The sequence below is a fragment of the Castor canadensis genome, chromosome 8 (genome assembly GCF_047511655.1).
Source record: "Castor canadensis chromosome 8, mCasCan1.hap1v2, whole genome shotgun sequence".
In the NCBI taxonomy this organism is placed as follows: domain Eukaryota; kingdom Metazoa; phylum Chordata; class Mammalia; order Rodentia; family Castoridae; genus Castor; species Castor canadensis.
Window position 1 is genome coordinate 154,348,696 of NC_133393.1, and position 141,123 is coordinate 154,489,818.

At 41.9% G+C, this 141,123-nt stretch overlaps 2 protein-coding genes and 1 pseudogene across 2 annotated transcripts; 2 read left to right on the forward strand and 1 right to left on the reverse strand.

The window, feature by feature from the left end:
- Positions 1-15,020: 15,020 nt before the first annotated feature.
- Smc1b (structural maintenance of chromosomes 1B) lies at positions 15,021-77,852 on the reverse strand. The gene is made up of 19 exons (XM_074084681.1): positions 77,604-77,852; positions 69,388-69,576; positions 67,854-67,966; positions 67,576-67,779; positions 65,763-66,001; positions 61,148-61,406; positions 59,411-59,551; positions 51,914-51,996; positions 51,154-51,361; positions 48,104-48,289; positions 46,350-46,529; positions 40,174-40,320; positions 34,657-34,794; positions 34,275-34,391; positions 27,262-27,407; positions 25,626-25,779; positions 20,273-20,371; positions 17,452-17,608; positions 15,021-16,980 (listed from the first exon to the last, which is right to left on the reverse strand). Exons 1-19 carry the CDS (start codon positions 77,710-77,712, stop codon positions 16,718-16,720), a joined length of 3,132 nt encoding a protein of 1,043 aa, XP_073940782.1. The 5' UTR covers positions 77,713-77,852; the 3' UTR covers positions 15,021-16,717.
- LOC109699753 (cytochrome c-like) lies at positions 57,052-57,399 on the forward strand (annotated as a pseudogene).
- Positions 77,851-96,870, forward strand: Ribc2 (RIB43A domain with coiled-coils 2). Its single transcript, XM_020184594.2, has 7 exons — positions 77,851-78,128; positions 78,933-79,014; positions 80,703-81,047; positions 85,111-85,229; positions 88,909-89,136; positions 92,105-92,271; positions 93,004-96,870. Exons 1-7 carry the CDS (start codon positions 78,015-78,017, stop codon positions 93,080-93,082), a joined length of 1,134 nt encoding a protein of 377 aa, XP_020040183.2. The 5' UTR covers positions 77,851-78,014; the 3' UTR covers positions 93,083-96,870.
- The last annotated feature ends 44,253 nt before the right edge of the window (positions 96,871-141,123 follow it).

The window sequence follows — 141,123 nt, forward strand, 5'->3', positions numbered from 1 at the left end:
TTAACAACAGGATTGACGGTACTTGCAAGGATCATGCTAGTCTGTAAATCAATATTATAAAAGAGGCAGAACAGCCCAAGTTAAGAGATAAGGGACTACACTGAGTCTAGATAGCACTGGAAGGGATATTTCAGTTTAAAAGTCTTTCAAGACAGAAGAAAGGGCAGATTTCCAAGATGGCAGCTACAGGGAGGAAGCAGAAAGCGTGCCTCCTAAAATGAAATCTTGGAGAGACGCTGGAGACACACCTTGCAGGCAGGGCCACGGAGAAGAGGCAAAACTTTGACCTCTCCACACCTCCAGCCCGCGCAGAGCATCTCTACTTCACGGTGAACGGAGAAACCAGGAAGGCCCCCCAGGCCACCGCCAGTCGCCCGCGCCCAGATGGCTTGGGAAGACATGGACCACAAGGTGAGCTAAGCGGTACACAGTACTTCCACAGACAACCCTGGGCCAGATCAGCATAGCCCCCTGGACAGACCAACCCCCACCTGGGGAAATAGAGAAACTGAGTAATAAGCAATAAGAACAATAAAGACATGTTGCAAAGAGGGTGGGGCACCCTGAGTGCTGAAGAAGGAGGAAGGGAATCCTTCCCGGAACTGTAAATAAACAAGCTGGGCCTGGCCGGAGAGGGCAGGAGTTTGGGGCCTGCACCCAGCAACCAGGAGCAGGAAAGCTTGTGAGAGTGGCGGAGGGAAGAAAACTCCACAGGAGAGGGGGGAAGACCCACTTCCCACGTGAGCTGTAAACAAACACGCAGGCCTGAGAAAGCGGGTGCAGTGTCACCTCCGCCAGTGTGCTTGGAAAGGAGAAAGCTTGTAGCAGTGGCATTGTACACAGAACTCTGTGTAAATAAAGCCTGCGGGGCTAGTTGAGTGCTAAGCTCACCCCAGAGATCTGCATAAAGCCTCCAGCAACAGCAGGCTGACAGCAGCGGGCAGACAAGCCACAGCCGCAGATACCATTCACAGAACTGTCTCCAGACTCTTATTTCTCTCTCCCTACCTTTGATGAGAAAACAACCAAACTACACCTACATGCTGAAAAACTTACTGAAACTGTATTGCATTTGAACTTGAGACACTTTGTGGGGTTTTTTTTTTCCTGTTTTGTGCGGTTTTGTTCTATTTAACTACAGAACAACATCTGAGGCACCAATTCCAGGATTAGAGGCTGAGGGACGAATACCAAAATTATTAAGACTGAAACTTCATTGCATTTGAACTACAAGGGTTTTTTAATTTTATTTTATATATATATTTTCTTTTATTTACTTATTTTTAATTTTTATTCTTATCTTTATTCTTTTTATTTTCAATCCTCTCTGTCTCTCTAATGCCTTTTCCGCTTATATCTTTGAAACTTTGTTTGTTTTTCTACTTATCTTTGAAACTTTGTTTTTCTACTTATTTGTTTTTCCCTTTTCCTTTAACTTCTTTGCTTTCCATCTCCTCTCACCCTTCCATTCTAAATATCACTAGTGTTATTATTACAGCCAGAAAATACTTAATTGCATACAGTACAAGGACAATAACACCACCAAGGGCAATGACGGGAAGACAGAAAAAACAGGGAAACCAGTTTCCCCACAGCAAAAAATTAGTACAGGAACCAGAGGGAAATGAAGAAAACAGATACTCAGATCCAGACTCCAACAAAATGAAGATAAACTATGCCAAAGAACCCAATGAAGCCCACAAGAATAATTTAAAAGAAGACATACTACAGGTACTCAATGAGAATTTTATAGAGATGATACTGGATATGGTCAACCAAAATGTACAGGAGACACTCAAGAAACTCCAAGACAATAAAAATAGAGAATTTGAAAAAGCAAAAGAAGAAATAAAGGAAACCATAGAAGCATTGTATAAACACCAAAGTGAAACAGAGAACACGAATAATAAAGAGATAAATGAACTCAGGACAAAAATAGACATTAAAGAGGAAACAACCAAGGATATGGAAAACCTCAAGAAAAAAAGAACGAAACAGAATTGCAAAATAAAACGGAAGGCCAATCCAGCAGAATAAAACAAACAGAAGATAGAATCTCAGAACTCGAAGATGAAATGGTAATCAAAGGAAGAACTAAAGAACTATTAGTTAAACAACTCAAGACCTGTGAAAAGAAAATGCAAGAACTCACCGACTCCATCAAAAGACCAAACCTGAGAATCATGGGCATCGAAGAAGGAGAAGAGGTGCAAGCAAAGGGAATGAGTAATATATTCAACAAAATAATAAGAGAAAATTTCCCAAATCTAGACAAAGATATTCCCATACAGATGCAAGAGGCCTCCAGATCACCAAACAGACCAGATCAAAATAGAACTATCCCACAACATATCATCATTAAAACAACAAGTTCAGAAACTAGGGAAAGAATATTGAAGGCTGTAAGAGAGAAAAAACAAATAACATACAAAGGTAAACCCATCAAAATCACAGCAGACTTCTCAGCAGAAACATTAAAAACAAGGTGAGTGTGGGGTGAGATCTTCAGGGCACTGAATGAAAATAACTTCAACCCCAGGATACTCTACCCAGCAAAACTATCATTCAAAATAGATGGAGCAATAAAAGTTTTCCATGATAAGCAGAAACTAAAACAATATGTGACCACAAAGCCACCACTACAAAGGATTCTTCAAGGGATTCTGCACACAGAAAGTGAAATCCAACATACAATGAAAGGACAGGCAGCACCAAACTACAGGAAAAGAAAAAGCAAGACAGTAGAGAGTAACCTCAACTTAGGTACACACAATCAAACCTTCAAACAATTAAGACAACTAAATGACAGGAATCACCATATACCTATCAGTACTAACACTTAATGTTAACGGACTTAATTCACCCATCAAAAGGAACCATTTGATGAAATGGATTAAAAAGGAAGATCCAACAATTTGTTGCTTACAGGAGACCCATCTCACCGACAGAAATAAGCATAGGCTTAGGATGAAAGGCTGGAAGATTTACCAAGCCAATGGCCCCCGAAAACAGGCAGGAGTAGCAATACTTATCTCTGACAAAGTAGACTTCAAACGTACATTGACCAAACAAGATAAAGAAGGACATTCCATACTAATAAAAGGGGAAAAAGAAAAAAAAATTATCAACCTATATGCACCCAATTTCATCAAACATACCATGAAAGACCTAAAGCATATATTAACTTCACACAGTGATTGTGGGAGACTTTAACACTCCATTATCATCAATAGATAGGTCATCCAAACAAAAAAATCAATAAATCCAAGATCTAAAATGTACAATAGATCAAATGGACCTACTTGATGTCTACAGAACATTTCATCCAACTTCTACACAATATACATTCTTCTCAGCAGTCCATGCATGGAACCTTCTCCAAAATAGATCATATCCTAGGGTACAAAGCAAGCCTTAGCAAATATAAGAAAATAGAAATAATACCATGCATTCTATCTGATCACAGTGCAATAAAACTAGAACTGAACAACAAAAGTAAAGACAAAAACATGCAAACAGCTGGAAACTGAATAACTCATTATTTAATGAACAATGGATCATCGATGAAATAAAAGAGGAAATTAAAAAGTTCCTGGAAGTCAATGAAAATGAAAACACAACCTACCCGAACCTATGGGACACAGCAAAGGCAGTCCTGAGAGGAAAGTTTATAGCCATGAGTGCATATATTAAAAAGAATGAAAGATCCCAAATCAATGACCTAATGATACATCTCAAACTCCTAGAAAAACAAGAACAAGCAAATCCTAAAACAAATAGAAGGGGAGAAATAATAAAAATAAGAGCTGAAATCAACAAAATAGAAACCAAAAAAACCAAACAAAGAATTAATGAAACAAAAAGTTGGTTCCTTGAAAAAATAAACAAGCTATCGACAGACCCCTGGGCAAACCTGACTAAAATGAGGAGAGAAAAAACCCAAATTAGGAGAATCAGGAATGCAAAAGGGGAGATAACAACAAACACCATAGAAGTCCAAGAAATCATCAGAGACTACTTTGAGAACCTATATTCAAATAAATTTGAAAATCTTAAAGAAATGGACAGATTTCTAGATACATATGATCATCCAAAACTGAACCAAGAAGAAATTAATCACCTGAATAGACCTATAACACAAAATGAAATTGAAGCAGCAATCAAGAGTCTCCCCAAAAAGAAAAGTCCAGGACCTGATGGATTCTCTGCTGAATTCTATCAGACCTTTAAAGACGAACTGATACCAACCCTCCTTAAACTGTTCCACGAAATAGAAAGGGAAGGAAAACTGAACACATTTTATGAAGCCAGTATTACACTTATCCCAAAACCAGGCAAAGACACCTCCAAAAAGGAGAACTATAGGCCAATCTCCTTAATGAACATTGATGCAAAAATCCTCAACAAAATAATGGCAAACCGAATTCAACAACACATCAAAAAGATCATTCACCACGACCAAGTAGGCTTCATCCCAGGAATGCAGGGATGGTTCAACATACGAAAATCAATAAACGTAATAAACCACATTAACAGAAGCAAAGACAAAAACCACTTGATCATCTCAATAGATGCAGAAAAAGCCTTTGATAAGATCCAACACCTTTTCATGATAAAAGCTCTAAGAAAACTAGGAATAGAAGGAAAGTACCTCAACATTATAAAAGCTATATATGACAAACCTACAGCCAGCAGTATACTTAATGGAGAAAACTGAAACCATTCCCTCTAAAGTCAGGAACTAGACAAGGATGCCCACTATCTCCACTCCTATTCAACATAGTACTGTAATTCCTAGCCAGAGCAATTAGGCAAGAAGAAGGAATAAAAGGAATACAAATAGGTAAAGAAACTGTCAAAATATCCCTATTTGCAGATGCCATGATCCTATACCTTAAAGACCCAAAAAACTCTACTCAGAAGCTTCTAGACATCATCAATAGCTACAGCAAGGTAGCAGGATACAAAATCAACATAGAAAAATCACTAGCATTTCTATACACTAATAATGAACAAACTGAAAAAGAATATATGAAAACAATTTCATTTACAATAGCCTCAAAAAAATCAAATACCTAGGTGTAAACCTAACAAAAGATGTGAATGACTTCTACAAGGAAAACTATAAACTTCTGAAGAAAGAGACTGAGGAAGACTATAGAAAGTGGACAGATCTCCCATGCTCATGGATTGGTAGACTCAACATAGTAAAAATGTCTATACTCCCAAAAGTAATCTACATGTTTAATGCAATTCCCATCAAAATTCCAATGACATTCATTAAAGAGGTTGAAAAATCTACCATGAAATTTATATGGAAACACAAGAGGCCACAAATAGCCAAGGCAGTACTCAGTCAAAAGAACAATGCTGGAGGTATCACAATACCTGACTTCAAACTATATTACAAAGCAGTAACAATAAAAACAGCATGGTATTGGCACAAAAACAGACATGAAGACCAGTGGAACAGAATAGAGGACCCAGACATGAAGCCACACAACTATAACCAACTTGTCTTTGACAAAGGCGCTGAAAATATACGATGGAGAAAAAGCAGCCTCTTCAACAAAAACTGCTGGGAAAACTGGTTAGCAGTCTGCAAAAAACTGAAACTAGATCCATGTATATCACCCTATACCAATATAACTCAAAATGGATCAAGGATCTTAGTATCAAACTCTAAAGATGATACAGGAAAGACTAGGAAATACTCTGGAGTTAGTAGGAATAGGTAAGAACTTTCTCAATGGAACCCCAGTAGCACAGCAACTAAGAGATAGCATAGATAAATGGGACCTCATAAAACTAAAAAGCTTCTGTTCATCAAAAGAAATGGTCTCTAAACTGAAGAGAACAACCACAGAGTGGGAGAAAATATTTGCCAACTATACATCAGACAAAGGACTGATAACCAGAATATATAGGGAACTTAAACAACTAAATTCTCCCCAAACTAATGAACCAATAAAGAAATGGGCAAGTGAACTAAACAGAACTTTCTCAAAAGAAGAAATTCAAATGGCCAAAAAACGCATGAAAAAATGCTCACCATCTCTAGCAATAAAGGAAATGCAAATTAAAACCACACTAAGATTCCACCTCACCCCTGTTAGAATAGCCATCATCAGCAACACCACCAACAACAGGTGTTGACGAGTATGCGGGGAAAAAGGAAACCTCTTACACTGTTGGCGGGAATGTAAACTAGTACAACCACTCTGGAGAAAAATTTGGAGGCTACTTAAAAAGCTAAACATTGATCTACCATTTGATCCAGCAATACCACTCTTGGGGATATACCCAAAAGACAGTGACACAGGTTACTCCAGAGGCACCTGCACACCCATGTTTATTGTAGCACTATTCACAATAGCCAAGTTATGGAAACAGCCAAGATGCCCCACCACTGACGAATGGATCAAGAAAATGTGGTATCTATACACAGTGGAATTTTATGCAGCCATGAAGAAGAACAAAATGTTATCATTCGCTGATAAATGGATGGAATTGGAGAACATCATTCTGAGTGAGGTTAGCCTGGCCCAAAAGACCAAAAATCGTATGTTCTCCCTCATATGCGGACATTAGATCAAAGGCAAACACAACAAGGGGACTGAACTTTGATCACAAGATAAAAGCGAGTACACACAAGGGAGATATGAGGTTAGGTAAGACACCTAAAAAATTAGCTAGCCTTTGTTGCCCTCAACGCAGAGAAACTAAAGCAGATACCTTAAAAGCAACTGAGGCCAACAGGAGAAGAGGACCAGGAACTAGAGAAAAGGTTAGATCAAAAAGAATTAATTTAGAAGGTAACACACATGCACAGGAAATTAATGTGAGTCAACTCCCTGTATAGCTATCCTTATCTTAACTAGCAAAAACCCTTGTTCCTTTCTATTATTGCTTATACTCTCTTGTCAACAAAATTAGAGACAAGGGCAAAATAGTTTCTGCTGGGTATCGAGGGGTGGGGCGGAGAGGGAGGGGGCGGAGGGGGTGGAGGTATGGGGGAGAAATGACCCAAGCATTGTAAGCACATATGAATAATAAAAAAATAAAAATTAAAAAAAAAAGACAGAAGAAAGAAGCTCATGACTTGATGGCAGAGCCAGTACTAAAAGAAAAATGAAGCACACATAGAGCAGCTTCTCTCCTCTACAGGTTGGCTTTCACTGTACTGAGGCCCCCCTGGTGCGGGAATCACGTCTTGCTGTGACTCAGTCTACTTCGTAGGCACAGTGTGTTCTGTTATGTGAAACGAGTGCTGTTCAGAAGTGACTCCATTACTTCAGGAGGCTGCTCCAGGGTTAGCACTTGACCAAAAGCAGACTTACATAGGTAGAAGACTACCTCCTCCGAGTTTGCTCATATCATTTTAAAATGGAAAGTGTGCAGCCTTCTTTCCTTCATGTAACGCTGTATTTACGTGAAATCAGTTGTTACTCGGGAATGCCTTACTTGAGGAAGTTCTTCAGTACTTCCTTAACAGAAATTATAGTTAGAAAAATTCATATTTCATTGAAGCAGACAGAATTCGTTTTCACCATATTTTTTTGCTTCCAAAACTATACACTTGGAGACACTTGAAATAATTTTTATTAATATTTTCAGTATTGAAATATCCTTGTGAAATTCCTATAAGTCAGTTTTAACAACTTACTAACCACCTTACAACTAGTACATTTTAAAACCAAGCTTTTCAGGGATGAGGATGTAGCTCAGTGGTACAGCATTTGCCTAGAATACAGGAGGCCCTGAGTTTCATCCCCAGCACTGTGCAAAGCAACATATCAAAAAACCAATCATTTTCCTTCAAAATTACTTTAATGTGTAAGGCAAGACCATAGGAAAAATGATGCAGAATTCAAAAACTTTTGGACACGCTTAACTCAAAACCTAAGTTGTGGTCTAAAGTTTGCCTTTAAAAAAAAAAAAGCAAAACTCCCAAAAACTCATCCGACACTGTCATAGAAAACCTTCCCTACTGGAATGGAGCCTGAACACTCCTTAACTGAAGTGAGCTAGAGTGATTAAGATTTTCCTCAGTGACATCCTGAGCTGGTCCTGCTTTCTCTAGAAATTTGTTCTTGGGAACTAAACAGTGGCTGACCTTCACAGGGTCAGGTTACAGCTCCTAGAGCTGGTGGGTATTCAAGAGCACTCTGCTTTCTAATGAGACTTGGAATGTCTGGACTCTCGGTGTCTCCTGCTGCTTTCTTGGCCTTCGGTGTCTGGATACTGAGAAAGATCTAGGGTCAAAACTCGGCTGAACATGCATTCGTCGTGCTGAAATGGAAGGAAGCCAGTTTGAGTCAGTTTTCCTGATTAGGGAAAAAAATGTTAAAGTAAAATAAGGCCATAAAGTGAGTCTGCAGTTGCATTAAAAGGAACCTCTTTTTGCCTAAAAGATTTTCTGTTTTACCAGATTTTTAAAAATTATCTGGTAGAATGTCACCTCATACAGCATATTTCCAGGTGGTCCCCTAACATTCTGTAGCATAGGGATGTAAACTAATTTTTATTGTAGCTTAACAGAAAACTTAGGAAGTAAAACTGAATGTCTTGAAGTAGTTGCTCTATTCCATTAGCTTAGGTAAATATTTGAATGGCTTAAGATAGGTGTGTACAAATTGTAAAAGTTACTGCACCACTTGGAGCTTCTATTAAGTTTTTTTCCTCTGACACAGTGCATTTGTTTTTGCATAAAATATTCAGACATTACAGAAATATGAAATACAATATTAAGTCTGGTCTGTGTAAGTTAATGTGTACTACTATTTAACAGAACAAACTACCATACTGCTGTACAATTTTTAATTTACTTCTTTAATTTAAAATACATCCTAAATCTCTATGGACTGTCAAGGAAAATACCTGCAAAGTTAACTTTTAATTAAATACCATTTGGGACTTATATTTATCAATTGCAAAAACCCAATGGTAGTAGAGAGCCTGCCTTGCAAGCAGCAAGGCCCTGAGTTTAAACTCCAGTACCACATATGACACCAACCCCCCCACACCCCAAAAAGGCTGCATTTTGGAAGGAAGGCTCATGCTGTTAGGATGGAGTTATGTGGACCCTCCTTTCGTCTGAGCGCTCTTACCTCTGGGTAGATACCTATCAGCGCATCAGCTCTGGAATAAAACTCTTCTTTTAGGGAAATGATTATCATTTGAAACTGTTCTTGAGTCTGCTCTTTGATGTAACTTGATACCTAAGAGGAAATGAAAAACATATGTCACCAGCAAGCAAAGGCCTTATTTGAGGTCTGGGGAGAGTGGTTCTGCATGTCTCTAACTCTGCCTGCCCATTTTAGGTGACGAGACATTTACTTACCTTTCTGTTAATTCAGTAAATCTACCATGACTGCAGAAATGGAAAGAGCTTAGCTTCTAAAGTAAGAGGTAAGTAAAACAAAACAAAACAAAAAACCCAGCTCCATTAAACCCATGATCTAAAATTTTAAAGTTTTTTTGTTTTCAGTTCTAAGGGGGTTGAACCCAGTGCCTTGTGCACACCAGGGAAGCACTCTACTACTAAGCTATACCCCCAACTCTGAAAGAATATTGTAAAGAATAAAGCTGTAATCATGGGACTATGTAATCAGCCTTTATAACTGGATAAAAACTACCACCCAGATATTTTATGAGGATGAAAAAGGACTGATGTTGGGGAAAACACAGTAACTGTGTATGATTTCATAATCCATGGTGAAGTCCTTTGGTTGGAAGTGAAATCTGGCTCCTTCAGGAAGCTCAGTTCCGAAGAAATGAGAAGAGTGAAATAAACTATGGATAAAACCGTGTCTTTGTCAGCAAATCACTCAAATCTTGAAGAATGAGAAGAACATAGACTCAAACTATCAAAACCAGTCTAATAAGATCCTGTATGCCAGCTGAGAACCTGGAGTGGATCTTGGTCCTTACTGTGTCCAAGATGCTAGACATGAGCTTTTGAAATAGGAATAGCAGCTTTAGGTGAGGACTAAGTCACCAGCTAAGGTGGATGATGAGAGAGGAAGAAGGCTACTCTGTGCCAAGAGGCTGCATTCACCGAAGGAACTGTGGCGTTAGCAGCCACTATGGTGCAGGACTCTAAGTCTTGGGATAGTGAGAGGAAAAGGAAGAGATGGAAAGCTTCCAAGTTCGGATATGAAATGTCCCCCAAAGACCTGTGTGTTTACAGCTTGATCCCCAGCCTGTGGCACTATCGGAAGGTGTTGTATCCCAAAGAGGTGGAGCCTAGTGGAAGGAAGTTAGGTCTCTTTGTCTACCTGAAGAATATTAGGACTTTGGCCCCTTCCCCTTCTGTTTGCTACCTGGTCACTGTGAGGTGACTGATGCTTCACCAGATGTTCTGCTATAGGCCCAAAAGCAATGGGAAAGTGACCATGGACTGAAACCTCCACAACTGAACCAAAACAAAGCTTTTCTCCTTTTTCAGTTCATTATTTCAGGTGTTCTGTTATAGTAATGGAAAGCTAAGATACAAAGATGTATGACGAGCATTCTGCTTGGAGAATCACCTATATTTAGGGAGGCAAGAATCCCTAAATGTACCCATTCTTTTCTTTTCCTTCCCTTGCCTCCCTCCCTCCTTTCCTTCCTTCCTTCCTTCTAGTACTGGGGTTTGAATTCTGGGCCTTGTGCTCGCTTAGAAAATCCTACCCACTTGAGCCATGCCCTCAGCCCTTTCCACTTTTGCTTTTTGAATACAGTTTGGTAGTTATGCCTGGCGCACCTGGACTATGATCCTCTTATTTATGCTTCCTGCATAGCTGGGATAATAGGTGTGTACCATTACATCCAGCTTTTATTGGTTGAGATGGGGGTCTCTGAACCTTTTGCCCAGGCAAGCCTCAGTGATCCTCTCAATCTCTGCCTCCTGAGTAGCTACGATTGCAGGTGTGAGTCACCTTGTCCAGCTTTTTCTTGTTGTTGTTTGTGTTGGGGATGGGAGCCAAAGGTCTTGTGCATGGTCAGCAAGAGCTCTTCCATTCAGCTACACCCCCAGGCTAAGATAAATGTTGGACACCATGATCTCAAAAGGGAGTGGAGGCTATTTCACAGTTGCTCACACTGTAGGACTGTTCATATTCAATTCAGCAATGGAATGCAGGAACACAAAAATCAAAGGGATCACAGATATTGAAAAGGTTTTAATATATAAGCCAATGCTAACAGGAGTTTCTAAGTTAAACCTGGATCCTGGAGATGCCACCAATGCAAACATCTAGATTTTGCTAGAAGGGTACCTTAAATGTAAGGGAGAAAAGAGGAAGTCCATAGACATCTCACAATATGGAATACAAAGTGACAAAAATTAACCTCCTGAGGGGAGATTATTCCCAAAACAGGCCACGAGTCAACTGACTGCATCCAAGACATTAGATACAAGTTTCTGGAGCAGAAAAAGCAGCTTCAGGTGAAGAATAAGTCACCAGCTAATGTGAATGATGAGAAGGAAATTACTCTTGGCTAAGAGTAGTGCTGGTGTTCAAGAGACAAGACTTTCTTTCCCCTCTTTTTACCACGAAGACTTTTAGCAGACTTTTTTGGAGTGTGGAGTTGAATTTATTTATTTATGCATTTATTTATATATTTACGTATTTATTTATCAGTACTGGGGTTTGAACTCAGGGCTTTGTGCTTGCTAGGCAGGCACTCTACCACTTGAGCCATACCTTCAGTCCAGAGTTAAAATATTGTGTCTCCTGTACATGTGGAATAACAGGGACCCTGAGGGACATAGGCTAGCTAAATATAACTTGGGAAATACTGAAAGACTATCTTTGTGCCATTAGGAGCTATCTCAGGCCTTAGCTCCTCAGCATCCTTGACTGACTCAACAGAATTAAGAAATCAGGGAGGTCAGCTTCAGAGACACAGAACCTGCTGGCCAGCATCCCAGGACTGAAAACATTTCTTGGGTGAGTTCATTAAACAAGCTCACAAGACTAGGTTATAAACCAAAATGTCAATTTGCTAATAAATACTGAGAAATGTATTTGTCAGCATAAACAGAGCAGCCTCCTTGTAAGCAGCCACAAATGCAAAGCCCAGTCATGTCTGGAAGACAATGGACCTGGAATCAGACCCAGGCAAGTCTAATTCATCCATCTCCAAAATGGGTGGAATTCTGTAAGCTGGAGCACTTCCCTCCCCTGGACAAGGACAGGCACTGCCAGTGTTTGCTACATCCCTTGTTCACATCCCACGGCAGACTTCCTTCCTGTAATTTCTGAGAGGTGAAAGCAGAAAAGAGTGTCTTGGAGGCAGCTTTACATCTGAGTGCTGACTCAAATTTAAGGTCAAGAGTTAAACCATGGCCTTAGTTTTTTCTGTCTCAGATAATGAAAATAGGATTGTACACAGCACAGTAACTGGATAAATTTTGATAAAACTGAGGTGGCAGAGTTTTGAACTTTAATTCATTTGGAGTTTTATTTAGAGACATTATTGTTGGACTTTAATAAACAACTCTTTTGACCTGTGAAACCACATAAACCTGTTGCCACAGGGCCTGTGCTATCAGGGACCTGCTAATTCCCAACACCCAGATTTAGAGGAAGCAAGTTGTGGAAGTGGTAATGCTGCTGACCATGTGCAGGGACCCTCACTTGACTTCTGTTCCCTAAATCCTGCATGAAAATGACCAAAACAACTTGTTTTGGGATATTTAAGTTAGACTTTAAAAGTGCTGATTTTAATGAGCAATTATTGCTAGGCCCACAGTCTTGTTCATTCAGGGTAAATTTGCTTTCTGACTACAATATGAATCTAGTATTACAGTAGTATTAAAAGCAGAAAGAAACTTACTTTTCCAATGTTAGTATTGTCCAGGGCTGCATCTACTTCATCTAAAACAAAGAATGGAGCAGGCCGAAAACTAGAAAAAAATTAGTCTAGTAAGTTACCAATTTTCCATTTTTATGAGACTTGAAGGAAAGGATGTACAGTACTTAGAATAAGTGAGACACATCTTTTTGGAAACTCTTCTTTAGGTCATCAGTGACCTCTGTTGCTAAATCCAGTGCTCAATTATTAATGTGTAGCCTATGTGACCACCTATGCAAGGAGGATTTGGAGCTGGTCATGTCCTGGTCCCTGAAACAATGCTTATTGAGATGACAGTCAGCTTCTTCCCACCCATTGCTCCTTCTGAGTATCTTCTGCCAGTTCATCTCTGTAACTCCTGTACACTGCAGTACCTTTGAGCTTGGTTCTTACAGCCCTCTTGTGTCTAACTAGCTCCCTTGGTGATTTTATTTGTTCCCAAAGTTTTAATATCATCCAAATTCTTAAGGCATTGGGGATGTAATTCTGTGATAGTGTTTGCTTAGCATGTGCAAGGCTTTGAGTTCCATCTCTACATACCCAGCACTTCAAAAGGAGAAATAAAAGGGGCTTTTTTTGTTGGCATGATGTCTCATGCCTGTAATCCCAGGTGGAAGCAGAAGAATCATGAGTTCAAGGGCAGCCTAGGTAACATAGTAAGCCCATGTCTCAAAATAACACCACACAAAAATCCAAAAAAATCTGATGATTCCTATACTTCATCAATAGTTCTGAACTTTCTCCTTGCATGTCCCACTGCTTACTCAGCAACTCCACGTGGATATCTATCTAATACTTCAATATTCATTCAAAAGCAAACTCCTTACCTTTGCCTCCTCCTACATCCTCCTGTGGTCTTCTCCACCTCAGTTAATGGTAGGCCAAACCCGTGGATTCATCCTATCCTGGACTCCTTCACACCTCAGCCTTTGGCTCTCAAACTGGGTCAAGCCATTATCATATTTCACCCTGACTGTTACAACGGCTTCCTAGTCCTGTGCCTGCCACTGCTGCGGAAAGTATTCTCTATTCATGAAGGCTCACCCTGGGCTCAAGGCCTTTGCACTTGCTGTCCTCATATCTACAACATTCCTCCCTTAGCCATCCAAATCATTTGGTCCTTAATTCAAATCTTTGCTCAAATGTTACCTTCTCAAACAAGCTTTCCTTGACACTTTTTGATACTGCAAACCCTTTCCTGTCACCCATTATTTCCATTTCCTGCTGTATTTGTTTTCTCTTTAAGACTTGTCATTTTCAAGTACTCTCTGTATTAGAGAATTATTTTACTAGCACATCTTACTTATTCACCTGTCTCCCATAACTAAAATGCAGCATCTTTTGAGGGAGGCATTCTGTTTTGTTCACAGGATCTCCCCCAGCCTGCACCAGCACTTTAGGAAACACCTGCCACACAGAGGATGGAGTGCCACCTAGTGACAGCCTTGCTCCACTGCAACCCTGTGTTTGGAGCCAGCCTCCTGCTTTCCCAGAGCACCTCTGCAATAATGGTTTTCTCTTTTCCTTTCCAGTGGGGGCCTATTCCTTTTCCCCTCTGTGACAAGTAAAGCACTGCGACCCAGCTCTTACATTCTTACGATTCTGGTCACGGTAACAGACAAGCAGCAGCCCTTACACCTTGGATCCTCACCTTTTGCTTCAAATGTTGAAAGCTAGCAATTGCCTCAGTTTTAGCTTTTTGATTTTGTTTTGTTTGGTTTGGTTTGGTGGTACTGGGGACTGAACTCAGGACTTTGAACTTTCTTGGCAGGCACACTACTACTTGAGCGATTCGGCCACCCCTTTTTGCACTGGTTAGTCTTGAAACAGGGTCTCACTTTATCCCCAGGCCAGCCTGGACCCCAAGCCTATTTGTACTTTCCCTTGCAGCTGGGATGATAGGCACATGCCACCATGCCCAGCGAATGGTTGAGATGGAGGTCTCACTAACTTTTTGCCTGGGCTGGCCTTGAACGCTGATCCCCCATATCTCAGCCTCCTGAGTAGCTACAATTATAAGCATAAATCACCATGCCTGGCTAATTTTAGCTAACTTTTTGTCTCCTGATTTATACTTCAAGGAAACACTATCGTCATCATTACTGGAAACCAGGTGTTAAATACACATTTTTAGAAGAAGTACTAAATAGTAGATCTCTGAACACAGACCAGGAAAATAATATATAAGTTTTATGTGTGTGTGTTTTAAATTCTGATGTCCTATCAGGCCAATCCAAATTTTCTTTTAGGAGGTTGGGGCTATGGCTCAGTGGGAGAGAGCTTGCCTAGCATGCGTGAAGCCCTGGAGTCAATCCCTAGCACTGCAAAAACAAAACAAAACAAAAAACTGGGTGCCAGTGGCTCAAGCTTATAATCCTAGCTACTTGGAAGGCTAAGATGGGGGGGATGGAGGTTCGAGGTCAGCAAGGCTGACCCCCATCTCCAAAATAGCCAGACCAAAACGGACTGGAGGTATGGCTCAAGCAGTCGAGTGCCTGCTTTTGCTAGTGTGAAGCCTTGAGTTCAAATCCCCAGTCCCATAAATTTTTTCTTTTTACTTTTCTATAAAGATGGAAAATCATTAGTTATTGATAATAAAATGTGTCAAGACTGAATTCTTGAATTTGCTGTCTAAATTACTGTAGGCCTAAAATATAACCTGGATTGTCTGGCTAAAGCAAAGTTTTGTATACATTTGGTAAATATCAATAAGGACAAATCATTTTAGATCTTCTGTAAGACAGTCCACTTGGTTTCTGCCCTGATACAAAACAGTGGTTTGTTGTGACTTTACCTATGTACAGCAAACAGGAGAGCCAAAGCTGCCACACACTTTTCTCCCCCTGATAGATTGTCCATTGGCATAAACCGCTTGCCTGGAGCCACACAGTTGTAGCTAATTCCCTCCAAGTAAGGTTCTTCAGGGTTCTCTGGGCTAAGAAATGCCTGAAATACATGTTATTTATTTAGTCATATCAGAAAAGTAGCTAGAAAGTTTCAACTTGGGGTGGCAAGATAGTTTAAATGCAAAATATTCTATTGGTTATGTTTTTCTCAAATTTTGATGGAAAAACATCGATGCTTAAAAATACTATATTTAGTCTACATTTAATCACAGACAACAGGGTTGTCTGGGCTGGGTGAAGGGAGTAGAGAAAGCATTCTTACACACCCAAAGATCAGGCCTTTCCAATAGACTGCCAGTCAAACCTCAGCAGCACATGCTACAGTATTATTAAAAAGTCTTCACCAATTCACTCAGTGATCAAATATTTACTGAACACTTACTATAGGCCATACACTATACCTATTTGCAAGGAGTTAATTGTTTAGTGGTACTTTTCTGAAAATAAGGTATTTCCAATTGAAATTCTAAAACAGGATCTAGGATCACCTCAGTCATAAAAGAACATAAGCCCAAAGCAGAGCAGGTATGTAAGTCCTGACCTCCATCTACCTGACATTTGGTTCCACAAGTATTCACTGTGTATGTTGGTGATGGAATGTAGCTGGTTATAGCCAACAGACTATCACTGAAAGGGACAAGTCTGGATTAGATTGTGCCTTTAGTTCTTCCTCTCTCCTTTGATACTCTGGTCAACTCCAGAGATCAACCACCTGTTTCTCCAAGAACCTTCACATTGACCCTTTACCTTTACCACAGAGACCCACAGTTCTATAAAATGTCAAATTACTACCAGAAAATACAATTTTGGCACTTGGAAACCAAATGACCCAAACCACTCATTTTTCAGGTAAAGAAACAGACCCAAGAGGACCTGTTTGACTTGACTTGTCTGCCAGCATAGTATGGAATCAAGAACACAGGTCATGAGATAACCAGTCTTCAGGAACTGACTTTCCCTCAAGTGAGTCAGTCAAAAAATATGCAGGGGCTATTTATTTCCCGCCAGGGGAAAAAAAAAACAACTAAAAACATCAATACTACAAACTCCTGTAATATCTTGGTGGAAGCACGTACTTGGGCACTGTCGTTTCTGCAGAGCTTCTTATAGATGTGGTCGATTGAGATGGAGACGTGCTCAAAACACTGGCTGAAAAGATCGCACCTCCTTTTTTTCACCTGCTCAAACTCTTGCCTACACATTCTGGCTTCCTTTCTGCTGGCCTCAAAAGCTGAGAGAGAATCAATGTTCTTTATTTGACAGACCACAGAGAAGCTTCTCTTGGTTAAAAATGTATACTTTTAAGCTGAATTTTGAATTTGGTTGTCTTAAGTAAATTTACCTTCAAAATACCTCAATTACTGTTCATTTAAGAGCACAGATCTTACAATGGATGAGTCCTTTTTCTGACAGGGCTAATTTCTAAAGAATACTGATGAAAGTTCTCAATATGCCTACTTTGCTGTTATGAAAATTTAAATAATTGTTCTAAAACAACAAACCTGTTTTTAAATTAAAGCAGAATACTTTTCATCAAAGAAATTAGTACTTCAGTATTAAAGGTATACATTAATATAAAACAGCAGAGAAAAATATATAACAAAAAAAGAAAGGTACAGTTCAGGCGGATTGTTACTGCATGTTATATAAATCAGAACACCTATGAATACAATCTTGTTAGCAACTATAAACTCAATTTCACCATCTGTGGACTCCTGAAACTTGTCTCTGACAATCTTTAAGTTCTCCAGGGCTCGTAGGTTGGGGGCTGCTGTCTTCAACAGAACATCTTCCTGGGATGCTACTTGCTGCAGAAGAAGGGTAAGATGGTCCTCCACCTCTTTATCCGACTGTAGAGCCTATTATTGGCAAAGAACAACACTGACTGGCACCCCTTTTACTTCCAAATTGCGCACAGGCTGTCACCATCTAGCCTGCAGCCAGTCACGCTGAGTTCTCTGTGGCTCCCTACTCAGTTGTGCCTTCATGGCTCCAGTGCTACATGCACTGCTCTTGAAACATGCTTTACCACCTTATTTTTTAATCTGGCTAAAAAGTAGAAATTCATATAGCGTCATAATTTTCTTGTTCACTAAATATATTGATCATCTATTATAGATTAGGCATGAAAGAACCAATAATGGAAACTATTCACTCTTTGCCTTTAAAGAGCTCACAGGGAAACCCGAAATACAAACTGGCATTTACAACAGGATGAAAACCTCCTACTAGGAAAATATAGGTACTGCAAGGGAGAGAGGGGATCCAAGCCAGTTAGAGTTTAATACTTAACCTGAAACTTGGTAGATGAATGGATGAATAGAACTAACTGCAGTGAGGAAAGAAGGGGAAAAATGCAGCCATGCCCTTTCAGGAAAACTTTCTTGACTTCTACAGGAGGTTAATTAATACATGATAAAATCAGGTTTTAATTCACTAAGAAGAAAGTTACTTGTAAATTGGTTACTTGGGTAATGTTTAAGAAATTAGTGCTTATATCATACAATATACTAAAACAAACTTCAAATGAATTAAAAAGGCAAAAGAAAATCATAGACACAAAAATATTTATTAAATACTTACTGGGTAATAAGGTGGTAAAGTACTTTCTAAACACAAAAGCAAAGAGAGAAATACTAAACAGAAAACTATTGAGAGGAAAAAAAATCCACTTTCTGAGTGCCAAAAGATGCCACAAATACAAAAAGCCCAACAGATCTCACAAATCTGTTAACACATGAGATGTCATGAAACTATGAGATGTCATGGACTTTGCTACTCAGCATTCATCTCCCTTTCTTCCCAACACAGCCCATACTTTTGGCTAACCCATCCTACATGAGGAGCCCATGCACTAAGTGAGGAGTGGGCCTGCCTCTCAGAGGAATGCTACATCTACCCCTCACCTCTCCAGCCAGTGTCTGGTTCAGGAATGAACATGTGATCCCACCCAGATTGCTGTGATGAGAGGACAACTGCTGGGGCTTTATAAGAAAACTTTCAATCTTAAACAGCACCACCCCAAAAGACAGCCTTCCTTAGCCTAAATGGCTACAGTCACTGTGCCCTAAAAGTAGCCTCCAGATGAAGTCAAAGAAATGTATGGCTATAGGGATGCAGGAACAGCCATAGGTGTTACATTTAAAAGGACTGGGAGTGGCAGTCCAGGTTGTTCCCTGTAACTGTGGAGAGCTTCCCACCCTCTCACCTATGGAACTGTGGGAGAAGTACCCTGTGCCCACTGTGGGGACTGCACTGGGACACTGAAAGGATGTCGGAATAGGTGGTCACTTTTGTCTACCACAAGACTTTGCAAGATTTTTATGTGCACTGTGAACCCACAAGAAGGGAAAAGACTCACAAACTTTCCTTTTGTGGCTAGACATTTTGTGGTACTGATGTTGTGCAGAACACACAGTGAGAAATGCTGAACATGAACACTGAAAAGTAACCCACTGCTGGGCATGGTGATGCACACCAGTTATCCGAGCTCTTGAGTGGCTAAAGCAGGAAGATCTTGAGTTCAAAGTCAACCTGTGCTACAAGTCTGCCTCAAAAAAAGAAAAGAAATAACCTATTTATTACTATTTTGTGATATAATAAGAAATGTATAATTTGGCTTTCATCATGGTTCCTGGTTCCAAGCTCCTAAAACACGAGGAATTTTCTGAGTGATAGGTTGAAGGAATACCTTAAGTGATTCATAATGTGTTTTTTTTTTATCCACACCTGAGTTTATGCTAATAAGCCAACTTTTGTAGGATAGGATTGATTGCTAGAGGAACAAACCATGTGAGAAGAAGCTTGGAACTTTTAGCCCTTCCCCTCTGAGGGTTAAGAGAGGCTGGAAGTTGAATTTCATCACCAATGGGCAACAATTTAATCAGCCATGCCTATGGGAGAAGAGGATATCAGGGTTGAACACAGGGAGATGCTGAAAGGGTAGGGACCTAGAGGAGGCATGAGAAGGCAAGGGAGCTTTGCACCCTTGCCCACATCTGGTGCTATGCACCTCTTCCATTTGGCTCTTCCTGAGTTTTTATCTTTTATAATAAATTGGTAAATGTAAATAAGGTATTCCCCTGAGTTTTGTGAGCCATTCTAACAAATTATCTAACCGAAGATGGAAACTATGGGAATCTCTTCATTTATTGTCAGTTGGCCAGAAGTACAGAAATATGAAATCGTGATTGGTGTCTGAAGGGTGGGAAGTCTGTGGGACTAAGCCATTAACTTGTAGGATCTGATGGCATGGTACTCCAGACAGATAGTGCCAGAACTGAACTGAACTCTAGGATGGCCAGTTGGTGCTCAGAGAATCAGAATTAGCTGATGGGAAAGAGACTCACATTATTTGGTGTCAGATTTGTTAAAGTAACAATTTTTTCCTTTTTATATTCTTCAAAAACAATTCAGAAATCTTTTTTAAAAAGCCTTACACTGTGCCATCTAAAAATTATCCTGCAGTGTTTAAGTGTTTAATATTACTGTGATTCATTCTGAAACACAAATCTTTCAATTACCTTCAAGTCATCCCTTAGAGGGCTGTAGTCTATTTCGATGGCTGCTTCTTTTTCATATATATCAGTTGTTGCCTGGGTACTTTCCGCTTCAGTTCCCAACTGAAAAACACATGACACTCTTGTTATCTGAAATGGTGATCGGTACTCTCTCTCTGCCCCTAGTCCTTCAGTTGCTTGTCACCTCATTCAGACTAAAAGCTAACAGTCCTATGATGGCCAACACTGCCCTCTAACTTCATCATGTGCCAGTCTCCTGGCACACTCTGCTCCCTATACAAACAGATATGCCACTCTCAGGTCTGGTATGCTGCTCTTTCTGCCTGGACAACCTCTTTTAGATGTCTGCTCACCTCTTACCTCCTCTACTCACTGGCTGCCTTCTTCCAGGCTGTCCCAGGCCTTGCCACCTAAGGCTATAAGCAACCCCCCTCACCACTCTGCCTTCCCTTTCTTGCTTTATTTCTTGTTCATCATATGTCATTACTTAATACAAAATATTTTAGTTATCATTTGTCTGTTTGTTTGTATCTATCCCACTAGAATGTGAAGAATAATTTTGGGTGTTATATTCATTGCTGAATTCTCAGTGCCTAGTGCAAAAACTAATATACATTTCAACTTCAAAATATATTATGCTTGCAGGAAAGGAAAGAATAGGAAAGAAGCAACAAATAAATGAGCACTTACGCAGCTGTGGGCTGGCCTTTGGTGTAATGCTCATCAAACCAAGATTTAGAAGAACAACATCTTTGTAGATGTTCTCAGCTAACACAAACTCAATGAAACTACTTTTTGAACTAAGTATACATCTTATGTAATATGTATGTGTTAAAACAGCTCACATAGAAGGTGAACTTGAAGCTGCAGGTGTGGTTCGAGTGGTAAACTGCTTGCCTAGCTACCATGACACCCTGGTTTCAAAGCCTAGTTTGAACTTGAACATAAAATTGAAGTTGAACTTGAATACAAAAATGTAATAAAGAAGCTCTAAATGTCAAGATTCCTGTGTGTGATTTGATGTCCTCATTTGTATTAAACTTCGATACATGGCCAGGCATGGTGTGGTGGTGCTTACCTGTAATCCCAGTAGTTGGGAAGTTAACACAGGAAGATTGCAAGTTCAAGGCCAGCCTGGACTACATAGTGAGACCTTACCTTATTTAAAAATAATAACAACAACAAAAACAAACCATGACTTCTATGTAAGTCAACTGGTGCCTTGCTAGTCAAAAGTGTGGGCTGTAGATCAGTAACAACAGCTTCAGCAGGGCTGTTGGGAATGCAGACTCTTAGGCAAATGCACTTCCTCTGTATATAACAATCTGGTAAGTAATATCTAGTAAGTCTCCCCCCAACAATATGAGAATCATGACAGGCATAGATGAGTCACCTGAACACCTGCAATGGAAGGGGAGTCTCAAGTTGTATCTCACAAGTATGGACACTTACTTCCACAGTAATTGTTGTAAGACAGTCATTCCTGCCCACTAACCAATGTTCAGCCCTCTGGAGAAAGAAAAGTCATACCTAAGCCTTTTGCATTCTGGGCTTTGCATAATACTTAGGACAGCACCACCAGTACATGGTCACTACTAGACACACTTAGAAGATTCTAGTCAGGACACTCACCACCAGAGACCTGCCAAGTGTTCCCTAACAGGAGAAATTTGATCCTGTGGCTTCCTGCATTCGACCTAGTATACCCAAGGACCAGAAAGAACAAGTGTGATCCACATGACAGACCTTCTTCATATCTGTCCCTAGCACTCCCCTTCCAATAAGGCCTGGTCTGGGCTTTCTTCACTATCCTGGGCATGGTACTCTTAAAAAGTATCATGCTTTAAAAAGTAAATGCAATATTCCAGTGTGGCCTAACTAGCACAGAGTGGAGGAGTTTAGAACAGTTTTAGGTTCACAGTAAAATTGAGAGGAAAGGACAGAGATTTCTCATGGACCACACCCACAATATAAAGTGTGCACTGTCAACATCCCCCAGCAAAGTGGTACATTTGTTAAAAGCAATGAACCTACACTGACACATCATAATCACCCAAAGTTCACAGTTTACATTAGGGCCTTTTCTTGATATTATACATTCTATAGGCCTATACAAATATACAAAGACATGTATTCCACAATTACAGTATTAGGCAGAACAGTCTACTTTATGTGCTGCCTATTCTACCATTCCCCTTTAACCCTTGGTGACTACTCAGTTTTTTTACTGTCTCTATCATTTTGCCTTTTCCAAAATGTCATACAGTTAGAATTGGACAGTCTTTTCAGAGTGTCATCTTTTACTTACCAATGTGCATTTAAGTTTCCTCCATGTATTTTCATGGCCTGATAGCTCACTTTTTTTCTAGTGCTGAACAATATTGCATGGTGGTCTGAATGTATCAGTTTACCTATTCAGCTACTGAAGGTTATCTTGGCTGCTTTCAAGTTTTGGCAATTATGAATATAGCTGCTACAGACATTGTGTACAGTTTTTTCTGTGGTCATAAATTTTAAACTCTTTTGGGCAAATACTAGGTTGTACAATGGCTGGGTCATATGATAAAAGTATGTTTAATTTTATAAGAAACTGCCAAACTGCCTTCCAAACTGCCTCTATCATACTGCATTTCCACGAGCAATGAAAGATTCTTGCCAGCATTTGATGATGTTAGTGTTCTGGATTTGGACCTAAAATGTAGGTGTTTATGGTGTTGCATTTAACTTTGCATTTGGAATATCTTTTTATATGATTATTTACGATATATAGGTAGGTATCTATATATCTATAGAGATGACAGATCTATATAGATTATCTGTATAGATAGATATCCATCTATATCTCCTTTGGTGAGGTGTTGTTAAGGTCTCTGACCTATATTTTCATCAAGTTGTTTTCTTATTCCTGAGTTTTAAGAGTTCTTTGAATATTTTGAGTAATTCTTATCAAATATGTCTTTTGCAAATATTTTTTCCTGGCCTACAACTTATTTGTTCATTCTCTTGATAATGTCTCACAGAGAAGAAAAATTTTAATGAAGTTCAGCTTACCAATTATTTATTGCATGGACTGGATCTTTCATGTATTTTTTTACATGCCTCAAACTACTTTTTATTTGCAACAACATGACTTCATGCAATTCTTTTAAAACAACAGTGACACAAAATAGATTTCCTTGTGTATAAATAACTTACAAACTCTCCATAAAGTAAATGCTCAAAGGTCCTAATACAAATCATCCACTCCTACAGTGTTTTTGTATCCAAAGAGTTAATATACAATGTATAAATACTCAAGTCCAATATTGAAATTTCAGGCACTTGACTAACTTTAATACAGTTTCTCAAACTATATCAATATCTAAGTGCATATATATATATAGCGTGTGTGTGTTTGTACGTGTGTGTGTGTGAGACATTGAAGTTTGAATTCAGGGCCTCATGTTTGCTAGGCAAGTGCTCTTACCACTTGAGCCACTCTGTCAGCCTGCATATATATCTCTTAAAAGATTCTCAGTAACTTTTCTATAAAAATAAATTTGATCCATCCAACTTCTCAGTTACTGTTTCCTCCCATAAGTGGGACAAGATGGTGAGAGCTGGCTGGAGCTGGGGATTTCCCTTCCCCAGGTCAGATAGGCCCTATTAGCCCCCAAAGGTTAGGCTCTAGTTAAGTAGTTTCTTCTGAGGGCGGCAGCCCTTGTTAAGTGAGAACCTGACAGAGCGTCAGGAGGTAACCCTGGAGCCCTTGGCTCCCCCTGGAGTTTTCATCTCTCATACTTGTCCCCACTGAGCTTCCAGCAATTAGCAAATTACAGTTTAGGCTTCCCTAAGGCAGTGGCAATGGTGCCCCATGGAAGTTGCTGCTCTGTATTTGGCTGTTTGTCTCACCAATTTTGGGTCAGTGGTTTGCTCTGTGATCTCTTATTAGATCCAAAAAGAGTTAAGGAGTTTTTGGTTTATTCAACTTTTTACGTGTTGTTAGGATGGAGTAGCAACTTCAAGCCCTTACATCCTGGACTGGAAACTAGAAAGCCCTTTCCTTTCTTTTTAGGCAGGGTCTTGCTAGACAGCTCAGGCTAGACTCAAACTCACAATTTTCCTGCCTCAGCCTCTTGTGTACTGGGATAACAGGTATGCACCATCAGCTTAGAACTCTCACTTTTCTTTTGATATGATGATTCAACATGAATTCAGCTTAAGGTTTTAATACCTGTCATGAAACACCTTGCCATGAATGTGAAGGTCTTTCATGCTAATAAAAAAGCAAATAATTTCACATTCATGGTTAGCATGCTGGAGGGTAATTCTGAAAATTCACTAAGCCTATGAGCAATAGAAACAAAGCAGCAGCACTGTTACTGACCAGCAACATTTACACAGATGTCACTCATTAAGACTGTTTCCTTCTCTATTCCATTCTATAACAAAACTCTTCTAAAATTACCTTGACTTTTAAAGACATTTTCTGTGTACCATATGTACTGTTTTTCTGGTCCCTCATCCTTTTGCTTATAACAGATACCACTTTCACTTCTCCATAACCACGAGAGTGGGTAACATGACTCAGAATGAGCCAGTAAGAATTCTTCCCCAGAATTTTTCTGAGAGGGCAGGGCAGAGTTCTCTTCCCCTCTGGTCAAAGCTAGTGGTTACTTTGTAGCCTTGTGGGGAAAGCTGATCTGAAAGGACAAAGTCCAATATATACTGTGCAAAAAGAGTTCTGACAGCCTTGAAGTTTTTAAATTAAGCCCTGTGCTCCATTCCAGCCCTATCCCTTAACCTTGAAGTCCTGAAGCCATTTGAGTGGGTTTATGTTACTTATGACTAGGAAAGTGTCCCTTCCTTACCTCCTATCCAGAATGTTATCTCTATTACAATAAACAAAACAAAGACAGACTTTTTGAGTATATCACACTAGAATTATGTTACGTGAACCATGAATATTATCAAAGAGAAGCTAAGTTTTATAGGTACTTTATTCTGTAGAATCCAAAAAGACCTAAGTCTGCTTCTAGGGCAGAAAACTGGATGAAAGTGAACATTTCTGAGTGTCTAGGGCAGAACAGATGGGGAGAACAGCTTTAATTCTCTGTTTTCTCTTGGGTATTTAATATATAGGTAAGAAATACTGGTCCATCCTATGGAGCTAAAGGAGCATGAATTAACAAGAGAGATCAGAGAATTGCACAAAATGCCTAGTCCTCTGGAATGACAATCATTTTGCCCTTTTCTCCTCTTACAAGAATATGTCTTCCCAATGCCTAAAGAGGCTATAAAACCAGAGAAATAATAAGCAAAAATGACATAACACTCAGTTCTGCACAACATATTTTAAAATCATTTGCTGGAGTACCTCTACTTCAATGATGTCATCCAATGACCCCAACAAAAGAATTATTTCAATGTCTTGAACTTTGCAATCAAGCAGCATGTTATGCTTCTCTAATTGTTTCTGTTCCAGAGAAGTCTGAATGATTACAACTTCCTTTTGCAATTTTCCCACTTCCCTGAAAATATACAAATTTGAAAAAGTGATTTTAGTCATTATATAAAGTTGTACCAAAAAGAAAAATGTTATGTTATAGAAAGATTATTTTTCCCATAAGTGCTAGAGTATGAATACTCCTGAGAAACACCACGAACATAACTAATTAATTCAAGAAAGCAATTTTCAATAATTAACATTCCTGTTTCAGTCAGGGCTGGCAAAAATACAGTGCTTTCAGTTATTCAATTAATTCTCATTCATAGTGAGATAGGGCTTCACTATGTGGCAAGTTTGAGCTGGCCTCAAACTTGAAATCTTCCTGCCTCAACTTAAGTGCTGGGATTATGGATATAGATATCACCATATCCAGCCCCGATTACTTTATTTTCAAATCTGTATTATTTTTCAACCTGTATTTCTCCCTCATATATATAAGCTCGATATTTTAGAACGTCAAATCAAGAAAAAGTCTTTTAGCAAGAGAAATACTTATCGGGTAAGTTACTGCATCACTAAAAATCTGAGATTTCTGTACAACCTCTACCACTGTCACTAACGGCCTTCTGAACATGAGGGAGTGAAGTTTAGCAGCTGAGCCAACTGTGACTTTTACACAGGGCCCAGAAAGAGGGCAGGAAAAAAAAAAGAGACTAAAGAAAAGGCAAAGAAAAAGAAAACGGAGGGAAGGAAGACAAGGATAGAAGTAGGCAGAGAGCGAGAGAGAGGAAGGAAAGGACTACAAGGTCTTCAAGAATATAAAGAAAAGAAAAACCAAAAGTAGTCCTATTTAAGCTAAATACAAGAGTGAAAAAAGGAGTAAATAGGTTTTAATTTCACTTACAATCACAAAGAACAGGTCTTTGGATGGTGAGGAAAACTGTGATGTGCCAAGAGTTTGGGCATAAAAATAACTCATTTCATCTGATTACTACAGTCATGTCAATCACAAGAAAGGATGTATCACTTTGTTGTTAAGTCAGGTGACTGAAAGCACTGTGTTCATCACCAAGGCAAATACACATGCTTATCAGGTGCCAGGTTGTGTTTTAAGTGCTGTTGAATATTCATTCATTCAACCCTTACAACTTCTCTATGAGGCAGGCACTTTTATTTTCCTCATTTTTTACTGTTAAGGAAATTAAGTAAGGTACAGTAAGGAGCAGATCTGGGATATGTCTCCTGGCTGGGGAGCTCCATTCTACCTACTGTGCTTTGTTGCACAGTCTAGAGGGAATCTCTAGACAACCGGAAGACAGCAGTATTAAGTCAGGGTTAGGGACTGTATAAATTTATGTTTTCATCCACCAGAAAGAACTATTCATTCTAAACAAATCCCCCTCCTATTATTCCCCCAAATTAGAACATTTGGAAGTTGTTATGTGGAACCAAGAACAATAAAGGGTACACATTCAAACACAACCTCAGATAATAAATTTCAAGTTGGCAGTACACGTGTTTAAAACACTATCTAGGTCTTCCAAAGTGATGAATTCTTATTTACCTATCAATAGCCAAAAACTTCTTCCGTTCCTCTTCAGTCTGAGTTTGAACTTTCTCAATGTTGGAATTCTGAGTGACAAATATGTCCTTAATTTGCTGCCACTTCACCATGAGTTCATCTACAACTTGCAGACAGTTTTCTTCATTCTGGACAGAGAGGATTTGCACTCTAGATTTATCATTTTATATTTACAATGTCAACACATTCTGGTATTATCAATAATACCAACCCAGCCATTCTAAATTAAACCTCCTCCTCCTGTGTACTACTTGAACCTCTGTCATTACTGTGACCAACCCCCCAACTCCCCACCTCATCCTACATTTGTAGAAATTGGTACTAACTACCTGCCTGAGTCCTTCATTTTGGATGCATTCCTCAGCTTGCTGCCATCTGTCCATTCCCACTATCCAGTGAGTGTCCTTGATGCTAGGACCTCTAATTGCCAATTAAACAGACATTCCAGCCTGCCTTTTTTGTTTTTTTAAACAGTCTTTATTGCTTCCTCCTTCCTGCAGTGCTGGGGCTTCTGACTCTCCTCCTAACTCCGACCCTTCCAGAATCCCATTGTTGCTCCACTGCCTACCTTCCTGGGAGTCTCAACCTTTCTCACATGGTTTCCATTTATTCCCCAAAACGACCAACTTCCAAACCTGTAACTCCAGCCCAGATTTTTTTATCTACATTCTGAGTTATTTGTGGCACACCCCCTTTTGTCCTCCTTCCCACTGGAGTCCAGGATTTCATGAAGTTCTGCTTCATTTTTTTTACTGTAAGTATTTCTCAAATTCCCCACCCCCATGAGGTACCCCCAAGAGGCCCCTTTAGGTACTCAAACTGGCTGCTCAATGAAGGTATGAAGGTCATAATTTCAACAAAGAGACACTTAAGCACCTGTTATAAATTACCTTCTTTAGGTTATCAATGTCTTCTCTACCTTTCTGGATAGTTTCTTTTAATGTGTTGATCTTATTCAGTTTCTTCTTAAGCTGATTTCGACTATATTCAAGCTGAATATTAAGCCGGGTTTTTTGTTTTTCAAATTCTAATCTAGTATAATAAAGTTAAGCATTTACAAGTGGTAAACAGAACACATTTTTTTTTAAAAACCTCTTCTTACAGGAAATTTCAAGTATAAAAATAGAAGGAATACTATAATGAACCCCATACAGTTCATCTTTAACTTTAATAATAATCAACTCAGGGTCAATCTTGTTTCATCTGTAACTCCATCATCACCTCTCCCCACTACTGGATTACTGAAAGAAATTCCAGACATCATGTAATTTCATCTGTAACTATTTATGTATATCTCTGAAACTAAAGTGATTTTTAATTTGTAACCGTAATTCTAGTTTAAAAATCATAAAAATTCTTGAATTTCAAGTTGCTATCATTGCCAGTTTTCCTAACAGTCTCATTAATAAAATACAAAAACCAAACCCAAAACTGAAACTGGGTTGTTAGTATCAGGATCCATATACTACATATGGGTGATTTGTTTCTTAAATCCTTTATAATCAATCTATAGATTCCCTCTTCCCATTTTCTTTAAGTTACTATTTAGTCACTCAGTTTTTTTGAGTAGCTATCCATATATAAATTTCACACTTGGGGATTTAAGAACAGGTTCTTGCCAGATGCACTTTCCTACACTGCTAGCTTCATCAGTTCTTCATATAGAATTCCAGTATTAACTGTAGCTCATCCTCTCCTCCTCTCCCTCAAATACTCTACTGATCAAACAAGACTAACTCTATCAATACTGTGCTATAAACAATGGTACACAAAGAGTAATACTTAATGAGTGCTTACTATGTATGTCTATTACCAAGTTCTCCCATGAATTAACTCATCTAAGTCACATGAGTAAGTGATACTCTTAGTGCTATTTAACAGAAGAAGCCAAGGCATAGAGTTCAGACATGACCAAGGCTTCACTGCTTCTGCCCATAGGACAGGTTAAGAATAAGTTCTCAAAGGACTTGTTTCTGTTGGAGGAGGCAGACATACAGACTGCGTAAGAGTAAAACACTTCTTCACTTGGCTCTGCACACTACTCTTGCTTTCCTCTTGCTTCTCTTGCTGCTCCTTCTGTGTTTTTTTTTCCTTACCTCAACTTATCCACATCTTCTGGGATCTCTTTCTTTTCTATGCACATTCATTCCCTTGGTGCTCATATCTAGTCATATGACTTTAAAGAACAATTGTATACTGATAGTCCACAATTTATATCTCTACTCTGGACGTCTCTCTTGACTACAAACTTGTACACTCATCTTCCTATTCTATGAATCTAACTGGATGTCACAGACATCTGAAACTTAATACCTAGAATATGTGATGAATATGCTACTAGAAGTAATAGGTTTAGCAAAGCTATCAGATATTAGATCAACCTAAAATTTGGGACCATTTTTCTACACTAATAGAAGCCAACTTAAACAATATAAAATAGATATTACTCACAGGAAATAAAACCAATATAAGAATTAATACAAAGAGTCTGGCCTCTGTGGGAAAAAACTTTAACATTCCAATAAAAGATACAGATGCTGTGAATAAATGGAGAGACATTCTATGTTTTTAGATGGGATGATGATGGTTTGAAGACATCATTTATCCCCCAATAAATCCAATGCAATCTCAATTAGAATTCCAGTTAGGTTTTTTTTTGAGAAACAACACAGGCAGAATTCTTGAGAAAGGAGTGTACTGAAGTTCAAAGTTGACTCCAGAACAAGCAATATCACAGCAGTACAGAGGGGACATTTTATGATGATAAAGGAATTAATTAATTAAAAAAAATGATATAGTGACCCCCCCAAATACATATGTTTAGGTACACACACGTAGAAGAAGAAATTGACAGATCTAAAAGTACACTTAGAAATGTCATTGTATTTATGTCATAAATCTGACATAAATACAAATTCTCTGAAATACACAAACTACCAAAGTGCACTCTGATACCCCAAATAGACCTGTATTTATTATAGAAACTGAATCTGTAATTAAATTAAAAACACTGCCACAAAGAAAATTGGATAGCCCAGGTGGCTTCACTGGCAAATTTTACCAAATGTTTAAGGAAGAAACAATACCAATTCTATATGAACTCCTCCAGAAAAAAAGGAGAGAACAATTCCCAGCTCAAAGACATTACAAGGAAAGGAAATTACAAGTCACTATGCTCGAGAAAATGATGTTTCACAATTGTCACAATGAATCCCCCTCATACATGAATATAGCCTATAAAAGTGGAAAAAAATAGATGAAAAAAAAACTTTAACAAAAGTTTAAAAACTCAAATTGAAAAATAAGAGGATAGTACATCATCACTAAGTTGTGTTCATCTCAGGTATGCAAGGTGGTTTAACATTTTTAAATCAGTAACTTGATATTTCTATTTACTATAGTAATAACTTTAAAAACATAAGCATACAAGCATCTCAATAGATATCAGAGAAGATATTTGATAAAATTCAACATTTATGATAAAAATTTCTGTAAAGTAGGAATAGAATGGAACTTCCTCAATCTGATAAAAAGGCACCTTAAATACATATTTTATATATTTTTCTATGAAAGACTGAATGCTTTACCCCCAAGACTGAGAACAAGGCAGGGAAATGTCTGCTCTCACTACTTTTATTCAATATTGTACTGGAGTGAGACAAAAATAAAATAAAATAAAAGATATCCTCGTGGGAAAAAAAGAAAGAAACTATTTTATTCACTGATGGTATGATTATCACAAAGAAAGTCCTAAGAAATCTACAAAAAAGCTAACAGAACTAGTAAGTTTAGCAAGGTTTCGGGTACAAAATAAATTTACCAAAATGAATTCTATTTCAACATACACCAACAAACAATTTTATACTTAAATTTTAAAACAACTCCATTTACCACAGCACAAAGATAGGAAATGCTTAGGAATAAATGTAATGAATATGTGTAAGACCAAATCTTCACACTGAAAACTAAGACTATTAGTGAGAGAAACTAAGGACCACCTAAATCATTGCAGATAGGTACCATGCTCATGAATCAGTAGTAAGATGCCAGTTCTTCCCAAACTGATCTGTAGATTCAACACAATGCCAAACAAAATCCTACAAGATTTTTTTTTCCTTTTTTTTTTAACTTTTTAAAAAAACAGATCCCAAAATGTTCAGGGAAATGCAAAGGCTCTAGACTAGGTAAGGGAATGCCCTTTCTTGTCTACTGCTATATCCTCAGTTTCTAGAAGGGTGCCTAGCACATAGGAGACATGCAGAAAATGTGTTGAATGAATAAATGAAATATGAAAGACGAACAGAAAGGGATGGGCCAAAATGTTGACAGTTTTTATTTCTGGACAAAGAAATTTTCTTTATTTTGTCTGAGAGGCATATTATACCTTTATATTTAAACATTTTATCTGAATAGGTAATACACACATGGTACAAAATGCAAACAGCACAAGTGTAAACAAAAAGTAAAATGTCTTTCCCATCCTCTCAGCCTCCCGGAGACAGCCACTCTGATCCTTTCTATGTTCTATATTCCACCCCCAGAGTATCATTTGTCTTCTGATTTTCTTCATGGTGCTTTTGCCATACAATTTAAAATTTTTTTCTGCTTTTGTATTCTGTCAGTCTTTTCTTTTGTGCTTCCTGTGATTTATGTCATACTGAAAAGCCTTTCCTACTGTGATTTTTTAAATTCTTATTATTTATTCAACACTTTTGTCTTCGTATTTTTAGATTGAAATGTTTGATTCAGCTGGAATTAAGCTGAGTCTAAAGAATGAGAAAGGATTCTATAGGGGTTTTTTTTAATCACATCTATCTCAACATGATTTATTAGAAAGCTTAACTTTTTTCCACTATTGGTATTGAATATCAAATTTCTCCTTATAGATCTGAGTTTATTTCTGGACTCTATTTGTAAGCCAGTAAGTACCCTAAGGTTTACATTATGTTTTAAAGTCTGGGAGTCCTGGTCTTATTTCACTACTTTTCTCAGGTTTTTATTTTTGGCTAGTTCTGCAAATCACCTCTACAATCAGATTACCTATATATGCGTTTAGGTGATATTTAAATTGTAGATTAATTTTTGGAGAACCAACTTCTTTATATAATATTAAATTTTCCTATAAAAGAACTAGTATGGCCTCCCTTTTTGCTCAAGTTTCTGTTAAATTTCTTCATAAGAAAATGAATTTTTACTAGCTATTTCATAATGAACTGAAAAGAATAACTCAGACATAATTCCTATAAATTAAGAAATAAAGTTATTATCATAGACGTGTAAACTGCTTACCAATGTTTTAATAAAAATACCTTTTTTGATCAATTTCTTGCTGCTGCTTAACATGTTTATTTTCAAATTCACGAATATTTGCCACGCCAATTTCTTCACATAAATGTTGGAATATGTCATCTTCTACCTTTTAAATTATTTTAAAACAACTGGTTTAATAACTAATTTTAAAAAATACATAGGTACTTAAATATGAGACTTTTTTGCTCCAAGATTTTCCTGGATTAGGTCAAAAACTAATCAGACCAAAGATTACTTAATTCAGCCGGTGCCTTCTTTTCATCTCTATAAATTATGCTCATCTATTTCCAAAGTTCTTATTCAAAAAACTAAAATAAAGCTCATTAACTGGCCTTACTAAATGCTTTGGCTTTATTCACTGCTCAATACAAAGCTGGAAGGATCACATTTGCCCTAGCCACACCAAAATATAACATTTTACATAAAAATTATTATTTATATATGAGTAATATAATAACTTCTCAGACAGTAAAAAAACAAGATTAGAGCATAGAATTAAGAATCAAGCCAGAATCTGGGTGTGGTGATACACACCCATAATCCCAGCTATTTAGAGGTGGAGACAGGAGAATCAAGGGTCTGAGGCTAGCCTGGGCAGTTATTGAGCTATCTCAAAAACAAAAACAACAAAAGATCTGGGGGCATAGCTCAAGTGGCAGAGCAGTTGTCTGCAAGTGTGAGGCCCTGGGTTCAATTCCCAGAACTAAAAGGAAAAAAAAAAAGATTGAGAAGATCTGGTTAAAGTAGCATGAGCTAAATCCATAAAAACAATCTTTAACTTCAATAATTTTAAAAGCTGTGCATTTATGTACAGTTGTAGAAGAGAGACCTGTTTACCTGTAGGTCACGTTAAAAAACGTTCCGATTTTAGCTGAATATACATTAAATATGAATGTGGTAAGACTGACACAGCAGAGTAAGCTACCATTAGCATAAGCAGGTAATCCAAATCATGGAAAGTTATATTGTATGTACAGGGTCCCATTATACCCTGTACTGGTCAGACCATATTTTGACATGGTGCTGTCTCTAAAGGTGGTCTTATATCTATGGTAATGTGAAATGATTAGAGAAATCTGGGCTATTTACCCTGGAAGAAAGATAATTAAGGAGAAAGACCACTGTGACTTTTAAATTGTGAAAAGGGTAGAACTAAAAAGCAGTAGGTAGAAGTTACAGAGTGATGGTGGGACAAATAACTTTCTAAGAGTTAGTGACATCCAAGAGTGTAATTAATTAAATCAGCAAACATTCCTGTCACTTTATAAGCAGAGGCTAGATGATCAAATCTTTGTTGCCCCAGAGCCAAGTACCATGCCTGGCTTATAATAGAAATTTAAAAAATTACTACTAAGTGAATAACCTTAAAAAGATAACCTGCATGATATGTCTTTTCCCTCCTTGTGTTAAGGATAGGGAAAAAAGAAAGAAGTTATAAATTTTACAATGGGCAAGGAGGGGTTGGTGAGAGAAGAGGGTATGAACTGGTCACTGTCTCTTGAGATAGCCAACAGTGATTCTCAAAAGATGCAAGGAAATTAATTTGGTAAACCAATAAAACAAGTTCTTTCTGACAAGGCATGCTATCTATCAACCTTTGCCTTAGTACATCCTCAAGAAGTCCAAAATCTGGTATTTGGTCTAGAATATGTATTCCATTTAATAATAAATGTAACATTTATCACCTTATCTATCTTTTCTTGAAATTCTTCGATTCTTCGCTGTTGTTCTTTGATTCCTTCACTTAACATAGTACATTGAGACTCAATATTTAGTAATTCACTCTGTAGCTGAGATTGTTCCTGATAACAAGAGAAAAAATTTTCATTTTAATATGGCTATTTAGTTTTACATAGTATGATCAAAAACATGATGTGTCTTTTTCAGTAAAAGATGAATCCATGAGCTAAGACTGACTGTGGTATAACTGGAAAACAAGCTTAAATACCATAAAAATATACAAAAGACTGCAATATAATCCAAGTATCTAAAAAATTATATGATGTTATATAAATATGATTCCTAAAATTCCATGTTCTGGTTTTAATTTATGTAAGTCTACATTACCCGGTAGAAAGTAGCAAGTTGCTTTTTTTTAATCATCTCTAGCTCACTTTGTGAATATTTGAGTCGTGTATGAATTCCTTGTGCTAGAGTCTGTATTTGTTTCAAATCTGTTTCTTTGCGGAGTGTCTTCATTAAATCCTAAAAAGAAAGAGAAACATGAAAACATTTTATGGTAGAAAAGTACTTTCACTTTTCAAAGTGCCTCCATACATGATGCACTGAATTTTACATACAACCTCACTTCCCCTTCTTCCTGCAAGAGACTGGGTTTGTAAACACATTAACCACCTGGAGTAAGATGCCACACAACTTCTACAAAAAACTAACACTTTCCTAGCAGAAAAGAATTAGTTATGAGAAATGAAGAATGAAGAGTTTATGCTCCATCCAACACATGACAGTACCTTGCTTTTAGAGAATCTTTTTCTCTTTGCTTGCCTCCTCCATCCCTTTCTCTCTTCACTACCATATTACTCAACCAAGACAAAACTGTATTTTCAATATAAGTCCTCATGGTATATGAATATGTGTGCATACAGTCACAGATATATACTGATTTTTCAGACTTGTTTATAAACTTAAAATCATATGGAACATGCTTTTCTGAATCTTGTTTTCTCATTAAGTTACTCACAAAAGGCAACTGATGAAGCTTTAAAAGTCATTATTTCAATTCCAGAGTACCAAAATTATTAAATTATTCTCTTTGTGACTGTCATCTACCTTGTTTCCAGGTTTTTGCTAACATAAACAATGCTACAACAATGTACCTGTATATATACCTCAAGTGTCGGTGTTTTTATTTCATACAATACATTCCCTAGAGTGAGATTAACTGGTCAAATATATTATTGTTTTTATTTTGATGTTGGATTGCTTTCCTGAAAGCTGTAACAATCCACACTTCTGTAAACAATGTATGAGTATTCTTTTCCTTATGTATTCACTAGCATTATCTATATTATTTTTCCAAGCAAATAACTATAATAAGCAAACTTAATTTGTATTCCTCTGAAAACTATATTCTATGTTGAGTGTTTCTTCATGGTTACTGGCCACAATGGCTTCTTCCAGTGAACTGTATCATCCTATCATTTCCCCAGATATCCTCATATTGCCTCTGACATCAATTTGTAAAGAATTATTTAGTAGCATAGAACCTAACGGCTTCAATTAAAACTTGAAAATATATAGAAATGGCTTTTATTTTCATTTAAAAATTGATTTACATTCAATTTTTAAAAAAATTTTTGAGATAAGGCTTTATAGCCCAGGTTAGCCTGCAACTCTCAATCCCACCGCCTCCACCTTTCAAGTGCTGGAATTATAGGAGTGTACCACAACACCTGGCTTGACATTTAATTTTTTAATCCATCTGAATAAATATATACATATATTTACATTTTATATATAAAATGAGGCACAAATTTACTTTCTCCAGATTTGCCAATGCCATTTATTAATCTATCCTTTCCCCACTGAACTAAAGTGTCATCTTTGTTGTCAAATATACAGGGTCGCTTTCTGGGATTCTCAATTCTTTCTCACTAATCTGCCCACTCCTATACCAGTACCAGTCAGCTTAATGTGATTACAATGTCTTTTCAGGGTACAGTGCTTACTGATTAAGTCCTACCTTACACTTTTGTAATTTTTTTTTGAGACACGGTCTCACTATATTACTGAGACTGGTCTCAACTCCTGAGCTCAAGTGATGCCCGCATTTCAGCCTCCCAAATAGCTGAGATTACAGGCGTGTACCACCATGCCCCTGCAGCTAAAGATATAGACAGATACACAGACATATACCATCTCTCTCTATATATAGGTAGATATACACCATCCTCAGGAAATTCTTACAGGAATTAGAAGATCTTTTTTTTTTCATTTTTGTTTTTTTAGAAGATCATTTTATCAATTAAGAATCCTTGGGCTAGAGGTTGATGGTATGGCTCAAATGGTACAGCATCTGCCTAGAAAGCACAAAGCCCTGAATTCAACCAAAGTACAACCAAAAATAAGATTCCTTGGGCTGGAGTCATGGCTTGAGCAGTAGAGTGCCTGCCTTGCAAGTACGAAGCCCTGAGTTCAAACCCTGTACCTCGGAGGGGGTGAATATAATCAAGGTATGTTGTAAGCACATGGAAGTATCACAGTGAACCCCCTATACAACTAATATATGCTAATAAAATATTTTAAAAGTCCTTGGTAGTATTTTAATTAAAATTGTATTCAAGGGCTGGAGATGTAGCACAGTGGCTAAGTGTTTGCCTAGTATGCACAAGGCCCTGAGTTTGATCCTCAGTATCAAAAAAATTATATTCAAGTTATGTATTAACTGGAGGACTTCTAACCTGTGTACCTTTTCTTTCAGTTTTGTCTTTCATGTCAGTTTTCTAATAGTTACTATGTTCTTATATTTACATTAATGCCTACTGTGAGCAGACTTTATTTTCTATTTTAGATGCTTCTTGACAGTATAGTATCAAGAAAAACTATAGATTTGTATTTATCTAGCCCTCCAATATCTAATTACTATTGTTATTATTTTTGAAACAGTCTTGCTATGTAGCCCAAATGGGTCCTGAACTCACAACCCACCTTGCCTTAGTCTGAGTGCTGAGATTACAGATATGCACCACAATGCCCAATCCCATTATCTTGTTAACTCTAGCAGCTTTTGTTGTGAGTGGTATTGGAGATTGAACCCAGGGCCTCATGCTCTACCACTTATGCTACATGTCCCTCGGGCCTTTTGTTTTTTTATTTTGCTTTTAAGATAGGGTCTCAGTGACTTCAGTAACTTTTGTCCAGGCTGGCCTCAAACTCAAGATCCTCCTGAGTAGTTGGGATTATAGGCATGAGCCACCACATCCAGCAAATCTAGTAGCTTTTAAAATACCAGTCTTATCAGCAAGTTTTCTCTTCTTTTTTTAAAGATTTATACAAATTATTTCATTTTGTCTCTTAACTATTTATTATAAATTCAAGACTGCTGAATAATGGTGACAGCAGACATCTACTTCCTGATTTTAATGAAAATTATTTTAGTGTTTCATCATTTAAGTAATTCATTATTACTTTTTTTTTTTTTTGGTACTGGGAATTGAACCCAGAGCCTCACACTGTATCACTTGAGTTACCCTCTCCCCAGCCCTTTTGTTTTTTGTTTTTGATAGGATCTTGCTATCTTTGCCTGTGCTTGCTTTGAATTTATGACCCTCCTGCCTCTGCTTCCCAAGGAGCTGGGATGACAGATGTGTGCCACCATACCTGGTTAATTTCTTTTCTTTTCTTTTTTTTTTTGTAGTGCTGGGGACTGAACCCAAGGCCTTACTCATGCTAGGCAAGCATTCTACCTGAGCTATTAGTATTGAATAAGAGCTACATATTTAAATTGGGACTCACTGTTGAATTTTATCAAATGCCTCTTTTATATCTGATCATATGATTATTTCTCCTGCCTTTAATTCACTAATGTCATAGATTATAATCTGTCATTGTCATAATATATAATGTCATAATTTAAGTAACAAATTTTATCCAGTCAGATGTATTATTTTACTATGTTGATGACTAACATTTTATTTAGAAATTATGTGTTTATATTCATAAGGGAAGCCAGTCTTTAGTTTCTTTTTTTGTACTATCTTTATAGTCCTTGGGTTTGAAGTTTTACAAGCTTTATAAAAGCAGATGGAAAGCCTCCATCTTTTTCTATGACCTAAAATGATTTAAAGAACATTAGAATCCATCTGGTCACACAGTCTTTTTTCAGATTGTGGTAAAATATGTATGTAAAATGTGCAATCAATCTCCAACATCTCTTTTCATCTTGCAAAACAGAAATTCTAAACCCATTAAATAGCTCATCGCTTTCTTCTCCCCAAAGTCCTACTATCATCATTCAACTTTCTATTTCTATGAATTTATCCACTTAGGGACCTCATGGTAATGGAATTATTCAGTATTTGTCCTTTTTGCAACTGGCTTATTTTACTCAGAATAATTTCCTCAAGGTTTATCCATGTTGCAATGGGTGCCAGAATTCTCTTCCTTTTTATAGCTGAATAATAAATGGACAGATCACCCCAGAACCCAAGACACCATTCCTACCCAACTTTCACCTGGTTCAGTGAGATACATAGGAAGAAACTTAATATGGACATGGGTAAGAAGCAAGATTCATTCTAAGTTGCCATCTTCCCAGAACTTTCTCTATACCTATGCTTAAGTTTGTAAAATCTTTAAAAGCTGAATGTATCTATACCCTAGTCTAAAACATAAAATGTGGTCTTACACTTACAGAAAAAGATTCAAGTTAGTCAAGTAACCTTGTCACAGTATCTCCTTGAATTAAAAACTGATAATTTATGTATATAAAAGAATGTTAATAGGAAATGTGAAAAAATAATCTATTGAATTAGTGTCGTTAAGGATGACATTTCAGATAAGTGGGGGATTTTTATAAACTGGTAAGCTTGCAGTAGAAAGAAATATTACTGAGTTTCTTTTGTGATGTTCAAAAGAAGTAGGCCTTCTTCCTTTTCTTTCTTTCTTCTTGGCAATGCTGTGGATCACACTCAGGGCCTCATAGATGCTAGGCAACTTCTCTACCACTGAGTTACATCCCTAGTTCAGAATTAGAGGTCCTTCTAAGCACAACACATTGTAAAATCCAGAAGTTACACAATATTTGTAAGTTTGGATCATGAAAATTAAAACACATATATGAACAAAAAGAACAAAGTCAAATGTTAAACATAACTGGTGATAAAAAGCAATGAACTTTTGGCAAATGTCAAAAACATTAGGCTAAAAAAAAGAAAGGATATATCACACAAGGCCACTTACTGCATGATTCCATCTACATGAAAGCTGAGAAGAGGGGAACTGTAATGACAGGAAGTAGATTGGGTTGCCAGGGCCTAAGGGACTCAAGGGCAAGAGCTGGCTGAACACAAAGGAGTTTGGGAGTGGGAGGGGATGGGAATGCTCTATATCGTAAATGTGGTGCTTGTTACATGACTACTTACATCAGTCAAAACTTTTACGTGAACCGCACACTTAAAACTTGTGACTGTCACTGTATAAAATTACACCCCAATAAAGTCAACTAAGAAGTCAGAGAAAAAGGCTGGATGCAAGTGGCTTACACATGTAATCCTAGCTACTTGGAAAGATGAGACTGGGAAGACCGCAGTTTGAGGCCAGCCTGGGTAAACAGCTTGCCAGAACCCACCTCTACAATAAGCAGAGAAAAATGGACTGGAGGTGTGGCTTAAGCCCTGAGTTCAAACCCAAGTGCCACGAAAAAAAAAAGTCAGAGAAATACAACATATATGAGTAAGGACAATTTACTTATTATATGAACAATTTTTCAAATAGGTAATAAAATAACAATACAAAAATGTGCATGGAAAATGGATAGTTTACAGAATTTATTTGTACCTAAGAATAATTTATATGCAATTGTTCTCCTTAATTTTCCATAAGTTCTATGACATGGATTTATACCTTTAGCTCGTGGACTAGCTGGCTTCTTTTATCTCTTAGACTCTTTAGCTCTTTCTCATCCCAGCATTTAGCTTTGTGTTTTAAGTCACTTGATCCTCCAGAAATCACCCCAGATTTTAAAAATAGTGTTCCATCAAGCGCTACTGTCTGTAAAATAAAAAATAGTTTACTTTGATGTGGCAATTTCTATGCTGAGAATCTGTAGTTTATGAAGGAATACAAGTAATCCACAAACACAAAGCCCATTTTGTTAAGGCCCAAAGTAATCCGAGGTGACAAATTAACAGCAATCACAAAGGTTAAAAGTAAGTTGTGTATTAGTTCCAAACATATTCAATATTGAGAAACAAAAACTATTAATACTTATATTTAATATAAATAGTCTGCATTACAAAATCTTGTGTTTTAAAGGCTCTAAAATACATGTCAGATATTATAAAAATGGCCTTAATTACTTCAGGATACCCAAAATATCACATTCTCCAAAATGAATATAAAACTGAAATCAAGAAAAAAATTTAAATGGAGGCAAGGTATAAAACAGCCTGGAGTAATAGTACTCTAAGTAAGTATGCATATGTCTTACGGAATAAATGAAATCAGCATTTTACAAATGTTTGTGGTTAATAAGTCAAAGTAGGAGACCACCTGTGAGAGGGACTAAAAGCATATAATGTGAGATGACCCCCCCCACCCACAAAAAAAAAAAAGGAAAAAAGGCCAACAAATAGTCTCATTCATTACTTCCTTCAAGATATTCCCTTCCTGACAGCTTTGTCCTGAGATACCCCACATCAGGGACTGGAGCTAGTGAAGTATGGTGCTAACACACAAAGAACTATTCTAAGTAATATATAAACCTAGTGTTACAACAGAAAGTGGTAATAGTAGAAACATACTCAGAGCAATCTGAAAGTATAAAACCGGGGGAGGGTGTCCCAACCTAGCCTGAGGTCCACAGAAGCCTCCCTGAGGAGGTGAAAGATAAAGGCTTCCAACCCTATCTTATCTTAGGTACTAGTTACAGTTAGTTACATTTAACAGAAAACTCAGTTTATTTATCTCTCACAAAATGGAATTCTGGAGAAAGCACTCCAGGGTCCCCAGTTAACAAGAAGCCAGAGCGCTTGTATAACAGTTCTCTACCATCCTTAATACCTGGAGTATGCCTTTCTGGAAGAGCCGGGGGAGCCCTTTCCTCCCAGGTGTTAGAGCTGCTCATTAGAGCTGCACTGGCCCTTAGAAAGAACACTAGGTCTCTACCTGACACCAGCAGCAGTGGCCATAGAGACTGAACTTCTGTTGCTAAGTTCTGGTCTAGTCAGACAACTTTCTTGAGCAGTAATCCCACTTGGACAAACTAAGTTTACTCTTCTGATTTCCTCATGTAGTATGGAGCAGTTTCTCTTTCCTAGAATATGTTCAGCTCATGCTGCTTTTGTCTAGCCAAAGCACACCTCTCTATGGAATGAAAGGTGAGGAATCACACAGGCTCCACTGCTTCTCTGCTTCTGGTCCTCAATAAAACTGACTTTACCAGTACACTGTCTATGTATGTCTGTTATGTGAACATCTTCAAAGTTATCACGCATCCAAGATGACCCCCAGAGTTTTCTTTTGGTCACCGTGCCTGTGTTTCAAGAAAGACAGGAAGAGCCCAACCAAGAAACTTTCCTGGCAGGCCTTCCAATGACTTCCATTACATCCAAATGTCCACTCCTAGCCCTTCCCACAAAAAAGTCAAGGTTCTGAAGAAGAGGGCAAAGAGAGGTGTTAATCATGCAGTTTTGGCCTCTGACACAAACAAGTAGGAGGGAGATAGGGGAGTGGTGGGATGCTGGCAGTGGGGCACAGATGAGTAACACAGCCTGTGAATGAGTTTGCATGTGTCACAGGGATGGGCTGGGGAAAGAAGGGGCATAAAAGAGTTTGGAATTCCTGGGAAGAGTTGAGGAGTAAGAGATGAAGCTAGCAGACAGGCCAGATCATGGAGAAATTTATAAGACATCAAAGAAAGAAGGTGGATGGAATTCCAATGATGACTAGTGGAGCATAGAGAGGGAATGAGGAGAAACAGAGAGGGGCTTAGATGGATGGCGCTGGTAATTATTTGGAAAATGGATTGGAATAAGCAAAGCCAGCAGTCACCACCTCTGAAGGAATTCCCAGTAACACCCAGGGTGAAGAAAAGGAAGATTTGAGAAATACTTAAAGAGAGAATATTTGGGAAACAACAGAATTTCACTCATTTGGCTGGAAGAGTGGAACCAAAAGCTGAGTTGAAGAATACAAATGATTAATCAAGATTTAGTAAACAGAAAATGAATTTAGTTTCAGATCATACTTGATGTCTGAAAGTTTACTTGTTTTATTTATGTACTTTTTATTTTATTTGCTTATTTTATTACTTTATTTTACTTATTCATAACAAATATTTTCTGTGAAAATTTAATTCTCATAGATTATAATAAAAATTTTACTGTAGACAAAAGCTACAAATACTAATTAAAAGAGACAAGAACTGATCCTAGGTGAAAAAGAACAAAGTATAATTAATAATTTAGACTATTAAAGTAAGAAATTACTGACTAGGTGTGGTGGCTCATGCCTGTAATTCCAGCTACTCTGGAAGTGGAGGTCTGGAGGATTGTAGTTCAAAGCCAGCCCAGGCAAAAAGTTAGAGAGTCCCCATCTCAACCAGTAAGTTGGGAGTGGTGGCTGTCATTCCAGCTATATAGGAAGGAAGGATTGGGGTCTAGGCCTGCCTAGGCAAAAATGCAAGACCCTATTCCAAAAAACAAAGCAAAAAGGATGGGGTTGGTGTGGCTCAAATGATAAAGCGCCTGCCCCGAGCTAAAATCAAAGTACCGCAAATATAAAAAAACATGGGAGAAATTACTGAATGCAATTAAATAAGGAAAATGTATTACTATAAATATTGGGATTGGTAATTGACCATTTGCAATAAAAAAGCTAATACACATATCTAACAATACACATCAAAATAATTCCAGACAGATTTAAATTAGAATATAAAAAGTAAAACCACTGAAAAAAGGTGAAGAAAATTTAAGTAAATATATATTTGCTCTAATAGTAAAGATCTAATTATATGTATAAAAACAACGCAATAAAATGACCAGGACCCAGGCCAGCCTAGGCATAAACATGAGACCCTACTCAAAAAAAAAAGCTGACTAAAATTTTGAAATACTGTTCAGAATAAGATACAACCCATTATGAACAAGAGAAAAACCATAAATATTTGTTAAATGAAGGAATGAACAGTTATGTTCATGTGACTTTTTAAAATTGACCATGCAATCTCTAAAAATCCATTTTACAGGTATATAAAAATCAACTTCCATATTAAGTAGCAAAATAAAGAAGACACCTTAATAGCTAACTTAATACACCTGCTTAAGCTTCGGACGTAGAAATTGGTGATGGTGATTACTGAAAGACAGTGATCACATTATCATTACTATTATCACTGAGAGAAGCACCAAAATGTATGCAACACTGTTAGAGAAATGAATGCATTGAACACTGGGAATTTTTTATAAGAATACCTTGTTTTGTATTAATTTCCAATTCTGGACATTCTAGACAAATGTCAATAGTAAAGCGACTACTACTCTTTGAGAGCTATTTGTCAGATAACCCCATAACAGCACTATACCTGTTATTCCATCTAAGTTTCATGGCCCTATGAAACAGATACTATTATTTTCCCAGTTTCAGATGAGAAAAGCTAAGATGAGGGGTTTGGAAAGTTGCCTAAAGCCACATAACTAAATACTAAGTAGCATAATTGCTCTTATTTTATGGGTTCTGCCCATCAATACTATGCTATACTTCATCACAAATGTAATTTAAAAATTGCATCAAAAGGCATAGGTAATTATTTTCTGAATAGGACACCAACTGCCCAGGAAATACGAGCAAAAATTGACAAATGGGACTGCATCAAATTAAAAAGTTTCTGCACATCAAAATAAAGTTACCATAATCAAGAGACACCCCACAGAGTGGAAGAAAATCTTCACCAGCTATTCAACAGATAAGGGATTAATATCCAGAATTACAAGTATCTAAAAAAAAAAAACTAAACAGCAAAAGAATAATCCAGTTAATAAACTGGCAAATTGAACAGGTAGTTCTCAGAAGAATAAATACAAATGCTAAAAAACACATGATAAATAAGCAGCATTCTTAGCCATAAAGAAAATGCAGATCAAAACCACACCAAGATTCCATCTCGCCCCAGTCAGGCTGACAATTATCCAGAAAACAACCAACCAAAAATATTGGCAAGGGTTGTGAGGGAAAATGGTGTTGGTGGAATATAAACTAGTGCAACCACTATGAAATCAGTATAAAGGTTCCTCAAAAAAATAAAAATAGACTTATCTTTCACCCTGTCATACCACTCTTGGGCATACATGCAAAGGAATGTAAATCAATATCCAAGAGAGATACCTGCATACCTATGTTTAGTACAGCTCTCTTCACAACAGGCAAACTGTGGAAATAGCCAAGGTGCCCAACAACTGATGAATGAATAAAGAAAATACGGAGTTGTGTGTGTGTGCACGTGTGTATACACATACCATAGAATATTATTCAGCCATAAAGAAAAATGAAATGATGTCATTTGTAGGAAAATGGATGGAACTGGAGATCATCATGCTGAGCCAGATAAGCCAAGCTCAAAGGCAAACTACTGCAAGTTCTCACTCATTTGTGATACCTTGACTTAAAATGATGATGATGACAATAATAATAATGGAACGTGAATGCACACAGGGGACCGTGGGGGGCAGTGGGAGGGGAGAGGAGGAAAGGACAGGACACTGAGGGTGGAAATGATGGAAGTATGCTAGATGTATACATATGAAAACAGCAAAATGAAACCCACCAACACTGAAAAGGGGGGAGGGGGAAAGGAGGGCTGGGAATACAATGGAGAGAGAACCTGTTCAAGTACATAGTATGCATTTATAAAAGTATCATAATGAAATGCCCTCATTATCAATGCTAACTCAAAAATGAAAAGTAAGTATCAATGTAGATAGGGACAATGTATTTTTAGTGCAATGTGCACTCAATTTTGTAACATGCCTTTTTCACTTGTCAGTGTGCTGCAGACAATTTTCAATGTGGTTTATGTGGATTTTCCTTTTTCCACTTATTGGCTGCACAGTGTTCAACTGCATGAGTAATTTATTTTATTACAGTTCATTTCAGCAACAGTGCCCAAAACATAGAAAACTCAATAAATATTGGCTTTTACATTCACACACGTATTTCTTTTATCTCCTTACTTATACTTCTCATTCCTAAAATTATTTATGTTTTGTATTTTTCTTAGGTACAGATTTCCAGAAATATGTGTATTTTAAAGAATAAACTCTATTGATCAAATCTATTAAAAAAAACTATGTCGGATTATTTGCTGAGCTAAATACAAATTATTCAGGTGAGAACAAAACAGTATTTTTTTTCTTTATTCATATGTGCATACATTGTTGGGGACATTTCTCCCCCCTGGCCCCTCAAAACAGTATTTTTAAAACCAAAATATTTTCTTTTTAATTTTTTTAGCACACTTTATCCCAAAAGACAAAATTATTCTCTTAAGAGTAGTCTGTAATTTCATTTTAGTTGTGCTGTTATAAATTCAGTTGTATTAAACCTTGAATGTATAAAAGAACAGTTAGCATCTCCACTAAGCTATGTTAAGAATCCAGAATATAAAGTAAGCACCTAAAACCTTTTCTGTTATTCAAAATACCATGTACTTGTACAGGCAAATGCAGGGAAAATCCAGGGTTCAGCAAGGACATTTATTCCATATAAAGAAAAAAAATCAACTGCCTTAAGATACTGATAAATCTAATTTCTAAAATACAACTTATGATGTTGGGAAATGCTATAGAAGTTAATTTTTTAAAAAGTCAACTAAAAATTTTAAAAACCTGAAAGCCATAATTACCTTAGGCTCTATGTTGTTTTTCCTTATAAAAGAGAACATATGAAAGCATACAGAAGTGTGTGTGTGTGTGTGTGTGTGTGTGTGTGTAAGAGAGAGAGAGAGAGAGAGAGAGACAGAGAACGAGCTTATAAATTCCGTTTCGACTTATCTAGAAGGTCAATCCAAGTCTCTTTCTTACTTTCCGTCTTTCAGGCCCACCGAATGCAGTGTGTCTTGCTTCTTCTACAGTTTCAAAGACAAGGCCATTTCCACACACAAACTGAATCACTTTCTTCAGTTGAGGAAACTGAGTCTTTATAACATCAATCATCATTTTACAGCCTTTAATCTCCCTTAGCCTTTCATTAATTGGCTTGATCTAAAAGGTTTAAAAATACTTGATATATTAGTCATACTAAAACAAAAACCAAATGTTCATTACATTCTTTCTCACAAAACATGAGAAGCATGACAGCAAAAGATTCACAGTTATATGCAGTAAGTTTGACAAGAACATGATAAACTATATCTCATTGTCTCATGAAAAATATGAAAACTTCATTAAAGCTAGAAGATAGAACTTTCAGATTTAACTCTGCCACTAACCAGCTGGTACATAAGAAGTGCTCCATGCTCTCCAAATCATAAAATCTAGTGGAAAATAGAACCTATTTAGGTAAGTATCAAAAGAGCAATATAATGCTATTGAGCTTAAAAACCACTTTAGGCTTAACTGATCAGGAAAGCACTCAGATCTTCTTTGACATGACTTTCAGGCTCAGTCTATAAATCAAAAAAGTATCTGCAATGTATTACTGAAAATCAGCAAGTATGATCTCACATTTGTTAAACAAAACAAAAATACTACACACAAGTAAAATGTGTGTGTATGTATATGTGTATAAACTGAGTGTATAGAAAAGCAGTCTAAAGTAGTTACTATTAAAGAATTGGATACTGAGAAGAGGTACAAGTATTCCCTTTATATTTAATATACTTCTGCATAATATTTTTAAAATGTTTCCCTTAAAAATAAGTAAAAGAAAACTTTAATAGACAGATGAATTATGATAAGAAGTCTCAGTGGGCATAGGTGTGAGCAAACTTGTAGAAGTACAAAAGGCAGGTCTGGCTATGAAAAACACCAGTTACCATTTGCTGAGCCTCTCTTCTGTGCAGGTGCTATGCAAGGTGGCAATTCCTTGCAATGATCCAGTAAGGTGAGGACTTACTCCTCAATTTCATAAAGAAACTAAAGTTCAGAAGAATGAAGAATCCACTAGTAGAGCTATTTAGGAGCAGATGAGATTCAGGCTCAGGGCAGTACATCTCTAGGGCATATGCTCTGACACACAATACACTCTGCCTATAGTTCAGGGTTGTGACTGGTGAATGGAATAGAACATTCTCTTTAGTGGGCAATGAAAAATCACTGAAGGATAATGATCATATGGCAGAGTTCCAGCCTTAGGAATTTAGATTCTGAATATGCTAAGGTATCTCAATACATCATACTTCAAGACTCAAAATTTCACCTGCTCCATGAAGAGCTGATGCACTGGATCAAATTATTTACAACTGAAACTGAGTTGCCATTTTACCAACAGACTATATGTTTATTTATATTCTATACTTTGCTATAAAATATATTGCTGGCTAGTAGACAGAGTGGTGTACTGCTGAAGGAATAGAACCAAGGATATTAGGGTAGAATCATGTCAAAACTAAGCAGAATTATGGCAAAACTAGATCAGCAAAAAATGACATGTACTAGGAAATATAGCAACAACTTGACATTATTCTTTATCTGTCAACTCATTACCACCAGCCATTTGAATGACTGGCTGTCATCCAAGCTATGACTTTTTTTCTCCATATCTACCATAGTTTTAGGCAATAAAGATGCACTTAGTCAAGATTTGGTCACTACTCAAAACATTACAAATTTCTTACATCCAGGTAATCTAGAGCAAGGAACGTCTCAGGCTCAGCTCTTTCCTCCTTCAGAAATCGAATGCAATCTCTTGCTACCTTTTCAGAGGCTACAATAATGGCAACCAGGTACCGGCCGAAAAGCTTAGTCACAGCCAGCTGATACTTCTTATGAATAGGATGACACAGGTCAAGCAGTCTTCCAAACTTAACAGATTTCAAAAAATGAAAGGAAAACAAATATATTAGTGAGGAACATATAATTCATTACTTTCTAATGTAATGAAGCTGCAAAGACAAAAATTTATTTTATAAAATTATACATATAATTTAATACAGTCTCATTCAAATTAATCTAAGATTCACTATGAAATGCTGATGTAAGGGTGTTACATTACATTAAAAAAAATAGTATTAGGGCTGGAGGCGTGACTCAAGTGGTACAACACTTGCTTAGCAAGAGTAAGTCCCTCAGTTCAAACCCCACTACTACCAAAGAAAAAAGATCCTAAAAAAAAGACAATAGTATTAAAATGAAGTTTTACCAAAGTGTTAACATATTTTATAAAAGTACAGTAATTAAATAATTTAATTCCCGTATTTGATAAGAATCTATGAGGAACTGAGCTAGATACTACTCAACAAAACAATACTCTCTAACTTCAAAATTTTCAGTCTAGGCAGGGAGAAAGACATAGACAATCATAATCATACGAACATACAAACAGAACTAGACACTGACAGAGTGTAGAGTGCTCTGAAGTATATAACAGGGTACTTAGGTTGGCCTAAGAAGTCAGGAAAGGCTTCCCAGAAAGTGTTATTTGAGCTAAGATCTAAAGAACCATCAAGAATCAAAGCGAAGGACGTTCAAAATCTTTGCTAAAAAATATCTGGTTATCAACCATCCTGAACCAATGGTTCCTAGAATATGTGAAGCTTTAATTTTTGTATCTTTGGGCTCTTTCTTCCATCTGTTGACTTCACTTTAAGACATACCATTTTCTTTTGATAGATCATCAGTCTTTCATATCTATTCTCTCTACTCTAATTGTTTAAATCTCTGAAGACTTCTCCATTCATTTGTCATTACTTCAAGCCCTTCTTTTGGGTCAATGATTTGATTTTCAGCTGTGTAATCCTTGCTGAAATAATTTATTTATTAATTGTGAATTAATTATTATTCAGTAATTATGAATGATCTTGGATTTGTTTTCTGGGCTCTACATTACTTTTTCATTTTAATGTTTAAAACATTTTCAAATGTTTTACACATTTGAATCCACTAATTATTAAATTATTAAATTGTCCATAGCACAAAACATCTATACGGAGATTGTTCTGTAACCTTCTAGACTGGGCTCTTTGACTTTCTCTATTATTATTATATTTGCTATATGACCCCTTGCTTATGTTTCATGTGGGCAGCTCTGTTCAGACCTTTCACTTGCTGTGATGGACAACTTCTGGATTCCCTTCCCACAGAACTGAGGTAGTTACCTCCTTTGAGCAACAGGTGATGGGACACACATTTCCTATTCTACTCACTTTCTTATCAGCAAAGGGCTTGGAGAGCAGGGGTATGTGAGGGCTCAGTCAATGCTTTGCAAAAAAACACTTCGCTTGAATATCTGGTTCTGTTCTCTCTCCTGAGTTTTTAATTCAGTTTTCTATACCAAGTCTCTCTTGAGGTAGGAAGACAAACCTCATTTTGGAGAGAAGGATTCAAAATGGTCTCTCAAATTAATGAGGAGCCCTAATGTCTTCCCTTCCATCAGACAGCATTAAAGGTTTACATTCCCTAGTTCACAAGTTTTAAAATATAACTCCCTCCAGTTAGAAGAAGAAAAGGAAACAAATACATAGGCTTACTTCTTGTTAGGTTAAGGGATTCCAAGTGAGATTTCTCAGAATTAGTCAGTCAGTTTGGCTTTTGCAGAGGTCAGAACAAGCAATGCTATATTTCAATCTGTTTTTTCTTGTGTATGTGTGGTACTGGGGTTTGAACTCAGGGCATTTACCTTGAGCCACTCTGCCAGCCCTTTTGGTGTTGAGTATTTTTGAGATAGGGTCTTGTGAACTATTTGCCTGGGATGGCTTTGAACTGCAATCCTCCTGATCTTTGCCTCCTGAGTAGCTAGAATTACAGGCGTGAGCCACCAGCACCTGGTTTATTTCAATCTTTTTTTTTTTTTTGTAAAAAAACAAAACAAAACTATGGACTACTGCCATTTTCTGAAGTTTACAGCACTTAGGTTGTCCAGCTGTGAAACTAGTGTTTTTTATTTTTTATGACTTTTTCTCATTTTGTTAGGAATTGAGGAAACAAGCCCTATTCCTCTGCCTTTATACAGAAGTCAAAACAAATAGTTAAGAATCAGAAAGTCAAAAAAAGAAAGATGCTGCAAAGGAGATGAAGATGAGTGGCTATGGAAGTTTGGTACCATAGAGGCCAATGGAGGTGCTTTGAAACAAGTGTCAAATCTAAAAACAGACTATTGCAACATAAGGAATGCAGGGTACACTGAATGAGTGACAAGTCAGATGCCAGACCCCTGATACCAAAGAAAATAATGCTGTGAGGTGGACACCCTAAGCAACAGGGGTATGACTGTATATGACTAATGAAACATGCTTAGGAATACTGGATATAGTCAGATTTAGAAGATAAAAATGTGCCAAATGATGACGGCTTAAAAATTATTTTTAAAAAACTGAAGCCATGAAGAACTTGAGGTTTGAGGTTATCTTTCTGGGAGACCCAGATTACTTCATGTCACCTGTGTCCTTTAGGGATACTGGCCATATTGTATACTGATGGGAAATGTGTTCACGTCAATGCTTTTTCCCAAGAATTGCTTATCTAAACACTCTAATGGAAGTTAATTACATATTACCCTGATTATTGCTATATTTTAAATATAAATAAATGGTCAAATACAAAACTTAAAAGATTTCTGACATAATTTTGCATCTTAATGTTGGTAATACTTCTAATCTTGAATTAGAAGATTATTTTCATCAAAAGAGAACTTAACCTTTCGTTTTAATAAACTATTCATTCAAAGTACCACTGAATCTGGGTAAAGCCTCTTAAGGTGTTCCAGAACTTCAGCTCTCTTCTGCTGACGTTTCCCCTCGTGGTTATCAATTCCAGCATTCTGCAATTCAGTACTAAGAAGGTTTAATTCTTCATTAACTTCAGACATTCTTGATTTTGACTTTTCAATTTCATCCATCAGGGTTTCCTCTTGTTGTTTTTTCTCTTTCAAGGAATCCCTACATAGTAATAACAACAGATTATGTAGTAAAAAGAGAAACCAAAATTTAGGAACTACCAAGTACAACATAATCTTGTCTGGCACTGTAGGAGACTAAAACAGTGCTCTATTAAAAAAATACAATATACCTAACAACAAATATGAGCAAAAGAGTTTTTGATCATTCTTTGTTGATTCAAAACATACGTATTTCTAGATAATGCTTGAGTAAGGATCACTAAAGCCAGAACAATTATCATAAGCTTAATAAGAAGGAAATATCAAATAAAAATGCTTAGTGGTAGAATATCTAGGCTGTATTAGCTTTTGTAACACAACTTATTACTTCTTTATAAATACCAATACCAAAAGAAAATTTAAGCTCCAGCACTGTTACACTGTTTTCAAATTTTAAATATTTTACTATATAGTTAAGCATAATCTTTAACAGTCTATAATAAAACAGAGAACAATGGAGAGTATGACACAGTGGGAGCATTCATCTGATGTACACAAATATTCTGGACTCTTAAGATGTAAGAAAGCTGCAGGCTTTTTTTCCTCCACCTACATGCATGACTTCGTATACTCTTCCAACTTCTCTATTCGCTTTTTATGATCTTCTATTTGCTCTTTTATTTGTTTTAGATTTCCCTAAAATAAAAGATAAAATCTAAAATCAATCATGACAATTACAAATCAGTAAAAATTATAAGCCTAGAATTTATTATATAATAAGCTATCATAAATTTGAGAATACCAAATATAATTATATGAAAATATTTATGAGAACTTTTTTTTTTGTAGTACTAGAGTTTGAACTCAGGGCTTTGCACTTGCTATGCAGGCATTCTACCACTTGAGCCACATCTCCAGCCCTTTTATCTGTGGTTACTGTTGAGATGGGGGTCTTGATTTTTTGGAGGAGGGAAGCCTGGGATGGCCTTAAACCACAATCCTCATGATCTCAGCCTCCCAAGTAGCTAGGATTATAGGTGTGAATCACTGGCACCTGGCTGTGAGAATAAATTTTAATTTTGAAAACTTATTTACAAATTATTAAATTTGAAAATGTGATATACAGGGGTTTTTTTTGTGTGTGGGACTAGGGTTTGAACTCAGGACTTCACACTTGCAAACCAGGCACTCTACTGCCTAAGCCACACCTATAGTTTTTATATACAGCTTTAAAGTCACAGAAATCAGGGTTCAAACCATGATGCCACCATTTGCTAAATCTTTGGTCTTCAGTGATTTCACTCTGGTAAATTCAAACATTAAGCAGATTATTTTGAAATACCAATATAGTTCTTACCTTGGACAGAGAGAATGATCATTGTGATTAACAGTGGAGAGTAACAATAATCCATAAACTTACAGAGCAACTAACAAGGATAGGGAGAAGACCAACTAACAAGGATGGGAGAGGACCTCAAAAAAAGTCTTGCTGTATTTACTTTTTTATCATTAAATCCAAATACTGAAGTCCCCCTTGCCTGAGGAGGATAAGTTTTGAGACATTCAACAGATGTACTGAATCTATACATAACCATGTTTTTTCCTATACATATATACCTCTGAGAAAGTTTGATTTATAAATAAGGTATGGTAATAGATTAATAATAATAACAAAAGTGTGTTATAAATAGAAGTTATTTAAAACTTATGAATTGTTTATTTCTGGAATTTCCCATTTGGTATTTATAGACCATGGATAACTGAGACCATGGATGGAGAGGAGGGTGCTATAGTATCATCTAATTTATCCTGTGATGAACGAGCAAGATTAGTCTGCCTTAGTCCATTACTAAATGATCTGAAACCAAGCATATACAGAAAAAAAGGCAAAAAAAGTAAACCAGTCACATGCAAAAGTAAAAAACAATTCTCAGTATACAACACTAGGAAAGAGGAGAAATACCAGTTTTCAAGTGATAAAGGACAGACATATCTAAACAAACATCTGTCATGATAGGTGTCAGTTACAAAAGTGAGTTGCTTTTTTGAAGGAGCTCATACATGTTGAAATTAAAAGTTCATATTAAAATTCTATTTCTCACTTAAGAATTCCATTCAAAGAGGAAAAAGCAGACTAGTTAGTGATAAGTACCAAGTTCAGTGAACTGGGAACACCTGTATCTGTGCCTTTACTCTGGCCACCCCCAGAGCCTGTATAGTGTCAGATGAGTCCCTTTAAGTCATTGCTTTAACCTGTAGCTGGGTTTCTTATGGGTTACCACCTAATGGCCTGGAACAAATTCAGGCATGCCTAAATTGAAGAATAGGCTTTACTGGAGAAAATATAAAACGCAAAGCTCAATAAGAAAAGGTACAGGCCTCCTTTCCTCTTACCACCCCACAGGTGTGTCAGGGTCTGAGTGATCCAATATGGATGATCAGACTACCTAGAGTGCCTAACAGACACTCTAGATCTGATGTCCTGTCTCATGAGGCAAGGTGTTTGGGAAAACCAACTATTGCCCAGCACCAGAGGTCTCAGGACCTGTGGAAAATTAGAGACTCCTTACTGTGTGTAAAAGGAGTCATCAGGTCAAGTTTGGGCATGAGTCTTCTCTATCTCTCTTGACCCTAGTTTGTTACTGATTCTTTTTTTATATTCAAAAGACAACAACAATTCAATCAACACTTCTGACTTCTAGTAACTGCAAGGTTTACAATGGATGTGATTATGAATCCTGCCTTTAAGAAACTTTTGGTCTCACAGAGCTGTATCAATAAATTGCAATTTTGTGCAATCTGATAAGAGCCTTGAACTGATGCAAATTAAGAACAATGAGTAATTATAAAAGGAAAAAATTATTTTTGGCTCTTTTCTGGAGGTAGTGTGAGAAGAAAAAGAGGTAGAGGAAAGGCTTGATGGTGTGGTAACTAAAGAATTTAACATGCAAAGATGAGTAAACTACTCAAAAAAGAAATTAGCATGCATAAAGACAAAAATGTGCAATATGTATTTTCAGAAGTTAGGGTATCGTTCTATAACATGATACAAATTACACAATTACATAAATGCAAATAAAATAATCCCTGCTATGTTACCACACCTTTATTTTTCACCTTATACAAAATGCCTCTTCTGTTCAGAGGACTACCATATATTGCAACTTTCATAATTGCTTGTATTTTCATTAGTCAGATCATAAAAAGACCAAAATGATACCATATATTGTAAGGGTTAAAGATTCATGCTGCAAACAAAGTTTGAAAGCAAATCCCAGTTCTTCTACTTATTAGCTTAGCCAAGTAACTTAGTCATCTTGTGCTTTGGTTTGATCATCAGTGAAATACATTACTTCAATGCAATTGAGATCCATCAGTAAACAAAACAAACATCCCCATTCTTGTGGGGTTTACATTCTAGAGGGTGAAGGTAGACAAAGAGAGTAAGTATTAAATATTATGTTAGGAGGATAATGCCAAGGAAAGGACAGAAGTGCAGAGGGTACTAACTTTAAATTGGGTAGGTACGATAGGCCTCATTCAGAAGGGAACATCTGAGCAGACTGTAGGAAGTGAGGGAGTTAAAAATGAAGACATGCAGGGAAAGGGTGTTTCAAACAGAGGAATAAGCAGTGTCAAATCCCTCAGGAAGAAACAGTCCTGGTGTTTTCCAAAAGATCAAACAGTCAGACCATAGAGGAGGTAAAACAGGAAAAGAAGAGGTTTGAGAGGTAAACGGGGTGGAGAAGCAAGTAGATGTAGGCCATTTAAGGATTTTGACAACTGGAGAATTTGAAAAAGAGCTACATTAACGATTTGATTTAGATAGTAAAGTCATTACTTTGGCTGCTATGCTGAGACTACTGTGTAGGATACAAGACTGGAAACAAAGAAATCTGGTAGGCTATGACACTGATCTAAACCCCAAAATATGGTGATTTGGACAGTAGAAATGCAAAGAAATAATCATATGCTTGGTATATATATATATATTTTTTTTTTTTGAAGGTAGACTCAATAGTTTCCTAAAAGTCAAAGGTGGGCTCCACAATTTCAGCTTCAGCAACTAGTAAGATGGAACTGTCATCACCAGAGAGGAAAAGATTCTGTGTGGAGTACCTTTTGGTAGGAAGATCAGAAGTTCAGTTTGGGACCTAAGTTTGAGATGTCTATTCAATGTCCAAAATGAAATGCTGAGGAAGCAGCTGGATGTATAAAAGGTTAGAGTTCAGAAGGCCTGACATAGAGATACAAATTTTTAATATGATATTTAAATCTATATGACTATAGACCACCAAGGCAATGAATGCAGATAAGAGGAAAAACAAGTCTGGGAATATAATAATAATATTCACCTCCTAAGGTTTCGAGAATTAAATAAATTGAATTTATGGCAATGCTTGGCACACAGAATATACAAATAAATGAAACATTGTAATATCAGGATGGCCCAGAGAGACTCCAGATTATATAAGAATTGTTATTATTGTTGAGTGTACTGTAACAATAATTTTGTTCTCAGTCTTTAGAAAGGAGGTCAGTGGGCTGGGCATGGCAGCATCCCAGCTTCTTGGGAGGCAGAGACTGACCTGAGGTCAGTCCGCACAAAAAGTTAATAAGACCCTATCTCAAAAAAAAAAAAAAAAAAGAGCTGGAGCCAGGTGCCAGTGGCTCACACTTGTAATCCTAGCTACTCAGGAGACAGAGATCAGGAGGATCATTGTTCGAAGCCAGCCCAGGCAAAGAGTTCATGAGACCCTATCTCAAAAAACCTATCACAAAAAAAGGGGGCTGGTGGAGTGGCTCAAGGTGTAGGCCTGAGTTCAAACCCCAGTACCACAAAAAAAAAAAAAAAAAAAGCCGGAGAGAGATATGGGGAGCAGATTATGAGAAGCCTATGAGAACCTGAGAAGTAGGAACGGAGGTTTCTCTTGTTACAATGTCACTCCCCTCCCCAAGAACTGTTGCTCTACCTCCTTGATTATCATTGGATATAAAAGACTCGCTGAAGGAGGACGGGAGGTTTTTGATGGGTGATTGATGGAAGGTGTTTTGATGGCAGATGGTTGTTGATTTGATTGATGGGCTGTTTGTGATGCTGCTGGCTGCTGTGGGTCTCCACCAGAGCAGTTTTCTGCACTGAGAACTTTATACATAGGCTTTAGAAAAGCTAAAGAAAAGCTAAGAGAACATGGGACAGTGCAAGTCTAAGGACCGAGTCTTTAAGAGTTATGCTAATGCAGTTTTTAGACACAGCTGCTGTTTGTCTGCAAGTCTGAGCACCGAGCCTTTATAGGGAACATAGAATAGTGCAAGTCTGAGGGCCAAGACTTTAAGAGAGATTAAAGGGAACATGGGACAGTGCAAATCTGAGGGTCAAGACTTTAAGAAAGCTAAAGAGAAAACATGGGACAGTGAGAGTCTAAGGAAAGAGACTTTAAAGAATAGAAAAGAAGCAAGGTTTTAAAGAATACAGAAGAAAAGAAGCAAAGTAAAAGAAGAGAATAATAGAGAAAAGAAGCAACCAGGCTCCAACACACCAGGCACCCAGCACACCTGGCTCCAACTTTCTGCATGTTTGTCTATTGTTTGTCCTTTCTGCATCTCCAGTCACCCCCAGTTAGGTTCAGTAGTAACAGAGCTTGAGAAAGAGAGAAAGAGAGAAAGTTTGAGAAAGAGAGACAGAGAGAGAGACATCTGGCTTCCAAGCAGTTTATTTCATTGTGATAGTGACAAAAGAGTAAATTGAAGATGGGTGATGTTGAGAAAGGCAAGAAAATTCTTGTTCAAGTGTGTCCAGTGCCATACCATAGAAAAGGGAGGCAAGCACAAGACTGGGTCAAATCTCCAGGATCTACCTGGGTGAGAGACAGGACAGGCTGCTGGATTCTCTTACACAGATGCCAACAAGAACAAAGGCATCACCTGTGGGAAAGGATACACTGATGGAGAATTTGGAGAATCCCATAAAGTACATCCCTGGAATAAAAATGATCTTTGCTGGCATTAAGAAGAGGAGAGAAAGGGCAGACTTGATAGCTTACCTCAAAAAAACTACCAATGAGTAATAGCCACTGCCTTATTTATTACAAAACAGAAATATCTCAAAGCTTTTTTATGTGTACCATAATTTAATCTCATAATATCAGAATTCAGAGTATGAATGGCTGACAGAATATTTTTGTTGGGCAGTTCTGATTTAAGTAAAATTGGCTTCTAGCCAAAAAAACAAGCTGGAGCTGGGCTCTAGGGGCTTATGCCTATAATGTTAATTATTTGAGAGGATGGCAGTTTGAGGCCAGCCCAGACCCAGATCCCATTTCAATCAATAGCTGGGCACAGTGACACACCTGTAATCTCAAACTATGCTGGAGGCTGATATCAGAAGGATCACAGTTTCAGGCCAGCCCAGGCAAAATAATTTGTGAGACTCCCATCTCGATGAAAACAAGCTGAGTGTAATGGTGTGTACCTGTCATTCTAGGGATGGCAGGAAGCATAAAATAGGAGTATAGGAGTCCAGACTGGTCTGAGCAAAAAGCAATTTCCTATCTCCAGAATAACCAGAGCAAAAAGGGCTAGAGGTGTGGTGCAAGTGGTAGATTGCCTGCCTAGCAAGTGCAAAGACCTGAGCTCAAACCCCAGTACCGCAAAAAAAAAAAAAAAACCCAGGCTTGGTGGTGCACATCTGTAATCCCAGCCACATAGGAGGTGGAGGTAGGAAGCTGGCCTGGACAAAAATGCAAGAGCCTATCGGAAAAACAAACTAAAGCAAAAAGGGCTGGAGATGTAGCTCAAGTGGTAGAACACTTGTCTAGCAAGCAAGCATAAGGCCCTGAGTTCAAACCTCAATACCACCAAAAAAAAAAAAGAAAGGTCATGAAGCATTGAAAGGAAAAGACTGAAAGATTAGCTGTCTGCTGTACCATCATACTCACTTCCATCATTCAGTCTGACCATCACTATGATCTAAACACACCTATCCTGACCCACAGAGTGGCTCAAGTGGTAGAGTACCTGCCCAGCAAGCTGTGAGGACATGAGTTCAAACGCCAAAAAAGTTTAAAAAAATAAAATGCCTTTGACAAACACACCTGTCCTTATTGTACAAATGAAGAAATCGAAGCCCAGAGGAGTAAAATAATTTACTCACTGAGATTACACACACTAAGTAAAGAACAAGCCTAGCGGGAAGTCGGAGGCAAGTCATCACAATACGCTGACAGTTACTCCATTCCTCTCAAATCTGTGAGGGAACCCACTACGGCTACCCTAATCTGCAGATACTCAAGTCCCTTACATGAAATGGTATATCCTCTCTTATTATTTAAATCCTCCCTAGATTACTTATAACACATAATACAATGTTAATGCTATGTAAATAGGTGTTATACTGTGTTTAGGGGATAGTAATGAGAAAAAAGTCTGTAAACATTCAGTGAACATGTAATTCCTCCTTTCCCCCAATTTTTTTCCTCAGTTGGTTGAATTTACAGGTTCAGGATCCATGGACATGGAGGGCCCAATGTTTTCAAATTACTTTGCATTCACCTCTATTATGAAATTTGTTTTTTCCCCTTTATCTTTCCTACTCCTAACCCAACTGGACTAAAATACAAGCAAGAATAGAGACTTATCTTTTGATAAGCCCACCACTATACAGGTGCACAGAAAACACGAATGATGGCACTGCCTATTCTTATTTTAACTCTGTAAGAGCACCTAAATAATAACACTAAGCAGCACAACAAGAATCCAGAATTTTTTTTTTTGTAGAGCTAGTGATTGAACTCAGGGCTTTAGTGCTCAGTACTGATCTATGCCCCCAATCCCTCAGAACTTTTTTTTTTTTTTGGTAGGACTTGGGTTTGAATTCAAGGCATTAAGTTCACAAAGCAGGTGTTCTACCACTAGAGCCACACCTTCAGCCCAAGCTGGCCTCAAACCATGAGATCCTCCTGATCTCAGCCTCCCAAATAGCTAGGACCCTCAGAACTTTTTAAATTGCTTACGCTTGATATAACTCCATTTCTATACTGAAAAGTCAATACCAAAAGGGAATAGAACTTCACTGAAAGCAACAGTAAGTCGTTAATGCAGTCCATGGTACCTGAACTTCTCCATGCCTCCGCTTCTCAAACGCCAGTCTTTCCTTGTCTGCCTTCTGTTCCCACTGCAGTTTCTCCAGTTGCTGCGTCATCATAGCTACTTTCTTTCTCACTTGCTCCTTAAGTTCTTTGTAACGATCCAGCTGTGTAAGCAGCATTAAAACATTGCTAACTCAAAAGAAGCATGAGGAGAAATTCTTTGTACAGTACCTTGCATTAGCAGATAATCTTATCCAAAGCTTTTTTTTATATAGATAAGACCATAATTAGCCATTTTTCAAACTTTCCCAGGTAAAATACATGAACATAATATGAAATAATCCTTATTTAAAATGCTTCAGATAGCTAGAGCGACAAGACATTCAAAACAAACTCTCTAAGAAGGTCTCTATTAGAAAATCTTGAAAAAGAGGCAGCCAGCTGGAAATGGTGACCACCTCTATGATTCCCAGCCCTCAGGAGGCTAAAGTCAGATTGCGGGTTCAAGGGTAGCCTGAACTACATAGCAAGACCCTGTCTCAAAAAAATTAAAAAGGGAAATCCAGAGAAAATAATTCATTTTTTCTACTTAACATAGTTACAATTGTTTGGTATATACACTGTGATATAAGATAATCATAAAATTAATGCAAGAGATGAATGATAAAAATATGGTTGAAAACTAAAGATACAGCTCAGCCGTAGAGCATTTGCCTAGCATGTTCATGTCATGGGTTCGATTCCCAGCACTGCAAGAAGACAAAACACTTCTAGCTGGGTAAGGTGGCAACCCTCTATACTGCTAGCACGTGGGAGGCTGAGAAGAGGATCATGAGTTCAAGGCCAGCCTGCACTACATAGCCAAGACCCTGTCTCAAAAAAAATTAACAAAAAAATTTTAGTTGAGAGAATATTTGAAAATTCTCAATTACCTATTTTTGGATATTTACCATTCATTTATTATAATTAAATTTTATATACTATACTAAGTTGAACATTACTTCACCACTGAACATTTTTGGGGGCCAGTACTGAGAGCTGAACTCAGGGTCTTGCACTTGCTAAGCAGGTGCTCTACCAACTGAGTCACACCTCCAGCCCTTTTTGCTTTGGGTTATTTTTCAGATAGAGTCTTGAATTTTTGCCCAGGCCAACCTTGGACTGTGATCCTCCTACCTATGCCTCCTAGCTAGTTAGGATTATAGATGTGGACACCTTGCCTAGCTTATTTGTTGAGATGGGTTCTCATGAACTTTTTGCCTGGGCTAGCCTCAAACCATGATCTTCTTCCTTGATTTTGTCTCCCAAGTAGCTGAGATTACAGATGAAAGTCACTGTGCCTGGCTCCCATCATTGAACATTTTAAATCACTTTAAATAATCACTTTCTCTTCTGTAGATGAAGTCTCTTTGAAGCCACATATATCTGACCTTTAAGTTTTTGTATTATTATGAGAAAAAATTGTTTTACCTTAAAAATAATAACTTAATTACCTAAATTTTATTATAAAATTATACCAGGTTGTTTTCTAGGACTTCTAATCATGAATGTTATAATGCTGCCTAATTATGTAAAGGAAAAACAGCTTAGTCTAAAGATTAAGTTTAGATTTTGTGTACAGGCCAAAAAGTTTAAATTCTCATAATTCATATTAAGAGGATCATCTCTTAAAATATCAGAGAGATCATCCTTTACATCTGTCCTAGTTAAAAGGAGAAATAAACAATAGGAAAAGATGTCCCATATTTTGACATTTTCACCTGACTAGCTTCCAGTTCAATGTCTCGCCCTTTATGTACGATCTCTTCTTCAATCTGTTTTTCAAAATTTCTCCATGCACTATCTAAACCAACCAGCTCTGTCTCCAAGGCTCTTATGTCATCTTCCTGCTTGGAACACTGTTTTTCACTGTCCCTTATTGATTTCTTAGACATGTCCAATTTCTTGAGGTGGTGAGCAGTATTTTCTTTAGCTTTAATGTACTGAGGCCTTTTCTGATTTAAAAGTGCTTCAAGAGATCTAGAAAAGAAAAAAGAAGCTTGCTTTAAAGAAAATTAATTTAACATATAAGTTCTTTTGGTTAAATCACCTCAAAACTAAATTCTAAAAATTAACTTTCAGAGACTGTTAAACAGACCACTGATTGTCCGAGGCTGGGTAAGACTGGGGGAGGGTTGAATAGATAAAGCTTAGTGGGTTTTTTAATAGGTGGTTAAACTATAAATTTGCCAAAATCTGTGGAACTTTCCAGCAACAAGAGTTAACTTTAATGAATTTTTAAATAAATCATGTAGGAGAAAGAGGGAAACTAGATGGGAATGTAAAATGTGACAAAAGAATGAAATTATTACAAATATACTAATGTTATTGAAGGAATGGGAGGAAAAAGTGCTAGTCTAAGTAATCTTGAAATTTTTTTTATTGTTTTATTATTCATATGTGCATACAAAGCTTGGGTCATTTCTCCCCCCTGCCCCCACCCACTCCCTTACCACCCACTCCGCCCCCTCCCTCTCCCCCCCACCCCCTCAATACCCAGCAGAAACTATTTTGCCCTTATCTCTAATTTTGTTGAAGAGAGAGTATAAGCAATAATAGGAAGGACAAGGGTTTTTGCTGGTTGAGGTAAGGACAGCTATACAGGGAATTGACTCACATTAATTTTCCTGTGCGTGGGTGTTACCTTCTAGGTTAATTCCTTTTGATCTACCCTTTTCTCTAGTTCCTGGTCCCCTTTTCCTATTGGCCTCAGTTGCTTTTAAGGTATCTGCTTTAGTTTCTCTGCATTAAGGGCAACAAATGCTAGCTAATTTTTTAGGTGTCTTACCTATCCTCACCCCTCCCTTGTGTGCTCTTGCTTTTAGCATGTGCTCAAAGTCCAATCCCCTTGTTGTGTTTGCCCTTGATCTAATGTCCACATATGAGGGAAAACATTCGATTTTTGATCTTTTGGGCCAGGCTAACCTCACTCAGAATGATGTTCTCTAATTCCATCCATTTATCAGCGAATGATAACATTTCGTTCTTCTTCATGGCTGCATAAAATTCCATTGTGTATAGATACCACATTTTCTTGATTCATTCGTCAGTGGTGGGGCATCTTGGCTGTTTCCATAACTTGGCTATTCTGAATAGTGCTGCAATAAACATGGGTGTGCAGGTGCCTCTGGAGTAACCTGTGTCACTGTCTTTTGGGTGTATCCCCAAGAGTGGTATTGCTGGATCAAATGGTAGATCAATGTTTAGCTTTTTAAGTAGCCTCCAAATTTTTCTCCAGAGTGGTTGTACTAGTTTACATTCCCACCAACAATGTAAGAGGGTTCCTTTTTCCCTGCATCCTCGCCAACACCTGTTGTTGGTGGTGTTGCTGATGATGGCTATTCTAACAGGGGTGAGGTGGAATCTTAGTGTGGTTTTAATTTGCATTTCCTTTATTGCTAGAGAAGGTGAGCATTTTTTCATGCGTTTTTTGGCCATTTGAATTTCTTCTTTTGAGAAAGTTCTGTTTAGTTCACTTGCCCATTTCTTTATTGGTTCATTAGTTTTGGGAGAATTTAGTTTTTTAAATTTCCTATATATTCTGGTTATCAGTCCTTTGTCTGATGTGTAGCTGGAAAATATTTTCTCCCACTCTGTGGGTGTTCTCTTCAGTTTAGAGACCATTTCTTTTGATGAGCAGAAGCTTTTTAGTTTTATGAGGTCCCATTTATCTATGTTATCTCTTAGTTGCTGTGCTGCTGGGGTTCCATTGAGAAAGTTCTTACCTATACCTACTAACTCCAGAGTATTTCCTATATCAACTTTAGAGTTTGTGATCTGATATTCAGATCCTTGATCCATTTTGAGTTAATATTGGTATAGGGTGATATACCTGGATCTAGTTTCAGTTTTTTGCAGACTGCTAACCAGTTTTCCCAGCAGTTTTTGTTGAAGAGGTGCTATTTCTCCATCGTATATTTTCAGCGCCTTTGTCAAAGACAAGTTGGTTATACTTGTGTAGCTTCATATCTGGGCCCTCTATTCTGTTCCACTGGTTTTCATGTCTGTTTTTGTGCCAGTACCATGCTGTTTTTATTGTTATAGCTTTGTAATATAGCTTGAAGTCAGGTATTGTGATACCTCCAGCATTTTTCTTTTGACTGAGTACTGCCTTGGCTATTCGTGGCCTCTTGTGTTTCCATATAAATTACACGGTAGACTTTTCAATCTCTTTAATGAATGTCATTGGAATTTTGATGGGAATTGCATTAAACATGTAGATTACTTTTGGGAGTATCGACATTTTTACTATGTTGATTCTACCAATCCATGAGCATGGGAGATCTCTCCACTTTCTATAGTCTTCCTCAATCTCTTTCTTCAGAAGTTTATAGTTTTCCTTGTAGAGGTCATCACATCTTTTGTTAGGTTTACACCTAGGTATTTGTTTTTTTTTTTTGAGGCTATTGTAAATGGAATTGTTTTCATACATTCTTTTTCAGTTTGCTCATTGTTAGTGTATAGAAATGCTAATGATTTTTCTATGTTGATTTTATATCCTGCTACCTTGCTATAGCTATTGATGATGTCTAGAAGCTTCTGAGTAGAGTTTTTTGGGTCTTTAAGGTATAGGATCATGTCGTCTGCAAATAGGGATATTTTGACAGTTTCTTTACCAATTTGTATTCCTTTTATTCCTTCTTCTTGCCTAATTGCTCTGGGGAGGAATTCCAGTACTATGTTGAATAGGAGTGGAGATAGTAGGCATCCTTGTCTGGTTCCTGAGTAATCTTGAAATTTTTAGGACTAAGCAAACATTGTACTGTAGTTATCAAATTACTTCCCACAGAAATCTGGATTCACTATTTTGGTATTACTACACATGATTACTGGAACTGAAAAATTAAGCAAATGGATGGTAGAAGCTAGGTTCTCAGTGCTGAGAAGAGAGGTTATAGATAAATAAGGGAAGGCCAGAATGTTCCATGTGGTAATGGGTTACAACTGGGAGATATTCCTACAAATTCTTGCTTATCTTAATACAGATTCAGATGGTTGCATATAGAAATTTATAACCATGTGTACATACAAGTACATACACACCTGTATTTCCTAAGTCTGTCAGCTGAGAAAGCCTAGAAGCAGACACCCCGGTATTAATGACCATACGCAGTGATGTTGTTTCTTAAAACCATTCTCCAGAAAAATGAGTCAGGACTCCTTGGAGAAATGACTGCTCCTAGGCCTGGGCAGGCTGGTATTAACACAAGTTCAGTAAGTTTGTTGGTGGAGTGGCTAGAGCAGAAGAACACATGTCTAACAAGTGTGAGGCCCTGTATTTGAACTCCAGTACCAAAAAGAAAGGCTAGCGCATACAAGATAAGCCTAAAGTACCTTCTAGTGCCAGTAAGGAAGGAAATGTTAAAAAACAAACAAAAACCAGAAAAATATAAGCCAACTGATGAGGATGTGTCAAAGAGACACAGAAATCAACTCAAAAAGTTCCATGGGCCAAAGCTAAAACAATCTAAGCAATAAATAATGTAATACTGGATTATAACCCAATATAAAATATCCATAAATCCATATAAATAATTGAATGAAAAAACTTCTTGCAGAGAATTCAAAAAATATTATTTAGATACTCAGCCTGCAGGTGGAACCTAACTCCCCCTCAAGTGTAAGTTATTCATAGCAGCTTCCTTCCAAAGGTTATAATATTGAAAGGAGAGAATAACTTTATACTGGAAAAACCTGACCAACACTAGCTTGGTTAGGTGATAAAGATGAACAGGACAGGAACAATAATATCATGTTGATATTGTAAGATACATGTCATTTAACATTTATATGTTAATACCCTGATGTAATATGATGAGAATGGTCTTTTACTTTTAATATTTCTCCCCAAAACCAATTATACCAGTCTAATTACGAGAAAACTATCAGACTAACCTCAGTTAAGGAATGTTCTACAAAAAACCTGGAACAATGCTCCTCAAAACTGATAAGCTCAAGAAAATATGAGAAACTGTCACAGCCCAGAGGAGCCCAAGGTGACAGAAAACTAAATGTAATGTGGTATTCTGGGTCAGAAAAAGGACATGAAGCAAACAATAAGAAAATATGAATAAAGTGTGGGCTTTAATTAATAATGTATCAATACTGGTTTAAGTTTGGCAAATGTGGTATAAGATGTAAGATGTTAATAACAGAAGAAACAGCAGGGGGATACAGGAACACTCTGTACTAGCTTTATAATTTTTATATATATCTAAAGTATTCCAAAATAGAGTCCATTTTAAAAAGTCCACTTTCAAAGTGTTACTTATATTTTTATTTTCTCTGTCAAGCTACATAAAACCCAACTGTTAATACCTATTTTTAAAAACTTACTTCAATTCTTTTTCTGTTTGTTGTAGTTGTCTAGTTAACATTCCATGTTCCTTCTTCTTGGCTTTAAGTATATTTTCATGATGAGAAAGAGACTCTTTTGTGATACTCAAATCCCTGTTCATGTGCTCTAACTCAGTGTTCAGGAAATTGATTTTCTTCTCATTATGATATAGTTGGAAAAGCTGCAGTTGTATCTTGTTTAGTCTCAGTTCTTCAAGGAGACTCTGGTAACGTTCTGCCTATAAAATAGTACAATTCAACGGAAGTTAAAAGGGTTTGTGTTGTAAGTTGACCTTTCATGAACTCAACTACTGTATCACTGATCTCTAATGAATTTTATGTATGCCCTTAAGAAACAACATTCTAGATATGCTAAAACACTGAATGACTTTGTATTCATGTACTCAGTAGCATGGGGGTAAGAACAATGGTGGAGCACCTGCTAACCTGGGTCCTCAACCCATTTTATGTCTTGACTTGTGACTCTGGCAAGTTCACTGACATTGTTGGCATCACTTTTCTCATTTGTAAATTGAAGGAAGAGTGTTATATGACTGTAAGATCCCCAGCAACTTTAAATTCAGTAATTCAGGTAAAATTCCCAATTTAGGAAGTCATTTTTATACTAATAGGGCTATTGCAGCTTTAAATTACACATAAAAAGGAAAAATTTCCTAAACATTTATGCTATTAATAAAGATATAAAGGAATGGGCCACTGCAAGAAGAGTTCCTCGTCAAGTGACATGTAGACAGTATTTCATCTGCCAAGGATGTTGTAAAAATGATTAGGATGCTGGACTATTTTAACTGTAGGCCTACAGTTCTGCAATTCCATAAGTCACTTCAGTACACGTGTAATACTACGGTTGATTTTACTGCTCACCCCTTGTCTCTAACAAAACCAAAATACACATATACATTCAAAAATATGAAGAAACCAGGAAATATTACTAATAAGGAACATATTCACCTTTATTTATTCGAATATTTATTGTCATGCTCTATGTACTAGAAATATGGCAGAGAACAAAACAGACCATCCCTGCTCTGATAAAGCTGATATTCCAGTTATTTTAACAGAGGAGAACAAAGGAGTCGGAGAATAATAAATAAGCAAACAAAATGTAAATGATTCACACAGTAATATGTGCTACAAAAGAATCAAAATAGGGTAATGTGTTAGCACAAGAGAGGAGATAAATGTACTTAGGGTGTAAAGAACAAACGCCTATGTGAGGAAATGGCTATTCTGAGAAAACTTAAGACAGTGTCTGCCATGAAAAAAATCAGAAGTGTTTATGAGAACTCAGCTGTCTTCTAGTAAGTCAGACATTAAAGAGAGTATAACAATACAAAACAATACTGCTCTTCTAATTAATTTGTTTTGGAAAATGTAGTCATTTTTCATAAAACTAAATTAGTTATGTTCATATGTAATGAGTTTAACTGCTTTTTTTCACATGGACTATTAAAAATATTTTAAAATTTTTGAGTTTTGATTTTAAATACAATAAATACTGGTAAATATAGCCCACATTAACAAAAATGTTTTGGAGCTCTCGATAATTTTTAAGAGTATACAGAAAAAGTTTAAGTGCCTCTGACACATAAGACTGTCCTGTCTATTGGGGAAGAAAAACTCAAAATAGTGGAAGATACATCAAAAAAGTTTCTCTTTAAGAGATATCAAGCCTTATTTGTCTTATATTGTTAAACAAAATTTTCTTGGGAACAGGAAGCTAATACCTATCAATTTTAATAGAAAGCTTTTGGACTAACACTTAGCCAGTCATATCATAAGGACACCTTACCTCTTCTTTTTCTAATTTTGCATGTTTGCGCTCCGCAGCTACATTTTTTTTCTTGTTAAAATTAAATTGTGCATCTTCTTCAGCTTTCTGTAACTTTCTCTTCTTTTCCTCATATTCTCCTATAAGCTCTGCTGAACTGCTGATTTCCTCAAAAAATTGGGTTCTTTCTTTGGGTTTTTTCATAGAAATCGACTCTACAGTTCCCTATTAAAGAACACATCAAATGTAGTGATGTATTTTCAAAACTATGAATTAAATAAACTACTATAGCTACTTACCTGAAAAACTAGACAGTTTCGTGCCTTGACGATTATGCCTATCTTTTCCAATTCTGCTATATAAGCAGAACGACTCACAGGATTATCATCAAAACGAAATTCTGAGCATCCCCCTGAAATTAAAAAAATAAAGGCTATTACAGATTATTTTCCTTACTGAAATGACCAATAAATATACCTGTTAATAAATTAACTTAATCAGTGAATGAAAGCACTGAGTGTGTATTATATGTCAAGGACTATTTTGTAGTGTTTTAACAAAACAGATAAAGTCTCTGCTATCAAGGAGCTTATACCCTCGTCAGGGAAACAGACAAAAATGACATATGTAAGTAAACAAATAGTATGTGAGAAAAGTGATAAGTGCTAAGGAATAAAAAAAATCTGGAAAGGGGTAAGAATAGAAGTTTATGTGTGCAGTAGGGGGGATGTATGACAATTTTAAATAGGGTGGGCAAGGGAATCTTTACTGGGATAGAGACTAGAGTTAAAAACCCAAAGGCAGGCTGGGTGCAGTGGCTCAGCCTGTAGTTCCAACTCCTTGGGAATCTGAGGGAGGAGGATTGCTTAGGGCCAGCCTGAGCAACATATGGAGGCTCTGTCTAAATAAATAAATATCCAAAGAAAGAAAAACTAGCCAATGAATATGTATGGATGATAAAGTAGCAAAATACTTAAATTACACATTAAGGTACAAGTATACAGTAAGTATAGTAAAGTAATCGTGATTGAATTGGGGGGATGTTAATAAGACACTATGCATTAGAAATGTTCTAGTGGACCAGAATGAAAACAGTGACAACTAAAAACAATAAAATATACATCTATTCATAGAGGCTCTATAAAATCCTACCATAGGATAAAAAAACGTTACTCTCAATTTTGTTTATTCAGGGAACACAGGAAATTCGTAAGCAAAAAATACAAATTAAAACATTTCACTCAGCTGGGCATTAGTAGCTCATGCCTATAATGCTAGCTACTCAGGAGACAGAGATAAGGAGGATCACGGTTCAAAGCCAACCCCGGGGAAATAATTCATGAGACCCTATCTTGAAAAAACTCATCACAAAAAAGGGCTGGTGGAGTGGCCCTGAGTTCAAACTCTAGTAACACACACACACACACACATACACACACACACGTCACTCAAGTTGCTTCCTGGTAGTAGAAAAACCAGCTATACAAGCCAAAAACATGCATACATGTAGTTAATCACTAAGAAAACAGATACACATGAAGAATTTCAGTAAGAACTCTGGAGGTGGGTTTCCTTCTTCATCTGAACCAAATATCCGAGCATAAAAATCTGTTTGACAGTAGGGGATTTGAATAAATAAACCTATTTAAAGAAGAATCTTAGGTGGAGATTGAAATAGGTTCTGTTAGTTAAGTCTGCGAAAAAAAGAATCTCAAGTTCACTATACTATTGGAATAATTAATTCCACCCTTCAAAAAAGCAAAAATCAAGCAATCTGATTTACTCTTGAAAAATCACAGACTCATGAACAAAAATCTACAAGAAAAAAAATACCCCGGATAATCCTTGCAAATGTCTTCTCTTGTCCACTTTCCTCCACATACACAATTTGTACGCTCGCAGAAGAAGAAACAGGTTTTCCTATATGTGCTCCATGAATAAGTTCTTGAATACTTTTCACTCTTAAATTAGCTGTTTTCTCTCCCATTACAAAACTAAGTGCATCCATCACATTAGATTTTCCTGGGGAAGAAAAGAGAAAGACATTCATTCTTAATGATAAAAAGCCATTTCCAGAGCCAAAGACATCAGGTCACTAATGGAATGAAATATAGTCAATACACATGTCTGAATAGTCCTGTCTGATCAACGTTCAAAATTCATGTGACTGAAAAAATTTAGGCAGATCACTTGTTTCTTTTATGCAGCTATGGAAGAGCATTAAGACACATAGTACTAAATCTCAGCTCTCTCCATTATTATGTATTATACCAGGGCAAACCACTTCTCTGAATTTAAGGGATTCCCATTTTGTAAATATGAAAACAATCACTTAAAACATTAGTGTAACACCAAACGTACTCAAAATGGAAGGAAGGGAGGGGAATGGAGGGGAGGGGAGGGGAAGGAGAAAGAGAAAGGGAAAGGGAAAGGGAAGGAAGGAAGGGGAAGGAAAGGGAAGGAAGGAAAGGAAAGGGAAGGAAGAAAAGGAAAGGGAGGAAGGGGAAGAGGAAAGGGGAAATGTGAAGGGGAAGGAAGGAAGCGGAAAGGGGAAGGGAGGGAGAGAGGGAAGGAAGGAACGAAGGAAGGGAAAAGCTATACACAGATCTTCCCAAGGACTAGATAAAAAGATTTCTAGAATTTTCATGATAGTTATGAGATGGTGCTATAAAAAGGTTATACTGCAGACCCAAGACTATTGGTACAAATAATATGACTTAGGTTGAACACCCGCTTTCTTTCCAGGAGTCTGAAATTTTGGCATAAGCTAGGCAGAGGCTATGACAATCTCGCAATAAAAACCCTGGGCACTACATCTTTAGTGAGGCTCCCTAGTAGGCAACAGTTCAACATGAGAACTTGTTGCTGAAGGAATTAATCACTGTGTCACTATAACAGGTAAGGACTCTTAGAATCTTGTGCCTGGTTTTCCTCAGACTTTGTCCCATGTGCCTCTTCCCTTTGCTGAGTTTGCTTTGTGCCTTGTCATTATAAAAAATAATAATCTGAGTACAACTATATGCTGAGTCCCATGAGTCCTCCCAGCAACTCACTAAATCTGAGGGTTGTCTTGGGGATTCTCAACCCCAATGATAATTTTTTTGGTGGTGGTGGTACTGGAGTTTGAAAACAGGGCCTTGTGCTTACTCGGCAGGCCCTCTGCCACTTGAGCCACCCCTCCGCCCCAATGGTAAATCTGTTATCCAGTCATGAGCCTGTAATTTGCTCTAAGACAATTCCCAAGGAACACTGTCAATGTAGCTATTTCACAAGCAACTTGAATTTTCAGTGCCAGAGGAGGAAAGTAACATGAACAAAGAGAAAAGAATACTGCCAGCTGCTGGAATTTTAGAGGCTTAGGATCATTCAAAAAAGAACTAAAAGTGTTTAAAACACTGTATATTTATTTAGCTGAGTCTCCCCTCTTAATAGGTATGAAACATGGCACACTGAGCACTAAGAATCTGCACATTGAGAGCTACTGTAATAAGTACACAAAGGACAAAATGAACATTCATTGAACTGAACTATTACATTTGACAGTAACAGAGCTAAACAGAAACTCTTCTTTGGTCAACCTTATTTAAAATCTGCTTAAAATAAATACTTACCCAGCCAAATTAATCCATTCAATTAATGTTGTCCCTGACTAGTGAAGGTTATATTTTGCTAAGACAATAAACAAAAAATGCAATTACATGTGGTAATAAGTATCACGGGGAGGAAAACTGGGTGATGAAATGAAAGGTAATTGGAGGCAACTCAGACAGGATGGTCAGGAAACAAAGTGCCAACCTGCCAGCTAGTGTTAGCTTAGCAACCATCTGTTGAAAAAAAAAAATGAATGAAGGAACAAACCAAGACAAATTCTGCAACAGAACTCCACTTGAATAATTCTAGGGATCTCTTCTGTGAATAATTCAAGAGCAACATCAGAAAAATAATTCTGGAAGAGTAATCTTTTAGACCACCATCACTTGGTAAAAATGGACCAGTACTCAAAGATATAAAACTTACACTAAGACTTTCTAAGTCCCTTTTTGATTCCAACTTCACAAACCCTACTCTACCCTTCCTCTCCTTTACTGCTGCCCTACTAGTTCAAATCCTCCTTGCTGTAAGAGCCTCCTTTGCTGGAATCTTCAACCTTTGATCTGTTGCCCCTCAAATTCATTCATACAAACATTTTCTAAACACTATTTATCAGTACTGGGACCAGGAAACAAACATAGATTTTACTGTTAAAATTTACAGGACACTATAGTTTTGGACTAGTCTCCTTTATGCCAGGCATGGCAGAAGAGACTAAACCAAATTAGAGACATTCATGCTAAGTACCATATCATCAAACTTAAACTTTTACGAAGTAAATCCCTATACACTGACCAGCTTTTCCTAAAAACAGAAGACTCAACCAGAAAACAACCAACTGGAATGAGCCCAGTCTACCTCAGTCAGAGGTAATAAGAAAGATCCTCTGCTATAATCCTTAACCTGTTAGCCAATTCATTTCATTTTTATTGCTGTTTCCTTATTTGTACCTTACAAAAATCATTTTTTTACACCCAGTGGAACACTCATTCTGTCTTATAGAATGTTGCCTGATTTTACAATCACAAATAAAAGCCAATTAGATCTTTAAATTTGTTGTGATTTTCTTTTTACTCCTACAAGGTGTTAACAGTGGGTAATTTGTCATTTTTTTAAAACCTCATTTTGTGTCAGATACCCTACATCTTTAATCTTTGCAACAATACTGTGAAATAGGTATTTAATTTGCATCATTTTACAAATAAAGAGGCCCAAAGTCAAAGAACTCGTATGTTTTGGAGTGTTGTAGCTGATTTCAAAACATATGCTCTTTCCAATGAAACACAGGAAATAACAACATAATAAATTCTAAGAGAAAATGAATATGAAATACCATGGGAGCACTTAACAAAAGCACTAATGGCTGGAAACTCTGAGCTGGCTTTGCAGAAGATAATACTGGACTAAGTTTTAAAGGGTAATTAGAAAGTTTGAAGGTGAAGGTAAATATGTCATTCCTTTGTACCTTTGTCACAGGTACAAAGGAATGAGAGAGCAGGGTAATATTCCATTAACAAAACAAGTAACTCAATGTGGGTAGAACAGAGCTCATAAACTTGGGAACGGTAATAGAGAAAGCAGGGAAAGTTATGCGAGAATTACAACATGCTACATTAAAGGACTGAACGTCATATTTAAGATTATGTAAGCCACTGAATGACTTCAGGAAGAGCTTTTCAAATATGCTTTGTAAAGATTTCTCAGACAATATAATCGAACAGAAAAGTTGGCAAAGGACACAAAAGGCAATTAGAAGAAAAAACCCGCAAAAGGTCCTTTACTGTATTAAAAGGTCTCTAAACCACTCATAATAAGAGAAATATAAATTAACAGTTTTCACATCAATTCTCACCTGTAAGACTGGCAAAAATCCAAAATGTTCAGAACACATTCATCTGGTGAGGCAGGAGGGAAATCGGCCCTCTTGCAGACCGTATTTAAAATGATGTATTTTATGGTATATAAATTGTATCTTAACGAAGTTGTTATAACCATAACAAAGGATTCCCTGTATTTTCTAGCCCTGTCTACTGAAATGGTCAAGAACCAATGTTATCAGGATGTACCCAAGAATCTCTAGCTCCCAGAAGTGTGTCTCTAGTAACTTTCCTACTAAAAAGAAGCAGAAGTCATTGGAGAACTAGTCAATACTAAGACTAAAGCAGGGAAAAATGAAGATGAGCCAGAGTACCAGAACATCAAATATCAGAAAGCAAGGAAGTTTTCCAATATTAATGAGGTCATGACCAAGGGACAGTTTGAAAGAAGCCCAATGACTGAAATTGTAACAATCTTCAGTATCAAAAAGAATGATTTTGTTGATCAAGACACACTGCAGCAATAAAAATCTGAGTTTATATTAGTATTAAAAAAAAGAAGAAAAATCTATTTCCACCATTTGAGGCAGCTATTAAAACTCCTTTCTTTGAAAATATTAAAAAGAAAGAGGCAAGCATTTAACCTGGTTTTTTTTTGTTTGTTTGTTTGAACTGTGCTTCAAACGTTCAAAAAAAAAATAACAAAGGGAAGTTTTTGGTTTTTTTTAACGGGGAAACCATCAAACAAATGAAGAAAGCATGACAGAATTAGAAAAACTTAATTTTGTAAACCTTAACAAAATGCTGACTCAGGCAAGATTATTCATTGTTATTAAAACTATCAGGTAGCTGGATATGGTGACGTATGTCTGTAATCCCAGCTACTTGGAAAGCAGAGGTAGGAGGCCAGCTTGGGCAAAAGCATGAGACCTCATCTGAAAAACAAACTAAAAAAAAAAAAGCAAAAAGGACTGGGGCATAGATCAAGGAGTAGAGGACTTGCCTAGTCAGCACAAGACCAAATTCAATCCCTAATACTGCCAAAAACAACAGTAACAACAACAAAACCCAACTATTAGGTAACTGTCTAGTACAGAATGTAAGTATATAATGACAAAGTTAACAGGAGTTTATAGCTAGAAGAGGAGCTAACAAATACAATGAAGAAATCACTGCCACCACCCTGATTCAGGGGTCAATCTTAATAACACTCATGATAAAAAAATCAGAAATTATGTGATACAGTGGAACATGAAGTACATACAATGTACTTATGATGGAGTCTAGCCAAAAATATTTATTATGAATTCATCAACTCTTTAAATATACCCTCCAGTTTACAGAAATACAGAGGCTAGAAGAACAAACTAAATTTAGAAAGCAATCTCAATCTAAACATTTTATAGGAAAGTTTCTCTAATCTTTTCAGCACATCAGTATTATAAATAAAAGTTTCATGGTAACTTAAAAGAAATTTAAGGGATGTAACAATCAAATGCAATATATGGTTCTGAGTTGGAAAATGATTTGGGTAAAAAACATTTTGGAATCAGTCAAGGAAATCTGGGATGTGAATTGAACACTTACTGAAAAAGTTGAAGATAATCTCAAGACATTAGAATAGAGAACAGTTTGTACCATTAGACCTCATTTTCATTTCTTTTTTATATTACTGGGATTTGAACTCAGGGCAATCTTCCCTATCTCCACCTCCTAAGTAGCTAGGATTATAGACATGAGCTGCCACGCCTGCCTGTCATTTTTTTTAAGTTTGCATAGGAAGAGATCTGTATGGATATGCCCCATGGGGTTAGAGTTATCATCTCTGAATAGCGAAAATTATGATGGTTTTATCTTTTTATTTTTGTTCTTTAATTTTTTTACAATGCACATATACTGCTTTTATAGTAATAATAAAAGTTTTTTAAAAAGAATTTAGCACCATTATATGAATTATCTAAAATGGAGACACAAACTAGGTCATGAAATTAAAGGCAATTAATTGGGGGAGGCAACTCAGACAAGATAGTCAGGAAACATGAAGTGCTGGCCTGCCAGCTAGTGTTAGCTTAACAACCATTTGCTGAAAAAAAAAAAAAATGAATGAACAAACCAAGTCAAGTTCTGCAAGAGATTGTGGATCTCTTCTGGAAATAATTTAAAGGCAACAAGGGAGATATGATTCTGGAAGAGTTACTTTACTATTTGCTTCCCCTACATTTACTGTGCTTCCTGTGGGGAAGGGAGAGGTGTCCACATGCCAAATTCATTTCCATTTCAGCATCTTAGCATTGGCTAGTTCGGGGACTTGGAATGCTTTTCCCCCAAGGGTTTATTGGGACTGCCACTTTGATGAATTCTTCATTCTTGGTAAATTCTCCCTATCACAGCCAATACATTAGCACTGGTGCTAATTCTGCCTTCTTAGTAATCCTGTCCTCATCTCTGTTCTCACTATCTATCACTTTATTTCATACTCATCATTTCTTCCTTGGACTACTGCAGTAACTTTTCAGCTGAATTCCCTACTTCCTCTCTTACTCAATTTTAAATGCATGTGTCACACATGCTACCAGAGTAATCTTTATTTGTTCCTCTAAAAAGATCCATGAGGAAAAGGCATTTGACAGAATTCAATACCTTCCCATCAATAGGGTTTGCTCTGGATAGTGTGGCTTTCCAGTGATTTTTTTTTTTCTGTATTTCCCAATTCTCTACACTGAATGGCTTATTTTTCTAATCAGGAAAAAACATTTTCAAAGCCCATTTTAGACAAGTTAAGTAGAAATGGTGGAACCAGGAACTTGGTAAAAGCTGCATAAACAGGATTACTACAGTATATTCCTGGGCCAAAGATTCCCTGGATGTTTGCTCAGACTGCCTGGAACCAATAACTTCCTTGAGCTACCTCCTCACACTCTTCATGAGAAACACTAACTAGGACTAGGACATAAAAGTGAAGAGCTGGAGGAGCCAGGGCAAAGAGGGCTTGGGTGGAACTTCCCTTGGGGGTGGAGGTCAAGGATGGACTCCGGGATGGAGGGTGAGGGTTCAGTGAAGGTGGGATGGAGGGCAAGGGTCAGCTGAGGAGAGGTGAGAGATGAGGATCACCAGGAGGGAGGAGGGTGAGGGTCATCAGGAGGGAGGAAGGTGGGGGTCACCAGGAGGGAGGATGAAGGAGGGTGGGGGTCACCAGGAGAGAGGAGGGTGGGGATCGCCAGGAGGGAGAAAGAAGGAGGGTGAGAGTCTCTAGGAGGGAGGAAGGTGAGGGTCGCCAGGAGAGAGGAGGGTGAGAGCCACCAGGAGGGAGGAGGGTGAGGGTCGCCAGGTGGGAGAGCAGAAAAGGGTGGGGGTCGCCAGGAGAGAGGAGGGTTTGGGTCGCCAGGAGGGAGGAGGGTGAGAGTCGCCAGGAAGGAGGAGGGTGGGGTCGCCAGGAGGGGGGAGGGTGGGGGTTGCCAAGAGGGAGAAGGGTGAGGGTCACCAGGAGGGAGGATGGAGGAGGGTGAGAATTGCCAGGAGGGATTAGGGTGGGGGTCGCCAGGAGGGAGGAGGATGAGAGTTACCAGGAGGGGAGGGGGTGGAGGTCGCCAGGAGGGAGGGGGGTGAGGTCGCCAGGAAGATGGAAGGTGAGGGTCGCCAGGCGAGAGGAAGGTGGGCGCCGCCAGGAGCGAGGAGGGTGAGAACCGCCAGGAAGGATGGTGGGGGTCGCCAGGTAGGAGGACAGAAAAGGGTGGGGGTCGCCAGGAGAGAGGAGGGTGGGGGTCGCCAGGAGGGGGGAGGGTGGGGGGGTCGCCAGGAGGGAGGAGGGTGGGGGTCGCCAGGAGTGGGGAGGGTGGGGGGTCGCCAGGAGGGGGGAGGGTGGGGGGTCGCCAGGAGGGGGGAGGGTGGGGGTCGCCAGGAGGGGGGAGGGTGGGGGGTCGCCAGGAGAGAGGAGAGTGGGGGTCGCCAGGTGGGAGGACAGAAAAGGGTGGGGGTCGCCAGGAGAGAGGAGGGTGGGGGTCGCCAGGAGGGGGGAGGGTGGGGGGGTCGCCAGGAGGGAGGAGGGTGGGGGTCGCCAGGAGGGGGGAGGGTGGGGGGTCGCCAGGAGGGGGGGAGGGTGGGGGTCGCCAGGAGAGGAGGGTGGGGGGTCGCCAGGAGGGGGGAGGGTGGGGGGTCGCCAGGAGGGGGGGAGGGGGGGGTCGCCAGGAGGGGGGGAGGGGGGGTCGCCAGGAGGGGGGGAGGGTGGGGGTCGCCAGGAGGGGGGGAGGGTGGGGGTCGCCAGGAGGGGGGAGGGTGGGGGGTCGCCAGGAGAGAGGAGAGTGGGGGTCGCCAGGTGGGAGGACAGAAAAGGGTGGGGGTCACGAGGAGAGAGGAGGGTTTGGGTCGCCAGGAGGGAGGACAGAAAAGGGTGGGGGTCGCCCGGAGGGGGGAGGCTGGGGTTCGCCAGGGCGGAGGAAGTTGGGGGTCGCCAGGGGGTAGGAAGACAAGGCTCTCCAGCAGGGTCCCCTGAAAGGCGAGGGTCCGCCTAGAGGAATGCGCCAGGAAGCGGGTCCCGCTGTGAAGAGGACGCCAGCACTAGGCCGCATGGCACCCTTCGTCTCCTCAGGCCAAGCGCGCCTCCGGCGGTGCTGGCGTCCGAATCCCGCCCGAGGCGCGGGTTACCAGAGCCGTTGGGGCCGATGATGCAGGTGAATCTCCTGAAAGGCCCAATGACCTGGCGGCCCCGCCACGACTTGAAGTTCTCCACGAGCAGCAGCTCCAAGTGGCCCATGGCTGCGCTCACCACCTCAGCCGCGTCCTCACGCGCGGGCGAGGAAAGCGCGGGAAGAACTTCGCCAAGTCTCGCGAGACGAGAACGAGCTTTGGCGAGCGCTGCGCCGTTCCTTAGCAACCACGTGTTGGCGTTTTGGAGCAAGTCTCGGAGCCGCAGCCGCTTCTACTCGAAAGAAGGCTGTTGAGCACTGCGCGGAGGATTGCAGCCCACTGTCCTCTCCTGTTCCGCGGCTCGCTTAACTTTTGTTCTTTTCTTATCTTCCCCGACCCCCTCGGAATTCGCAGTCGATTCCCAGAGCCATGAAGGTAGCACTGCCCAAGGACCTGGAGCAGGACGCTCGCTTGGCCAAGAGGAGTCACGCCGAGTTGTGCAGACAAAAACGGATCTTCAACGCCAGGGACAGAATCATTGGGGTGAGGCGGTCGGGCCGGTTTGGAAAGCGGGCGGCAGGGGAGGAGAGGAGACGCAGGCTTGGAAGGAGCCTTTGACTCGGCGCGGCTGTAAAGGGCAGGGTTTGCAGGCGTGCGCGGTGCGGTGGGGAGGAATAGTTCGATGCGCTCACTGACTTGCCGAAGACAGAGGGTCTTAACAGGTCACCCCTCACCTGCCAGATGAGCAAATGGGGCCCGAGCGGGAAGGGAACGTGCCTGGAGTTAGTGGCAAAACGGACACCAGAACTCTTATTTTCTTCTCCCTGAGCCAGGCTTTCCATCCACACCCTCAGGGGTTCATTCCAACCCACTCGTTTGACAAACATGCCTGTGGAGTGCCTATTTGGTGGCCACCATGCATCGGGTCCAGCAGATGAGGGACCAGGCAGTCTCTGACCCCCAAGTCACAGCCTCGTGGAAGAGGCAGGCCTTCAGAAGGTCACAGAAAACACAGTGGCATCAGTGCTGTGAGGGTGGGCAGCGCCTGGCAGCCTGCCAGCCCACACTGGAGCCTGGAGGGGAAATAAAGAAGGCTTCCCAGAGGAGGTGATGCGTGAGCAGTCCTCTGAGGATGTTTATTTAACTGAGAAAGAGGAAAGGAAGCTCTGGGGAAAACCGAGAGCACAGACTGAAGACCAACCATAAGCAAAGGCATCCAAGTGTGGAAAGGCCTGACTGAGGTGCACCTAAGACAACTGGTTTGCACTGGGGCAAGAAGGATTGTTATCTACTGAATAATGTTGTCTGGATCTCACCACTCACTGTTCGCTGGCTTTGCATTCCCAGGGAGACACAGAAGCCTGGGATGTTCAGGTTCACGACCAGAAGATGAGAGAAGCAACTGACAAAGCTAGACATGAAACCTTTGGTGAGCTTTTCCTGAATGCCTCTGTACTGGTTTAAGGCCATGTGTCTTCATTTCTTCACAGTATTTGAAAGTTGTTGGTCTGGGGATGTAGCTCAGTAGTAAAGCACCTGCTTAGTGTGCACTGGTTTCAATCCCCAGCATGCACAAAAACGCTTGTCATTTTCACATTCTGTTCCTCTTAAAAATTTTAGTTTCTTATGCTCAGTTAACTTAATGAGTTGATTCTTCCTTCCTTAAAAAGTATCTATTAATTCTAATGTAGATCCTGGGAAATCTATTTTAAGCTTAACTGGAGTTTTTTTTTTTTTTTCCTGTTTTCTAAAAACCTGGAAGAGCCTTAGACACACACATGTATACATTTTCTGCTCAAAAGTTCAAGACTTTGTATAGAGGACAGCTGTTCACACTAGCTAACACATAATCAGCACACATAATCAGCATTCTTACCCCTTAGCTAACTCAGACATGATTCAATAGCATTGAGTCTTAGATCAAAATTTCAAATAGAATTAATTTCCTCTATCATGTCCAACATTGTCAACAATTATTAAAGCCAGTTTTTTAATATCATAAGGATTTTAAGTGGAAAAAGAGGATACAAAATTTTATATGCAATGGGCTGTCAATTAAGTTTTTAAAATATTTTAAATGTGCTTAGAAAAAGACCAAAAATATTGGCAGTGGTAATGTTGGGGAGATAGAATTATGAGTGAGGTTTATTTTCTTCTTTATACTGTTCTGTATTTTCCAAACTTTTTCCTTTTTTAGTTATAAAGTAATTCATACTTGTACCACAGACACATATGTATCACCCACTAGACCAGACATTAACATATTGCCAAATTTTTTAAGAGTGCTGTTTGAGAATGTGTTTCATATAGTTAAAGCTGTATTCCTTACGGTTTTCCTCTTCCTCCTCAGACATGTGCATCATTCCTGTGTGGTGTTTGTACTTGCACGATCTATGTATTCATAACTACATAAAATTGTTTTATGTGCTTTTAAAATTTACATAAATGATACCCTATCAGATGGATCCTTTCATAAGGTTTTTATTCAGTTTTTTTAATTAATCAGTGGTCTGTGTATAGAGAGTATTTGTTTTCATTGTTTTATGGCATTTTGTTGTATGAATTAACCAGTTTCCTTATCACCCATATGGATGGATGGCTTTGATTTTTCTTCTAAGTTTTTTTTTTAAAAGCTTTTCAACAAACACTACTGCGATGACTGTCAATCCTTTATGTCCCTAGTGTCCATGCAGGAGAGACAACAGGATGAAAATGACAGGTCATCTTGCTAAATGGCAAGATTGCTCCTACAGGCAATAACACAAGATCGCCTCCCACATCCATACTGATATTTGCTGTTATCAGTATTATAAATATTTCGCCTCCAGTTCATTGGATGTTTCCCCTTTTGCAAAGTTAATCATCCTTTCACAGGTTTATTGATCACTCAGGTTTCTTTGTCGTGATTTGCCATTCTTAGCCTTTGCCCATTTTGGGGGTGGGTTATTGTGCTTTTAACATCAATTTGTAGATGTTCTTTGTGTATTCAAGTTACTAATCCTTTAATGGTTGTGTTACTTTTTTGGAGTGTTGTATTTAATAATCGTTAAAAATTATTTTTTGACCTGGATTCGGTTTTTTTCTCTTGAGCTTATGCATACACTATATCTTTTCTAGCTGCTGAAATGAGGCACAATGACAAGCTCATGTGCATATTAGAAGGCCGGGAGAGGAGAGACAGGAAAAACCTCTGTAGAGCTATCAGTGACTTCCAGCAGAGATTTCAGAAGCCAGAAACTCGCCGTGAATTTGATCTGTCTGACCCCCTGGCCCTTAAGAAAGATCTTCCAGCCCGGTTGTCAGATAATGACACCAGAAACACAGTCTCAGGAATGCAGAAGTTCATGGGAGAGGATTTGAACTTCCGGGAGAGAAAGAAGTTCCAAGAAGAGCAGAATCGAGAATGGTCCTTGGAACAGCAGAGGGAGTGGGAGAGAACCCGTGCTGACCACAAAACTGCAGGTAGTGACAAAGAAGAACTGAATCGTCTCAGTAGTCTCTTCAACAAATCCAACCCCCAGTGTTTGTGGATGATTTTCTTTTTTTTTTTAAGTCTAGGGGGTCACACATCTCCAGGCATGTGGCAATGCCTTCTGAGCAGGACCCTGCTGGGTACTGAGGCTCAGTAAAACTCAGAATGGTTCCCTGTCCTCATTATGGTCATAGTCTGCTTGGAAGATGGATGGAAATAGGTAGCCTCCCCCAAGTCTCCTTGGTGCTGTGGTGAAAGCTCCATTCTGCAGGGCACTTTGGGGGCCCAGCTGCAGGCCTGGAGCTAGCACCTGCTCACCAGGACTCCCCAGCCCCAGCCACTGTCAGGCCAAAGCTCTGAGACATGAAACAGCCTCTCCTCAAGGAATCTGCCAAGTCCCGGTATGTCCTGCCTTTACTGAGGTCACCAGTCCCAGTACCACGAGTTCCTCCTCAGCAGGTTCTGACAGCAGCATCTAATCCTCTGATGCTGGTGGCCAAATGAGGAGGGGCTTTGTGCAGAAAGATGGTCCTGCCTCCTGAGCTACTCCTCTCTGCTTGTTAACTTGCAGTTGACTTGCTCAGCGCTGCCTCCTCCCAACCTTTTTTCTTACTCTGTCAGCCATGTCATCTCCCCTTCTCTCCAAGCACCCAACTTCTGCCCTCCCCTGCCACTGGAGCTGCCCTGGCCAACCTCACCAGTGACCTTTGTGTTGCCCAGTCTGAGGTGGGTTCTCAGTCTTCATTTGGCCATGGGCAGCAAGTAGCACAGTGGGTCATCCTATCCTCCTTGAAATATTCATGCCATGTGGCTTCCAGGACACCACTCTCCTGCTGGCTTTCTTCCTGCCCAGGCGCCTTTGCAGGTGTCTCCTCATCTTCTGAACCTATGGGTGTGATTAACTCCAGCACTCCCTGGGCTGCCTGCATCGGGTCTACACCCCACACACACACAGTGGTCTCACCTGGTCTCATGGTTTTGAATACCACATGCAGGCCATATCCCAAGCTTGTGTCTCCAGGCCAGACTCCTCCCTGAATCCAGACTCACGTATCCACCCAGCTGCTCTTGCACATCTAGTCATCACATCAAAGCCACTACAAGTGCAGTAACAACTGGGATCTTCCCCCAGACCCAACCTTCCATTTGTGTCCATGCAACTCTCATCTTCCAGTTGCCTTGGCCCCAGCCAGGCATCCTGACTGCTTCCTTTCTCTCGAATCCCATGCCAGTCCACCAGCAAATCATCTCAAGTTTTAACTGCTTTCTTCACCTCCATCATTGCCAGTCTAGACTAAACTGTCAGCGTCTCTCAGCTGGATTGCTGCAGGAGCCTCCATCTGGTCTCTGCTTCTGCCCTTATGGTCTGTGGTCTCCTCTCAACCCCAGCCAAAGCCATCCCTGAAAAAGTTAAGTTAGGTCCTTTGCTTGAAACCCTCCAGTAGCTTGCCAGTTCACTCCTTGCAAGCCAAGTTCATTTCAAGGACCTACAGGGCCTTCACAGTGTGGCCTCACTTCCTGCTACTACTCTGCTGTCCACTCCTTTCTTTGCATGTGGGTCTGTCATACTCACAGTTAGGATCACTTCTGCCTCAGGGCCTTTGCACCTGCTGTTCCCACTACTTGGAACATCTTTCCACAGATGTCTACATTGTTTACCCCTCTTTGTCAGGTTTTTGTTAAAATGTCATCTTAGCAGTGAGGCTCTCCCAGAACCCCCCACCCCGTACCTCCACCCCATGTTCCCCATCCCCTTCCTTGCTTTATGTTTCTCCCTAACCTTGATCACATTCTGTGATCACTGACACTGTTCCTTTCATAGTTGCCATCCTTCCCTGCAGTATCATCCTATGCTCAGGTAAGGTGGAGGATTTTTGTCTGTTCTGCTCACTGCTGTGTCCTTAGTTTCTAGCACATAGGTAAGTATTTGTAGGAATAATCCACTCATCGGCCTTCTAGAACCTCATCTATCTCCTGGGTGCTGTAGATTCCTGTCTCTGGCCATGAGCCTTCACCTCAGTCATGGATCTGGTCCTTAAGTGCCCCCTTGACAGCTCACCAGACTTCCCAGTGTGGCAGAGCTAACCCTGAATTCTTCTGCTGGGTCTGTCCCCACGTCCATCCTCCTCCCCCCACCACCTCAAGCCAGAAGCCTAGGGTCATCTTTGACCCTGTCTCCAGGCCATCTTCAATCTTGTCCCTTCTACCTCTTGCATAGATTTTGAGCTGTCCCCTGCTCCCCATCCCTTTTGCCATTGCAGTGATACATGTCATCCCTGGACATGTTCTCACCTGGACAGACCCCTGCCAGTAACTTTCAACTGTCTCCCACCTCCTTCCTTCCCCTACTCTGGTCCTTGTTTAATGTCATGGGCAGAGTGATGCTTTTAAATATGTTGTGTTGAACAGTGACATGCCACCGCCTTCATCCCAGCTCAGAACTCCCTAACAGCTTCGTGGCAGATGGACTAAAATGCGAAATCCTCCAGTAACTCACCCCTCCAGTACCACTGTCCGTCCCCCACCCCACTTGCAGTGTTCAGGACATTGTTCTCTTTCACTTCTGGGTCCTCCAAGCCCTTCCCCACTCAGAGCCTTCACACTGCCCTGGCCCAGCCTCCTTGTCCTTCACGTCTGGATTTACATGTCACCTTCTCCTAAGAAAGCAGTCTCTTGCTCCCCATCCCTGACACGAGTCAGGCATCCCCAACGCCGTCTCTCTCAGCTCCTATCCTTTCCCTCCACAGACCCCCACGTTTGTGTCAGCATGTATATTCAGGGTTCACTTGTTTATTACCCCACAACAGCAAGTTCACTCACCGCTGCATCTGTCCCCAGCAAAGTGTCTGTAAAGTGGATGAATGAACAAGTGGAGACTGAGATGAGGCTGAAGGTGAACACAGGCCAGAAATTCAAGGCTAAGGAGTCTGATCTTTTGGGGCTAGCAGTGTAGCTCAGTGGTAGAGTACTTGCCTAGCACATGTGAGGCCTTGGGTTCCTCCTCTAGCACCTCAAAGAAAAAGAGACTCTGGCCTTTGTTTTTAGAGATAATAAGATCCTCAAGGCATAAATACAGAAATCAGAAGCTGTTGATCAAAGACTTTTTAAAAATCTGGAGTAAAGTAGGGATCCTGCCTCACATGTAAGGACACAGAGGCCCAAGAGAGGTTAAATAATAGTTATGGGTAATAGGGATAGGCAGGTGGCTTATGCCTGTAATCCCAACTACTCTGGAGATCAAGATTGGGAGGATTGTGGTTTCAGGCCTGCCTTGGCAAAAAGTGAGATTCCCCATCTCAACAAACAAGCCTAGTGTGGTAGCACACATTTTTAATCCCAGCTACATGGTAGGTATAAGTAGGAAGATCAAGGTCCAAGGCTAGCCTGGGCAAAACACATGACCCTATCTGAAAAATAATTAAAGCAAAAAGGGCTGGGGGTATGGTTTATGTGATAGAGTGCTTGCCTAAGCAAGTGTAAGGCCTTGAGTTCAAACCCCAGTACCACCAAAAAAAAAAAAAAAAGGTTATGCCTAACAGACCTAGGAAGTGGGTGGAATCCTGATCTGTCTGACTCTAAATCATTACTTTTTGCTATGGGGACCCTCCACTTTGATCCCTACTCTTCCTCCCCATTGACCTGTTAGTCCTACTGCCACTCACAAGTATCTGTGACCTGGCACTCTTTGGGTCCTGTCTCATTTCTACACGTCCTTTTCCTGGGTCCTCACCACCCCTTGCCTCCTTATATACCAGGGATAGCAAGAGGCACCCACTAACCTGCCCCAGGACCATAGCAGGCATCACTAATCCGTGGCAGACATTACCAGTGCCCAGCAGTGGTCGCTGGCACTCACTGAATGCTGAGATCTAAGACCTCGACTTGAGTCAAATCATCTAACTCCCAGAGCTTCCGCGGCCGGTCCTATCATTTCCCTCTCCTCCTCTTCAATGAAGACTCATGCGTGAGCGACCGTGCCGCACAGTGCCCCACACCCCTGAGCAGGTGCTCCCAGGGGAGCAGGCTATCTGATTGCAGCTTGCCTCTTTGCAGAGGACCTCCACAAGCAGACAAGGCTGCAGCTTGACGAAGCCGCCAGGCACCTGCAGAAGCTGGAAAGCGCCTCCAGGAAAGCAGCCTGTGTAGCTGTGAAAGAGTTCAACAAGAACCAGGTATACAGACCCAGGCTCGTGTGTAGAGGGAAGCATGAGCACGTGCAGCTTCCTGGGGCTCCCAGACCTTTCCACACCTCAGCTCTTTGTCATAACGTGAGGACAGTAACATCTACCTTGGTGGTACCACCAGCCCTGCCCTGATACCTCATGCTGGCCTCGGTTCTTAGCAAGAACTGATGCACGGGCACATGAATGGAAGGGATGATCGTGGCCACTATTTGTGCAGACCGTGCCATCCTCCACACACTGCCTGGTTCCTCACAAACGCTCCCTCTCTCTCCCACTCTGCTCAGAACTTGCTTCAAGTCTTTATTCCTTTTGGAAATTGACTTCCTTCTCCAGGCTTTCTCTCTGAATTCAGCTACATCTCCTGGGTGAAGTGGGCCTGGGTTACTCCATCAGATTAACGTGTTGACTAGAGGCCTGGTCACTAGAGGAGGCCACGCACAATGATCCCTTGGAGAGCGCGTGTATTTTAATTCTTACGTGTGCGTGTGTTTTATATATATAGCAATGCTATTTTTCTGTTGCAGTAGTACCTCGTTAATGAGCTAACTATATTGGAGATCTAGGCTCACAGATGTTCTATGATGGGGCACCCATCAAAAAACACCAGAGAGGCTGGGCCAGAGAGTGTTGGTTTTCAGCAGCGGAAGGAGGACCAAGGAGGGCAAACTGGGGGTGGTAGCAGGGACCCAAGGGCAGAGCAAGCCACCAGAGGCCCAGGTCACCAGCCAGGTCAGCTGCCAGGGATCTTAGAACCCCTTGTCAATCCTTGCCCTCTGTTTTACAGAGATTGCCCAGAAGGGTGGTGTTAGCACCAATTCCACAGCAGAATGGGGCTCTTCACAGTCAGTCCATTCATGACTGGTCATCCATTCCTTCATTCATGCAGCAATTCAACAGCTGCTGATTGAGCCCCTCCTACTGGGCTCTAATGTGCTGCTTGCTAAACCATGTTGCCTCATTCATAGGTTTGATTATTTGTTCATTCTGTAGTCTTTTATTGAGCACCTATAAATGTGCCTGGGACTTTCAGACCCTTCAGTTCTTCACGTGGATGCCATGAGGCAGCTCTAGGGAAAGCTGCACTTGAATTTGGCAGCTCTGTTCCTGCCTAGAATTGTGCTTTGTTAGCCTGGGACATTGACATGAGGTTTTAGACAGTATCCTCAAAAAGAAAATTCTAAGCCAAGAATGGTGATTCATGCCTGTAATCCCAGCACTGGGGAAGAAGCTAAAGCAGGTGGATTGCTAGTCTGAAGCCAGCCTGGCCTAAGTAGCAAGACTCTATCCCAAAAAAAGAAAAGAAAATTCCAGGCAGGTTGGCTATTCCATGTCAGCAGGGAAGATACAGTGGAGGCCTCTGGTTCCCATCGAGGCTGCTCACTTTGGTGAAGAGGCATCATGATGACGGGGTTTGGCATGTGGGCTTTAGAGCCACCTGCGCGGATGCGCCCGTCTCTGGGCCTTGGCAAGCCACTCCTGGCCTGTGAGAGCACCCACTGTATCTGTCAGCATTCTCAGGTAAGACACTCCCCCAAACCTCAGGGACTTAACACACAAAGGCCACTCATGCTCCATGTCTGTCATGGGCTGGCTGGGACAGAGCAGCCAGCAGCTGGAGGATTCCAGCAGCACAAAAGGAAAAGAACATGGCAGGTCCCACCCCGGGGGCTCCCCTATGCCACACAGCCACCTCTGCTCACATTTCATTGACCAGAGTAAACCCTGTGACCATGAACACTCAAATGGGCAGAAAGTGCAGGCATCCAGAAAGTTCACTGGCAGAATGTCCCAGTCAGCAGTAATATCCCAGTTGCTCAAAGGTGACGTCATGATTAAATTGGGTAATACAATTTGGCATGTTGTCAGGATGCCATAAATGATAGCCATTTTTTTTTCTTTTTTTTTTTTTTTTTCATTTTTCTTTTATTATTCATATGTGCATACAAGGCTTGGTTCATTTCTCCCCCCTGCCCCCGCCCCCTCCCTTACCACCCACTCCGCCCCCTCCCTCTCCCCCCCCAATACCCAGCAGAAACTATTTTGCCCTTATCTCTAATTTTGTTGTAGAGAGAGTATAAGCAATAATAGGAAGGAACAAGGGTTTTTGCTGGTTGAGATAAGGATAGCTATACAGGGCATTGACTCACATTGATTTCCTGTGCGTGGGTGTTACCTTCTAGGTTAATTCTTTTTGATCTAATCTTTTCTGTAGTACCTGTTCCCCTTTTCCTATTGGCCTCAGTTGCTTTAAGTTATCTGCTTTAGTTTCTCTGCGTTAAGAGCAACAAATGCTAGCTAATTTGTTAGGTGTCTTACCTATCCTCACCCCTCCCTTGTGTGCTCTCGCTTTTATCATGTGCTCATAGTCCAATCCCCTTGTTGTGTTTGCCCTTGATCTAATGTCCACATATGAGGGAGAACATGCGATTTTTGGTCTTTTGGGCCAGGCTAACCTCACTCAGAATGATGTTCTCCAATTCCATCCATTTACCAGCGAATGATAACATTTCGTTCTTTTTCATGGCTGCATAAAATTCCATTGTGTATAAATACCACATTTTCTTAATCCATTCGTCAGTGGTGGGGCATCTTGGCTGTTTCCATAACTTGGCTATTGTGAATAGTGCCGCAATAAACATGGATGTGCAGGTGCCTCTGGAGTAACAGTCTTTTGGGTATATCCCCAAGAGTGGTATTACTGGATCAAATGGTAGATCCATGTCTAGCTTTTTAAGTAGCCTCCAAATATTTTTCCAGAGTGGTTGTACTAGTCTACATTCCCACCAACAGTGTAAGAGGGTTCCTTTTTCCCCCCATCCTCGCCAACACCTGTTGTTGGTGGTGTTGCTGATGATGGGATAGCCATTATTTTTAATCCTAGCAACAGTTAGCTACTATTGGGAGTCACTGTGTTCATCAGTCTTACCAGGGAGGTATGGTTGTGCAATTTAGTAGACAGGGCTGAGGGTGAGCAGACTTCCTTAGGGACACCCAAACACTAAATGGCAAGTCGAAAATTTGCTTGCTCCCATCTGGCAGCAAAACATGTGCTATGTGAAACAGTGCAGTTGGCCTCTCCTGAGCACCTCCCTTCATCACTAAGGAGACCCCTCCCTTGACTTTACAGAGAAATGACTGCAGCCCAGGGAGGACAGGTGACTTTCTGCAGGTCACACAGCCCTATCTCTCCTGGGGATTTGAGCAGCGATTTGACTGAGAATTTATTTGCGTGGGGGCTATGGCTGGAGCCATCTAGACTGCTGAGGTGGCAATGTATCTTCCACCTTTTACAAGTCACCACTGTGGCGGCTCATTCACTCTGTTGAGTGTTCATTGTAGCCCACAGATGTAGTTTTTAGGACCACAGGAGGGCCTCAGAACACTGCCCTGGTGTGAATCCAGGTCAGTGGTGGGAGGGGCATCTCCCTGCATTGGTAAATTGGTGCAAAGACCCACAGCACTGTGTGCACACACCTGTAGGGAGTAGCGCAAGGGCAGCCAGGGTCTCTGGCCTGCCACACATCCCTGCTAGACAGTTCTCCCCCACAACCCTGGGCCGCCTTTAGCACATCTATCTGTCCATGGCCTCGGTGAGATTTGCTGTCCTGTGTCTCAGAGTCTTCTGGAGTCACTCAGGGTGTCTTCCCTGATGTCTTCCCCTGCATAGGCTGCGGAGTTGGCAGAAAGGAAAAGGCAAGAGAGAAAACGGGAACAAGAAGACAACCTGGCCGAGATCTCCGCCCTGTTGCAGGGGGACCTGCTCTCTGAGAACCTGCAGCAAGCAGCCAGGTCCTTTGGGCCACACCGTGTGATGCCTGACCACTGGAAGGGCATGAGCCCGGAGCAGCTGCAGGAGATCCGCCTTGCTCAGAAGCAGCAAGTCCAGGAGAAGCTGGTGCCTTTCCCCTCCCCACCATCCTCAGAGCCACCTCTGTCCCCTGTTGCCCTGTGCAGCCCTGCTCCTGTGTTTAGTCTCAGCCAGGGCCATGCTCACCAAGGGGGCTGCCTCAAAGAGTTCCCATTCTGGTGGGGGGAGCACGTGAAAGGGGTGAGTGGAGTATGGCTGCAGGCCTTCTCACCTGGGCAACTCAGAGGCAGGGAAGGTAAGGGACAATGGGAATCACAGCACCCTTGTGGATATGTCACATGTGCAGTGGTTGTTAGATATCTGTAGCTGTTAGGATTGGGTTTGCCTGAATATGACAAAGAAAACAAAGTGCAGCATTTTAAACAAAATAGAATTTCATCTCTTGCATGAGGACTAAATCCTTAGAGGAAACAGTGTAGGGTTTGTATGGCAGCTCGGTGGTCACTGAATATTCTGCCATCCTTGGCACCTGGCTCCCAACTCTTAGTACAAACCAGCTGCTTGAACACCAGCCATCTCACATGCAGCTATCAAAGAGGAATGGGGAAAAACACTCTAAGGAGTTTCACAACACATTTCTTCTTGCATTTCATCGGACAACTCTTTGTCACATCATGGCTCCTAACTGTAAAGAACCATGGGAAATGTAGTGTTTATTCCAGGCAGTGGAGCGCTGGCCATTCTTTATCAAGAAAGAAGGAATAATGGCTCCTGGGGGAACCATTAATGCTCCCCCACTGCTCACTTGCAGAGAGCATTAAAGTAGCAAACCTGGGTGTGATCGCACAGGGTGACTGGGGACAGAGGAGAGGAGATCTGAGGACTGGATCTTGAGACCCCCTCCCAACTGCCACCATTTATAGACAAAAGGGACCTGATGGGGGCGGCTGGGATGTCCTGGAGGCCAAGGGAGAGAAAGTATTCATTCAGGAGAAAGGAGAGGGAACCCCTGGCCACTTGTAGGATGTGGACTAAAGGCTGGATTCTGAATCCTGGGGTCCCCTGGGGCATCTTTGTGGGGACCACAGCTCAGGCAGGAGTGGGCAGAAAGGAAGAGGAGGCAAAGGCACAAATGCCCTTCCTAGGCATTCCCCTTGCAGGATGCAGAGAGATGGGGCTATGGGGTTGAGGGAAAGGTTTCATTTATTAGGACTTCAGGAATAACAGCATCCTTGTCATTCAGTGGAATTGAGGCTACGAAAGGGTAACTGATGCCAGAGGAGAGGCTTGCTGGAGCCAGTTCCCTGGGGTGGCAGGGAAGCCAGCAACATGGAGCACTATTGAGGGCTCAGCATGGACAGGAGCTCAGACTCCTCATCCCAGGCCATGGGTGGGCAAGGGAGGCATGAGGTGAGGGCTGGTAGAACTCCTCAGGAATCCCATTTTCTAGTGAAATGGAAACCAAGTCAGCAGCCGAGGTGCTGTCAGGGTTGGAGACTTGAGAACAGGGAACAGTACTAAATGATATCCAGGAGAGCTGGAAGGGGGCAGGATGGCCAGCTCTACCAGATGCCCACTGGGGCTCGTGGTCAGGAACTTGAATTGATCCCAGAGAGCAGGTCAGGTATATTCCCTGACCACACTCAGCTGGAGGGGAAAGCTGGGGTTCAGCATGGTCAGGGTATGCCTGGCAGCATGGCCAAGTGAGAGGCTGGGGTGCTGCTGGCTGAACGGAGGGTTGGGTAGGTTGCATGAGGAGGTGAGGACACACAGGCAGGGGATGGAGGAAAGGCGGGAAGAGAGAGAAGAGGGAACGTGGGCAATCAGTAGATCTGAGTCTTTAGGGCATAGATCAGTGTCCTGGAGACATCACAGAAGAGGCAGGTTAGAGTGGTGGTGTTTGGAGGTGAGACCAGGATGGGATGACATTGTTGGTAGTGACAAGGCAAAGCCAGAGGGGGGTCTGCCAAGTGCAGCCCTAGGATTCCAGCACCCACTAAAGCTGGATTCTCCCTGGGAGAGGGCACTGATGGCTGAAGAGTTGAGACTGGCTCTCTGGAGAGGAGTGATGAACACAGGAGCAGGACTAGGAAAGAGCCATCCCTTGAGGGTCAAGATTACTCAGATCTCTGGCTAGAGAGAGCTGGAGAGGGTCTCAGGCCTGCCAGTAAAGGGGCCTGTCCAGGCCCCTGTGCTGCTCGCCAAGGGTAGTTAGTTGGCCATGTGCCTTGCCCTCAGCCCAGGTGAGCACATCTGTCACTGTATTTGTGGCAAGGCAGTTTGTGTGATGGCACAGGGCACCTGCGAGCAGCCCTTTTACAGCTGAGGCCACTGAGGTTCACAACAGCAAAGTGCCTGGCCTGGCAGGTGGCCTAGCCAGCTCCAGCGTGGGACTGAGCCAGGCTGTAGATCACTGATGCACTCCAGCTGCTCCTCCAGTGGTGCTTGGGAGCTCCCCTGCAGGCTGGCTTCCCCCACCCCATGCACTTCTTTTTCGCTGGGAAAAGGGGCACTGATAGGTAATGCACAAGGCAGTCAGAGCTGACCCCACCTGAGGAAGGACTCTCCCTCCACACTAATCCAGTTTCCTCTTTAGGGCTCTGTGCTTTGCAAAGAAGGGACTGAAGGGCCATGTGGGAAGAGCTGGAATGCAGAAATTCGAGGGCCAGGCTGTTCTCACCCTGCCCATGCTTTGTGGGGGCCATGGCAACAGTGTGCCATGTCAACCCACCGAGGTGGTATCTGACCATTAAGCCAGCTGGGAACCTCCTGAGGACCTGACAGGAAAGAACCCCACTCACCAAGGCCTGTCAGAGCCCTGGGCTGGGAACACTGTCAGAGCTCAGTCCCTGCTGTCCCCTTTTATGGATAAGAGCACCAATACCTCCAAGGGCGAGAAGCATCTGGACCACATAGGATGAGGGCAGGGTGGGAGTCATCTAACCTTTCTAGGATCCTCAGTTTCCCTAAAATGAGAGGCTAGGCCCCCTGGATGATCTCCTGAGGCTCCTGGGCTGTGGGGAAGATGGCATTGATGCACCTCTCCTCCCTCCAGAGGTCCCAGGAGGAAGAGCGCCAGTGCAACATGGACTGGGACCAGCAGAGGATTCAGAAGGCTCGTGCCACTCTGCTGGAGGAGCGGCAACAGCAGCGCCAACAGCGGAACCTGCGCAGAGACCTGGACAGCAGCAACCTCAGCCTGGCCAGGGAGCAGCGTTTGCAGTGAGTGCCAGGGAGGCCCATGCAGAAGGAGCAGGCTGGGAGATAGCCCTCCCCAGGAAATCTTCCTCTGGGTACTGGGACCCATGCCAGTTCAAATAGGTGGGCAGACCCATATGCCACTGCTGCCTGCTGTGGGTGCCTGAAGCCCAGGGATGGACACTGAGTAGGCCCGAGGAGTCTGGAAGGCTTCCTGGAGGAAGCTATATGGTTGAGCCCCAGGATGGTGGCAGCCACTGTGACATACTAGCAGTCTCGGGTAAAGACAGAACCCCATGAGTAGTTCAGAGACCAGATGCAGGTAAGCTGGAGAACTTGTGACTGAAATGGATTTATTTACTTACCTGTTTACCAAGCCTGGCTTGAACTCAGGGCTGCACAGGCAGACCTGGCTACCCGTGCGTCCAGTTGTCATGACTTCAGCCGGGGCCTAAAAGAAGCCCTCAGACCTGACATGGCAAGTCACTGGGGATGCTTTGAGTGTCTTCACAGCCACATGTGGAGATCTAACCTCAGGATGTCCCTGTATCACAGGTGTCAGTGTCGAGTGCACCTGCAGTGTCCTTACGGAGTGGCACTGAGGAGCCAGGGAGGGGGTTTCTGTCAGCACAGCAGGTGGAACTGGATGCTATATTGTGGAGATAACGTGCTGGTGAGCAGTCTGTGGGTTTCCTCTTTGAAAATACTTAGGAAGAGTATTCAGTTACTCATCTTTTTTTCTCCTTTTATTATTAGGAAAAAATATATGGAAGAATCATATAAAAACCAACCCTCTGAAGATTATTTCAAGCAATTTAATACAAGAAGCCGATAATGAGAAAGACACCCTTGTCCCCTCACTTGGAGAAAGTACAGCCACCTCGGAGAGTCAACTTTATTAAAAACAACACACTCTTCGGTCCACAAGTCTCCATTTGCATTCATTACCGATGGTGGACAAAGCCTCCCCTTCACATTCCGTGAGGGGCACTCCACTCCATGAAGGTCTCTGCTGAGGACATGGGAGAGCAGGTATCCCTGGAAGGGACCATCCTAGAGAGCTGGCTTCGTGGATGGGCCTGTGTATTGCTTAGACTCCAGGTCCAGGCGCTGTGGTCAGTAACACGAGTGCTGACTTGGTTAGCATCATAGGCATCATTCCTATTTGGGTTCTCATTACAGTTGGTGGCCAGTATTTTTTTTAAATTTCAAAAGAATGCATTTCGCTAACACTCATGAAAACCCTAACATTTCTAAGAATCAAGTAATCTGCATAGCTGTTTTTTCTTTGACATCTGCAATCTGGACTTCGCCTCCCTTTAATTTCTTCTACAAGTGAGTATTGTATAACAATGACTACTAGGCCTTATGGGAAATACAAAGGAAAGAATATAAACTTTCTTACCTTAAAAAGCTTATAATCTAGTTGGAGAGATGTTTTAAATTTACATTACATGACTCAAATAATAAACCATCAGTATAAGATGTCACAAGCGTATATAATCTGGAATGAAATGAATCACTTAGTTCTGAGTGTTACAATCAGAGGGGAAGAAACCTAAGAATGAGGACAGTCTGAGAAGCTTCCTAAGGGGGAAACACGACTGAACTGGTGCTTAGAGGATGGGGCAAGAGGTCCAGGCAAGAGCCAAGGACAGAGCTAGCACAGAGATCAGCAAATTATAGCCTGTGAGCCACTTAAGAAAAGATTTTATATTAACATTTTTAAATGGTTGAGACAATAAGCAATATCTCATGAAAGAGAAAATTACATAAAATTCAAATTTCAGTGCTCATAAATAAAGCTTGATTAAAACAGCCACACTCATTTGTTTGCACATTGTGGCTTCACACTACAATGGCAGTGTTGAGCAGTTATGACAGAGACCACACAACCCACTAAGCTTAAAATATTCACTGTCTGGGCCTTTAGGGAAAGTTTTCTGAACCCAGGCCAATAATATCAAAGGGGTAGTTGATAGGCTGTGCTGGCAGAGAGCCTTTGGGTGTAGGAACTGTGAGAGATGGGGTAGTAATGGGTGCCCAGGGATCAATTATGACAGACAGTTAACACCAGGCTGAAGAATACAAACTCTGTCCTGTATGCAATTGATCGAAATTGTCACCATGTGCACAAGTTCGATTATAGTATCTATGCATATCTGGAACAAAACTCCAAAATATTCAGAAGGATATTTTGTAAAAGAGAAAGTCAGTCTGTAGCCTGACCTGCAGGTACGCAGGCAAGACAACTCTGCCAAGGTCCCTAATTATTTGTCCTTAGGTTCCCTTACAGAAATATTCTTGCATGTCACAAACAGCTGTGAGCTTACATGTGTGTATATTCTTTCATTTAAAAAACCACAAAGAGGGCTGGTGCAACGGCTCAAGTGGTAGAGCACCTGCCTAGCAAGCAGAGGCCCTGAGTTCAAATCCCAGTACCACCAAAATACCCACGGATGGTAGTGTACTATAAAAATACTGCTCTATATTCTGCCTTCCAGCTTGCAGCTCAGGGTTTGCTCTAAGCCCAGACGCTTTTTTCTGTAGCTGTATAGTATGGGTGTATTACTTTTACTGACTGAGATTGAGGAAGACTGAATCAGAAGCTCTATGGTATTTTTGGAGGCTCTGTGGAGCTGGTGAGTTCCAGGAGAACTAAAGGAGGGAAGACTAGTCAGCAGATGGAGGATCCAGAAGAGTGGCTGGGAGCTCCAGAGTACTTGAGGCCATGGTGCTAGAGAACTCTCCTGCCTTGGCTCCCCCAAGGGCTCATGCCCTCCCTAAGGGCTCATGCCCTGGTGGGAGTGTCAGGGATGGATTTGGTGGGAGAACCAGGAAAAGTCAAGACATACTTCTTGCCCAGGCAGCAGCTGTATAACTTGGTGTCTTCCCTTATGAAGGGTCATTGGTGGACATCTTCATAGCCTGTCTCCTCAGTAAAGTGTGTGTGAGGCCCATCTCAGCCTGTGCACACCAGTCTACCCTGCTGTTCTTGTGGGAAGACTGCAGTTGAGTCTCCAAACTCAGAACTTCTGGTGTTCAGCTCTGAACCTCAGCCTCCTGGTCCAGTCTTCTGTTGAGGGGCTGGGGGTCTATAAAGCCTGGTTTCTTTTCTCTTGTCTGGAGCCCGTACTTATCTCCTCTGCCATATTTAAACGTTCTCTAGAATTTGGGCAGCGGTTGATGAAGGGCTTCGGAGAGACCCCTCAGCCCTAGTATGTGTGTTCCAGGCCTTTCCTCTCCTAAGCCTTAGGGACCAACTCACTGTCCTTTAGGTCAAAGTGGTGGCCCCTCTACCCAGCTTCTGGGTCTGCCTATGTGGCAGGCAGGCAATTGGGGGAGTAACAAGTCCTTGGCTACTGGCAAATTCAGGCCCACCCACTCATCCTTCAAGGCCTGTTCCAATCTCTTGACCTGCTTCAGCACTGAGAGGTGGCTCCAGCACCCCATCAGCCTGACCCAGGTCTGGCCTTGGCGCTGGCCCCTACCTTCAACCACCCCTCTACTCTTGCCATTCTCTGTGCCTTCTGCGTCAGGCCTCTGCCCTCGTCCAGACTGACAATGCCTTAAAACTTCTCCAGGAGCAAGTGGATTCATTGGCAAGTGTAGTCTTACAAAATAGAAGACCCCTGGACTTGCTGGCCACCTCCAAGGGAGGGACCTGCCTCCATCTCAGGGAGGAATGTTGTTTCTAAGTCAATAACTCTGACCAGGTTCAACAAAACATCAAACAGACCTTAGAAAAAGCCACCACTATTCAGGGACAATTCTTGGCCTCATGGGGTGATCATTCCTGGTTCCCAACCTTATTACTCCCCTTTGCAATCCCCTTTCTTATCATTATCCTGGTACTTTCCTTTGGACCCATGTTATTAAATTTACTAAGTAAGTTTATTTCTCCTAGAGTACAGGCTATACAGGCTTAGATGATCCTACAGCCCCGTTACCAGCCCCTCGACACCAGACCTGACTCATACTATGATTAGCCCTTCACACAAGCACATGGGAGAGTGATGTCCTGGACAAGCGGGGACAATGCTTCAGGAGCCTTCACTCGTTCTTCACATCTTAGTACTAGGAAGAGGGATCCCAGGAGGGCAGGGCTGTGCCTCTGCCCAGCAGGAAGTAGTTCTAGAAGAGACCTCCAATCCCTTGTCCCCAGATGATTTTGAGGATCATGTCTCTCACATGGAAATGAGGCAGGAGAATAGGGAATCCTAGGCATCTGCCTGTATTCACCTAAGCAGCTCCTCCCAGCCAAGAAACCATCCATTCATATTCCGTAAGCAACTGCTCCCAGCCAGGAGACAAGTGGGCTTCCAGCAAGATGTTCTGTTACCATTAGGATGTCTCCTAACCACAAAACCTGGAGAGGAATTTCCCCGGAGTCTGCACATGCTCAATGTATAGACTTTTGCCAGCTAGGTGACCTCTAGGAAAGAAGACTCTACTTAAAGCTTTATACCTGTGGACTGTATCTCATGCATGTACTTATAACAGGGACATGTACAGTTATACAACAATCTTCTGTCAATCAAAGCTGTCAATCATAAGAGTAATGCCCCCTTCAACCCCAGCATCACCTTAAATAGCAGCAGGAACAGGGGAATGGGGGCTTGTTCCTGCCCTGTGAAGTATTTCACTTTCAATAAATCTATGTTTCTTTTGCTACTTCTGTGTGTTTTGTCCAATTTTTTTGTTCAATTCACCAAAAACTTGAAATTTAACTGAGAGTGCAGAGTCAGCTGGATGATAACACTCGGAGGCCTGTCCTTCACAAACATCTGGCTGAGCCCAGAGTTAGTAGTACTGAAGTGAACAGGGATGTTTGGACAATCTGGGCCCACCCATGCCTTGGCTTGGACCTCAGCCTCCCCTGGGTCTCTGCTCAGCCCATGCCTCTGTCACAGAACTGTTCATGTGTGCTACAGTTGGGGACCAATTTCTGTACTCTAGTGTTGAACTCAGGGAGTCCCAGGCCTTATGAATGGCTCCAGCTGTGCATGCTCTAAAAGCCTCCTGTGTTTTCTGGAACAAAGTGGACTCCTGCTGTGGCATTGATCAAGACTTGGCTAAATCTCAGGGCAAACAAAGAAAAGATCCATACCTGCAAGGAGACAGGGGTCCAGGCCCCTCCAGGACGTCTCTGGGAGCCATTTCTGCAGGCTGTGCAAGGGTAGCACACCCCCTTGGTGTCCCCACCCTGGAACTCAACCCTTCCTGAGCAGGAACTGCCTGTTTTCCAGAGTGATTGATGGAGGCAAGAACATTCCCTACAGGAAAAGAGGTGGTGGTGGTGGAGTGTCTTTTCTTCCTAAGGTAACCGTGTTTTGAGAAAGAGCTATAAGTGGTGACTTAAGCAACAGACATTTACAGCTCTTCACACTTCTGGAGGCCAGAAGTCTGAGACAGAGGTGTCAGCAGGTTGGTTCATTCCAAGGCTGTGAAGGAGGGTCCATTCCTGGTGTCTCCACACTTCTGGTGGTTTGCTGGTGACCTTTGGCCTATAACATCCCCTGATCAGTGCGTCCTCTTCACGTGGCCATCCCTCTGCATGTGTCTGTATCCATATTTCCCCTTTTTCTAAGTACATCAGTCATGTTGGATTAGCTCCACTCTAATGACCCCATCTTAATTACATCTACAATTACCCTATTTCCAAGTAAGGGTACACTCTTAGGTGCTAGGGGTTAGGACTCCAATGTATCTTTTGGAAGGGGGCATAATTCAGGGAAATGCAGAGGGTCACCTTGTTCCGTTGCCTCTTGGAGCATTGGTGCCTAGGTTGAACCAGCTGGCTTTTGGAAGCATCCTGCTGATGGGCCAATGACAGCCAGTACAGGTCATCAATCCTCCTGCTTTTGAGGAGAGAAAGAAAGTGAGAAATGAGAAATGCACTCTTTTCATGTGCAAAATCTTGTACCACAATCTAATGGAAGGTTTGGGAATAGAAATTCATCCCTGCAAAGGAAAGTGTGGCTCAATAATACACAAGCACAGGCCAGAGGGAGACAGCTGTAGGAGGCTGCTGAAGTCATCAGCAATATGTTTGTCTCCGCAGAAGCATGGGTCCAATGTGGGGAGGCTTGCTTTAATTTCACTCTGAATTTTGCGTTGTTATAAAAAAAATATTCCCAAAGGAAGGTCAGGATTGAAAACTGGATGTTTGCTTGCGCCCTCTGCTGGTGGCAAATAGCACAGCACTTCCCCTATGGTTCTGCAGGCAGGAAAATGCACTGAGCCTCAGGCCCCATGCTGGGCGGGTTGTTGCACCAGCAGCACCGCTGGATGTGGTGATCGCCACCCTGCTGAGAGAAAACGGGATGGAGCAGCCTAAGTGGTTTACCCATAGCTGGAAGGCAGAGCCAGCCCCAGGTGTGGAGCTCTCTCTGTTCTCATCCAGTGGCTGATAGAATTTTATATACACAGCAGACATGGTCCCTGGGGCGGGGGAGGGGTGGGTGGGTGGGCTGGGGGAGGGTGTTTGTTTGATTTTTAACTTTATTTCCAACATTTTATTATAAAAAGTATGAGACCTACAGAAAAGTATATACCCACTATCTAGATTCTACAACTAATGTTTTGTACATTTGATTTATTGCCTATTTTTCTAAAGACTGGCTTTTAAAATTTTTTTAACTTTATGCTGCTTATAAAAGACACTCCTAAAACAAAAGAGCTCAGAAAAGTTATAAATAATAGCATTTAAAAGTTATTTGAAAAGCTGGGTGTGGTGACTGCATGCCTGTCATCTCAGGAGATCACAGGCAAGCCTGGGCAAAAAGCAAGATTCTTCTTTCCAAAATAACCACAGCAAAAAGAGCGGCTGGAGGCGTGGCTCCAGTGATAGAGTGCCTGTCTCACAAATACAATGATGCCCTGCATTCAAACCTCAGTACCACCAAGAAAAATTATTTCAATCTATCCAATGACTTCTGTTCACACAAAGCCCTGCATGTCAATGTCCACAGCAGTTTTATCCATAATTGCGAGTGCTTGGATGTGACTGAGGTGTTCTTTAAGGTGAATGGATCAACAAGCCATGGCACTCCCATTACCCATTATGCACTATTACAAAGACATCTCATTGATGTGACAACATTGGGACCTTGCAATAATCCTGTGAGAGGAACACAAGGTTATTTATTACTTGCCTTTACAGATAAGGAGACCGAGGGTTAGAGGGACAACACAATATCACAGACTCCAAGAAGCTGAGCAAGGATTCAGGCCCAAGTCATACTGACTCCCATTTTGATGCTCAGGCTGCCTGCCCATCAAGAGAGACCAGCCCAAGATACAGAACTCCCCAGACCTGTGTGACACCCTTACTCTGGGCACCTGACCAAACTTAGCTGGTGTGTCTGTCAAAGGAATAGATAGCACCTTCATTACAATTAGTGCTTTTAGCTGGTTGTGGTAGCTCAAGTCTGTAATCGTAGCTACTGAGGAGGCAGAGATTGGGACGATCAGACTTCAAGGCCAGCCCAGGCAATAGTTATTGACACCCTCTCTCAACCAATAACTGGGCATGGTGGCATGTGCCTGTCATCCCAGCTATGCAGAAAGAATACATGGAAGGATTCTGTTCAGGCTGGCCTGGACATAAACATGAGACTCTATCCCAAAATAGCTAAAACAAAAAGACTGGGGGAGTGGCTCGAATAGTAGAGCGCCTGCCTAGCAAGAGCAAAGCCCTGAGTTCAAACTCCAGTACCACACAAAAAATTAGTGCTTCTGTGTCACCTTCCATATCAAGATGGACACAGCATGTTGGCTCTGTCTGTGCCACGCACTATGCCAAGTGCACTCACTCACTAGACAATTGTAACAATCCCACGGTCAGGACTATTGTCTGTATCACAGGAGGGTCTTGGTCCAGGAGGGCAGTCTATACAGCAAATCGAATATCCTTAAAAATCCTGCTCATTCACATGATAAAAGCATACAGGGAGGGTGAGGATAGGTGAGACACCTAAAAAATTAGCTAGCTTTTGTTGCCCTTAACGCAGAGAAACTAAAGCAGATACCTTAAAGCAACTGAGGCCAATAGGAAAAGGGGACCAGGAACTAGAGAAAAGGTGAGATCAAAAAGAATTAACCTAGAAGGTAACACCCACGCACAGGAAATCAATGTGAGTCAATGCCCTGTATAGCTATCCTTATCTCAACCAGGAACACTTGTTCCTTCCTATTATTGCTTATACTCTCTCTTCAACAAAATTAGAGATAAGGGCAAAATAGTTTATTCTGGGTATTGAGGGGGTGGAAGGAAGAGGGAGGGGGCGGAGTGGGTGGTAAGGGAGTGGGTGGGGGCAGGGGGGAGAAATGACCCAAGCCTTGTATGCACATATGAATAATAAAACAATAAAAAAAATCCTGCTCATTATGATTCAACTAGATTCTGGGTAAATTACAAGCATTTGTTTATATACATTGTGGCACTCACAAGAATAAATGGAATCATGAAAAGTCACATTTACACATGAGGAAACAGTGAAAGGAAACCAGAACAGTGAACATAACAAGAAGTAGCCGCTGAGGCTTCCCTGTGTCAGAGAGTGACAGCAGAACCTAGAGCTTTGGGGCTAGCAATCATGAGAAAAGTGTGAGGCCTCTGTAAAGGAGGAGCATCAAAGTGAGATCTCTGCACCAATCTAGCACCTTGGAAGGTGGCGATACCTTTGCAGAAAAGGGGTTGAGGGGAGAAGTGAACGGAGAACTGCTGGAAACTGAGTCTTCACTGTGGCTCTGGGATGTAACAAATATAACTTCAATGGTGATGATGGTGATGGTAGCGATGATGTTGGTGGTTATGTGGTTATGGTGGTGGTGATATCAGTGATGGTGATGATGGTGGTGGTAGTGGTGATGGAGAAGAAGGAGGAGAAGGAGGAGGAGGAGGAGGAGGAGAAGGAGAAGAAGAAGAAGGAGAAGAAGAAGTTCTCAGACATAGCCATTTTCAAGTAGAAGGGTGTTGCACTCCACCTCAATTGAGTGCCATAAACAACAGCTAACTGGATCAAATAAGTGAAACAACTGCTTTCAGACAACAGCTGAGGACCATGATCTCTGAGAGAAAGGACAGGAACAGGTGAGCTGTACAAGCTCGTGGGGCTCCTTTCTGGAGACACCATACCCAACAGCAGGTGGCAATGCCAAGCATAGAACACCAATCTTGCTGAGTTCAGAGGTGGGCAGAATTTGTGGGGCAGAGTAACCACACGACCCAGCAACTGTATTCCTGGGTAAGTACCCACAGAACTGAAAACATATGCCCACACAGACACTTGTACATGAACGTTTAGAGCTGCAAAATGACAACCCACTGAAAGGTCCAGAATAAGCAAATCTGCAGAGACAGAAAACAGTTAGAGTCTTGTGGTGGGCAGGGGATTGGAGAACAGCAGTTAGTGTCAGGGTTTCTTTTTGGAGTGATGAAAATGTTCTGAAGTCTGATAGTGGTGGTGGTTGCATGATCACAATTCTGTGAATATACCAAAACCTTGGAAATCTGCACTATGGACGGACAGATGAATCTTATGGTGTGCATACAATTTATTTTTGGCAGTATGGGGTTTGAACTCAGGGCCTGTGCTTGCTAAGCAGACACTGTGCCACTTGAGCCATGCCCTCAGCCCGTAATTTCTCTATGAGATATACTACATAGGCTAAAATTAAAAAGATTGGACATATTAAAAGATGACCAAGATTCAAGTGGGAAAGAGGGAATTTTTACAAAAGTTAGTATATGTAACCCCCTGACCTAGGTATTCCAAGAGAAATGAAGACATGTCAACAAAAAGACTTTTACAGAAATGTTCAAAGCATATTTATTCATAATAGTCCAAAACTGGACCATTGATATATGCCCCCCCCCCAAAAAAAAACCCTGGACATTATACCAGGCACAAAAGAGCACACAACATTCAATTCTAGAATCAGCAGAACTATTTTGTCAGGGTGATGAGGGACTGACTGCAAAGGAGCACGAAGCTACTTGTTTGGAGGAGGGAGGGGCCCTAACAAACCTGGTACCAGCCCTGTTCAGAACAAGCTCCCTTGCTGTTTACCATTGTAATGTCCACCAGCAGGTGGCATTTGTAGTTTGCCTGCTCCCGGCTTCCCCAGAGCCCCTGGCCATCTGGTCTCCACGTGCGTGCGTCTCTGGTCTTTCTCTACAGTTAGAGGAAGCTGACATAGAGGCCGTTACAACCTGTGCAGCAGCCACTTTGGAGTGTAAGTGCAATGAGACAACGGGACGCCATGCTCCTCAGGCCAGCAGCACTCCTGAGCCTGGTCACAGCAGGAGCATGGGGTGGGGGCTGGGAGGATGGAGTAGTGGTCTCCTGAGTTCATTTTTGGCAAGAGGCATTTTGAACATGTGTAATGCGTCCTTGGGATGTTAGACTAGGATGAAAAGAAGCTGGAGGAAGAGAGGAGCAAGGCTAGGAATAATGTGGAGAAGGCAGCTGCAGGGTGAGGCTTCATCTCTGCTTTCTCTCTACCAACAGTTGCCCAGTTGCCTAGTTACAGTAGTAAATGCTTAGGTTAGGATGCAATATGTTTGCATATCAAGGTAGAGTGCAATTCACTATATATGGAAGCCACTTTGAACTAAATTTATCATCCAAGTAGAGAGAAGTTTAGGTCAAACTTCATTTTAACAGAAGACAAGTGACAATTCTATTTATTTATTTTATATTTCTTTATGACAGCTCTTCTCTCTCCAAAAATTGTAGACTATAGGGCTGATGTGTCCTCCAGCACTGTTAGAACAAGTGTGTTTAAAAAGAGTTCTAGAATGCCTGGTGACAAGAGAAGACCTATTCAACAGCAGGCATTCCATCAGCTTTATGTCCCCATCCAAGTCCACATTCTGGGGCCATGCTAGGGGCTGGCCCTAGGAGCTTTGGATTTCTGCTTCATTCATGAAAGAAGAGAAAGAAAGCAGCTCTATCAGACACATTGGGCAAAACAGCCACCATCTACCAGCACGCCATAAGGCACAAATTGATAAGCAGTTTATTTGTGCCAATAAAGAATTCGTCCTGTGAATATATCAAATTGTATCTGAATCGCCCGACAGATGAGCTTTTTATGCTAGATGTAAACCCCTTCTCTGGTACTATAAAAGGAAAACCTCAAGAGTGAGATGTGGCCCTGCATGTTGACCCATCCCCTGGTCATTCATCACTTAACCAGGAAAATTGCCACAGCAAGGAGCCTCCATCCACCTCTGGGATTTAGCTCAAACATGGCTTCTCTTGCCTGTGATTGCTGGGTCTGAGTCTGCTGACACTTGAATCTACCTGTCATCCTGATCTGACCTGCTCTGATAGCCCACAGTTGTCAAATTTCCTATCTGAACATCTCCAGGAACTCTGCACATGTAACTGGCTCTCTGTCTTTGCCTTCAGTTTTGTCTCTTTGAATTCTACAGCCTCATTAACCCTTACTTGTGGAAAGTGTAATGTGTAATCTACAAGGTATTTATATTAGTAATTAAGATAGGAATGGAATAAAAGAACTTGTGATTGCCAATGCCATGTGTACCAAGTGAAACCAGTAGTTCTTGGTGAATTAAGGCTGAGGAAACTGATATAGCTTATGAATTCATTATTCAATGAACCCTGACATTGTGGAAAGACAAAAATGTGTCCATTTACATTAATGGCATAGCTTGCTCAAGATCTCTTCCCTGAATTCTGGGCTCAGTCTCCAAATGTCTACTTGATTATTCTACTTGGATGTCTAACAGATAGTCACAACCAATGTGTCCAAACAAAACTGTTTTCCCTCTACCCTAAACCTGTCCCTCCAAAGTCTTCTCTATCTCTGTCCATAGCAACCCAATTCCCAATTCTTACAATTCTCAGACCAGGAAGTTCTATCTCTCTCTCAAGTTCTCTCTGTCTCTCTCTCTCTTTCTCTCTCTGTCTCTCTGTCTCTCTGTCTGTCTCTGTCTCTCTGTCCATCTCTGTCTCTCTCTCTCTCTCTCTCTCTCACACACACACACACACACACACACACACACACACACACGCACACACACGCACACACACAAACCCATCAGCAAATCTTGTTGTGTAACAAGCCAGGTGCCCGAGTCTCATGTCTGTAATACTAATGACTTGGGAAGCAGATTGGAAGAATAGTAGTTCAAGGCCAGCCTGGGCAAATAGTTTGCAAGACCCCATCTCCAGAATAACCAGAGCAAAATGGACTGGAATAGTGGCTCAAGTGGTAGTGTGCCTGCTTTGTGAGCACAAAGCTCTGAGTTCAAACCCTAGTCCCACCAAAATAAATAAATAAATAAAATAAAACAAAACAAATTTGATCATTTCTTACCAGCTTCACAGGGATCACCTTGGCCCAAGTTATTATCTCCTGCCCAGATTATAGCATTAGCCTCTGTAGTGTCCCTGTTTCTCTCCTCTCCACCCTATTCATTATCAACACAGTTGCCACAGAGATCCGGTTGAAATGCAAGTCAGATCCTCCCCAACTCAGAGTAGGGCCAGTCTCTACAGTGGCCTACAAGGCCCATATGACCTTGCACTCTGGGATCTGTCTACCTCCTCTTTGATAGTCCTCTCCCTTGCTCACTCTTCCTCAACAACTCTTGCTTCTTTGCTTTCAACTTAGCATGCCAACACATTCATACCTCAGCACTCACCACTCCCACTACTTAAAATGGTCTTTTCCCATGTGGACAAGTCTATCACTTCCTTAGGAACTCAGCTCAAAAGTGAGGTTTTTTCCTGACTTCTACATAAAATGACACCAGTTTTCCTCCCCTCCATGGCACACATCCCTTGCTATTGGTGTATAAGCAGGGACTTTGCTTTGCTCACTGCTATCCCCAGAACCTTGAACAGTGCGTAACATGTATTTGTTGCATGAGTTGTGAGGTGTGGGCTTCACAGTCTGAGCCCAAATGTCCAGGATTCAAATATTAGAGTTGACCCTGCTCACGTGTCAAAGCTAGGAGGAGGATCATCCAGGGACCTACTTGCTGATGAATGAGGCCCCACTGGAGCAAAACTCACCCTTGGGGGCAGTGACAGTCCAGGCACATGGAGTGTCCTAATTAGTTGGCATGGTTGACAATGAAGAGCGCTATTGTCAGCTCTGGTGGTATGGAGGGCTGTTAGAGACTCGGGGGGAGGGCATTGGAAGTCCAATGGCCAGCACCCCTGCGAGGCATAGGGAACACTAGGCAGCATGACCCTGCAGTAGCACTTGAGAGATGGCTCAAGGTGTCAGGGAGCATGAGCAGGCTGGCTCGTGTCGGGGAATGTGACACCTTCTTCTAAGGATAGAGATGCCATCATAAGAGGGCACAGTGACAACCTGAGTGACATCCAATGTCTGCTCAAAGTCCAACCCTCATAAATAATGCATTCATACACAAGACTCTCCTGTGTGGATTCAAGGTGGTTTTATACACAGCTCCTTCCCCAGAGAACTCACTCTAGAAGGGCAGCAGGGGGTGAGGGGATTGTTCATTCCTTAGACACATGTTTATGAAGAGCTCATGATACACCAGGCACAGTGCTAGGCCCTGGGATGCAATAATTAAGAAGTCATGAAATAAACAAACAAGTGAACATATGGATAAGACCAGCTGGCGTAGACAGCTTCCCAAAACAACTTGGAAAGCAATTTCGTTCTGTCCAATGCTTCTAGTGGTGACTCGGATGAAGCTCTGAGAAATATGTTCCTTGGGTCTTAGGTGACAAGAGCCAGAAATCAGGGCCCTCGTGATACAGAGGACAGTAAAAGGGAATTTAATAATGACAAGCCGTTGAGACCAGGAATCAAATTTCCAAATCAGTTACACAGACTCAAGTCCCAGTCCCAGGTGGTGTAAAACTGATTTGGAGGATTTAGTTGACCATGAGCGAAGGATGGTGTAGCTTGTTCAGTCACTGGCACATTCAGCAAATGGGTCTTATAGCCCTGGGCAAGGTTCTAGGCCATGGAATCAAAACAAAAGGAAAACTGCCTGTGTTCCAGGGAGCTTGTGTTTAACAAACAGAAGAACAGTAAAATCTATGTATGCAGTGGTGACAGGTAGCAAAGAGCAGGGAAGGAAGGGGACAGTGGGCAGGCTCAGTGCTGCTATTTGAGGTGGATGATGGGGTCACTGTTTGAGATCCCTGGGAAGCAGACTGTGATTCAGATACCAAGTGCAGGGCATTTCCTGGGCAGGGCCGTTGGCATTAACATGTTGGCAGGAGAGGAAGGAAGCAGGATGGGGCAGAGGGAGAAACTGAGTTGCAATGTGGGCTCCACGAAGGAGCACAAGGATAAGCTATCAGAACCATCTGGAATCAGGCAGTTTTCTTCAGCTGAGGCAATCTTTGAAGATGACAACCACTTCCAGAAGCCACAAGGGGACAAATTCTTTGCTTCTAAGAGGAATCCGGTCACACATCTCAGCATCCAACACAGGAAGGGGAGGCTTCTGCCAGAAGGAGTCACTTCAATACAAGGATGACGGTGTGAGAGCAAACACTCTTGCAGGCAGCAGGAACAGCAAGTGCAAATGCCCTGAGGAGAGATGATACTGGGTGCACTGAGGAGGCTCATGAGGCTGGAGCTGGTAAGGTGGGGAAGCAGAGAAGGGAGGCTGTGATTGTGGGTGTTTGTAAAGGCTTAGGCTTTTATTGAATGACTGGTGCCTTTGGAAGTCTTTGAGGAAGGAGCAATTTGACTTGCATGGCACCTGTGTAAGGAGGCAAAGATGAGGCAGAGAGACCACAGGGATCTGGTCACAGCAAATTCAAGCAGGAGATGATGGTGACCCAGGCCCAGATGTGGTGGTAAGAAGGTAGGTGCTGCTGGGCAAACCCATAAATGGAGCAAACAGACTTGATGCATATTGGATGTGGGACGAGGAGGGAGTCAAGGGCCACTCCAAGGTTTGGGGACAGAACAACTATTTGAATGGAGTTGATGTTTACAAAAGTGGGTGCCTTCAGGTGAGCATGGTGACACATGCCTGTCATTCTAGCACTCGGGCGGCTGAAGCAGGAAGATAAGTTAGAGCCCAGCCTGGGCTATATAACATTCCCTGTCTCAAAGAAAAAAAAAAAAAAGAGCTTTCTTCAGAAAAGATCTGGGCTGAGCCCATGGGATAGGTCTGGGCTAAGTGTCAAAGTCAGCCCTGTCCAGCAGCAAGGAGTTAAGCCAACCAGGTAGGGCAGTGCTGTAAGAGTGGAGGAGCCCCGTGCCGATGAGGAGTGGGAATAGACTCCCACTGTCCCAGTTTCCTCTTTTGGGACACGTATTTTAGGAAAGGCATTGACACATTAATGCACCGCGTGAGACGCAGTGGTTTGGTCACTGTTTATTGGTGGAATGGTCACAGGTTCTGCAGATATTGCTCCGGAATGTTCATAATGAGAGGAACTGTTATGTTTCAGCTATAAGCTGATTGAAATGAAGAGACATGGATATCTTGGGAAACCACGGACCAGAGTTAAGAACCCTTGTATCACTGTTTTGCTGACGAGAGGAATAAACCAAGACTCACGAAGGAGAAGGGTTTGTCTGAGCCAGGAGGGAAATCCAGGTTATGTGGCCCCAAAGCCCAATTAGAACTTCTGCCTTCCGGCTGTAAACTGGAGCTAATCCTGCTCACCGGGAGGGTCCATGGGAGAATTTGCTGCAATACATGTGCAAAGGCCCAGTCCCCAAAAACAGCTCCATTAAAAGCTGCCCCTGGGATCCCATGATCACCACAGAGGTAGAGGGCAGACGGTGAGAACAGGCCCTGGGGGCCTACCCTGTGCTGTCCGCATCCTGAGGGATTTGAAGCTGTTTTCTTGGCTCCTAGCCCTCACTCAGAGGTTGCAAGATGGCAAGGTGAATGCTGAGCCTGGACTGTGGGTGGGAGATGGGGAGCTGGCTGGCCACTAAGGCTCCAAGCCAGGGTGACAAAGGAGGCTTCCCCAACTTCTACTCAAACTCACCAGGCAAACAAGCCCCAAAGGAGGGGAGTTGTCTGTCTCTCCATTGCTTTCATATGGTTGCATGCACAAGATGAGCACACAACCAAGGGTTAAGGAAGGCGTCAGGGCTGGGGGTGTGGTTCAAGTGGTAGAGAGCTTGCCTAGCATGCACGAGGCCCTGAGTTCCCAGACACACACACACACACACAAGATGTGAGTCTCTGGCTCTGGGCTTCCTTCATGCATCATTAGCTGTATGGTCCAGTCATTTTTGCCTCCTCTCCATCATTCCCTGAGCCTTGCCTGATCAGTCATGACTGCTTCGAAGCCTGGAGGATCCAGGGTTTCCTGTCCCTCTCAGCCTCGAGTCCCCAAGATGACCTAATGGAGTCCTGTTGTCCAAGTGCACCTTCATAGTTTACTACAATGGTGCAAGCTGGGCTGCAGAGGGAGGAACAGAGTCGTGGGGCAAGGGGGAGGCAAAGGAGCTGTCGGCGTCCTTGGGCACAGCTTCAGGCTCCTCTGCCTTGTGTGACTTCAGACAAGCCACTTTGTCTCAGTGAATGAAGCTGTTTCCCGCTGTAAAGTGATCATTACAGGGAGGAGTGAGTACATGAATTGTATAAAGGGGCATCCTGCCAGCCCTGCTCACTGTGGTGCTCAGAAGGACTCAGAAACAGCAGCGGCTGGGCCATGGGGTCACATTCCCTTCCCTATGCTCAAATACCTGCCTGCCTTCACTGGCCAGGCACTTTTGGGAAAATGACCTACACTTCCCAAGGCCAAGTTTCCCCATCTATAAATTGGACTTAATAAATACGTTATCATCCCAGTATTATTCTGAGAATTAAATGAGGTAATTTATTATGGTGCTTGGCACATAGGATGAACTGAATAAGTTATTACATAGAAAATCCAAGGTGGGGATATCGGCTCCATGCGGTAGAACGCCACGTGGTGACGTTAAGTAGATGGAGCCAGAGTCATTAAAAAAGAATTTAACAGGGTGAAGATTGAAAGTTCAAAACAAGAGTTCTGTATAAATATTTTTCCATTTCTGTCTTAGAGAAGGTCACCCCTCCCCATAATAAGCCATTGGAACCTTTGGTAAGAAACATCAAATAAGAACCCTTAGCGTGGGATGACATGTGGCATTTGCCTGTTTCTTTTTTCAATAAACAAACCCTTATTAGCCGGGTCTGTGTGCCCCATGTGAGGGGTTGGGGAGCCCAGGAAATGCTGGCACTCTCTGCTCTGGAGCTTTTCGTCCAAGGCTGGTTGGCTTTCCCGGTTCAGATGACAGCCTGAAATCGACCGAGTGGCTGGCCTTCTTCCACCCAGAAACACATTGGAAGTGGGTCTTCTAGAGAAGTTATCCAAAAACCATTTCTTGGAATCATAAATGTCTGAGAGTTGCTGGAATACTTTAGAGTATCTTGTTTTCTTTATCTGTGGAAGCCAAGATCTTAACGCTACATCTGTGTGAGTATCTTCTGATAATAAGAACCAAATGTTGTCGGTGGAAATGACTGGAAATGACACTTAGGATCAGAATGTGGGGTTTTAGATTCCCTCTTGGAAGGCAGTGCTGAGAAACAAACACACAAGACATTTCCCCTATAAATCACCTCGGATGTTGCAACCCTGGCGCTCCCACCACCTCCTCTGTCCAGACATCGGGAGGCTGGCATGACGCAGCCTGGGCGAGGGCTTCCACCGGCCTGCAGAAAGTACCCCTGGGCTCTGGCTAGCTCTCCAGCCCCACTCTCCTCTCAGCTCCCTATTCGACCACTTCTAGAAACTTCTGCCTCATGTGCCACAGGGATGTCAGAACCAATTTCATCGTTTTCTCCAAACCTGCTCTTCTATCTGCAGATACCACATTGATAAAAACATCCCTGGTTTGGGAGAGAAATCTGGAAATCATTTATTTTCCCATCAATCAATGCTGGCCCTTCACACTCTGAAGTGATTCCTCCTTCTTCATACATTTGGCCCCTGTCCTGGTTTGGGGTCCCCCTCTGCACCCTGGACCATGGCATCAGCCTCCTCTTGCTAGCCTCCAACAGTGTGTTTCCCTCCACTCCAACCTTATCTCCATCCAAAGCAATCTTTAGAAAACAAATCCTACCTGGTTGTGACTTAAACTAAGTTGGAGCTTGACTCTATCTGCTTCTTCCACCTGAACTCCACTTTTGAAGAAAAATGCCAGTGACACTGACATAAAATCATACCTAAGACTCACTGAAGGGGAAGCCTTCGAGCACCATCTTTAGCCAGGGACACTCGGGATACAGACTGAACTTGTTCCTCCCATTTGCTGTGTCTAGGATAGTGAAAGGAAGACTGGCAAAAAGAGAGGCCTAAGAAGGATGGAACCAGCTCAAGAAAACCCTAAAAAGCAAACCAAAGGCTGGGGTGGTGTTTGTGGGCTGGGGGCTGGCAGAGTGAACAGCCACTGCTGGATAAAGCCAAATGTCACAAGCTCTCCCCATCCCCTTTCCAAATCTGATCACTTTTCACTTGGGTTTTGCACTTGGGAATCAGGATGGGGGACAGGAACACCTGGGCTCCACCATGCATCACCTAGAATTGGCTCCCTGGGCCTGACCAGCATCTCTACAGAGGCCTCTTGTTTCTGACCCAGGAGCTTCTGGTTAAGAACAGATTCTTGGGCCTTTGCTTCCCTTTGCTTTTAGAAGAAGCCAGGAAATAACCAGATGCTGGAGAATGGATGGTCCCTGTTTCTCTAACAGCTGTCCAGCCAGTCCCCCAGAGACATCCAACGGGAAAAGCTCCTAAGAACTCAACATGGCTCCTATTACCTAGCTGGCATCTCCAGCAAAAACACAAGAATAGCTTGTCTGTCCTTCTACATTCTGAGCATTTTCTCAGGTGATTGTTCCTGCCAGCAACCACCTGTGAGTGCCACCTTCTGATGACGTCCATTTGCAGATGAGAACTGCAGGACATGGTCAGCTTAGTCACTTGCCCCAAGCAACACAGTCAATGAAGATTGGAACCCAGGCATCTCACTGCAGGAAGCAGATGGGGCAGCCTCTCACTGCATCACTGGGGTACCTGGCTCCAGCTCTGCAACTTCACGTAGCACATTCTTTCTCTCCTCAAAGAGCCACCTTCTCTGAGCCAGCAAGCCACTGGGACACACTCTCAGGGAACTGTGTTACCCAAAGCCTGGAGCAAAGTTGCACTATGTTTACTGAAAGAACGCATGGGTGCCTTGCTTAATCAGACCCCTGTAGCCTCACCCCACCAAATCCTCTTTCTGATTCCAGTACAGAAGGCCCTCGGACAGCTGGAAGTTGATACCAGGGAGGGAGAGTCCTCACTTGTCCATTAATTTAATATAAACAGATACATCTTTCTGATTGGCCAATTGAAACGTGGCTCCCCTTGAGCAGTCAGCAAAATGTGGTCGACATTTGGTGAACACTTGAGATGTGTCCCAGCATCCCCCAAAGTTCACAATCAATCACTGTGTGGTTTTCCTCTGGGAAGGCAAGCCTGGCTCTGAGCATAGGAGGGTCACAGATCTGACAGCGGGGTGGCCTCTGTGCAAAGGAGGCATCCTAGAGGGCCCACTGCAAGCCACCCCAACCACAGCAGAGCCTCCTCCACGGGGCGCTTTGTAATTGGTTCTGCATGGTGTTTGTTATGGTTTATGTTGAAAAATCAGAGAGAAAGAAGCCAGCAGGAAGGCTCTTGTCAGGACCACATGGTTGACCCCCCGCAGCGTCTGTACTAACCTGGTCCCAATTACGGGTTTGCAGGGCTCAAGACCTCAAGTTTGTTTGTGAAGTTCTTTGACCAAATTCTGTCTTCTTGGAGTCATGTTTCCTTTTCAAAATGCAGATTTTAAAAAGCTCTCGGAGGTGTGGCAGAGCGAGATCTTGCAGTGGGGCACAATTGAATATTGATCATCCATGTTACTCTTAAGCCCGACAGCGCCCAGTACCAGGGTTGTGAGGCTGACACTCCCATGGCTGGATGCTTCCAGATGTCGCTGGCCACCTTGATTCACAAGAGAGCTGAACGGAAACTTGGGAAGAGGCAGTATTTCCTCCCAGGCCTCGGGCACCGGGTTTGCCATCTACAAAAATACCATTTGCTATGTTTAGACAGTGGTGCTAACAGGCCTCGCTCTCACTGGACCCCTTGAGAATATTTCTCAGCTTGTTTTTGTCATTTAATATTTTTTCCTACCACCTGGAGAAATCATCAAGGAGTCCTTGCTAATTAAAACGAACCCCTGGCCAAATTACGACCTTCAAATGGAATTCAGGCGTCAGTGGAAAGTATTGGTGTGTGTTTAACCCACCTCCGATGGCTCGATGCTGGTATTTATGGGGCACCTGTCCTGTTCCAGGCCCTGCATCAGTGACACGTTCGCTCATTTCAGGCTCCCGTCCACCGTGAGTTGTGGGAACCATGAGTCACCATCACATCAGGTTAAAGGCCTGGAAGAAAACATGTCTTAGGGAGGTCCAGCCACTGGCTCCCCACCCCACAGACATGGGGCGTGGAGGCAAGGTCTGAATCCAGGTTTGTTTGACTCAGTTCTGTGTGGGACACAACACTAAACAGCCTCACTGTGTGTGGTGCTCAGGACAGAGCTGGGAGAGAGGTATGTTGGAACTTCAGCTTCTGAAGGTTGGTGGAGCTTATTTCTTGCGGAATTCTGCAGGCATCTGACTGGTTGCTCCTGGAAGTGTGTTCTGAGGAAGGGTCCTGCCCGGGGGTGCTGGGTGCCCCTCTTAGAAATCTGCTCTTAGCTTCCAGCCCTCACTTAAATAGAGCCGACACTGAAATCCCCTTCACTGCTCCAGGGGGTCCCAGCACTTCAGGGGTGCAACAGGAAAAGCTCCCCTAAACTGCCCCTGCCACAAAGCTTGGCCCATGGTGGTGTCCAGGCCACTAGTCACCCCTTAACCTGGTCTCTGAGCCTGCCATTCAGCTTCCAGGCCTGACAATCCAGAGCAGCAATGGTTATGACAGTGACACAGGCCCTGACGACAATGCCGACTAGCAGCAGGCATAGGTTCTGAGCATTTCGAGTTGTACTAATTTATTTATCTGCACAATAACCTACGATTCCATTATTAGCACCACTAACAGGTGAGGAAGCTGAGGTTGTCATTTGAGAAGACGTTCAAGACACTTCCAAACCTGCTCCATTAACCTTTCTGGGCTTGCCGGGCTTAACCTCAGAGTGGTTGGCATGATCCCAAAGTCCCCTTGGTCAGAGTTCTGCCGGTCGCTCCAGCCTCAGCTCCTCCAGGACCCTCAACCACACTCCAAAAGCCCCCTGAGCCTCTGAACCATTTTTTGGGTGCACCAGGATTTGAACTCAGAGCCTCTCTCTTGCTAGGCAGGTACTCTACTACTTTTTTTGCTTTAGCTTTTCTTCAGATAAGGTCTTGCTTTTCTGCCTGGGGCAGACCTCAGACCCAGTCTTCCTTCCTATGCCTCCCATGTAGCTGGGATGACAGGCATGCACCACCACGCCCAGCTTATTGATTGAAATGGGGTCTTACTAATGTTTTGCCTGGGCTGGCCTCAAACCACAATCCTCCTTATCTCTGCCTCCTAAGTTGTGTGAGCCACTACACCCAACACCTCTGGGCTGGCTCAGGGCTCTTTCCAAGAGCATCAGATTTCCTTCTTCTCTGGGTCCTGCTATGCCCATCACATTATTTGTCATGGGACACCTTGAGTCTTTCCTCTGTCCATTTCCTGTGGCAGACAGTGGACCTTGGGAGGACAGGGCTAGGCTGCTGTGGAGCCTCTACGTCCTCAAATCCTGCACAGTCCAGGCCATTCTAGCTGCTTAGTGAGTATTTGGAAGAGGTCTGATCCCTGCTCCCTCCCACACCCTGCCTAGACCACTCTACTCTTACAGCTCTGGCCCTACCACTCACCTAAGCCCAAGTTAGGTGACACCAATTTAGTGTCTGAAGTCCAAGTGTCTTCTACATCCAGTACAAAACTCTACATGAGCCATCTAGCCTGTGCTTTTCTCACACTTGTTTGGTATCCCCTGATTTGCTGATGTCCTGGGTATGTGTGAAATCATGTTTTGGCTTGGATAAGAAATGTCCCTCAAAAGTGCTCATGTGTCAAAGACTTGGTCCCCAGCTGGTGGATCCGATCATTGAGATGTGACTGGATCACAAGGGCTCCAGCCTAACCAATGGATCAATCCATGGATGGATGGCCCATTGGGAGGTGGTGGAAACTGTGGAAGTTGGGACCTGACTAGAGGAAGTGGTCACCAGGCGTGCGATTTTGAAGGGTAGATCTTGTCCCTGGCCTCGTCCTCTGTCTTCCTGATTTCTGACTGCCGTGAGGTGAGCAGCCTCCTCCACCACACACTCCTGCTTCAGGCCCAAAGCCATGGATCCACGTGACCATGGACTGCCACCTATAAAACCTGAGCCGAACTAAGTCTTTCCTCCTTCGAAGTTATTGATGTCAGTTACCAAAGTGTAACTCACACAGAGCACAAGGACAAACATATCTTATGGATGTCACCATCCCTTTGAACAAATCAGAGGCCTTGAAGCACCCCAGGAAACATCTGGTGAAAACATGTGGTGAGCATCTCCAGGTTCCTCGAGAAGCCTAAGCATGGCCTTCCTGCATCCGTACACACTTCACCCTCAAGTTGCAGTGTAACTGTCTTGTGCACCTGAAAAATTTTTGAGTAAGAACCTGGGTCTGACACGCAAGCATCTATGATTTCTCAATGCCATAGCACCGCACCACCTTGGGATGAGGTCCAAAGGTTGCATACTAATATCTGGTATCCACATGCAGCCCTTTGTAGCCACCAAGGGATGACCCACCTGTGGCCACGCTGCTGTGTGCACTTGGGGTTACAGGTCCTGAGAAGTGCTGAGCAGGCGGTTCTGACTTTTGGGTGGTCGGTCTGCCTTTGGGGTAGGGAAGGGACTTTTTGGATGGAAGGAGGTGAATGGTTTGAAAAGCCGGACATAACATGGACGACCAGCAGTGGTGGCAGGGAGAAGGCAGCATGAATTCCAAGCTTCTTGCTGGCTTGGGAAGCTGGCCAGGGGGTAGCTTCCTTCACAGAGGTAGGAAGCACAGGCGGTAAACTACATTTGGAGTAAGAACATGTGTGTTAGTTTGCAAGGGCTACCATAACAAAACACCACAGGCTGGGAGGCTTGAACAACGGAAATTTATTTTCTCACACTTCTGGGAGCCAGAAGTACAGGCAGGATTGGTTTCTTCTGAGCCCGCTCTCCTTGCTAATTTATAGATGTGTTTTCATGTGTTCCTGCCTCTCTCTGTGTCCTAACTCCTTATAAAGATGTAACAGTCATATTGGCTTAGGGCCCTCCCTAAACTCATTTTACCTTACAGACCCTGTCTCCAGGTAAAATCACGTTCTGAGGTCCTAGGATTAGAACTTAGGGATTCAACATAAGGATTTGGGGGACACGAATCTGCCCATCACAGCATGTGCATGGTTCTGAACAGGCTGAGTTCCAAGAAACCCAGAGGCATCCAAGACAAGATGTTGCACGTGCATATCTGAGTTCAAAGGGAGGGCTTGACAAGGGCTGTAAATTCAGCTGTGAATAGGAAATGGACAGCGACAAGGGAAGAAGAACTGAGCTGACATCAAGAGGGGAGGGAGAAAGCCCAGGAATTCTCCAGAAAGCATCCAGGAAGTACCACAGAAAGTGCAGCAGGGCAGGAGGAGACCCAGGGGTCGGTGGAGTCCCCAAGGGAAGGGGTAGTTGTTCTCTGTGTTGAATGGCCTCTGTGGGGTTGGGGCCTCTTCCTATCTAGCTCTCATTCTGTTCTGTGTCTTCCACAAGACAGCTGGGGACAGGAGCTGGGTTTCATCCCTCCCCAGCAGTCACCCCTGAGGCCCGGTTCAGTACTAAAATAAAAAATGAATATAAAGTGTCCATTTCTAGCTTTCCTTAAGGAAGCATGATCCTCTGTTTCTGTGAAATCAGCCCACTTTCTGTAAGAAAAAGATGGGTGGGTAAATGGGTCCTTTGATGGTAAGAGGCTCACATCCTCCCCTACATGATTCTGAGATTAAATGAAACATCTAGACGAGTTATTCTATTTTGAAGGCTGAAAAAAAAAAAAAAAAAAAAACAGCCCGGCCTGTGCTCACCACAACTTTGTTTGGCTTCTCAGCATGAAGGGAATGTTTTCCAGATGCTTCCTTCTCTTCCAGCCTGGAGACCAACCGGCTGGCCAGCTGGGCCCCCACCACAGGCCTCCCCTCAGTCTGACTGCCTGCAGCCAGAAGGCCTTCCTCCTTCCTCGGCCCAGCTCCCATCGCTGCTCCAGCTGTGGTTGTGGTCTCACTTCTTGTGGAGGGGGCCAGGCAGGCATCCTGTGCAGCCCTCTATCATTCTACAGTGGGTCCCCTGGCCTTATGAGGGACTAAGAATGAAAGCCAAGCATGCGAGGGACCCCAGGGTGAGCAGTTATGCAGCCTTTCATTTGGAAAGTGCACAGTCCTCAGAGACCCTTGCATGTGTCTGCTGAGCCCCACTTCTCTGAGTGCTGCTGTTGCTGCCCTGGTGGACCCGCTCCTGGTGACTGGAGCCCCACACTTGCTGGGCCCCGGAGCCGCTTCCCTGGGACTCCTCCACCCTGGCATTCGTCATATGCTGACTTAAATGGATGGACAGTTTTCTTCTCTTAGAATAAATATCTTTCTTGTAATCTGATATTTGAACAAATGAGACTGCAATATTAGCATTTTGTTTTTAACTTTTTATTTTGAAATATCTATAAAGTAGCAGATATTTGCAAAATAGAGCACAGAGAGACTTCTGTTTCTGGGCAGATGGAGAAGATATGCTTTCCCCATTCCATCCACCAAGTGCAACTGAAAATTCTGGACAGATATAAGAAGACTCAGAAAGGCGGAGTTGACTAGTGGGTGACCTCAGAATCCAAAGAGCCAAGGAAGCTGGCATTTGGAAACTCTTAACAGGCACAGACCAAAAAACTCCCAACAAAAGCCAGCTCCTTCTATCCAGAGGGCTAGAAAATGTCAGCTTCACAAGACGGATAACTTTAGACAGCAGCTGCTTTACTTTTGATAAACATCACAGAAAAAACACGCCCCACCCACGCCCAGGACAGGCTGTAATGATGCGCTCAAACATCCCCCTGGGCTGGTACTGGAGAGAGCTGACTAGACAGCCGGGACTTTCCTGCCTGTGGGTAATGAAGCCCCTCTGCCATCGTGTCATGGAGACACACGGGAGTGTGGACTTCCTCCCTGATGTAGAGTAACAAGGCCCATCCTCCTCCCCTTTGGGTGGCACCCAAGCAGGCTTAGTAGAGTGGTCCAATGGTGAGAAAGCCGCCCCCATCTTCCTACCAGTAGCTTGGGATGGGGAGAAATAACAAGGCATGTGCATCCTCTCAACCAGGCAGATATCACTGGAGGCTTACTGGGAAGTGAACCCCCCACCTCCACCTGGCAGCAAAGAGGCAATGCTCCCCTCTTTGCCAGAGCAGTGTCAGAAACAAACAAATCAGCTAAAAGAGAAGATTTCCAGAATCTCATAAAATATGAGAAGTCCAAGTTTCAATCAGAAATCACTCCTCAAGGCTGGGGCTACTGCTCAGTGGTGGAGCGCTTGCCTGGCATGCTCCAGGCCTTGGGTTCATCCTCAGTACCACAAGGGAAAACACATTTCTCTGTAGTGTGCGCATCACACTAACAATCAGAAAAATCTCAATTAATAAAGACACTAAACAGACATAACCCCAAAATGACAGAGATGTTAGATTATCTGGCAAAGATTCCAAAGCAGCCATGATAAAAATGCTTTCAGCAAGCAAATATAAGTCTCAAAACAAATGAAAAAATAGATATAAAAACAAATTAATAAATATAAGCTATAAAAATGAAACAGTATGCAAACAGATAGAACAATAGAAATTATTCAATATGGACAACATAGAGAGAACAGCCTTGAAAATAAAAAGAGCAGGGCCTCAGGGACCTGTGACACTATAGCAAACAATCTAACATTGTGACCCTAGGTTCTTGCAAGAATAGGATGGGGGAGAAGAAGCTGAAATAATAACTGAAAACTCCCCAAATTTGGGATAATACACAGATCTATATTCAAGAATCTTAGTTAACTTCCAGACTTAGGTTAAACCTGAAGAAATCCACACTAAGACACATCTTAGCCAAACTTTCAAAAGCTAAACACAAAGAAAATATTTATTATCCAAATCATGAAGTCAGAAGAAAGTTGTCATGACATTTTAGAAGACTGAAAGAAAAAATCCAGAAACTTATACCCAGAGAAAATATTCTTTAGGAAAGAAGAGAAAGCCAACACATTATCAGATGAATGAAAGCTAAGAGAAGTACTTGCTATCAGTCTATCCTAAAAGAATGACTACAAGAAACTTTCTAAACAGAAAAAAATATTAAAAAAAGAAAATTTTGAAAATCAGGAAGGTAGGCAAAACTAAGAAATAAAATAGGTTTTCTTTCTTTTCTGAGTTTTCTAAATTATGCTTGGCAGATGAAATAGAAATTCAACACTATCAAATGTGCCTCTAAATCTGTATGGAAGAAACTACTATTGTGAGTGAGGGAAGGTAAATGATTTCTACATTTCACTCTGACTAGCAAATGACAACACCAATACCAATAGACTGTAAAAATGTAGTACCTAGAGCACCTTCTAAAATTGCTGTACAAAGCGATACATTAAAAAATGCCATAGAATCAGAGGTGCGGTGCCCACTGGTAGTTCCAGTACTTGGGAGGCTGAGGCAGAAGGATTCTGAGTTCAAGGCCAGCCTGGGCTATATAGTGAGACCCTGTCAAAAACAAACAAATAAACAAGCAAATAACCCCATTGTATACAAGTTAAAAAGAAAGCAGAGAACAAATATAAAGCAAAAAAAGATAAAATGGCAAATTTAAGCCCTAACATACCAATAAGTTACAATAGTTATGAATGGTTTAATGTAACCATTAAAAGGCATAGACTGACAAACTGGATTAAAAAAAAACAAAACATGATCCACTATATGCTGTCTGTAAGAAACTCACAACTATATAGGAGACTAACAGCAAAAGGATAGGAAAAGATGTATCATACAAATATTAATTAGAGGAAAGTGGGTAGCTATATTAATATCAGATAAAGTGGGCTTTGGAGCAAAAACAATTACCAGAGACAGAGAGGAACAATATATAAAGATAAAGGGCCAATCTATCAAGAAGACATAGCAACTCTAAATGTATTTGCATAAAAAAACAGAGCTTCAAAATACATAACACAAAAACTGATACAGCTGATAAGAGGAATACGTAAATCTGCAATTATATTTGGAGCCTTCAATAACCCTCTCTCAACAATTTGTAGAACAACCAGACAGGATATCAATAAGGATATAGAAGAACCTCAACCATCAACCATCAACCACCTGGTCCTAAACAATTTGTAGACTGCTCCACCCAACAAAAGCAGCACACTCATTCTTTTCAAGTGCCAACAAAAATATACCAAGATAGACCATATCCCAGGAACAAAACAAACCTCCACAATTTTAAAAAGACGAGATCATACACATTCACTATTCATGATGAAATCCAACAGGAAATTAGAAACAAGAAGATGACTGAAAAGTTCCAAACACTTAGACACTAAACTTCTTCTAAACTAAACTGCTTCTAAATAACCCATGGGCCAAGAGGAAGCTTCAAGAGAAGTAAGGAAAATACGTTAAAATGAATAAAAATAAAAATACAACATATCAAAATGTATGAGATGCAATAAAAGCAGTGCTTGAGGGAAACTCAGAGCAATAAATGCACACCTTAGAATAGAGGGAAAGCCTAAAGTCAATAACCAAAGAGTCCACCTCAAGATATAGGAAAGGAAGAACAAAATAAATGCAAAGCAAGAAGAAGAAAGGAAATAATAAAGAGCAGACGTCAATAAAATTCAAAATAGAAAAAAAAGCTATGAAACAAGCTCATTCTTTGAAAAGATAAGCTTGACCAACCTAGCAAGATGGAGAAAGAAAAGAGAGAGAAGAATCACCACTCTGTGCCAGAAGCACGTTCTACAGACCTGCAGGAATCTAACAGGTAATTAGGAAGGCTGTGAGCAACTCTTCACACATAAACTGAACCAAGATGAAATGGACCGACTTCTCAAAGCAAAGAACCCCAAACAACCTCATACTGCAGTAACTCATCCGATAAGAAACAGATCCTTTAAACAGTTCTGCAACACAATGGAATTGAATGCAGAATTTTAAAACTCCTCACAAAGAAGGCTCCAGGCCCAGATGGCTTAACTGAAAAATTCCATCAAATGTTTGAAAAAGAAATCTACATGACTTTTTTCAGAAATAGAAAGTATATTTTCTGATTCATTTAGTGAACATAGTATTGTTCTGATACCAAAACCAGAGAAAGAGAGCACAACAAAAAATGAATAGTGAAGCAACAACAACAGCGTAGGTCAATATTCTTCATAAACATAGACGAAAAAGTCCTTAAAAATACTAAAAGTTGGAATTCAGAAATGTACAGAAAGAATTGTATATCATGACCTTGTGGATTTTATTCCAGGGACAGAAAGCTGGTTCAGTATTTGAAAATACCATATTAAGAGGCTAAAGAAGAAAAATCACAGGATCATATCAACTGATGCAGAAAAATCATTGGACCAACTTTAACATCCTGCATGAAGAGACTCTCAGAAAATAAGAAGAGAGGGGAAATTCCACAACTCGGTAAAAAGCATCTACAAAAAAGCCTAGTTTACTTGGTGATGGAAGATTGAGTGCTTCTCCTCACGCCAGGAAGAAGGCTGTCCACTCTCTCCACTCTTACTCACAAAGGTGCTGGAAGAGCTAGACAGTGCAATCAGAGGAAATAAAAGATTTGCAGATTGGAAAGGAAGACATAAAACTGCCCCTATTTGTAAATGATATAATTTCCTTCATAAAAAATCCCAACAATTCAGCAAAAATACTCCTAAAACTAATGAGTTCAGCTACATCACAGGATACAAGACAAACATACAGAAATCTATTTTATTTCTATATACTAGCAGTGAACATGGCTAAAATACTAAGACTAAAACTACGATATCATTTACAACCACTCAAAAAATAAATACATGTAAATCTAACAAAACATGTATAGGACTTGTACTCTAAAAACCAGACAATGCTGATGGAAGAAACAAAAAGACATCTAAGTAAAGGGAAGAAGCATGCCTTGTTCATGGACTGAAAGACACAGTACGGTAGTGATGCCAGTTCTCCCCACATTGAAAGACACATTTAACACAATTCCTATCAAAATCCCAGCAAGGAAAAGACAATACATAGACTTAGAAAGGTCATTCTAAAATGTTTATGGAATGGGAAAGGAAGGAGAATAAACTAAAATAACGTTTAAAAAGAAGAATGAGGTGGGAGGAACAAACCAATTCACTCAATTTGAAGACTCATTCCATAGCTACTGTAATCAAGACTATGATGGTGGCAGAGGAAGAAACACACAGGTTAATTAGGGACATTACAGAGAACCTAGAAATTGACCTACACAAATCTAAGCAGCTGATTTGTGACAAAGGTACAAAGCAATCCAACAGAGAAAAGATAACCTTTTCTACAAATGGTGTTAGAACAACTGGACACCACTGGCAAATAAAATTAATATGAAATCTTAACCCATCTCAGACATTATACAAATTAGCACACAAATGGGTCACAAGTTCAAATGTAAAACATGAAATGAAAACACTTAGATAAAAATAGGAGAAAATCTTTGGGATCTAGAACTGAGCAAAGAATTCTCAGAGTTGACACTAAAAGCATTATTCATAAAAGGAAAAAATGATTGATTTAACTCATCAAAAATTTTTAAAATTGCACTGTGAAAGACCCTTTACTAGGAGGACGAAAAGGCAAACTACAAGCTGGGAGAAAAATATTTGCAAACCACACACTCACCAAAGGTCTAATAGCTAGACTAGATTAAGAATTCCCAAAACACAACACAAAGCTGGTGCCAGTGGCTCAAGCCTGTAATCCTAGCTATTCCGGAGATCAAGAGAATCTCATTTCAAAGCTAGCCCTGAACAAATAATCTGCAAGATCCTATCTTGAAAAAATCCTCACACAAAAAAAAGGACTGGTGGAGTGGCTCAAGTGGTAGAGTGCCTGCCTAGCAAGTGTGAAACATTGAATTCAAACCCCAGTACCACAAAAGAAAAAAAAGACAAAACAACCATCCAGTTAGTAAATGAACAAAAGATGCAAACAGACATTTCACCAAAGAGAATAGACAGCTAATCACCATGTAAAAATATTAGCCATCAGGGAAATGCAAATTAAAATAAGTGTGATGCCTCACTGTACACCTACTAGAATGGCTAGAATAAAAAATGATGTCAATGCCCAGTGCTGGTAAGAATGCTGAGCACTGAGTCACTTGTGCACTGCTGGTGGGAATGCAAAATGCACAGCCAGTCTGGAAAACACAGTGGAAGTTTCTTTAAAAAACTAAATGTTCTACCACCACAGGCACCAGCTTTTATTCCTGAGAAATGAAGACATGTCCCCACAAAAAGTTGGACACCAACATGCATTGTACCTTTATTTTTCATGGCCCCAAACCAGAGGTGCCCACAGGGTGTGTTCACTGTCAGGTTGTGTGGCCTTCCTTCATCCGGTTAAGAGTTCCTTCTCAGTCCCAGTTTGCTGAGAGGTTTTTTCTTTTTAATCGTGGATGGAGACTGAATCATGTCAAGTGCTTTTTCTGTGTCTATTGAAATGGTTGCATGATTTATGTCAGTGTGTGAATTGCACTGGTTGATTTTCAAATTTAAACCAACCTTGAATTTCTGTGATCAGTTCCATTGGTCATGATACATTATCCTTTTTATATATTGCTGGATTTGATTTGATAATGTTACATTACAGATTTTTGTGTAATTTTTTTGCCTATTTATGAGTGATACTGCAGTGCAATTTCCTTTTCTTGTAGAATCTTTGGTTGGTTTAGGTTAAGAAAGTAATTAATGCTAATCCTATAAAATGAATTTAGAAGTACTTCCTCCTGTATTTTCTGAAAGCTTGTGTAAAACCAGTGTTATTTTTTTCCTTAAATGTTTGACATAATTCACTTATTAATCTTTGAATCTTCCTCTTACCCTCAGCCCCCCTCCCAGTGCAGTGTCATTGTGACATGACTGAGTTTGTGCTTCTGGACCTAGCATCGCAAATTTGAATGGCTCCCAGGCTGTGCCAGTAACACAAGTAGCTGAAACAACTGAGTCTAACAATAGGGGATGATGGGGTCTGTGGCTAGAGAGCAGAGCATTCAAATTCAAACTTTTACAGTGACCTGTGGACCCTACCTGCATCCCTTTGGTGTGCAGCCCCTAGGAACATGCTGATTCCATGTTTGGTTAAGATAAGGAAAGACCATAGAAGGTGCCTTATAAACCCAGAGCCCTCCAGACTCAACCCACTGGATCTGCTCTTAGTTCCCCGCTTTTCATTTGTCATGGCATATGGCTGTAGTGCCTGGTGTACAGCTTCGTGGTACACGCCTGTAGTCCCAACTCTTGAGAGGCTGAGATAATAGGATTACCTGAGCCACAAGCTTAAGATCAGTCTGGTCAGCATGATGAAACCTTGTCGCAAAAATAAATAAAATAAAAATTGCCAGTTATCTCAGTGGTGCAGCACTTGCCTAGCACATACAAGACCCCCCTCAAAATCACCAATTTTTGAGGTCTAGATATCACCTGTGATGTGTGTTGAAGTCTGATTGTGCATACAGACCACCAGCGCTTCCTAACCTCCAGTGGCCTTTGCCCACACCACAGCCCATTAGTACCCTAAACCCCACCCTCGGGGAAGCAGATTTGAGACTTGTCCTCCTGTGTCCATTCGTGGTCATCGCTGAATAAATTCGCTCGCTTTTGTAAAACTCATTGTTTCAGTGATTGACATACTGTGGGGAGGGCAAAATGGGCCTGACTGGTAACGAAGCTTCCCAGTTTTAGTATATGTGACGCTCTTTGTTGCTCCTCTCTCACTGATTCACCCTCCTTCTGTCTCCCACTTCTATCTCACTCCCACAGCTTTGGGTTGCATGCTTCCAATGAGGCACTAGTATGTTTGCAAAAGGGTAGAGGCAGTTGTGGCACCATGCAGTCACTGCAGAGGAAAGTGGCAGGTACTTGCTCAAAGGTACAGTAGGTGGGAAATGACCAGTGTCACTGCTTCTGCTGCTAAGGCCCAAGGGGAACTCTGTGTGCAGCTCTTAGGATTTAGGCAACATTTCCCGGCTAGCAAATCAGAAGTGAGCATGGGTTGGATTTTCTCCCTTTGGGTTGCTTTAATGCCTTCACTCATCCCCCTGGTGTGTGGGGCACAGATTCATTGAGAAGGCCACGAAGACAAAAATAAAGCATTGTAGACAGTTGGGCCACTCTCCTTCCTTAACCTCTGCGCCTCACTCATGCACAGGTCTATCTGCTAACCTTGTCACAGGTCTGTCCTGGGTTGGACCATGTGCTGGGTTCTGATGGATGAACCAGACAAGGCCCAGTCCTGGAAGACTCATGCCCTGCCGACATAATGACCAGAAATCATAGGAAAAAGAAATGATGAAATGGTCTCACTTTGTTTCCAAGGGCAAGGAAATCTTCCCATTCAGAATGAAAAGGCAAAGGCTTGACCCTGGAAGTGGACAACTCCCGGGACAGAGCCTTTACACCAGGCTCAAGCTCATGGCTGTTTACCAAAAACATGACAAATGAGTCCTAGCTTTGCAGTCTGCACGAGGTTCTGCAACTGGCCTTGAAGCACAGAGGGACAGGGCAGCAAAGCTGTCATTGCAAGTCTTGGTGGTGACTTCAGTGTTTAAAAAGAATTATTTCTGGATGAGTTCTGAAGTATCATGGATTCTGTGTAACTATAGGCCGATTCTGAGTTGCTTCTCTAAAGGACCTTGTGTCTATGGTCTGTTTCATTTCCCATTAAGCTTTGAAAGTATATCTTGAATTTTCTGTAGCATTAGAATGCAGTCATAAGCCTCAGAATCGTGAACAGATGGTCTCTTTCCAGAATCCAAGCATGGGGAGAAGTTTTATTAAAGTGGTTTTCGTGTGCAGAGAGCAATTAGGCACGAACAAAGCCTACCATAAAAAAGTGTGCGTGTTCTCTGGGGAACGTCCTGGTTTTGATTTTGATTGAAGGTCCAGCCTTGGCTGCACGATGACTGTCTTTAATATATATTCTGTGCTCTTTTGTCTCTTTTTTTTCACTTTCAGTTTGGGCTTGCTTTCTGTTTGTTTGGCCTGAATCCCTTTGTGAGTCAAACTTGCCAAATATTAAACCTGGAAAACTGGCATTTGAGATTAGGCATAAGATAATGAGAAGATGCACTTGCACATTTTCTCTCACATTTGGGGTAGCTTCGATCCAGTGTTCTTCTGTGCCAGTAATGAGCATATGCTGAGAGGCAGTGCAGGTTTTGCAAGTGCTCGGGACTCGTGCTTCTCAACCTAATTCCATTAGAGAGAGGGAAGGAAGGAAAGAAGGAAGGAAGAAGGGAGGGAAGGAAGGAAGGAAGGAAGAAGGAAGGAAGAAGGGAGGGAAGGAAGGAAGGAAGGAAGAAGGAAGGAAGGAAGGAAGGAAGGAAGGAAGGAAGGAAGGAAGGAAGGAAGGAAGGAAGGAAGGAAGGAAGGAAGGAAGGATTAGAGAATGTTGGCTCCAGAGCAAATTCTCCCACAGTTAACCGTCAAATGTTTCTCTAGTCTTCCCTCCCTAAGGGCAGCCTGGGCTCACTCGTTCCTTAATTTCAGTCCCTAGATCACTGCCCAGCACGTGAGGTGCTTAATAACTGCTAAGTGCATTATTTGAATGCTTCATCCTTAAGAGGTGCGTTAAGGGACAGGTCCCAGAGGTAAGATCCACATTTCAGGACAAAGGGTCTGTTCTGTGTTTCATTTTCAAAACTCTGAGCCCAGGCATTGCCTTGAAATCCAAGAAGCTGCTTGGCCTGGAGGGAGACACTTTTGACACTGAGTTCCTGGGTTGGGCCTGTCTCCACCCCAGAACAGGGGGGCCACATCACAATGGGGTGAGGACTATGCTTGAAGGTTGGTGCAGAAAGGACCTGCAGAGGGCTTCTCTCTGGAACATCCTTCTCTCTTCCCAGGTAATTCTCACCTGGTCTTCAGAGCTCCAGTCAGACATGCCCTCTCTGGGAAGGCTACCCTGACCCCCAGTTGGGTTACCTGTCTCCTTTCCTCTGGATTTCCTTGTCCCCCTGTGTGTCTGCCTGTCATAAACTAATCACATGATACTCAATCCTGTCTCCTTCCCAGCTTGTGAGCTCCTGGTGCATCTCTGTTTGTCTGTGATCAGCAAACGATGCTCTGTGTCCCCCACCCCCACCACTCCTCCTCAGTTTTTCAATGTTCTTCCATATGTCCTTCCTACTGTAGCACAGCTGCTTTTAAATTTTTCCTTCTGCGTGTTTTTAGTGTTTTGACGATGCTATGCCTAGAATGTGGTTTTTCTTTACATTTTTCCCATTTGGGGTAAGTTGAGTCTCTTGAATCTGGGGGTTGGCATCTCTTACTGTTTTGGGGGAAACTCTTGGCCATAACCTGAGTATTGCTACTTTCCCTCTCTCTCCTCTTTTTTCTGAGGCTTCAATCATGCATGTGTTAGACCTTTCAACAATGCCCCAAATGTCTTTTCATCCTCTGTTTTGTTTTATCCATTCTTCTCTCTATCCTTCAATTTAAGTGTTTGGTTTGTTTTTGGCGGTATGGGATTTGAACTCAGGGCTTTGTGTTTACTAGGCAGGTGCCTTAACACTTAAGCCATGTCCCAGCCCTGTTTTGCTTGTTAGTTAATTTTCAAATAGGAATCTAACACTTTTTGCCCAGAGTAGCCTCAGACTGCAATTCTCCTACCTGTGCCTCTTTGGTAGTTTGGATTGTAGACATGCAACACCATAACCAGCTTATTCATTGAGATGGGAGTCTCACTAACTTTTTGCCCAGGCTGACCCTTGAACTGCAGTTCTCCAGATCTTGGCCTCCCAAGTAATTGGGATTACAGGCATGAGCTACTGTGACAACCAGTTTAAGTGCTTGATGTTAGCTTCCTTTGAGTTCACTTTTCTTGTGTTTAGCTATGTCTATCCTGTTGTTAAATCCTTCCATTAAGTTATAAAGTCTTGAGTTCTAGAATGTGAATTTGGTCCTTTCTCTTCAAATATTCCAAATTCCTATTTTTGAAGATCTCTGTTCTATTATTTTGTATATATTTTCTGGACATGTTAGTCACTAAAAATCCTATCCACTGATTTCAATGTCTGTATCAATTCTGGTTCTGCCTCTTTTGCCTATCCTTTCACTGTTTGCCCTATCTTCTTAGCTCTTTTCATGTCGAGTAATTTTAATTTTGCATCAAAGTAAGGAGATTCTAGGTGATGTCACTCTCTTCAGGGATGACTCCTCCTCACCTCTTAAAATACTCATACTTAGTGAAAAAAACTAAATACAAAACTATCCCTACTGGATAAGTAGTATCATTGCCAAGGAAAGGCCTCATCCCATGAGATGCCTTCGGAACCCCCAGCACCACTCAGATGTCAGATAGCCGACGCTGCAGAAGCACAGTCACTGCACAATGAACCTCAGTCCCCTGTTGTTACCAAGGAAAGCTAAGTAAGCCCTCCAGCTTCCCCAGCTCTTGCTTGACTTAGAAATCACTAACTCTGGAGGTCACGCAGCTGGGTGATACATCACGAGTCCCCTCTAGCTTTGCTGCAGACAACACCTCTGCTGGGTGGGTTTGATAACAGTTGCCTGGGGTACGTTTCAGGGACCTGAAGTCCGCTTTTGCTGAGAACACTGACTTCCATGTGGGCCTGCAGATGTCCCCCAGGTCACTGGAATGGAATGAAAACACTCAGCATCTGTCTTCATATTGTGTCTGTCTCTTTGCTGCCTTAACCTTTGGGTCAGATTCTACTCAGCTTGGCATGTAGACGTGTGGATCACTTGAGAACTGGATTTTTTTTGAGTGGGTAGTACTGGGGTTTGAGCTCAGGGCTTCATGCTTGCTAAGTAGGTGCTCTACCACGTGAACCACACTACCAGCCGTGTTTGTTGAGAAATGTTTTGTCCAGAGCTATGATACAGGGCTCACTTGACCTACATTTGCCTACTTTCTTTCCTCCCCCTTCAAGAATAAAGCCACCTACCAGCCGCCATAACCAGAAATACCAGACCATGAAAGGAGTGAACAGAAGTGGCACCTGAGTTCCCAGAAAAGACATGAGCACCCTCCCCTGTCTTCACCTGTGTCCCCCATTATCCCTGTAACTGTAACCCCACCACCCCCTGGAGTGGAGTAGCTGATTTGTGAGCACAGCTCCCATTTCTCCATTCCTTGGTCACTGAATGATGCCTTTCTTTCTCTCTTAACTCGTCTCTTGGACATTGGTTTTTCTGTGGGTTGAGCTTCTGGACCTGGGTTTGGTAATAGTGTGAGGGTCTGTACATCTCATTCTAGTCAGAATTGAACAGGAAAAGGACTGGGTTTCAACTTTAGTCACACTCAACCTATTTCTGAGGTGTCCCTGTTTCCAGATAGTGCCCCTGAAGGCTTTTTATTGAGAACTTGGGGCTTTGTCTCCTCAGCCATACAAGACAGCCAGCTGTGCTCTGCAGCTCTGTCCTTCCAGTTCAGCTCTCCCCTCTCTGCCCAGCTAGAATGCCACAAAGGTACCACCAGGAAAACAGGCTGTGTATCTGAATCTCACACGTCTCCTTAGCACACTCTCCCCTGATACCACTCAAGCATTTGCTGGTTTCTCTTTCTCCTGCAAGAGGCTCTCTGAGGAAAAGCCCAGTCCTCAGCCATTAGAAAAAGTAATGGCTGGAGGTTGTCAGCTTATGCTCAGGTCTCCTGGTGCTAGATGTTAAGCCCCCCGGCTTTCATGGCTCTTCTGTGTACTTCAAAGTCTAATTTTTGTAACTTATCCAGCCTTTTCTAATTGTTGCAGTGGAAACATTGGCCTGGGGCAAACTACTACTTACTCCATTTTTTAAAATAGGAAAAAAAAAAAGTCTCCTACGTAGCTTATCCACACATTTGCTGTTAAACTATAACTGTGCTTAAGTGAAAACTCCACACCCACAATTGCATCCACACCACATCGCCCACTGGGGAATTCTTGATGCAAGCAACCAAGAACTAGAGAGGAGCACGGGAAATTTAGCCTGGTGGGTTGGGGTGGTGGGTTTGCAGGTCAGTTTTGCTCTGTGCTTTTAATTTCCTTTAATAGGATTTACAGACTTTTCCAAAATATTTTAGAAAGCCAGGTTTGGTTCTTGTAACTCCACTTGAGATCTGCTTACAAGATCATGTCCCAGGTTCCTGTCCAGGGCCACTGCCTTGTCCTTCCACCTACTTGGAGGCATGCCAAGTGAGTCCTTGCTCTTTCAAAGAACCCCCCCACACACACACACCTCACCTGGCCCGTCTTGCTACTCATCAGGACTGAACGAGGCGAAGGTGAAGAGGATGGAACATGTTGATTGCTCAAGAGTCCTGCCCACTCTCTGTGCTTTAATGTCTTGAGCTCTGGACTGGAGCCAGCGCCTAGGAGAGGAGAGTGTGACTCTCAGCCTCTCTGGCTGTGTGGCAACTGGGAACCCCTGGCCTTGCTAAGTTCTGGGTTCTCCATCCGTAAAGTGGACAAGATATGCCACCTCTAGAACTAGGCCCATGTTGAGTGTGGCTTGCCAGATTTTGGAGGAGTCTACATTTGAATTTGGAGTCCAGCTGAGTGGCAGCCTTCTGTTATCACAGCAGCTGCACAGGCCCAGAGCCACCAGTGGAAGGGGACCCTGGGCTGATCTGATTAGGCAAATTCACAAGTTAGATCCTCCCACACTTACACAAAACACTAAATGTGGGTGAATGCAGGACAGAACCAAGGGCAGCCCTACCCTGTGGGGGAAAGATGGTATGGTGTGTGTGTAGGGGGAAGGACCCAGGGAATCCAGAGAGGGCCGAGAAAAGAGGGAGCAGGCACCCCCCTTTTCCCCCACAGACCACCCACATCTGCAGACTGGTGCTCATCACAACACCAAACCCGAACTCCCCAAGGGCTCTGAAAAGCATGTGGAGGTCTGAAACATGAGAACGTGTACAATGTGGCCGTGAATGAAGTCAGCCCTGTAAATTGTGAAATCCAAGGAATGGTTGACTTGTTCCTGTTTTGAAGTAAACACTGCACATTGTACATCAAGAAGAAAACCAAAACCAGAAGTAAGGTGGGAGTCCCATTTGGGGTGAGATCCACCCCCCTGTAACTGGGGGTGCTCCTCAGGGCTCCAAGCTTGTTTGTGCTCAGGAGAGAGAGGTGGGGGTGTGCCACTGTGCTTTCCCACCCCGACACTGCCCCACCCTTGTGGGAGTCACAACAATTTTGAAGGTGAGCATGGATGTACTAGGAGGCAGGCAGGGCCTGCCAGGTGAAGGAATGGCAGCCAGAGGCAAGGAGGGGTGCTGAGAAAGGATATTTCATGTCTCGAATGGAAATTCTATCCTCATAGTGTCAGCTCTACAGAGGCAGGAGTTTAGTCTGGTTCATTTCTGTCCCTAGAAGAGCACCTGGCACATAGGAAGTACTCAATAAAACACTTAGTGAGTGAGTGACCGAGACACTATGGGTGTGCATAGAGAAGAGTCTGAAGATGAAAGTGAAGGGGATGACAAGGGCAGAGGGACCCAAGGTCTGGATGTGGCAGTCCAAGATCCTGGATCTGGTCCTGCAGACATTGGGGAGCCAGAAACAATGCAGCAAGATCCCTTGGCACCATGACAGGGAGGATGGATGTGCGGTTGGCTGGACCTTAGGCAGCACCAAGACCATAGCCAAAACATCACAGCCTCCAGGACAGCCCAGGGGCTTAGTGCAGGGCACTGTTGCAAAGCATGGGGGCCCACACCCACCTGCTGAACCAGATGTGTGGGGACAGCCAAAGACAAACAAAGCAAAGCCAAGGGCAGAAGAAGGCAAACAGCAAGCCCCAGCAGAAGCAGCCAAGCCCAGCAGACAAGGGTTATGACATCAAGGGGGCCACCATAGCCCCCTAGGCAGAGAGTGGAGGTGGGGGTCGAGGGACGTCACTGTGTGATGCTGAGGAGATGAAGAGCTCCTGCGGCCTTCCTTTCCAGAAAGGCATGGGGGTTTATGAGAATAAGTGAGCTGATGGTAGCACACAATGAGGGGTTAGCTCCCTGATCGGGGCTCCAGGGAGTCTTATTGTATACAGCTAAAGCTTATGGTGGCAATGCCAAGGCTCCTCTCCAAGCCTTTGATGTTCATTCTGCCTTGGGTGCATCTCCTCATCCACCTCTACCCACTGAACTCGTCATACCTTCCCAGCCCAAGGTTCAGAATCTCTACGAAATCCCTCCTCAAACTCTGCTTCCTTTTCCTCCAACTCCTTCTCTTCCTCCTCCTTCCTCTTACTCTCCTCTTCCTCCATCATAGCTAACTCAGGTTCCAAGTGCCCAGCATGGGCTAAAAGCTTCATGTACATTATTGGATTTTGTTCTCCCAACATCAATATGAAGTTTATGTCATTATCCTTTTTTATGAAGAAGCCATTGCAGCTGAGAGCAGGTATGGCGGCTCACGAAAAGTCACCCAGCCAGTGGAAGGTAGAGACCACATCCAAGTACAGGCCTGTGAGGGCAAAGCTTGCCTTTAACCACCAGAACACTGCAGTCAGGAGATAGTGGACATGGCCTTCAGCACTGTCTCTTGCCACTCTCTCCTTGTCCTGCAGGATCTGTAGGACTTGTTTGTCCCACCAAGAAGGCCAGGAGCTGAGTTACTTGAGAGCCAGGACCAGGCTCATTTGTCCAAATGCCCCACCTGCTCTCTGCCAGGTTCCCTGGCTGTTCTTCCCTTCTGTTCTCACCCACCTGGCAAGCGCCTGCAGGGATCTGGGGACCCTCTATTCCCTGCAGGTTCCTCTTCTCAGGGTCCCCACAGTTATCCCTGGCACTGTTACCCCTCAGGCAGTGAGCTCCTGGAGGGGCTGGGCCTGATATCTTCAGTTCTTCAGAGCCCAGCCACAGAACCCAGCACAGGTGAGCGTGCAGTGTTTGCTGAGTGAATGAAGCTGATCCAACCTGGTGGATTCTGAAGTTGATTGGAACTGGAGGTATTGGCCTGAGTAGTGGTGATTTAATAAAACTGTGGTCTCAGACAAGTCCTTCACCCATTTGAGCCTCATGTTTCTCACCCATAGAATGGAGACAATTTGAGGCAAAGAGGGATCTAAAAACTTCATAAACTCTGAGATTGATTAGCTATGAGGTGGGATGATGGTGGCTCAAATCCAAGTCCAGGGAAGAAGCACTTTGAGGCTTGCTGCTTGCTTAGACAAAGGGCACTTTTAGAGCCATAACTATTGCAAATGTTCCTGAAACATGAGTCAATTCAAAAGATTGTTGGGTTCCTTTGGAAAAACTCTAATAGAGACTCCTGGCACTGACAATTTAGCTTAGCAAATTTGCTCTGATGTGGGGGCCCCAGGGGTTCCCCCATACCTGCAGCTGGAATCCATGAGGAAACTCTGAGCCTTTAATTGGAACCATTTGTCCTTTCAGTGCACAGCAGGTGACTGGGCCAACTTAGAAAGAGGTGCTCATTAGAGTAGTATGTGACCTTTGACCCGTTCATCCAACTTCTGGGAATCGGTCCTAAAGAAATAACCCCAGATATGGAAAGGCTTATGAAGAAGTAAACGGTCTTTGCAGAATTTCTTACAATAGCAAAGACAGTGAAATCAGCCGAAATATCCCATAGGGAACAAGTTGCTATTTCTCCACTTTGGTGGCATTTTATTGCCCCCTGAGAAGGAATGGCCAGGAAACTTTGCAGCAACATGAACGGTGTTTACAATGGAAATCAGGTCACAAAACTATGTATGCTGAGATGAGCTGTGTGAACTATGCACAGGGACAGGGAAATAAACACACGTATTTCTAGTTGTGTTGTGTCAAGAAGATAGGATTGTGAGCAATTTTTGCGTCCGTTTTCCCAACTTCCTGCAATGTGGTCATGGTTAAAAGTATGTTAGACATTTAAAAATTAAAACAAAGAAACAATGGCTAGTCTTCCTAGGGCAGAGATGGAACCTCTGACTTACAAAAAACAAAACAAACAAACAAACAAAAAACCCCAAACTAAAGCCAAAATCAGCAACAACAACAACAAAAAAAACTAAGTTGTGCAGAATCATTCCATGGCCTATTTCAGACTTCTTCTTTAATGGAAAAATAATCCATGCACAGGGCAAAAAACACAGAGTGCAGAAAGATATACAAATGCACTCTCCCCTACCGAGGCTGCATTTTCCTTCCAACGTCCTACCCACACGCGCGCACACACACACACACACAATTGTATACATAATCTTAAATTCAGCTTTCATTTTTATTTTAGTTAAAAAGAACATCTTGGTTGCAACACCTTTCTGTTTACAACTGTGAAACTGTCACATGGTATTACACAGGGGGATCCACTGTAACTATTTATGTAACTATTCGTGTAGCTGCTCCTCTTTGTGGGCACATTAGTTGTTATGTTTCTACTTACGACTGTATTACTATTGCAAATCTAATGACCATGAAACATGGCTGGACACAATGTGCATAATTAGTATGCAAAATCCTACAACTTTCCTTTCTATTAGCAATAACAAATTTGAAAGCATGATAGAAAAAATATTCCACGCAGATTAACAATGAAAATATAAAATACTTAGAACTAAGGAAGTAAGGCCAGGGCAGTGGTACAGCTCCGTGTAGAGCACGGGTTTGGTACTCAGCAATAATAAGAACAACATCGTCCCCACACGTGCATGAATCTGTCAGGCACAGAAAGAAAAATACCTTTCTTGCGCTTATATGTAGAATCTTTTCAAAAAAGGTGTTTACCAGGGGCAGGGGAGAAAATGGGGGGAGGGGGACTTAGATCAAAGAACACCAAGTTGCAAATATGTAGGATGAACAGGTCTAGTGCTGCGTGCACACGATGAGGACGTAGCCAACAGTCTTATTCTGTATTTGGGGGTTTTGCCAGAGAATAGATTTTAGTAACACACAGAGGGGTAACTAGGTGAGAGGATGGGTCTGTTCGTTTGTTCTACTATAGAAACTATCTCACAGAATACATATACACCAGAACCTCATGCCGAACACCTTAAAATGTACAATGAAAATAACAAAACCAGTGGATAAATCAAAAAGAAGGTTAAAAGGCCTATAATTTTAAAAACTGCAAAATTGAAATAAATAGATATAAAAGAGGACTTGAATAATGAAAGAGATAATTTTGTCATTGATAAAAAACAATTATGAAAAAAAATACTACTTCAGGAAAGCCTTTCGGTTGCAACGGACCAGAACCTGCTCTAAGCAGGAAGGAGTATTAGCGGAAGGGTGGAGGTAGTGGAGAGAGATTCTGACCCAATTGATTTGGGTCCAGCTTGGTGTTAGGTTCAAGAGCAGCAGGAAAAGAAAGAATCAGAGAGGTGGCTCAATGGCAATGTAGATTTATTTGGGAACTCACAGAGCTGAAGCTGGAGCCCACGCTCGGCTCACAAACTGGGACAGTTATAGGTTAATGGGGTGCCTACCTGCTTCTCTGGGTGGGGAAAATTCTTTTGGTTAGCTGTTGTGGGTGAGGGAAGTTCTTGTGATTAGCTGTTGCTAGGATGCCAGGTCTTCAATTGAGCTACATTCTCACCCAAACAGGATATCTGTGCTGCTAGGGACCCTGCAGGTGTTTTTGTTGTTGTTGTTGTTTGTTTGCCTCCCAGCGGAGGCAGCTTAGATGCAGGACTCATGCTAGCACCTGGATAGTTAGAGTTCCTAGATTATTCTACTGAGAACCACAGTGGTGGAAGAGCTCACAGAGTTGGGAGGCTTTGGTTTTTGTTATGACCACACAAGCACCATCACCTTTCATTTTTTTGACCTATGTTTCTTCCAGTTCTGCTTAACTTCTTTTAGGACAGCCTGAATACCATGCCTCTCCCCAATCATTAGGGTCTCACGGGGTCTCCTGTTCTCTGAGTTTTTGTTCCTGCCTCATGGCAGCTTCAGTCTTGAAAGCAGAGCACAACACCTTAGGAATTGTTAGTGTAAAAATAAATGCTGGAGGCTTTATTTCACCTTGCTCTAACAACACAGGTTCTAGAATGCCCCGGAAGGTGTGTTCTCCCCTTCCTCCTTCCTTTGCTGGCTCCAACCTCTGTTTGTAATGTCGCACATCCAGACATGAGATCCCTCTCCCTCACCTCTCTGAGGCCTGAACCTGCGAAACCCTGGCTCACCTTCAGGACTGTGTCAGTGCCAGTGTTGGGTCACCTCTTTCAGGAAAACCTCTCTGACTACTTCCTTAGTTCCCAGGGTTTCCTCCATCACTGTCTGCTCAGTGGCATGGGGTTGTCACCGGATATGGAGACACCCCATGAAGGCAAGGAGTGTGTCTAAGTGGTTCAGCATGGGCCCCTTATAGAAGGGTCATCCCAGGCTCACTTACCATGAGGATGAACGTGGCCCTTGGGAGAGCCTAGGGTGGGGGCGGCTGGGTGGGAGCCACAGGTATGAGAAGTGGGTTTGAGGAGGCTTGGGAGACCCCAGTGGTTCTCATAGTTTGTGCATGTGGAATAACTTGGAAGTTCATTTTCAGCAGCGCACTGGAGCCTTGGTGCTTTCATTTCTAGTTCTAATCTCACTGGGCCTGGAATCTTCCAGTAAAGAGAAGGAGGGATTCAGAGGGAATGAGTGAGTGGACCACAGCAGGGGGACAGCTCCTAGTTGGCAGAGGGCCTTGACTGGGCAGCCACACTGGGGCCACCTCCTTGCTGTAAAATGCAGAGATTGCCCAGTGGCCTTGTCACACAGGGCTCTGACTGAAAGCCTGCCTGCAGGGATCAGTGTCATTAGGAGGGTATGTGCAGAGCTGGGGATGTCCAGGCCCGGGGCGTTGTCAGCAACGGGAGTGGCTCTCTCAGAAGTACATCCTGGCTGAAACTGAAGGACAGAAAGGATCCAGCTGCTTAGACACAAGTATCAAATGGCTTTGAAGAGGGCTGAGGCATTTGGCAGGAGCCAGCTGCACTGGAAGATCCCTGCTGGGGCCTGTCTTCTACTTCTGTCTGTCCTGCTGAGCAGAGAGACAGGCAGGGAGGATAGGACTTGGGTCTCTCGGGGTTGTGCAAAAGGACAGGGGGGCTGAGGCCAGAAAGTGAGGGCGTCAGAAGTGTGAGGCCAACTTTTGCCTGGAGGGGTGGACATGGGCCAGGGCAACTGCTGCTCTCGGAAAGGGAGAGAACACAGCATCATGTGCAAAAATCGCAGGAGGTCTGTGCTCCAGAGGCTGGGCAACGTCAAAGCCATTTGTTTCCTAACTTGGGGGAAAAACAGCTGGAAGTGCCAGCTATGAGCTTTCAAACAGACCAAGAGCTGTTTGTTATCAGGAGAGCGATCTGTTGTTCCGAGGAGATTGGGGAAAGCTGGACTGTCACAGTGGGACATAATGAATGACTTCCTGCTTGGAGCTGATTCCAAGGGTGTGTGTCTGTCCAGGACCAGGGGTCAGAGGGTGGGGTCCTCCCGCCCCTAACTCCACACATGAACCTCTCTGAAGACCAGTCTCTTACTTTTTTTTTTTTTCAAACGACAAGCAAATGTGCAGCTCATCAACTTTCTCAACTCTTACATAAAGACTAAGAAAGAGATGCAAATTCAGTGCCAGAAACACCCTTATCTCTCCTGATAACGCAGCCAGAAAACAGGAACCATAGAAGTTATCAGAACCGGAGTTTTGCTTTGGTTGCCAAGAAACTCAGGGCCAACTTTAGGTGTGATGATTACATCACTCTAGGTTTCTGGCACAATTATTCTGATCTCAACTGTTCCCTAAAAAAGTTAAATTACATATGAGAAAAATTAAAAATAAAAATCTCACTCATCAAACACAATATCCACCTTCGTTTGGTTTCCTTCTGGTCCTTAGCCACATTAATGCAGCTTTTGCACAGCTGTAATTGCACCGGCGCTCAGTTTTGTTTTCTGTGTTTTCACATACTATTAGTTCTCAAATAACCATATTTCTATTCCAGCAGACTATTGTGCATTTTCAGTATTGAATGGCTGAATATTGACTACTGTAGTTCCATCAAGGGTGGGCTGTTGTTGGACTTTGCCCTTCTTCTAGATTTTTGCTATTGTAAATAATTCTTCTATTAAACTAAAAGAGTACAAGTTATGAAATAAGCAGCACAAAGAGAAATGCAAATGGCTCATAAACACAGGAGAAATGCTCCGATAAGTAGAGACATACATTAAAATGACACAGTTTTTGTTTTGCTGGTAGAAAGAGGGGAGGGAGACAGAGCAGCACAGCTTCTGTGTCTGCCTGATGTATCTTTTTTCTTTTATTTCTTGTGGTACTGGGGCTTGAACTCCCAGCCTCATGCTTGCTGGGCAGGCGCTCTCTCACTTGAGCCATAACCCCAATCCTGCCTGATGTGAAGTCGTCACTTTTTTCCAGGGCATTCATGCCAGGCACCTCCGGGACACAGTCCAGCTCTGAGCTCAGGTTACACTGCACCATGGTTTCTAGCCCTGTAAAATTTAAATGTCTCATGACAGAATGGCTAACTAGGTGCGAATATAACTTTCATACTGTCTGTTCACTAGATGTGCCCTAGTGAGACTCTGATGTTCAGTGAGAAACAGAAGCCTGGATACAAAGTGGCTTTCAGGAGAGCCCAGGTTGGGAGTTAGAGGAAATAGATTCGAATCCCAGCCCTGATAACCTCTATTCTGAGACTTCTGGGGCAAATGCAAGGAATTTGATTACTGGCTATAAAAGCAGTGGCCAGAGCTTTGGCCTGAGGCTAGCACCCCACTCCTGGTGTGTCCCAGGTCTCAGGCGGCTGAGGCTGAGGGCTCATAATGGATGCCTGGCACAAGGGCTGCATTACATATGAGCTCGGAGGTTCTCCAGAGAGAGTCTATTCTGGAGTGCCACTGCAGTGGGAATGTGAACACCATGACAAACAGCATCATCCAGGAAGCTGAGGCAAGGGGAAGTTTTTAACAGCAAAATAAGGAGGATGACACAAATTGTTTTGAGAGGTGAGTCTTGGCTACAGTAACAAGGTGGTGGTGTCCATCCAAGGTTGGACAAGAAATCACTGACATACTTGCAGAAGTATTTTCTGCGCAAGGCTGAGGCCCTGGCAGTTTCCTGGGATGGTTCCTGCTACCAGTCAATCATGTGTGAGACACACTCCCTCCCAACCTCCCAGCTGGATTTGTTGTTTCTGTTAGGGACTGATATGCATGTGGATTTTGACAGGGAACTCAACAGCTTTTAGGGTAAACTTGTCTAGAGGGGAACATCCCCTCTGCTCTCAAGCCTGCTTGCTGACACATAACCCTGAGACACAGGGCTGTGCATTTTGGGCACACTTGGCAGGACTGTGTGGGGATCCTGACACCCATGGCAGATTGCCTCTCCCAACGCCTGTGCATCACTCACCTGCACTGCAAGAATCTCAGGCTTGTGATCCCCCCATGGGTATCTAAGAGCTGAGGTCTACCCAGAACTGGAGAAGGGACCTAGAATCAGCTTGAGATTTGGTGGTTGAAGTATCCCTGAACACAGTCTGGTCTATATCCTTCACTTTGTAGATGGGGAAACTGAGGCCTGAAAAGAGAATTGCCCAAGTCCAGGCGACAGTGAGTAGGAGGGCAGGACTGGTGCTCTCTTGTTCTGCTACTGAGGGCACCTTGTTGCCACCACTGTCACCATTTACTAGCTCCATTTGACATGAGGTACAGAAAGGGTAAGTGTCATACTCAAGGTTAGAGAGCCAGGAAGTGGACAAGCCTGATTGGATCTGGGTACTCTGGCCTCAGAGCTGTCCCTTCCTCTCAATCTTGGTCACCACCTCCAGACTCTGAGAGTTCCCAGTGGTTGCCAGCTTCCCTGACACCTGGTGGCTGACTTACCAAGTCACTAGCCATTAGATAAGAAGATCTGGAAGACAGGCCTGTGACAAGGACCTAAGAAAAGGGAGCTTAGAACCAGAGTGAGCTGATGGAGCCTCAGGGCAGGCTGAGGACTTCCCTGCTCCTGCCTCTTCCTGGCCTGGCCCTCCCCAGCTGCTGCAAGCCTGACATAGGCCTCCCCTCCCCATGATCCTTCTGTCCAGCACTTAGGGCAGTGCTGGTGCCCACAGGAATGAGTGGGAGTCACCCACTCCTCCTGCCCCATTTCCACAACTCCTACTCTGCCAACTACATGCCAGCCACTACCTTCCTACATCACCAGGGCCAACTGCTGCAACCCCATCTGGACTTACTGGTTCTGCTTCAGTGATCCTGGGCTCCACTCAGCAGCTACAGCCAGAACCACTCTTCCAACCCTTCTTGGACATCTTCTGGCTTCATTCCTCTTCTCTGCCTATTTCTGATAGTCTCCTGGCTGACCTTCCCCCACAAGTGCCCCCTTTGCCTCAGCCACTTTCTTTTAGTCCTCTACACTCTTTCCAGAGCACTCTTATTTCCCTATGGCTAAAAACAAACAAACACACACACACACACACACACACAAAGCCATCAAATTCTCAATAGCAAATACTAATGGGTATGAAACCTATCGGCTCATGACCACCTCCCCACAGGCTCTGCATATGTGCATATACTTGGGTGTCCCACATCAAAATGATCTCTGATCATCTCCCCTAGTGCCCAGCTGCCACTGAGCCTTCACAGAGGCTGTTTCTTCTGCTCTTCCCACCCCTCTGCCAACCTTTCAACAGCAAGCCCCACCTCACCTCTGTTGGGAGTCCTCCTTTATTGGGAGGCAGTTAGAATGAGGGCCCCTTCTCCAGCTTTCCCGGGCTCTCTGTAAACCTCAAGCATGAGGCATCTTGTAGGGAAATGAGATTTTTGTTTTTTAAAAACAAAAATTGAACTGAATTCATTCAGAAAAGGGCAGTTAGGAATAGTAGTTCTCCACTATAGTCCCAGATACTCAGGAGGCTGAGGCAGGAAGGTCATCTGAGCCCAGGAGTTTGATACTGGCCTGGGAGACATAGTGAGACCCTGTCTCAAAATAAAATAGAGTAAAATAAAAGAACACATTTCAGAAGTGAACTGCTTGATGTATTTTCACAAACTGAATCCAGTCTTGTAACCAACACCCACATTAAGAAAACTTCTAGGGCTGGGACCTGGGCTCAAGTGGTAGAGCGCCTGCCTTGCAAGCACAAAGCCCTGAGTTCAAATTAGAGTACAGCCAAAAAACAAACAAACAAATCCTGCTCCCCATCTGCCTCCTCACGTTAGCTACAGACACTGCCCACCCTGGGTATCTCCAGTCTCCTCACTTCTGACCTCTCCTTGTCCTTCCTACAAAGCCTCACAGTATGTGTTGGTGTGAGATTCACCCGGTTGTATGAGCTGTCGATCCTCCCTTGAGTGACTATCTGGGGACTCATTCTGCTGAGCATGGTGTCTGGCGAGTCCCCCTTGGAGGCTGTGATGGACAGTGCCACCAGGAACATTCTAGCTATGTCTCTGCCTGTGTGCATGTGTGTCTGCGTTTTATTCTGCGGGGTATATTATGGGAATGGAATTGTCACGTCCAGGATCCATACATCCAGCTAACCGCAGTTCCTATGGGCGCCTCCAGGGGCTACCGGTCGATCCCTGCACCCAGGTTTGGGTTTTT

Excerpts from the sequence above, each read along its gene's own strand:
- Smc1b (XM_074084681.1), bottom strand. The coding sequence starts at position 77,712 with ATGGGCCACTTGGAGCTGCTGCTCGTGGAGAACTTCAAGTCGTGGCGG. Across the intron at positions 48,290-51,153 it reads GGCTTTACCCAGATTCAGTG|TTTGGAAGACTGCTTGACCT; the intron begins GTACTTTGAATG and ends AAATCTGTTAAG. Across the intron at positions 34,795-40,173 it reads AGCTAGTCCACGAGCTAAAG|GATTTAATGAAGACACTCCG; the intron begins GTATAAATCCAT and ends CTTTCTTTTTAG.
- Ribc2 (XM_020184594.2), top strand. The coding sequence starts at position 78,015 with ATGAAGGTAGCACTGCCCAAGGACCTGGAGCAGGACGCTCGCTTGGCC. Across the intron at positions 79,015-80,702 it reads AGCTAGACATGAAACCTTTG|CTGCTGAAATGAGGCACAAT; the intron begins GTGAGCTTTTCC and ends TATCTTTTCTAG. Across the intron at positions 89,137-92,104 it reads AGCAAGTCCAGGAGAAGCTG|AGGTCCCAGGAGGAAGAGCG; the intron begins GTGCCTTTCCCC and ends TCCTCCCTCCAG.